Here is a 144,179-nt window from a genome sequence, read left to right on the forward strand (position 1 = left end):
CCAATACCTCTCCCATTCTGTAATCAAAGAGATGTCTCCCTCTCTCATTCAGTTGAAAGTTTTGGAGACACAGGAGACTGCAGATGCTGGAATCTGAAGCAAAAAAACAAACTGCTGGAGGAACTCAGTGGGTCAGGCAGCATCTTTGGAGGGAAATAGACAGTCGATGTTTCAAGTTGAGATCCTTCATCTGGATCCTGATTCTCAAATCCAGATGAAGGTTCTAGACCTGAAATGTCAACTGTCTATTTCCCTCCACTGATGCTACCTGACCCGTTGAGTCCAACATTTCGGGTCAAGACCCTTCATCAGGACTGAGCATCAGGGTCCAGATTTAAGGGTCTTGACCCGTGATGTCAACTGTCCATTTCTCTCCACAGATGCTGCCTGACTTGCTTTGAGTTCCTTCAACAGTTTGTTTTTTGGCTCCGGTTGAAAGTTTTGTTTCTGCAGCCACTGCGTGTGTTGCATTGATGCAGATGATGAATGCCCAGTACTGTGACACAGGAAGAGGCCATGGGGTTGACACAGAGAGGGACTGGACTTGAGGAGAACCCCTGACACTGCTGGACCAGCTGCCAGTCAGTGAACACAATGCAATTCATAGGGTCGGACAGCACAAGAGGCTATTCAGCCCATTTTCTTTATTCCATTTCCTTGAAAGAGCTCCCCAGTTTCTCCTGTTCAATTACCCCTCCACAGCCCTGCATATGGTCTTCACTCGAGTATTTATCCAGCTCCCTTTCTGAAAGATTTGCCTTTTACAGGTGAAATGAGAGGCAATGGCTTTGAAATGTTTGACAGGATGGATGCTGAGTGCTATTTCCTCTCGCTGGAGAGTCAAAAATCAGGGGCACATCCTTAGGTCAGAGGTTGTCCATTTAGGATGGAGAGGAGGTGAAACTTCTTCACTTGGGTGGTTATGAACTTTTGCAATTGTCTGTTCCGGAGGGCAATGGATGTTCAGTCACTGAACATGATCAAGGCCAAGATGGGTATTGTTGGACTGTGTGAATGCGGAGATACAGAGATCAGATGTGAAAGTGAGCAAGGCCCCGTATCTATTGCCCATGATCTTAGGAGATGGTAGAGCAGGTTTGAAGGGCCAAATGACCTTCTCCTGCTAACTTTCTCATGGAAGTGACAATTGCATTTGCTTTCATCTGCATTTATCACTAAATCAGATGGTGAATTCCAGATCACAACATCTTAACTTGTAAAAAAAACCCTAATCTTTCTCTTTGATTCTTTGGGCATTTATATTAACTTTTAATTCTCTGGACACCAAAGAAAAGTTCCTATTATTTTCTCTGTAAAACCCCTGATAATTTTAAGCACCTCCATTCAATCACTCCTAAGCCTTCCTTGCTCTAAGGAGTTTAACCCTGGCCTCTGTGCTTTCTGATGTAGATAATTGATAGCAGACCATATTCACCAAGGGAGCATCGAAGGCTGTAGATCACTCTCCACTGGATCAGCTTCCTGTTGAAAGTGGGACTAAACTCCTGTTCCTGCTGAACTGAGCCAGTGTACACTATATCAACTGATTTTCAGCTCAGTAGGCACGGGAGATGGAGTCCAGTTTGTCTTGTGGGTGCAGTTGGAGTGTGTTGGTGTAAATACACAGTTGGAATTTGTCATTGATGATATAACCATTGAATTAAAGCCGTAACCTGAGAAGCAAAATATCCCGAGATAATAAGGAGTAACGTGGTAATCGTGTTATTGTAGTTGCTTAGACCATACCTGCAATTCCCCAACCCCACATTGGAATCTCATCATCCATTTACACACATCCTCAATTAGGAATTGGAATGCACCATTTCATTGCGTGCTGGAAACAAACCGAAGTCAAAGGAAGTTGTGCTGCAGCTATATAGAACTTTAGTCAGACTACACTTGGAGCACTGTGTACAGTTCTGGTCGCCCCATTATAGGATGTGGAGACTGTGGAAAGGGTGCAGAAGAGGTTCACCAGGATGCTGCCTGGATTAGAGGGTATGAGCTATAAGGTTGTTCTCCCTGGAGTGTTGGAGGCTGAGGGGAGACCTGATAGAGGTTTTTAAAGTTATGAGAGGCATAGATAGGGTAGACAGCCAGAAACTTTTCCCCAGGGTAGAAACACCAGAGGACGTGCTTTTAAGGTTAGAGGGGGAAAGTTTAAAGGCAACATGAAGGGCAAGTTTTTATGCAGAGAGTGGTAGGTGCCTGGAATGGGTCACCAGGGGTAGAGATGGAAGCAGGCAGTTTGGTGGAGTTTAAGAGGATTTTAGACAGACACATGAATATGAAGGGAATGGAGGGATGTGGATGATATACAGGAGGAGGACGTTTAGTGTAAATTGGCATTAAGATTGGCACAACATTGTGGGCCAAATGGCCTGTCCAGTGCTGTACTGTTCTGTGTTCTATTTTCTAAAGGGGATTAAAATAAATTGGAGGAATATGAGAAAGAGAAGAAGACTGAGGCTAATTGGACATTTTAAAAAATTAATTCACGGGACTTGGGCATCACTGGCAAGGCCACCATCGTTGCCCATTCCAATTGCCTTTGAGAGGGTTTGGTGGTCATCTTCTTGGAACTGAGAACATGGAATATAATCTGGAATTAAAAATAGCATCAGTAATGGTGATAAGGATTAAATTGAAGATACTAATCCTTTTATATCCTCCACTAACACAGCCTGATTCTAGACTCAAGGCGATAGAACATAGAACACAGGACATCACAGGAAAAGGCCCTTCAGCCCACAATGTTGTGCCAAACTAATTAATCTTGTAGTTAAATGCCCAACGAAACTAATCCCTTCTGCAGACACAATGTCCATCTCTCTCCATTCTCTTCACGTTCATGTGCCTATCTAAGAGCGTCTTAAACACCACTATCATATCTGCCTCCACCACCAGCCCTGGCAGCGCATTCCAGGCACCCACCACTCTCTATGTTAAAAGAAAACCCTGCCCCTCCTTTGAAATTTCGCCCTCTCACCTTAGCTGCATGCCCTCTGGTTTCCTAAGAGTTTTCTTCTAGGAAAAAGATACCGGCTGTCTACTTGATCTATGTCCTTCATAATTTTATAAACCTCTGTCAGGTCTCCCCTCAGCCTCCACCGCTGCAGAGAAAACAACCCAAATTTGTCCAACCTCTCCTTATAGTACGTGCCCTCTAATCCAGGCAGCATCCTGGTGAACCTGTTCTGCACCCTCTCCAAAGCCTCCACATCCTTCCTATAATGGGGCAACCAGAACTGAAAGCAATGGGGCGGTATGGTAGTGTAGCGGTTAGTGCGACGCTATTACAGCGCCAGCGATCAGGGTTCCATTCCCGTCGCTGTCTGTAAGGAGTTTGTACATTCTCCTGTGTCTTCTTCCTCCGGGTGCTCTGGTTTCCTCCCACATTCCAAAAGACGTACGGGTAGGTTAATTTAGGTTTAAACTGGGTGGCGCAGACTCATTGGGCCGGAAGGGCCTGTTACCACGCTGTAAATAAAATTAAAAAAAAAATTTAAATGAACTGCTGCATTCCCCTGTTGGATGCTCCCACAGTGCTGTTGGGAAGGCAGTTCCAGGATTTGGTGATATATTTCCAGTCCGGGAATGTGGGAAAAGGGAACCTGCAGGTGGTGGTCTTCCCCTGCACCTGCTGCCCTTGTCCTTGGTGGTTGCAGGGTTGGGATTTCCAGTGGAAAATCCCTGGCTGCTTTTCCAATGCCAACACAGCAGATGTCTGTAGATAGAAACTTCTCGTAACCAATGCACTGCCTCAAGCAGATAACTTTATGCTTTCAAACATTTCTTTGTTGCTTGCTTATAAACAAGAAAACCCCCTAAACCCTGATCCTTTATCAGAGGTAGTCCAATGATAATCTTCTCCACTGTGCCCACAAACCACTCTCCGGAAATAGATACAATTGCCTACGTCCACTGACACCATCTGCCGCTATATCCCTATAGAATTCCTGTTAAAACATATTCCCCATAGTAAAACATATCTCTCTAACCTGATCCATCCCTGCAAACCTCCAAGCTCTCCTCACCATCTAACATCATGACTAGGGTATTTGAACCCATTTGCTATTTTAAGTAATTAACTCAGACTCATGATCTGTTCTCGTCATAATATTAAAGTGAGGGGCCCTAACTGGGTTTTACTGTTCATTTATAGGATCTGGGATTGCCAACAAGGCCAGAATTTGTGGCCCATAACTAACTGCCCCGCTGTCACAAACTGGATACGCTGAATCAGAACACAAGGAGCAGGAGGAGGCCCCTCGGCCCCTCAAGCCTGTCCAACCGTTCAATATGATCATGGCTGATCTATGCTGGCCTTGGCTTTCCTTCTGTGCCAGTTCCCCATTATAGAACATTACAGCACAGTACACCCCCTTCAGCCCACGACGATGTTATCTATCTCCACCTTAAATATTTCCAATGAGTCATAGTTATACAGCACAGAAACAGGCCCTTCGGCCCAACTCATCCATGCTGACCTAGGTGCTAGTCCCATTTGCCTGCATTTGGCACATATCCCTCTAAACCTTTATGTCTTTTAAATGTACCCACCTCTACAACTTCCTCTGGCAGCTTGTTCCACATACCCACCACCCTCTGTGTGAAAAACTTGCCCCTTTGGGTCCCCTTTAAATCTTTCCCCCCTCACCTTAAACCTATGCTCTCTAGTTTGAGACTCCCCTACCCTGGGGAAAAGACGGTGACCATCCACCTTATCTGTGCCCCTCATGAGTTTATAAACCTCCATCAGTTCATCCCTCAGCCTCCTTCGCTCCAGGGAAAACAGTCCCAGCCTATCCAGTCTCTCCTTATAACTCAAGCCCTCCAGTCCCGGCAACATCCTTGTAAATCTCTACTGCACCCTCTCCAGCTTAATCACATCCTTCCTATAGCTGGGCGACCAGAATTGCACACAATATTCTAGGTGTGGTCTCACCAACATCTTGTACAGCTGTAACATGATGCCCCAACTCTAGTATTCAATGCCCTGTCTGAAGAAGGCAAGTGTGCCATACGCTTTCTTCACCACCTTGTATACCTGTTTTGCAACATTCAGGGACCTATGTACTTGTACCCCTAGGTCTCTGTTCTACAACACTCCCCAGGGCACTGTGTAGGTCCTGTCCTGGTTTAACTTCCCAAAATGCATTACTTCGCACTTGCCCAAGTTAAATTCATCTGTCATTCCTTGGCCCACTTTCCCAGATCCTTTTGTAACCTTGGACAACCTCCTTCACTATCCACCACACCACCAATTTTGGTGTCATGCGGAGAGATCCGGCCTCCACCACCCTCGGGGACAGAGGATTCCCCCTGAGAGAAAAAATTTCTACGCACCTCAGTTTCAAATGACCAGTCCGTTATTTTGTAGCTCTGTCCCCTTGTTTGTGACTCTCCTTCTATGAAAACATCTCAACACCTACCCTGCCCTCTTCCTTTCCAGTCCTGATGAAGGGTCTCGGCCCGAAACGTCGACTGTTTATTTCCCTCCACAGACGCTGCCTGACCTGCTGAGTTCCTCCAGCACTTTTGGTGTATTGCTCCAGATACATCCAGCATCTGCAGAATTTCTTGTGTCCCTGTCAACCTTCCTTGGGATGTTATGTTTGAATAAGGTCACCCCTCATTCTTCTGAACGCCAAGGAATACAGACTCATACTGTCTAGCCTCCCTGGCGAGGGCTTCCTATTATAAGATTCTATGCCTGATCACTGGCAGAAAGTAGGAGGGAGTACGGTTGCACCAACTAGTCAATAAGGCCCATCGATGGGGGTTCCTGAGCCAGCTTGGCTCAGTCTTGGCTTGTGGGATATAAATGACCACAGTGGCCGGATGAAATGGAGGCAGGAAGTAAATCATCGGAAAATCCACAGGACAAACAGGAAACCCAGAGAGAGAAATGACTCAGAATTAAACTGCTGGGCCTTTGCCAAAAGCAACAACAGGCAGCACTGAGGTAGATCAGATTTAAAAAGAAGCTCTCCCCATCAGATTACTAAGCTCTATTTATACCACACAGGGTGATGTCAGTTCTTCAAACAGCAGCGTTAAATGTAATTAAAATAAAAATAGAAAATGCTGAAAATTCACATTGGGCTTTTCAGCACCAATTTTAACCCTCTCTTTTCCCTTTGGATGCTGACTTGGTTATCTGTTGCCGCTGTTTACAGCTGATGTCCAGCCTCTTGAATGTTGTTTTTTAACATTTGCTCCGTTTCTGCTGCCCCTGGTGAAGTTACCAGACTAGCAATTGCAGCAAAGCCACGAACAGTGGTGTGACGTTAACTAAATCTGGAATTAAAAATAGCATTAGTAATGGCGATAAGGATTAAATTAAAGACCCTAATCCTTTTATATCCATGAATGATCCTTAACTACCCCAGCCTGATTCCAGACTCAAGGCTATAGAACATAGAACATCGAACAGTACAGCACAGGAACAGGCCCTTCGGCCCACCGTGTCTGTGCCGAACACGATACCAAATTAAACTAAATCTCTTCTGCCTGCACATGCTCCACATCCCTCCACTCCCTGAATATTTACACGCCTACCTAAATACTTCTTAAACACCACAGTTGTATCTGCTTCCACCACCACCCCTGGCAGCACATTCCAGGCACCCGCCGCTCTCTGTGTAAACAAAACTTTCCCTGCACATCTCCTTTAGACTTTCCCCCCTCTCACCTGAAAAGCATGTCCTCTAGTATTTGACATTTCTACCCTGGGAATAAGATACCACCTGTCTACTCTATCTGTGCCTCTCATAATTTTATAAACTTCTATCATGTCTCCCCTCAGCCTCTGCCGCTCCAGAGAAAACAGCCCAAGTTTATCCAACCTCTCCTTCTAGCTCATACCCTCTAATCCAGGCAGCATCCTGGTGAACTTCTTTAGCACCCTCTCCAAAGCTTCCACATCCTTCCTGTAATGGGGCGACCAGAAATGCACACAGCTTGGGCACATGCTTATTAATCTTGGTCTAGTAGTAATGAATGAGCAAAATGTTGTTAACGAGGGTGGTGCTGATGTGTCTCAGCTCAGGACCTGGGTTTGATCCCGATTTTGCTGCCTATGTGGATTTACGCTGAGCGCTTCAATTTCCTCCTCCATCCTATGAATGAGTTCTGCTTTAAGGTGGGTTCCAGTCCAAAATATAGGCCTCTGTTAATGCGCTAGGCCATATGAAGAGCCCAGAGATTAACAGTAGGCTTTGCTGAAGAGATACCAACCTTCACTGGTGGAGATGGATAGGCACTTGCCCCTCAGCATGGAGAGAGACATTTCAGATGCTTGAATGAATCAGTATCTGAAACCATGGAGATGTGCTCTGAGGCAAGAGTGAGTCTTTTGGAAGGACTCTTCACCCTCTGGGTACCAGTATGAAGGAAAGAGAGATCAAATTTCTTTCATTCATATATGGCACCCAGTGGAAACGCTATAACAGTTGTGGGCAGATGGAAGGTTTAGGATTGGCAGGTGGAGGAACATTGGTTATTATTAAATACCTCCCTCCTGCTTTTGTAGACTTCTCTAAGATTCTCTGCAGTTGAGAGTCTCACTGCGATTATGCTCCCATAATTTCTGTCGATGCTCTGGAATATCTGGAATTTGAGGATTAGCTGGGATGGTCAATGTTTTGAATGGGACTTCTCCATGAAGAAAGGTCTCAAGTTGTCTCCTTTGGCTTTATCTGTGGTGGGGTTGGTGGAGAATTAGAATCCTTGTGCTACAATTAAATCCTAGGCACATGGGAATAAGGAGCAGGAATAGGTCACTCGATCTGCTCCATATTCCCACAAATGCTTGTTAGACTTTCTGTCTCTTGCTTCTCAAGTGTCTTCAAGTATCTTACCTCTTCCTTGAAAAATTCCAAAGACTGCTTCCACCGACCATCCTTTGAGGAAAAGAATTCCAAAGGAGAACAACCTGCTGAGAGAAAAAAAAAACTTCTCCTTATCCCAGTCTTAAAGGGGTGACCCCTTATTTTTGAACAGTGACCTCTACTTTTAGATTGTCCACAAGAGGACACACCCTTTCCGCACCCACCCTGTCAAGACCTCTCAGGATGTTTCGGTCAAGTCTGATCTCACTCTTCCAAACTCCAGTGGATACAAGTCTACCCTGTCTGACGTTCCCTCACAATCCTCGCCATTCCAGTACTGGTGAATAAGGACAATTACATTCAGGCAGCATTCTGTTATCCCGGCTTAGTGTCTGTCTATCAGGCAGCAATCTATGGGCTCCTGTTGCTGGCTTACCTCACCTTTGGAGATCCCATTCAATTATTCTCTCTTCTACCTTCTGGGAGAAGATCCAGGAGCTTGAAAACCCAGACGTCCAGACTTAAGACCAGCTCCTTCCCCACTGCTGTCAGACTCCTGAACCAGTCACCTCTCTCACCTCCCCTTCCCGGTGGTGCTTCCACGTTCTTGAAAACCCTTAATTCTACCTGTTACATTATTGTCAATTTAGAATTTCTTCTTGCACTACTTCAGTTTGCACGTATACTTTGCACCATTCCATTACTTTGCGCTCATTGCTGTATTTATTGTGTTTATTATTACTAGGTGTACTGTTTACACTGTGTTAGCAACACTATCACCACCTTATAGCAGGCACGGTAGTGTAACGATTAGCATAACACCATTATGGCGCCAGCGACCCGGGTTCAATGCTGGCTGCTGTCTATAAGGAGCTTGTACTTTCTCCCTGTGTCTGCGTGGGTTTCCTCCGGGTGCTCCGGTTTCCTCCCACATTCCAAAGATGTACAGGTTAGGAAGTTGTGGGCATGCTATGTTGGCGCCGGAAGTGTGGCGACACTTGCGGGCTGTCCCCAGAACACTCTACGCAAAAAATGCATTTCACTGTGTGTTTCGATGTACATGTGACTCGTAAAGAAATCTTATATCTTAGTTTGACTATTTTGCACTAAAATTGACTTTTTTGTCCTAATTGTGTTCTTGTATAATCTTGTATAATAAATGTTTTTAATTTATACTTCTCTTGTGAGTGCTGCTTATCTGATGCTCTGTGCCTGTGATGCTGCTGCAAGTAAGTTTTTCATTGCACCTGTGCACACATGGACTTGTGCATGTGACAATACACCTGACTTTGACTTTGAGGTTCATGCAAACAAGGAATTTCACTGCATCCTGGTGGACATGACAATAAGTTAATCTGAATCTGAATCTGAGTAGATAAGATATGTTCTCATACGACAATGGAAGGAAGCCATCCTTGATTCCGAGGAACTGCTTAAGAAGATGATGTCCTGGCAATATTGCAGTTTGTCAGTGATTATGGAATAGAATTACGGAATGCTGGAAAGGACCTTTTGTTGAGGATAAACCTGTCAGCCATTGCAGGATTTGTTGGTGTTCTTTGTGTGCTGTGGCTAAAATATCCAGTTTTATGTCAAGGCCCGTGCTGGAGAGCAAAGTGAAAGGTTGGATGACCATTCCAAGGTGACAGTGTCAATGGAACAATCAGACAATTGGGAAATTACAGCCACTACTGAGAGACTTTCAGAGTGATGGGTGGTCAATATAGAGATGTTTCTTGCTGTGTACAACTAGAAAATATCCGATAATCCATACTGCAACCAGACGATGTTTCACCGACCGGGCGGTGAGCTTCTCCTCTCGTTGAGTTTTGCCTCAGAGGTGCGGAACTTAGCCACTGTGAACAAGGGGACAAACACAGCTCTGTTCACAAACTAGCTAAGCCCTGTACCACTGCTGGCTGGCTTGGGAGAGACGGAAGCAGGACGACAGCAACGACTTCCAGTCCATCTGGTGAAGGTGAGTAGACTTGATCCCTAAGGAACCACCAATGAAGGACATCCGAGGAATTCTTTCTGAGCTATTCAGATGGGTACCGCTGTTCCTGTGACTCATTCTGACATCTCATCCTCCCCACACTCCTATGTTTCTGCTGGGGATGTTCCCTCTAAAGGCGAGTGGCCTGGGGCTAATTCTCTGCTTCTTGCAGTGAACGTGGATCAGCGATGTCTGGTTACTCAGCATCCCCACATCACTCCACGTTGCCATAGAAACGTAGGGCTACTGTCCATCTGATCTCATTGGATTGTTCTGATTATAAGTGAGCTGCTTCGGAGCCTCGAAGCATAAACCAGGCGCCATAAACTTCCCCTTTAAGGAAGTCCATCACGTTGGATACTCCTGGACCTCGTGATCAGGTGGCAGTGCTTCTGAGCGTTCACCGACTGCCAGTCAGCACTTGCCCCAAGTCCAGTTATGCACTTGTCTTAATCCAGCCTCTCTCCAAACTTCCAGATGCAATAGGCTGCCAATCTCACAACTTCATCCAGCCATTAACTCCTGGAATCACAATCAGTCAGTCCAGAAGAAAGCCACTCAGCCCATCTTACTTCTGCTAGTCTTTTGGAATGAATGTCCAATTAGTGTCAGTCTCACTTCTCCATCCTATCTACACAGCTTGGCAAATATTTCATTTATAAGGGGAAATGCTTTTGAAAGATATTGAATTTTCTTTTGACGTCCTTTCAGCGACTGCATTCCAGGTCACTGCATAAAAAGTTCTCCCATATCTCCCTCCAGACAACTTTGTGACTTCGTAAAGTGACAATTTATTCCCAGACAGAATCGTGATCATTGGCTAATCCCCTCGTCAATCAGCTTAGCCAGCCACAACTGAGATTGAACTGAAGCACATACTTTGTGACTATTCTCCATTCACTGCATTTTTCTGGGAAAAATTCCCTGCTTTTATTGAGGATTGTTATAGTTTCTGTCAGAAGTTCTGTTTCTCTCTTTAAGTATAGTCTTTCCTGAACAGAGTGACTATAGCTGAACCATAACTCCCTGCCTTGAATTCATTGGCAGCCTAAATGTTATCAATAGAGTCTGTACACATCAGGCTGTGATCTGGTTTCTCAACCTCCTGACAGTGGAATCAATTTCTCCATATCTACTCTATCATTTACCTGCTGTGAACAAGAGACAGGGCTTCTGTATTAACTAGAATGTCAACACAGAAAGAACTGGATGAAATGTTTCTGGTCTGAGCTCATGTGTCTTGCCAGCTGGTTCCACAGAAGACGCTTCACTGGTTGGAGGTATCTTCGGATTGATGATGCAACACTTGTCACCGATTGGTAATCCCTGGCAATGTGATTCCGTGTTTTGTATAAAATCACGTCACCAGGAATCCCCCTCGGCAGCAGTGGAATCGGCCACAAACGTGAACAGCCATGAAATTGCCTCCGATCATTCTCTTCTGGTTAACAAACTACCGGCCTGATACTTGGTCATACAGTCATGCAGCATGGGAACGGATCCTCTGTCCACTAAGTCCGTGACGACCTTCAACCACCCATTGACCATGAAGGGATTGGGTTAGTGCATGGTCGTGTTAGGCTGTAGGTGGACGGGATGTCCAAGTCCCCATGTCTCATGACATTGAGCATTGACAGCTAACTTAGCCACACCAACCTCAGTCCTGCCCAACACCAGGTAAACATTCCATCAAGGAGAAGCCAGGTCGGGATTTGCTGGATTGCAAACAGAAGCAGGAATTCATGGCTTCACTCCTTCAGATGATGATACTGATACCATGTTGAGATAAATTGACTTGGAGCCAGGTCCAAGCCAATCAAAGATAGTAATCTGATATTGGGTCTCATATGATCCACTTCTTTTGACACTCTTGTGTCCTCTTAAGCAGTTAGAACACAGAACATAGAACAGTACAGCACGGGAACAGGCCCTTCGGCCCATAAAGTCTGTGCTGAGCACGATGCTGAAATAAACAATTTTCTTCTTCTGCTTGTACATGATCCACATCCCTCCCTTCCCTGTGTATTCATGTTTCTATCTAAAAGCCTCTTAAACTCCACTATTGTATCTGCCTCCACCACCACCCCTGGCAGCCTGTTCCAGGCACCCACCACACTCTGTGTATGAAAAACTTGTCCCCCACGCATCTCTTTTAAACTTTCCCCTTCTCACCTTAAATGCACGTCCTCTAGTACTTGACATTTGCACCCTCGGAAAACCCTATCTACGCCTCTCATAATTTTACCTACTTCTATCAGATCTCCCCTCAGCCTCTGATGCTCTAGAGAAAACAACCCAGTTTGTCCAACTTCTCCCTATAGCACATGCCCTCTAATCCAGTCAGCATCCTGGTGAACCTCTTCTGCACCCTCTCCAAAGCCTCCACATCCTTCCTGAAATGGGGTGACCAGAATTACACACAATACTCCAAGTATGGCCTAACCAAAGGTTTATACAGCTGCAACATGACTTCCTTACTCTTATACTCAGTGCCTCGACCAATGAAAACAAGCCTGCTGTACACCTTCTTTACCACCCTATCTACTTGCGTGGCCACATTCAGTGAGCTAAGGGCTTGGACCCCAAGATCCCTCAGTATATCAATGCTTGCCCTTTAAATTTGATCTCCCAAAGTGCAGCACCTCACACTTGTCTGGATTTCTACATCTATACCCCTTGGCATCCTCTGCCCCAGGGAAAACAACCCCAGCTAATATAGTTTCTCCTTAATTAACTAATATGCTCCATTCCAGTCAACATCCTGTGGATCTCCTCCACATCCTCTCCAAAGTAGTTGAACATTTCTCACTGCAGTGTTGTGGGTGGAAAGGAATGTTGGCCAAGAAAACCTCCTGATCTTCTTTGAAAGATGCCCGGGGAAGCAGGCAAACAGATAAAAGTCTTGTGTGAAAGATGTCACCTCTAAACAGGCAGTCCTGGAATGCAAGAGTTTCAAACCAGAAATCCTATGACCTACAAGAAAGACTACGTGAGTTAGAATGATACACAGTCTTCCCGACATTTTAGTGTTATTGTTCACTTAAACACGGTGAGAGAAGGTAATGGAATCAGACACTGGCAAGCAAATACAGCCAGACCTTGTATGCATTTAACTCTACCAGACTTCTCCACCCAAATTTGATAGTTCCCCCATGAAGTACCTTCGGATGTTTAACCTCGTGCATGGTGTTATATGAAAGCAGAGTTGTTGTACAGGAGGTTCGTCAAAATCCTGCCTTGATCGCAAAATGAATCAGATGAAAATCAAATATTTGCCAGTTCTATTTTCTGTGCATCTGCTCTGACCTGGGTTTATGGAGGGAAAGTTCAGCCAATTGCAATGGAGAATGATTTGCTCGAGTATGGTGAATAATCCCAGAGGAACTCAATTAGTTTCCTCCAGTCAGAATGCAGGGGGCTCGAATGTTGGACAATGGAGTCTTCAACAGGACATTACTCCAAGTTTACAAACCTTAGCTCAGGAAGGCCACTCATTACACCTTGCTGACACCCGTGGTCTGCTAATGATGCAATGAAGCATCCACCCAGCTCCAGAACTTGGGGCAATGCCTCTGTCCTTGAGTAAAACTATGGGGTGTCCTTCTCATGTGTCATACAGCATGGAAACAGGCCCTTCTGCCCACTGTCCATGCTGACTATCAAGCACTATGCCAATCCCTATTTTAGACCATAAGATATAGGAGCAGAATTAGGCCATTCAGCCCATCGGGTCTGCTCCGCCATTCAATCATGGCTGATTTTTTTTTACAGCCCCATTCTCCTGCCTTCTCCCCGCAACCCTTAGACCCCTTACCAATCAAGAACCTATCAATCTCTGCCTTAAATACACCCAATGACTTGGTCTCCACAGCCCTCCGTGGCAACAAATTCCACAGATTCACCGCCCTCTGAAGAAATTCCTCTTCATCTCAGTTTAAAAGGGACAACATTTATTCTGAGGGAATTTTATTCTCCCCCACCACCCCCCCCCCCGCCCCATTCCCCTGAACCCCCCTCCGATTCATTCACCTGCACATTTAGGGCAATTTACAGCTGACAATTAATCCACCAACCTGCTTGTCTTTGGCATGTGGGAGGAAACCAGAGCACCCAGAGGAAACCCACACAGCTGTAGAGAGATTATGCAAACTCCACACAGACAGCAATGGAGGTTAGGATTGAACCTGGGTCACTGGAGCTGAGAGGTTGCAGCTCTGCTGGATGCACTATTCTTCCACCTAATGCCCAGAGGGCAGGACCCCCAATAGAATCTGGGCCCAATACAGTTCTGAATAAGAGACTTTGAAATGGCTGTTGATAGAAAGGAAGATGATTAAAAACAGGCTTATCTCTGAAACCTCAGTCTACCGCTGGCTGCCAAGTCGTCATCTCTGTGTCGTCAGGCAACTTTCGAGAAACCAACACTGCTTGCATTCTCCGAATTCTCTGCCGCTCTTTGAAGGGGCTTCCGCTCTGTTGCTATCTGAGGCCCAATCGCTGCTGGGTTTCAAAATTCCACTGCTGAGGTTAGTCCGAAAGAAGAAGCTGTTTCCTGGAAATTGCTGTTGCCTTGGGTAAAAACCACCGCTCGAATTCACTGGAAAAGCAGCAAAGTCATCAGTCAGTGTGGGCCACCTGATCTGCAAACCTCTGCAGACTTCACTTTGCACTGCTGATTGGAGAAAAGCCACACACAGACAAATTAAGACCCTTGAACAGACCTCCTGTACGACAAAGATGAACTCCAGATCTTCCAATCTACCTCATCATGGCCCTTGCACCTTATTGTCTGCCTGTACTGCACTTTCTCTGTAACTGTAACACTTTATTCTGCATTCTGTTATTGCTTTTCCCTTGTACTACCTCGATGTACGTACGGAATGATCTGTCTGGATGGCAGGCAAACAAAAGCCTTTCACTGTATCTCGGTACATGTGACAATAATAAACTGATTACCAAATGTAACTGAAACATGAGAGATTCTGCAGATGCTGGGCGGCACGGTAGTGCAGTGGTTAGCGTAATGCCATTACAGCACCAGTGACCCGGGTTCAATTCCCGCCACTGTCTGTAAGGAGTTTCTACGTTCTCCCTGTGTCTGTGTGGGTTTCCTCAGGGTGCTCTGGTTTCTTCCCACATTCCAAAGACGTACATGTTAGGAAATTGTGGGCATGGTATGTTGGTGCCGGAAGCGTGGCAACACTTGCGGGCTGCCCTCAAAACACTCTACGCAAAAAGATGTATTTCACTGTGTGTTTCGATGTACATGTGACTAATAAATAAATATCTTATTTTATCCGGAGCAACACACACAAAATGCTGGAGGAACTTTGAGTCGAGACCCTTCATCAGGACTGTCCTGATGAAGGGTCTTGACCTGAAATGTTGACTGTTTATTTCCCTTCATAGATGCTGCCTAACCTGCTGAGTTCCTCCAGCATTTTGTGTGTGTTGTACCAAATATAACTCACTTTCAGCCTTTCATAATCAACCCCATCCCTGCTGGGTCTGTCGTTTGATGATTACCTGTGCTCCCCTACTTTCTAAACACCCTCATTGTTTATTTTATCTTTTGCTCTGATGGGACAGAGTTGCCAACACTCCAGAATGCTTTGGAGTTGTAGGGATCAGAGGAAAGCCTACAGGTCAGGATATCTGACGAATAGACACATGGACAATCATTTTTTAAAAATAATTTTGGATACAGGAGAGGGGAAAGTGTCTGACTGGTCATCAAGAATCATCCATTGGTGGGCATGGTGGAGGAACAGGAGAACGGAGACACAAGAGACTACAGATGCTGGGATCTGGTTCCACACACAATATGACCATCCCTTTCAGCCAGAACAAGGACATCAACACCTTTATCACACTACCACCTCCTTCCAACTTTCCTGTCCCTCCAGCAACACATGAGATGCTGGAGGAACTCAATGGGTCAGGCAGCATCTGTGGACGGAAATGGACAGTCGACGTTTCAGGTCGAGGCCCTTCATCTAGACTCGACAGTTGACATTTCAGGTCCAGACCCTTTATCTGAGTCCAGTAACGGAGGCGGATTCAGTCACGACATTCAAAAGGAAGCTAGCTGTGTCTTTGAAAGAAGATACGGAGGAGAGGCAGCCCAGTGGCACAGCTGGTAGAGCTGCTGCCTCGCAGCTCCAGTGACCTGAGTTCAATCCTGACATCAGGTGCTGTCTGTGTGGAGTTTGCACATTCTCCCTGTGACCACATGGCTTTATCCCCCGGTGCCCCATGTTCCTCCCACACCCCAAAGATGTGTGGATTGGCAAGTTAAATGGCCACTGTAAATTGTCCCCGGTGCCTGGGTGAGTGGTACAATCTGCGGGGAGTTGATGGGAATGTGGGGAGAATAAAAAGTGGGGTTGGGTGAGGGATTTGTGTAAATGGATGGGTGATGGTCGGCAGGGATTCAATGGGCCGAAGGGTCTGTTTCCATGAAGTTCAGCTCTGACTCTGTGACTGAGAGAGGAGGGGCTGAATCCACTCCTTCTATGCCTCAACTGTTCTGTGACTCTGTAATTATGTGAGATGAAAGGCTTTTGTGATTTGGAAGTCAAATTGCATCAACACCAGTTCACTGTGCGTGTCCGCCCGCTCCCGCTTCCCATTCCTGGTTCCAGTGAGTCTGGGCATCAGTTCACGGAGAGCTGAGGAGTCTCCTCTCCTTGGGAGAGTGAGGGATAAGGTTGGGTCCAACCTGGGTGTTCTGATGGTTACCCGAAGATATTAAGGCAACGATTACTTCCTCTAATCAGTACTCCAATAATTAGTGCGGAAATTTAAGACAATTAACAAAATACTTAAGGGATAAACCAACAGAGTACTTTGAATACAGAGGATTAGGATGAAAAACAAACTAGCCGGTGGAGGAAATCAAATGTATGAGAGCTTTTAAAATGAAAACGGACAAACACTTGGAAAATAACATATGGAAAATGAGCGTGGTACTGAGAGAGATGTCTGGGGAAAGTGCAAAGGTTCTAGGATATCTTGATTTATTGAACCTTGCAAATATGAACCACAAAATCCAGTGAGACTTCAATCATATTCTTAAAGTTCCCTTTTGACAAAATTGTGAGCTTGACCTGGGCAAGGTCATTCATTCTTGGAATGTAGGAAACTGAGGAGCAACCTTATAGAGGTGTATAAAATCATGAGGGGCATAGATAGAGTGAATGCCCACAGTCTTTTTCCCAGGGAAGGGGAACGAAAAAACTAGAGGGCATGGGTTTAAGGTGAGAGGGGGAAGACCTGAGGGGTAACTTCTTCACGCAGAGGGTGGTGCAGAAATGGGATGGGCTGTTAGAGGAAGTGGTTGAGGCTGGTACAATAACAGCCATCAAACGACATTTGGACAGGTACATGGATAGGAGGGGTTTAGAGGGATATGGGCCAAACACAGGCAAATGGGACTAGCTTGGTGGGCACCATGGTGGGCATGGATGAGTTGGGCTGAAGGGCCTGTTTCGGTGCTGTGTTACTCTGTGACTCTGACTCTATTTATTCTGTTCCTGGGGATAGTTCCTCAGCCAGATATACCCACAAAGTGAAGGCTCAGAACTGTTTCCATGTGTTTACACAATAAATAAGCTCACTTATCTCGCACAACAGTTACAAATGGACATTTTTGTGGGTTCGTGATATTTGTTCTTGTTAAACATAAACTTGCATTTTTATAGCAGAGTCTTTGAATATTTTTAGGATTGATCCTTGATAGGCAATGGGGTGAAAGGTTACTGGGGAGTATGCAGCAACGCAGAGCTGAAGGCTACAGTCAGCAGTGATCATCGGTCCTTCCACTAGTAAAGGAAAATCAAAAGAGTGCAGATGTTGGAAATCAGAAATAAAAACAGAAAGTGCTGGAAACACTCAGCAGGTCAGGCAGCATTTATGAAGAGAGAAACAGAGTTAATGTTTCAGGTCAAAGATTGATGATGTTCTGTTGAAGGGTTCTCGACCTGAAATGTTAACTCTTACTTTTCTTTCCTTTATCCAGACCATGTTGAAGTGAAGGCTCATTTATTGACTCGTTACTCCTGAACCTTAGAATCCTGCAGCTGTTGAAACCCCAACTTTGAACATAGAACATAGAACAGTACAGCACAGGAACAGGCCCTTCGGCCCACGATGTTGTGCCAAACCAATTAAGCTGATGATGCCTAATTAAAGTAATCCCTTCTGCCTGCACGTGGACCATATCCCTCCATTCTCTGCACATCCATGTGTCTACCTAAGAGTCTCTTAAACACCTCTGTTGTATCTGCCTCCACTACCACCCCAGGCAGCACATTCCAGGCACCCACCACTCTTGGTGTAAAAACTTGCCCCGCACATCTCCTTTGAACCTTCCCTCTCTCACCCAAAATGCACGCCCTCTAGTATTTGATATTTCGATCCCAGAAAAAAGTAATGGGCTGCCTATTCTCTCTATGCCCTTCAGTGAAGGAAATCTTACCCAGTCTGACCTCTATGTGACTTACACCAATGAAGTTGACTGTTAACTGCTCTGCTCAGTTCACCAGGATGAACATTGAATACTTGCCGCTGGCATCCATATCCTTGATCGAATATATAAATAAAGTCCTACCACTACAAGAGGCATCAGTGTCAACAGGCAGGACAAGAGGATCATAGGGACTTGATGGTGGGCACAGACAAGATGGGCCAAAGGGCCTGTTTCTGAGCTGTATGACTCTATTTCCTATTGCCTTTGGTAATTAAGAGACAAAGGTAACTCTTTGTACACAAATGGGTTAATTCTCTATGGAGTACTTTTCCTTTGAAACCTTCATCCCCCCAAAAAATCCAGATGTTTCTTTTAATCTTAAAACATCTGCCAGTAGCATGGTGCACAGCTTCTCTGTTTTGAATGTTATATGAGAGCTATATAGTAACAGAACACTGTGTAAATCTGAATTTAACCTGTTTGGCAAGTGCAAACAGCAGGCAGGAATTCAGCAAGGATTGGCTATATGTATTTACACCTGGAGATCCCCTTAATACCTCTCTCTCCTGTATTTTGTACACATTACAGTGATCTGCTCCCTTTTGCAGCACTGTGTGGAAATTTTCGAGGGCTTTTGACTCACTTCCACGAACCTTTCCCGGTTTCCTCTGGAACTGAAGTGTACTTGGAAGGGGGAGCATGGGAGGCATTGAGTCAAAACATCCTGTAAGGTTCCCATTGAAGACTGGACCAGGAAACACATTGTGAGCAAAATAAATATTTCAGGATTATAGGAGAATGCATATTTTGCACAAGCATCATTATAATTGCCTTGTATTTTAGACCCAGATGTACTAAATGCTCAACTGCAAACCAGGATTATGAATTTAGCCCATGGGCTTAACCAATGGAGCAAGTTGCCCCAACTCAAGTCAAGTTGAGTTTACTGTCATGTGCACAAGTACGGTGAGGTACAGGTACAATGAAAAACTTGCTTGCAGCAACATCACAGGCATGTAGATTCAGACAACACAGAGAATATAAATTAAACATGAAATAAATTATACAAGACAGTGAAGAGAAAGAGAAAAAAGACTGCAAAAACAAGACATTACTACAAATAAAGACACAGAGACAAGTCCATGGGAGTTCAAGAGGTGGTCCGTCGTGTTCCGTTGCTGAGGTGGGGTTAGGGTTGTGCAGGTTGGTTCAAGAACCTGATAGCTGTAGGAAAGTAGCTGTTCCTGAACCTTCTGTACCTCCTGCCTGAGAGTAGCAGCAAACAGAACGTCCTAGACTGGTTACAGAGATGAGAGGTTTTGGCTACAAAGTTTGAGGTTTATTCTCCCTGGACCAAAGAAGGTTAAGGGGAAGGTTTGATAGATAGGCAGGGAAGAGGGCAGGATTTAGGGAGGCTAAATAGAAGGAAATTATTCCCATTAGCAGATGGTTCTAGGATAAGAGGACATGGATTTAACATGGGCTGAAAAATACATTTGGTAATTAGTTTATTATGTCACATGTAGTGAGATACAGTGAAAAGTTTTCATGTGCAAGCCATCCAGACAGATCATTCCATACATAAGTACATCAAGATAGTGCAAAAGGAATAAAAAAGAATGCAGAATATAAAGTTGCTGTTACAGAGAAAGTGTAGACAAATAAAGTGCAAGGGCCACGACGAGGTAGATTGAGAGATCAAGAATAAACCTTTATCGTATAAGAGGTCTGTTCAAGGGTCTGATCACAACGGGGTAGAATCTGTCCTTGAGCCTGGTGGTACATGTTCTCAAGCTTTTGTATCTTCTGCTCAATGGAAGGGAGGAAAATCGAGAATGACCGGGGTGGGAGGGGTCCTTGATTATGTCGGCTGCTTTCCCGAGGCAGTGGGAACGTGAGGGAAATCATTTATACATGTCTGGGATAAGGATGGTGTCTGCCTTTAAGAATGGTGGAAATTATCAGGGCTTTTTGGAGGAAATTGGATGGGCATTTGAAGGAGAATAATTTGCAGGCTATTGGGAAAGAGCAGGGGATGGGACTGATGGGATTTCGCCACCAGGACCCAACTGGCCTCCTCAGCAATTCTATGATTGTATAATGCTTCGTATGATGCTTCATTTCTCTGCCTGCACCATGTACTGAGGCTGGACACAGCAAACTGAGTTCCCGGTCAGTGTGGGACGTTGCTATTAATCAGAACACCTGGGCACCAGAGGGTTGCTTGGGGTAGCAGTAAGAGAATGTTGCATTAATTTCCATTTAGATTTCTCCTGTGAATTTGGAGCTCTGGTACTTTGTTGGGTCTAAACCTACTCCATATCTCACCCCAACACTGACCAGAAAACACTTAATTACAACAAGGCACAAAGAAATGCTTGGCTGTCTGCTGTCCATATTTTTCACATTTGATTTTCAGTTATATCAGGCCTGTAGATGGTAACATGTTTGAGGCATCGACCCTGGAAGTCTGTCCCATTGTTGCATGCAGATGATACCTTGACTCTTCACTGCATATTCCCTTGGTGCCCTGACTTAACAATTTATCTATTTCAACTGCATTTTGGGGGAGTGAGATCCAAATCCTCATTACCCTTTATTATTTCTGACACAAAGTGAGTCAACATTTAACAGTGAATGTCACAGAGTCAAACAGCAAAGAAACAGGTCCTCTGAACCATCCAATACATGCAGACCATCAAGTGCTCATTTACTCCAATTCTATACTAGTCCCATTTTATTCTTCACATATTCCAATCAAATTCTGTACTGACCTACACATGAGGAGCAATTTACAGCAGCCAATTAACCTCCCAATTCGCACGTCTTTGGGGTGCAGGAGGAAACTGGAGCACCGGGAAGAAACCCAAGCGATCACAGGGAGAACGTGCAACCTCCACACAGACAGCACCGGAGGTCAGGATTGAACTCGGGTCTCTGGCGCTGCAGCACTGGGATTCTTCTGAGGTTGGATGCCAGGAGTGCAAATGCAAATGTGACTGGCTTAAACGGGCATCTTGGTTGGCATGGACGGGTTGGGCTGAAGGGCCTGTTTCTGTGCTGTATAACGTCTATGGGTCTATAACAATGATCCCCTGGTCTAGTGATGCTTTAAGCAGGGAGGGGTTGGACGGTCAGTGAATGTTTCACTTCCTCTAAACTATAAGGATGACTTATATCTATTTATTTCCCTCTTCAATGATTGGCAGTCCTCAGTCTCGCTGACACTGCAATCAGACACAGGCAAAGTCTTACTTAAGCACAGCCACTGATGTCATTGCCCTTTATATCAGTGGGAACAACTTTTAATGACTCTGGAACTGAGACATTACAAAACTGTTCAGTATTATCATGCCTCATTAAGCTTCCCGTTACTTACGTACAATGGTTCCCACAGTGTGATCAAAAATAGAGGCAGAGTGGGTTCAAGTCCCATTCAAGTCATTGTTTCAACTGAAAAAAGCAACAAGATGCAGGAGGAACTCAGCAGTTCGGGCAGCATCTGTGGAGAAAAACAGATGGTCAATGTTTCGGATCAGGACCCTGACCAGAAACGTTGACAGTCTGTTTTTCTCCATGGATGCTGCCCGACCTGCTGAGTTCCTCCAGTATCTTGCTTTTTTTTCTAGATTCCAGCGTCTGCAGTCCTTTGTTTCTCATTGTTCCACCTGATGTTTTTATTGGGGTTGGGTGCGCGCATTATATAAGAAGTGAAACAAAAGGATGCATCATGGTCTGGGACGGCAATTTGAATGCGCAGGAACGCAAGAAGCTGCAGAGAGTAGTGGACTCTGCCCAATTCATCACGGCCACATCCCTCCCCACCATCGGTAGTATCTCAAGAAGGCAACATCTATCACCAAAGATCCCCACCATCTGGGCCATGCCATCTTCTCACAGCTCCCATCGGGCAGGAGGTACAGAAGCCTGAAGTCCCACACCACCAGGTTCAGGAACAGCTACTTCCCTTCAACCATTCGGTTCTTGAACCAACCGGCACAACCCTAATCACTGCAGTTAGCAACACTAAGACCCCTATGATCACTTTGCACTAAAATGGACTTTGATTTTGTTTTGTTCTTTCTTATAAAAATTGGGTATAAGTTATGTGTAAATTATGTTTTTCTTGTGAATGCTGCTCATATGATGCTCTGTGCCTGTGATGCTGCTGCAAGTAAGTTTTTCATTGCACTGTGCACACATGTACTAGTGCATATGACAATAAACTCGACTTTTGATTTTTCTTTTGACTTCTGAAGCGAGCAGTGGTTTAGATCCATGGCCCTGATGTACCATATTCCAACCTCAGGTAATCCTCACCTCAAACAGCAAGGTAGCAACAACAACTGTAAATTGCATTTACCTACGACCTTTAAGGAAGTGAAACATTCCAAGTTGTTTACTGGAGCGATAGTGGCCAAAAAAATTAAAATAAAAGGAAGATTTGCATTGTCATAGCACCTTTCATTTTCCCTTTGAAGATATCCCAAAGTTCTGTACAGTCACTGAACCAAGTTTGTTGTTTTGTCGCTGTTAGAATGAAGGAAGCACAGCAGCCAGTTGGTACAAAGTGAACTCCTACAAACACCAGTGCGATAACGACCAAGATGTATCTTTCACAGGGAGTTGTAGGTACCTGGAACACGCTGCCAGGGGAGGTGGCGGAAGCAGATACAATAGCAATGTTTAAGAGGCAGATGTATGATCTGGCAGGGAATAGAGGAATACAGACCATGTGCAGGCAGATGGGATTAGCATCATGGTCAGCATAGACATGGTGGGCCGAAGGGCCTGTCCCTGCTCTGTACTGTTCTGTGCTCCACGTTCTATGATCTGGCCAGGTCGGAGATTCTGGTCTTCTTCAAACAGTGGCATGATATCTGTCTCATCCACCCTGAGAGAGAAGATGAGTGTGCCTCCCACAGTGCACTCTCCCTCTGCACTGCACCAGAGTCGCGGTCTAGATCTTAGTGCTGAGGGTTCTGGAGTGGGCCTTGAACCCATGACCTTGTGTCTGAGAAACCCGTCAATGTTTCAGGTCAAGGATCCTCTCCCAGACCCTTTCTAAGGAAGGGTCCCTGACCCAAAACGTTAACTGGGTTCTCTTCACAGATGCTGCTCAATTGGTCGAATTCTTCCACCACTTCTATCTTTGTTTCAGACTCCAGCATCTGCAATTTTATTTGTTTGTCACCTTGTGACTGAAGCTAAAACCCAGCTGAGCTGAAACTGATTTTGAGATGGGACATCCAGATTGAGGAAGGTACAGAGTTGAGGCTGGGTGAGCCCCATACACTGGTGCTCAGAGTGCCTTGTGCATCAGGGAAGGGCTCTGGTTTGTTTCATGTCCGGATCTTGGGAGGGTCAGAACCTAAAGATAGAGAAGTGCGTCAGCTGAGTATAAAAGGCATCATTACAAACACACTTATCTCATCATAGCTTAAGAACCGTGATTTCTTTTAGAACTAACATCTGGGAGACTATGGACTTTGTGTGGTTTGTGGGACCTTTTTCTGATTTCATGTGTACTGTGAACTTCACAAAGTGGTTTGATCCAGTCTCTCCCGGTGATGGGGCACAGCTGCCAAGCAGATCCCATTTGTGTGGCCCGCTGGTGCCGCAGTTACGACCACAGCTCACGGGGACACCCAAGGTGCCAGACATACAAGAGACAACGCCCTCACCGTAAATGAAGCAGGACTGTGTGTAGGTGGTCCAGCAGTGTTCGTTACAGCAGAGGTGTTAACAGGGGGGGAATACACTTCACCAAATAATCCAAACAGAGTTACTAGATGTGATTGTATGCACCAAACATCAGGTCATATCACAACTGCACAATCCTAACCCTACCTCAGCAATGGAACACTACGGACCACCTCTTGCACTCCCATGGACTTGTCTCTGTGTCTTTTTTTTTGCATTAACTTCTTTTTTTTGCATGGTCTTTTTTTCCCTCTCTCTTCACTGTCTTGTATAATTTATGTTCTGTGTGTTGTCTGTGCCTACGTGCCTGTGATGCTGCAGGAAGCAGGTTTTTCATTGAACTCGTACCTCACCGTACTTGTGCACATGATAATAAATCCGACCTGACTTGATATCATTTAACTTAATCCCCTCCTGAAAGATAATATCCACTCACCAGTGGAACTCCCCGTGACTGGAGTTAGTGCAGACATTCATCCAGGTTACTCCGACAGCCCCTCCCAAACCTGCAAGCTCTACCACCCAGAAGGACACGGGCAATGGGTGCACAAGAAGATGAGTGCTTCTAGCAGATTGCCCTCTCAGTCACACATTGTCCTGACCACCCACTGTTGTTGCAGAGTCAAAGTCCTAACCTACCTCCCCAGCTGCAGTGTGAGTTACCTTCTCTGCACAGTTAGCAGAAGTTCAAGAACTTTCTCAGTTGTAACCGGGGATGGACTCATATACTGAGAAGGAATTCCAATAGAAAATCAAACCGTGCAGAGCTAGGCCTTTCGGCTCAAACAACTTGTGCTCCCTCTTTTGAGTAAATCTCACTCCTCTGGATTTCTGCAATAGCCTTGAACATATTTCCTTCAGTTAGGTTGGTGTTTTAGATTGCAAGCTCCAACCCAACACATATGGTAGCTGGAAGTCTTTCAGTGGAATGGTGCCGGAGCTTGGCTTTGCAAAAGAACAGTGCTTATTGGAAGGAATTGCAAATCCAACAAAATACAATGGAGTTTTACTAGCCAACGTCCAGAAGTTGTTACCAATTATGAAGGCGAGACAATGCAGTTCCCAAGGGAAGCAGACTAATGGGTTAGTTGGTCAACCAATCAGTACCACTTCAATGGATGTACTAATGTCCCTTTGCCCCACTGGAAATTCTCTTCCCTTTCATTGGTTGTTGAACAAGAAGGAAATGCTCAAAGAGCCCCAAATCCGTCCTTTGTGTGAATGGTCAGGATGCCTCCACCGGAAGGTGGGTAAGTACACGGGACAGAAGGAAAGGCGTGTGTTTCTCCTGCATCTCCAGAACTTCAGCAACTTACAGCTGGTGAAGTACATTTGAAGTGCTGTAATGTAGGAACTGTGGCAGCCATATTGTGCACAGCAAGCTCCCATCAAGAGAACGTGATAATGACCAGATACTTTGTGTTATTGACAATGACGGAGGGAAAATCTTTCACTGGGTACTGGGGAGACCCTCCTCCTCTTGAATCTTTTATACCCACCCCGCAATCCCTCAGTACTGCGCAGAAGATTCAGCCTGGATACTTGCTTGAGTTTCCATAGTGAGACTTGAACCCATAACTTTCAGTTTCAGTGACAAGGGGATGAAAGTGTAGAAACATGGAAAATAGGAGAGGGGTAGGCCATTTGGCCCATTATTTGGCTGATCATCCACTTTCGTACTTTTCTCCCAATATTCCATGGTCCCTTTGGAATGAAGAAATATATCTCCCTCCTCCTTGAATACATTTAATGAATTGGTCTCCATTGCCTTCTGTGGGAGAAGATTCCACACGTTCACCAATGTCTGGGGAAGATATTTCTCCTGATCCCAACTCTGACTGACATAGTCTATCTTGAGGCTGTGATCCATGGTTCTGGAATCTCCCATTATCAGGAACACCCTCCCAATAATGTCTAGTCTTAATGGAATTTTATAGATTTCAGTGAGATCCCGTCTCCGTCTTCTAAGCTCCACTGAATATTGGTTTAGTTGATCTAATCTCTCTTAAAGTGTCAGGCCTGTCATCCTGGAATCAATCTAAAGGCATAACTACCAGCGAGCACTTAATGTAAGGAAACACTGTTAGATTGAGATGAATAAGAGTGAGTAGAGTTCTGGGTGAGTCACTATATGGACCAGCTGGGCTGAATGGCCTGTTTCTGTGTTATCGAGTTTCATATAGTTCCATTAAATTTAATACCTAGTTCCATTCTTACATCACTTTACAAAAGGTTTCATTTTGACCTAAACATTTTATGAAGTTCAGCAAAATTGTGCAACTTGTTACAGAAGCCACAGATTAAACAAAACATGCCGTAATTACACAACAGGTCAGGCAGCATCTGTGGAGAGAGATTCAATGTTTCAGGTCAATGACCTTTCATTAAAACTATCTCTGAATAAAGCTCATTTCCTGAAACATAAATTGCCTCTCCACAGATACTGTCTGACCACCTGAGAATTGGGGTACACTGTGGTGCTGCCTCACAGCTCCAGTGACCTGGGTTCGATCCTGACCTCCAGTGCTGTCTATGTGGAGCTTGCACGTTCTCCCGGTGACTGTGTGGGTTTCCTCCAGGAGCTCTGGTTTCCACCCACATCCCAGAGACACGTAAGTTAGTAGGTCAATTGGCCACTGTAAATAGCTCCTAGTATGAAGGTGAGTGGTAGAATCTGGTGGGGGGGGGGGGAGTTGAGGGGTTACATGGAAAAGGCAGTGGAGGGGTGGGATTACTCTGTGAGGTGGCATAGACTTGATGGGCTAAAGTTGTAAGGAAATATAGAACACAGAATTTCAGCACATCCTGCTCAAATTTCCGGCAACTGCAATGTTTTTGCTTTTGAAAAAAATAGGAATCTAAAATAGACTTCTCTTTATAATAGTATTCTTTACGTGTCCTGGGGACGATTTTTATCCCTCAACCAAGATCACTAACGCAGATTATCTGGTCGTTATCACATTGTTGCTTGTGGGAGCTTGCTGTGCGTAAATTGGCTGTCGCTTTTCCCACAATACAACACTAATCGCACTTCAAATGTTTCCATTGGCTGTTAGGTGCTCTGGGAAACCTGGAAGTCTTGGAAGGTGCTGGATAAATGCAAGACTTTTTGTCATGATGCCAAATACATTTCCCTCTTTTTCCCAAAAAGCTGCTTAACTCCTTATGTCATCAGGTCCACGTTAATGGAAGTAACTTGCCCCCACAACAGGTCGAGTGTTGAATTTTGCTTTTTTGAATCTCCTTATTTTAGGGAGATGGTCCACTCCCAGGCCACAGTGATAAAGGAGAGTTTGTAATGGACGTCTGCTAATCTTTCACCACCAGCTCTTTTATATGGTTTCCACAGAATGCCTGCAGCATTACAAAAAATCTATAGTTAGCTTTTAACTGCTGCTCCCTGCTCGTAATAACATTCCTCAGCTGCATGGTATTTGGTGGAGAAATCAGACCATACAAGAACTGCCATTTAACAGGACTATAAACTCTTCCTCTCAGCCAACGTCTTATATTTTAGGTTTCTGCTCCAGTAAGTTTCATTATGTAATGCTGGCTGTGGGGCGAGGGGTGCTATGGGAGGAATTTGGTTATTCCATGCAGGTTAGATCCTCTTGTTGTATTTCCTGGGTGTCGTCTCCCACTCGACACATCCCAAGTCACATCATAAACTCAGCTCAGCAGGCTCCAGACACGGGCGTTTGTGCATGAGGAGGTGTTTTTATGAGTGTGAGAGGCCAATGAATTGGTTGGCGGACAGGTGTGAGGGACTGGTCGTATCTTTTCCCACCAGTTTCTAATATAATGATGGAGTCCTGGGACAATGTGGTGCATTGTATTCACTTTTGGGGACACACACCCTGCAGACCATCAGAGGAATAACTTATTGCAAACTGATCTACAAACACTCTCTCAAACAAAGAGTGATATCCTCCCTCCCTATCTCTCCCCACCATTTCCCTCCATTTCCCTCTCCCGCTTTCCCTCTCTCTCTCTCTCCCTGCCTTTCCCTCTCTTTTACTCTCCCCTTCTTTCCCTGCTCCATTTCACTCTCCCTCTTTCCCTCCCTCTCTTACCCTCTCCTTCTCCTCTCTTTCTCCCTCCCTCCCTCTCCCTCTCTCTCTCCCTGCCTTTCCCCCACCACTCTCCCCTTCTCTCCCTGCTCCATTTCACTCTCCTCTCTCTTTGCTCTCACTGACTCCCTCTTTCTCGCTCTCTAGTACAACTGTAGGGCAATCACTATAACTGCACTAAGACATTGAGACCAGACAATTGCATTCAAGGTGGCTGTATGTATTATCCATTATAGACTGGACACGGCGTTGCTGCATGTTCTATGTTCTGTTCCTGATCCACAACCACATGTTGGAGATATTCTTAATTTCCATCTCTGCACCAGCTGCCTACATCAGCCACCATTAGCGGGTACCAGCTAGCATTGACCATAACCTTTGTGACAGGTCAGTATCTGTTCAATGAGAATTCACGACTGGTCCCATTGACCTGGTGGTAGATTACTGACCAGCAATCTCCCAGTCCACTGTGTGTGTTCTCCACAAATCTGACATTTAATGGGCAAGATGAAGCCAGGTTCAAACTGAATCTGACTGGGTATAAACACCAAGAAATAATGCTTGGATACAGAGAACATTTCAATCAATAAATGTGGGAGCCGTAATGTTAGAATGAGTGCAGCCAGGAAGGTACTCAGGAACTCATGGTTCTGGTCCCTGCTCCCTCATCCAATCTGGTCTTTGGTTTTAATTCAGCTTTCCTGTTTGATCCCTATCATCTTTGTCTCTTTGAAGAGACTTCATGATTTCCATATCTCCCTGAGTTTCAGCAGCCTCAAAGGATACAGATGTCTCTAAACAGGATCTGACAGGACGTGGGTGACGTAGCTGCCTAAAGCATAAGTGGCAAATCAAATCATCTGCTACCTGTGAATGGGGTAACCCAGGCCAAACATTGGACACGTCATCATCCTACCTTTGATACAGATTCAATGGAGATATCTTTGAGATAAACCCCTTCTCTGAAAAGGCTGTAAGGCAGCTCACCAATCCCAAACTCAACCTATGAGTGTTTCTTCAACCATATGCAAAAAAGATTCAAATCATTTCTCCAAGGGGAAACAGAAGTCTCTACTGCATTTCACCTTGTTAGAGATCTCTGGATCTTTTTGACTGATTAATCCCACTGATTTTCCTGTTCTATCTCACTGTAAGCTCTCTCTCCAACAACAATGTGCATTTGTACGGCACTGTCAGCATAGTTAAAGGTCCAAATTGCCTGGGGGGTGGGAGGTGGGGTGAAAAGTTACTAAAGTGAATTTGACTCCAAGTCAAATGAGGAGATATGGGGAGAGGCCATTCAGAGCACGGCCAAATGGACAAATTTTGAGGAATGTCAAAAGGAAGAAGAAATTGTCGCCTCATTATAGGAAGGATGTGGAAGCTTTGGAGAGGGTGCAGAGGAGATTTACCAGGATGCTGCCTGGATTGGAGAGCATGTCTTGAGGATAGGATCAGCAAGCTAAGGCTTTTCTCTTTGGAGAGAAGGAGGGTGAGAGGTGACTTGATAGAGGTGTACAAGATGATAAGAGGCATAGATCGAGACTTTCTCCCAGGGTGAAAATGGCTAACACAAGGGGGCATAATTTTAAGGTGATTGGAGGAAGGTATAGGGGAGAAGTTTTTTTACAGAGAGAGTGGTGGGTGTGTGGAACACACTGCTGGCAGAGGTGGTGGAGGCAGATACATTAGGGACATTTAAGAGACTCTTAGATAGACACAGGAATGATAGAGAAATGGAGGGTTATGTGGGAGGGAAGGGTTAGATAGATATTAGAGCAGGATAAAATGTTGGCACAACATCATGGGCTGAAGGGCCTGTACTGTGCTGTAGTGTTCTATGTTCTATGATGAGGTTTAGGGAGTGTATTACAGAAACTGAGCCCTAGGTAGCTGAAGGTACAGCTGCCACCGGTGGAACCAATTAGGAATGGCGATGCACAAGAGGCCAGAAGAGGAGATTGCAGAGAAGTGCCTAATTGAGGAATGCTTGGGACCCTTAGGTTGTCAAGCTAGAAAAATAGTGATAAGTCTTCCTTCTCATCGTGCATAGTTATTGTGTATTTGATGCTATGTGCCTGTGATGCTGCTGCAAGTAAGTTTTCCATTGCACTTGTGCACATGAAAATAAACTCGACTTTGACTCTACAGTTGTACAAGACAATGGTGAGGCTGCATTTGGAGTAATGTGTTCAGCTTTGGTCACCCTACTGTAGGAAAGATGTCTTTAAGCTGGAAGGAGCGCAGAAAAGAATTATGAGAATGTTACCAGGACTCAAGGTACCGAGATATAGAGAGAGTTTGAGCAGATTAGGACTTTATTCACTGGAGTGCAGGAGACTGAGGGGTGATCTTATAGATGTGTATGAAATCATGGGGGATATCAATAGGGTGAATGCGCACGGTCTTTTTCCCAGGGTTGGGGAATCAAGAACTAGAGGGCACAGGTTTAAGGTGAGAGGGGAGAGATTTAATAAGACCCTGAGGATGGTCCGTATTATGGAACGAGCTGCCAGAGGAAGCGATTGAGGCAGGTACATTAACATTTAAAAAGCACTTGGACAGGTACACGGATAGGATATGGATCAAACGTGGACAGGTAGGACTAGTTTAGATGGAAATCTTGGTCAACACGGACTGGTTGGGCCAAAGGGCCTGTTTCTGTGCTGTATGACTCTGTGGTTCCCCAACATCACTCACTTGATAGAAACTGGGTGATGAGGGTGTGAATTAATCATTAAGGTCTCAGCTGCAGCACAAGCTCTTGAATTTCAACACTGTTCAATATCCCAGTGCTTATCACTGAATCAACAAAACAACTGACTACATAAGAATGAGGTGGGTGGACTATTTTTCCTGAATGGTTTTAGCTTGAACCCAGTGACATAGGAGATCAACATAATCAGCTTCACGGGCCAATATTTTCCACTGCACAGTTCCACAGCAGTCTGAGCTGGTGATTTGAGAGGGAGAGGCCCTTTCAGGTCTTCAAAGGAGAAGGAAAGGAAATACTTTCAAAGTACTTTTTAAACCATAGTGTTTATTTTTAAACTACTGTGTTATTTCTTTGGAGAGGAACAATTATTAGCGACAATAGTCCGTGAATGTTCGTTTTAGAACGCCCTTTTTCAATGCATTCATGTAAATTGTTCTAACAAAGCGGAGGTCAGAAGCTGAATAAGGCCACAAGCAATTGCATCAACGTGATTTATCTTTCTCAGTCGAGGAGGTATGGACAAACTTCATCTCCAACCCCCACTGACCCACTGCCCCAATCTGGTTTGATATCTGTGTGTTTTCCCAAGTTGCAGTAATATTGCTATCAAAGCATTCTTTTAATACGTCTGGTCCAGACAGCCACTTCCTCTTCCTCAGACCGTGACAGAGAAAGCCAGAAGTGCACCAGCATAACCCCGACAGTCCCTTGCTGATTGATGCAGTGCTTCGTTGGAAGTGTTTGTGTATCAGGTGAAGCAGCAATTCCACTGAGTAAAAAACCTTGCTTAAACACAGGGAGAGAGACACACGGGGAGACAGACACACGGGGAGAGAGACACACAGGAGAGACACACACAGGGAGTCAGACACACAGGGAGTCAGGCACACAGGGAGACAGACCTTGGGATTTCTTGAACTTACTAAACTCTAGACATTTCATCCTTGGGCACGGTGCTCAAGGCGCAGCCAACTGAGAGGGAGGGAAATGAGAGGAGCCAAGAAATTGTAATCATAGAGAACAGAGAGACGTGAGGCATCTGTAGGGGTAGGGAGTGGAAAGGAGACCAGGGAGGGGTCCAAACTTGAGGGTTTTAAAAGCACAGCATCAGAAACCCTAAGGCTCTAACAAATCTCTACAGATGTGCTGTTGAAAGTATCCCGACTGGTTGCATCATGGTCTGGTACGGCAAATTGAATGCACAGGAATGTAAGAAGCTGCAGAGAGTATTGGACTTGGCCCATGTTCTTGTGCACATGACAATAAACTCGACTTTGACTTTGCATTGTTCAACTGAGCTGCCAGTAGCAGGACTGTTCCGTGCTCCGCACTGCAAAGTCTGATCCCAGCCGGGGTGGAGGGCCGGCTGTATCGTGCTGGTGCAGTCGACCTGGGAAGAGGATGAAGAGCCAGTGTGTCCCAGCAAGGGACAATTCCGATGCTCTCCTGGTCTGACCTTCACCCTTCCACCCTCCATGGATTCCAGCTCAGCCAGAATTCCAGCAACAGCTCCCGGCTATCCCAGCTTCTGGTCCCTGTGCTCAAGTCCCTCCAAGGACCTGCCCCTCTCTAACCCTGCAACGTTCCTTAAAAGCCTGCCTCAGTTCTGGCCTCCGTGTCCTTTCACCCTGTTGTCAGCACTGTGTCTTATCCATCGAAGTCCCAAACACTGGAACAACTTTCCTGAAACACTCTGACTCTTTTCACCAGCTTCTTTTAATACCCTATCTTTGACAAAACTTTGTCCACTTGTCTCAATGTTTATTTTGATGTCAGTTATAGTTTGATTAAAAAACAAGATGCTGGAGGAACTCCATGGGTCAGGCAGCATCTGCGGAGGGAAGTGGACAGTCGACGTTTCGGGTCGAGACCCTTCACCTGAGTTGAAGGACGGAGGGCAGATGGTCAGTATAAAGAGGTGGAGGGAAAGGGGTGGAGCAAGACCTGGCAGGTGATAGGTGGATCCAGGAGAGAGGGGGAGGGCAGATGGAGGAGGGGAGAGTGGAGGTAGTGACAGAAGCTGGAGGGTGATAGGTGGAGGCGATAAAGGGCTGCAGATGGTGGGATCTGATAGGTGGAACCAAATAAGGGAGGTGGGGAGGGCAGATGGGAACAGTGGGGGAGGGGAGCCAGGGGGAGGGGCGTGTGGGTGACGGGCAGACGGAGTGGGTGGAGCAGGGGAGAGAAACAGGGTGATGGGGGCTGGGGGGGGGGGTGTAGGAGGGACTGGGTGGATCAGGAGGAGAGAGGAAAGGGACAGAGGGGAGCAGGTTACCTGAAATTGTTCAATGTTCATGCCGTCAGGTTGTATATGACCCAGGTGGGATATTTTTGCTCCACATTCCAGCATCTGCAGTCTCTTGTGTCTCTATAGTTTGATTAAACCCCAGTGAAATGTCCTGGGACACCTGACTACACTGAAGGGGCTATGTCAAGGTCAGTTGTTGTTGTCCATCCATCTTGTTCATTAGTGACCTTCAATGCAAAAGTCAGACTGGACACCAGACTTTGGACTCTGGACTTGAATGAAATGGCCTTGGCCCAAACACAAACTTAAAATTTTCTCTCTTAGTAACTAGCCATTTCTCCAAACCACTAGCCCAAAGGCAGATGAATGCGTTGGGAAGAAGGCTGTAGAGAGATAGGAATCATTCACTGAGAGGTACAGATCTCCGGAGATTTCAGGAATAATAACAGTACAATTACAAGAGAAATAAGTTCAAACGCGGTTTGTGAACTTAAAGTTGAACAGAAAATCTTTGGGAAGCAAATGGATTGAGAAACCTCAACCCGTTCCCCCTAATTACGCCCTTTTATGTCAACTCAGTCATTCCTGTGGTCAGTTCCCAAGGGAGACTTGCAGACACCAAATAACCCTGCCCAAGGCCAAAACAATTCTCCTCTCCTTGTATCTGTACAGCAGGCAGTCAGATTCAAGCAGGAAGAGTAGGGACTTGGTTTTATACCATGAGTTTCTGCTGCTGATGAAGCCGAAGGAGTTTATTCCCCAGCAACTTTCACAAAGGGGAATAAAATTAGACTTGATTAGATTCGATTGTGCCTTTTGATTTTCTTTGCACTAAGTTCCTGCTTTTGCACAGTCTTTTTTTCACTGTCTGGTATAATTTTGTGTACAATTTATGTATGGTTGATATTCTGTGTGTTGTCAGTACCTACGTGCCTGTGATGCTGCTGCAAGCAAGTTTTTCGTTGCACCTTTACGTCACTGTACTTGTGCTCATGACAGTAAACTCAACTTGAACAGGAACAATCTGTAGGGCTGTGAGATATGGCAGCAATTGGACAGCACTTCCAAAGAGCTGGCATGAATGTAATGGGCTGAAAGCCTGCTTACTGCACCGGAACCCCCAACACCCCACAACATTCAGCCCCCCAATCTCTCAGCCCCCTCTAACTCCCCTCATTTCCCATTCTCAAACGCCAAAATCTCCTACACCTCTAATCCACAATAAACCGCCAACACCCCTAACCAACACCTAAATCCTAACCACATACCCCTAACCAACACCTAAACCCTAACCCCACACCCCTAACCCCTACATCCCCAAACTTCCCACATTCTCAATGCCCTCACACCCCCCACCCTCAGCCATGATACTGAGGCTGAAGGAAAAGCAGTCAATGCTTGGAAGCATTCTGTGGGTCAGGCAGCATCTGTGGAAGGCAGAACAGGGTCAGCTATTCAGAGAGATGCACCTTACGTTAACTTCCACCACCTGACAATTTGCTTGGGTGTAAAATTAAAACCTGGTCCAAGCAAGCCCTCATTGCCAGAACTACTGAACTAGCCACCCCAGCCTGTCTCAACCTATAACATTGGGTTCTGTGGAGCTGGGGCCAGGTCATAGTCATAGAGTCATAGTCATACAGCATGGAAACAGGCCCTTCAGCCCAACCAATCCATGTCAACCAAGGTACCATCTAAGTGAGCCCATTTGCCCATGTTTGGCCCATATCCCTCTAAACCTTTCCTATCCATGAACCTGTCCAACTGCCTTTTAAATGTTATTAATGTATCTGCCTCAACCACTTCCTCTGGCAGTTCGTTCCATGTACAGACCACCCTCTGAATGAAAACCTTGTTCCTCAGGCTCCTATGTAGCGGTTAGCGTAACGTTATTACAGTGCCAGCGACATTCAATTCCCGCCACTGTCTGTAAGGAGTTTGGACGTTCTCCCCGTGTCTGCGTGGGTTTCCTCCGGGTGCTCCAGTTTCCTCCCACATTCCAAAGACGTACAGGTTAGGGAAGTTGTGGGCGTGCTATGTTGGCGCCGGAAGCGTGGTAACACTTGCGGGCTACCCCCAGAACACCCTATGCAAAAAGATGCATTTCACTGTGTGTTTCGATGTACATGTGACTAATAAAGATATCTTATCTTATCATCTTAAACCTATGCCCCTAGGTTCTTGATTCCCCAACCCTAGGAAAACAACCTCTGTAAGATCACCCCTCAATCTCCTGCGTTCCAATGAATAAAGTCCTAATCTGCTCAACCTCCCTCTGTAACTCAGTCCCTTGAGTTCTGAGTAGTTGGCCACCTGCTCCCCACACTTCAGGAGCGTGTTTGAGGTCAAAGCCGAATCTATGGCTTGGGTGAGGCTCTCCAATCACAGGAGAAAGCCCCCACCTCTCCTGAGATGTTCCTCCTCCCTCACAAATTCCACTCCCCCCACCAGCTGTAGGGATAAGCCTACTTAAAACATGGGTGTTGTGCCCACCAGCAAAGATGCTAATCTCACCATGTAAATAAAACAGACAAGTGATACTCCATATCGGATCCGTTTGGACTGGCTTCCTACAAGGACCACTGTCCAGATCTGGGAGGAGCTGGTTCAGGGAGAGATTGAAATGTGAGGAGAATACTCCCAGGGCATTACTGGGCTGTAACTCTGTGATCCCTGGACATTGCTGAGACCAGAACCACTCACTCAATCAGATAGATCTTTGGACAACAGCCATCAGATCTCGAGAGGGTATATCCGACACCTTCTGCAGTTTGGTGAACAGACGCCCTCCGCGATCCAGAACCGCCTAAAAAGAATTTGTCGTTTGCAGCAACAGTGAAGTCAAGCAGCTAATAAAATCCTCATCAAAGTGCACCAAAAGTGATCTCAGATTATAGTTGATCCCATCCTTCTTCAGGCAGTAAACTGGGAATTTCATGTGAGGTTGAGGTAGAAGATGAAAATTAGAAACCAATATGATATTTTTTTTAAAAACCTATCAAAATTTTATCATAAAAAGCCACATTTATCAAATAGGCTTTCAGGGCTGGAGAGGTTGTTCTTTAGTACTCTGTTAGGAGTTTGAGGGGGTTTGGTGTGGGGGTTTGAGGAGGTTTCTATAGATATACAGTGGAGACCATTCTGACTGGTTGCATCACCGCCTGGTACAGAGGCTCCAATGCACAGGATCGCAAGAGGCTGCAGAGGGTTGTAGACTCAGCCAGCTCCAGCACGGGCATAAACCTCCCCATCTCAAGAAAGTAGGATCCATCACTAAGGACCCTCACCATCCAGGAGATGCCCTCTTCTCGTTACTACCATCGGGGAGGTGGTACAGGAGCCTGAAGACCCACACTCAACGATTCAGAAACATCTTCTTCCCCTCCGCCATCAGATTTCTGAATGGTCCATGAACACTACCTCATTACTCCCTTTTTTTTGCACTATTTATTTATTTTTGTAACTTATAATATTTTTATATCTTTGCCCTATACTGCTGAAGCAAAACAACAAGTTTCATGTCATATAAGTCAGTGATAATAAATCTGACTGATTCAGTAGGTATGATTTAGCATGCAGTTAATTTCCCTCATTTAACAAGGCTTAACATCTTCGTGGGTTATTACTGTAGAAACAGAGGATAAAAAAAATGAAGACATCTTCAAATCCATGATTCCTTGTTGGCTGCACTTGTAAAGGCAGCAACAGCAGACCCTGTGGTGAGTTGGATAAGGTGAATAACAGCCTCTGGAGTTCCATGTTTGACAGCACAAGTACAAACACCACAAGTCATTGTTAGTTTTGTAGTGTTGACAGCAAGCTCTGAGAAGTTCACTACCATTATGACCACAAGCTGTAGGCCAATCAACTAATGGTTACAACTGAATAGCCGACAGATGAGCAAACTGCTTTAAGCCCACAACACAAAACTATCAAATAACACTTATCAATGACTAATGGTAACTTCTAATGTGTCTGGCCAAACCACAATGCTAACCCGGTTGACAGCGTGAACCCACAGCTGGTGTTCAACCAAAAGTCTTCTTGATAACAATAACTTGCATTTATATTGGGCTTTTAATATGGAAAAATATCAAGGATTTCTTCACAAATAAAATTTGGCCTTGACTTGCATTGGAAAGATCGGATGATTAAAAGGCTGATTTTAATGGCCTTCTTTAAAGTGAAGGGAGAACAAAGGAGAAGGTGCTCGATGAAGGAATTCCAGAGCATCAGGTAGCTGAAGGCAAGGCAGCCAATGAAGGAGCAGTTCAGTTCTGGGACAATTGAGAGGTGAGAATTAGAGGAGCACATTGAGTTAAAGTGCTGATGGAGATTATGGAAATAGAAAAAGGTGACACTATGAAGAGGGAATTGTTAGTATTATTGGTTTATTATTGTTGCATGTACCGAGGTACAGTGAAAAACATTGTTTTGCATGCCACCCATACACATCATTTCATTACATCAGTACATTGAGGTAGTACAAGGGAAAAGTAATAACAGAATAAAGTGTCACAGCTGCAGAGAAAGTGCAGTGCAGGCAGACAATAAGGTGCAAGGCCATAACGAGGTAGATTGTGAGGTCAAGAGTCCATTTTATCGTACTAGTCTTATAACAGTGAGATAGAAACTGTCCTTGAGTCTGGTGGTATGTGCTTTCTGGCTTTTGTATCTTCTGCCCGATGGGAAGGGGCAGAATAAAAAAAAGGGATTAACGTAGGATGGGTATGGTTGATGGTCAGCATTGACTTTATGGGCTGGAGTGCCTGTTTCCTTGCAGTAAGACTCTGTGAATCTACGTCCCTGGCTATCAGGCACTGTGTGAATGGACGTCGACTGTCCATTTCCCTCCATAGATGCTGCCTGACCTGCTGTGTTCCTCCAGCAGTTTGTTTTTTGTTGTGTGAATGGAGGATGGTTTTACTTGTGGTGTTGGGCAATCTGGCATCCTTGCCACTTCCTGACCTCATTGACTCAACAGAAATGGTGAAATGTGCACGTAATCAGTCGGGTAAAATAAGGCAGGCTCTGCACTCACAGCCTTCAGGGTTAAGTTGGAACTTCACTTTTGGCACTGTGCTACCATTTACCCCAAATGGGGACAAAACTCTTCTTGATTGAGCAAGTTTTGTGTGCGTACTGATTTTGGATTATACCGGCACAGATCCCAGTGGCTACATTAACGCAAAACATAAAGAAGGCATATTTGCAGAAACCGACTCCAAACTGACTCTGGCATCAAGAGAGGCAGGAGTTTTGATCACAAAGTAAAGGCAATGATATTATAAAAGGTGGATGGGGGTCTACAGGGATTTGGGACTGCAGTAAATTTTTAGGGTAGAAAAGAGCATCAAATGCATTGTCCTCTGCACTGGACCTTGAAGCAGAAGCTTTGTGACTGTTACAAGATTAAAAATATCCACCATCCCGTTGTGACACAGAGGTTTACCAGGACGCTGCCTGGATAGAGGGCATGTGCTGTAAGGAGAGGTTGGACAAACTTGGATTGTTTTCTCTGGAGCGTCGGAGGCTGAGGGGATAGCTGATAGAAGTTTATAAGATTATAAGAGGCATAGATAGGGTAGGAAGTTAGAATATTTTTCCAAGGTAGGAATGTCAAATACTAGATAGAGGACATGCATTGAAGGTGAGAGGGATATAAATTAAAGGAGATGTGCGGGGCAAGTTTTTTACACAGAAAGTGGTGGGTGCCTGGAACGGGCTACCAGGGGTGCTGGTGGAGGAAGATATGGTAGTGGGGTTTAAGAGATGTTTAGATAGATTCATGACTATGCAGGGAATGGAAGGATGTGGATCATGTGCACGCAGAAGAGATTTAGTTTAATTTGGCATCGTGTCGGCACAGACATCGTGGGCTGAAGGGCCTGTTCCTGTGCTGCACTGTTCTATGTACGATGTTTGTGACCTAGTCAATTCCTTGAATTCATGTAACCTTTTATATTAAATGGTACACAGGGATTACAGTGCCTACCTGATGAAACTTTCTGTATCCTTCTCCACAGACACTGCCTGATCTGCTCACTAGTTTCTGTTTATTTTTCAAATTTCCAACATCTGCAGTATTTAGCATTAGAAAGTTCGTCTTTCTGCTTCAACGGTTTTAGAGTTTTTGTTATGCAAGTTTCTGAGCAATGGTAGGAAAAGTCTTCCCCCTAAATCGAGTGCTACTTTTTATTTACCTGCACTACAAGCAATTTCTTACAATACAATAAGTCATCATTTCAGCTGTTGTTGGGAAATTAACCAATAGCATCCAGGTAAAATCAACTAACTGTCCAAAGCAGTTAAATATCAGTTGGCTTCTCTTACCTGGTCCAAGTCCTGCAAAGTTTGCAAAGCTCATTTTTCCAGTCCACGCTGGGCTTTTATCTGTGCTGAAATGAAACAGTAAACGGTGTGAGTGGCTCTCACTTATTATACCTCTGACGTTGAGTTACACAACTAGCTCATGGCACTGTTATTGAAGTTAGCCCTTGGTTTCTCCAATGTCACTCAGACCCAAATGCTGACCCAACTATTACCAAATACCCTTTTCAGTAGCAGTGTCCCAACAACACTGAGTATCAATGGAAGATTTAGATAGAGAGATGGACAATGGAAACAGGCCCTTCAGCCCATCGAGACAAGACTGACCATCAAACAACCATCAATCCCTTTTTGTTAATTCGACCCACACTCTCATCAACTCCCCCCAGATCCTACCACCCACCTACACACAAAGGGCAATAGACAGCGGCCAATTAACCTACCAACCTGCACTTCTTTAGATGTGGGAGGAAACCGGAACCCTTGGGAGAAACCCATGCGGTCAAGGGGAGAACATGCAAACTCCACACAGCCAGGGCCTGAGGTCAGGATTGAACCTGGGTCTCTAGTGCTGTGAGGCAGCAGCTCTACCAGGTGCACCACTTGAAAGTACGGCGAGGTAGGAAAGCCTGCATTTATGTACTGCACTAATATCAAAGGGCCTGTGCTATTGATCCAGAAACCAGAGTCTAAAGCAGCCCCTTGATAGCTGGGAACTCATAATTTATTTAAGTATATAAATCCGAAGTAAAAAGCCAAGATCAGCAATGATGACTATGTGGGTTTTCCCCAACCACAAGTAATTGGCTGCTGTAAGTTGCCCCTAGTGTGTTAAGGGGTAGAACCTGGTGGGAGTTGATGTGAACATGAGGAGGATTAACTGTGATCAGTGTAAGCGGGTAGTTGATGGTTGGCACGGACTCAGTGGCTGCAGGACCTGTTTCATGCTGTGTGGCTCCATGACCCTGTGACTTTACAGCCAATGGAATTGGAATTGGTTTATTGTTGTCACATGTACTGAGGTACAGTGAAAAACTTGTCTTGCATACTGTTCATACAGATCAATTCATTACACAGTGCATCGAGGTAGTACAGGGTAAAACAATTAGCAGAATACAGAATAAGGTGTCACAGCTACAGAGAAAGTGCAGTGCAGGCAGACAATAAGATGCAAGGCCATAACGAGGTAGATTGTGAGGTCAAGAGTCCACTTTATCGTACTAGGGAACTGTTCAATAGTCTTATAACAGTGGGATAGAAGCTGTTCTTGAGCCTGGTGGTACGTGTTCTCAAGCTTTTGTATCTTCTGCCCAATGGGAGGGGGGAGAAGAGAGAACGTCCGAGGTGGGTGGGGTCTTTGATAATGCTGGCTGCTTTACTGAGGCAGTGAGAAGTGTGGACAGAGTGAAGCATGAAGTCATGAGCTCTGACTCGAAGGCAAGAGTACTGTACACTGAGCTATATCTGGCATTAGAACATGCCAATAATTTCACAGTGTTGGTTAAGGAAGATACAGCTAGGCTCTCAATGCAGTAGGATCACTCACACTTTGAGGTCAAATACACACATCTTAAAGGCTGCAAAAATTAACCCTGGCATGGTATAGAAATGTTTTGTGTACAGCCCGGAGTAGCTGCTTACAGTGCTTGTACTCTCCTGTACACAGAGGGTCTTCATTAAGCTATGGCACACTGCAGGACAATAAATAATAGGTTTACTTGCTTACAGAGACATCTGATAAAACACTGACCCTATTGTTGCCCACCATGTTAGCATTCCTGTCATGAAAACCAGCTTCCCCTCCACGGACTGTCTACACTTCTCGCCGCCTCGGTAAAACAGCCAACATAGTCAAAGACCCCTCCCACCCCCCACATTCTCTCTTCTCCCCTCTCCCATCAGGCAGAAGATATAAAAGCCTGAAAGCACGTACCACCAGGCTCAAGGACAGCTTCTAGGCCGCTATTATAAGACTATTGAGTGGTCCCCTAGTACAATAAAATGGACTCTTGACCTCACAATCTACCTCGTTATGACCTTGCACCTTATTGTCTGCCTGCACTGCACTTTCTCTGTAGCTGTGACACTTTATTCTGCATTCTGCTTCTCCCTTGTACTACCTCAATGCACTGTTGTAATGAAATGATGGCATGCAAAACAAAGTTTTTCACTGTACCTTGGTACATGTGACAATAATAAACCAACTTACCAGTTTATTTTATTTGAGTGTAAGCTCTCTAGCAGCTGATCATTGGTCAGAATCTTGCCCTATCCAACGTCAGCAGTAATTTATTGACTGTGAAGGGCTTGGTCATGTCAGCAGTAATTTATTGACTGTGAAGGACTGTGCACGGTCATGTTAGGGTATAGGTAGACAATGTCCACTGTCCACATGTCCAGTTTAAGAAGGTGATCCACACCTCCTTCTCAAGGGCAGCTGGGAACAGGCATTAAATGCTAAGGCTGACAGTGGAGCCCTCACCCTGATAATTAATGAAAACATTTTTAAAAAACTACTTTCCATAAGTGTGTAACTAATTACTAATCAATTTTAGTCACGTCACCCAGGGTCAGGGGTTAGCATGTGAATATTGAAAATGCAGAAGACTTCATGGCTAACATCAGCTGTGGCAGTTTCTGCACAAGGATTGTTTGTTATGCTTATTGATTGCTCGGGAGCTTCAAAGATATGTTTCTCTAAAAATATCAAAGTATTTGAAAGTCTAAACGCTGCTCCACAATATAAAATACATGTTCTCATCCATAGCACTGTGGATTTTATTAGCTTATACTGCCAGATGTAAGTAAAGTGTTGGAAGCAAAGTAACCCAATATATATTGGTGGGGCTTTGCCAAGGCTGAGAATTCAAAAGTTTTAGACTGCAGGAGGGAGTGATGGTGGGAGGTGAAGTTTTCACTGTTTCAAGGTTTTTGCAAAGAGCAAGCAGCCTTGTTTTTCAAATGGTGAAGCGGAAAAACTGTGTTGAGTGTTCTAATTGAACGTGGTTTCGAATTTTAAACCATCACTCAGTAAAGTCTTATGTCGTTATGTTTCTCTCTCAACCAATTCCACAATTACATTATTAGACATTGCTAATGGTGTTGTCACGATAACTAATCTCAGCAGTTTGAAAAAAAGACCGTAGATGGCATGGATCTTCTAATGTAAAAACTCTAGTGGTATCCACTAAATTGCAATATATCTCACAGCAGAGGCGAAAGTTATCACAAGTTTAAACTCTTGATGGTCAGCAATGTATTTCCAATAATTGATCTATTTTTTATCAGTCATTCTTGTGTACCTATTGTTCACTGTTATAAGGGATATGAGTTCTCCAACCAACAGTTTCAACAACTCTTGACTACAAGAATCCTGTCTCATGATCTGTTACGTCACACACCCCTACCAGGAACACCACAAGAATAAAGCAAGTGATTGTATTCAATGCACTGAACACTCCAACAAACTTTTACAGATGTACGGTTTAAAGTGTTCTGACTGGTTGTGTCACGGTCTGGTGTGGCAATTCAAATGTGAGAAGTTGCAGAGAGTAGAGGACTCTGCCGAATACATCACGGGCACATCCCTCCCCACCATCGGTGGTATCTACAGGAGGCGCTGCCTCAAGAAGGCAACATCCATCAAAGATCCCCACCATCCAGGCCTTGCCATCTTCTTGCAGCTACCATCAGGCAGGAGGTACAGAAGCCTGAAGTCCCACACCACCAGATTCAGAAACAGCTACTTCCCTTCAACCATTCGGTTCTTGAACCAAGCTATGACCACCTTGCACTAAAATGGACTTCATTTTTTTTGGTACTGATTGTGTTCTTTCTTGAAAAAATTCTGTTTAATTTATGTTTTTCTTACGGATCCTGCTTTTCTGATGTTATGTGCTGTAATGCTGCTGCAAGTAAGTTTTTCATTGTACCTGTGCATCCATGCACTTGTGCATACAACAATAAATTGACTTTGGCTTTTCAACATCTCCAAATATCCACCACTTCCTCAATCAGTTCTTCTGTTTCTTCTAGTTTTCCCCCGATACTTCAGAAGTGTAATCCTTGCCTCAGTTATATATTTAAAATGTCCTTAGCTACAAGTGCGGTGCCGGAGGACTGGAGGGTAGCTCATGTAGTTCCGTTGTTTAAAAAAGGATCTAAAAGTAAACCAGGTAATTACAGGCCAGTGAGCCTGACATCAGTAGTGGGTAAATTATTGGAAGGTGTTCTGAGAGATCGGATATACAAGTATTTGGATAGACAAGGGCTGATTAGGGATAGTCAGTGTGGCTTTGTGCATGGTAGATTGTGTTTAACGAATCTTGTAGAGTTTTTCGAGGAGGTTACCAAGAAAGTAGATGAAGGAAAGGCTGTGGATGTTGTCTACATGGACTTTAGTAAGGCCTTTGACAAGGTCCCATATGCGAGGTTAGTTCAGAAGGTTCAGACACTAGGTATCCATGGAAAGGTTGTAAACTGGATTCGAAATTGGCTGTGTGGGAGAAGACGGAGTGGTTGTGGATGATTGTTTCTCAGACTGGAGGCCTGTGACTGGTGGTGTGCCTCAGGGATCTGTGCTGGGGCCATTGTTGTTTGTTGTCTATATCAATGATCTAGATGATAATATGGTAAATTGGATCAGCAACTTTGCTGATGACACTAAGATTGGAGGCGTAGTGGACAACAAGGAAGGCTTTCAAAGCTTGCAGAGGGACCTGAACCAACTGGAATAATGGGCCAGAAAATGGCGGATGGAATTTAATGCAGACAAGCGTGAGGTGTTGCATTTTGGAAGGACAAATCAAGGTAGGACATACACTGTAAATAGTAGGGCACTGAGGAGTGCGGAGGAACAAAGGGATCTGGGAGTTCAGATACATAATTCCCTGAAAGTGGCGTCACAGGTAGACAGGGTTGTAAAGAAGGCTTTTGGCATCCTGGCATTCTTAAATCAAAGTATTGAGTATAGGAGTTGGGATGTTATGGTGAGGTTGTATAAGACATTGGTGAGGCCAAATTTGGAGTATTGTGTGCAGTTCTGGTCACCTAACTATAGGAAAGATATTTGTAAGATTGAAAGAGTGCAGAGGAAATTTACTAGAACGTTGCCGGGTCTTCAGGAGTTGAGTTACAGGGAAATACTGAACAGGTTAGGACTTTATTCCTTGGAGCGCAGAAGAATGAGGGGAGATTTGATAAGAGGTTTACAAAATTATGAGGGGTATAGACAGAGTTAATACAAGTAGGCTCTTTCCACCTCGATTAGGAGAGATAAGTACGAGAGGACATGGCTTTAGGGTGAAAGGGGAAAGGTTTAGGGTGAACATTAGGAGGAACTTCTTCACTCAAAGAGTGGTGGGAGTATGGAACCGGCTGCCATCTGATGTAGTAAATGCGGGCTCACTCTTGAGTTTTAAGAATAAATTGGATACATGGACGGGAGAGGTCTGGAGGGTTATGGACTGGGTGCAGGTAAATGGGCCTAGCAGAATACAGTTATGGCACAGACTAGAAGGGCCAAATGGCCTGTTTTCTGTGCTGTAGTGTTCTATGGTTCTAGTTCTGCTGTTTTATCCCCCAAGTGAGCTGGGCGTGGGGTCAAGCCCGGTTTGGAGCTTGAAGTACACCTTCTTGCTTCATACTGGGGAAGTGCTACCTCTCTGACTTATCATTGTGTCAAGGGATGTGTAAAGGATTCAAAGCAGAGCTGCAGTAATATCTTGGTCAACAGCTACCCTGCTGATAGAATTGCTGCTTGTGGGATCTTGCTGTGTGCTTGGCTAGTTACCAATAGCTACAGCAGTAATTGATTGACCATGAAGGGATTGGGTTACTGCATGGTCATGTTAGGCTGTAGGTGGACGGGATGTCCAAGTCCCCATATCCCCTGATAGTGAGCATTGACAGCTAACTTAGCCACACCAACCGCAGTCCTGCCCAACACCGGGTAAACATTCCATCAAGGGTGGGGAGGAGAAGCCAGGGTCGGAAATTGCTGGATTGCAAACAGAAGCAGGAATTCACGGCTTCACTTTTTCAGGTGATGATATTGATACTATGGTGAGAGGAGTTGGCTTGGAACCAGGTCCAAACCAATCAAAGACAGTATTCTGAAGTCAGGTCACAAATGATGAATTTAAACTACTTGAGCTTTGCTCTTGCTTTGTGACATGATCCACTTCTTTTGCCCTTGTGTCCTCTTAACCAGTTAGAATATAGAACAGTACAGCACAGGAACAGACACTTCAGCCCACCATGTCAGTGCTGATCATGCCAGTCTAACTAATTCCATCTGCCTGCACAAGGTCTGCATCCCTCTCTTTCCTGCCTGTGCATGCACTTGTCCCAATACCTCGAAAGCATTACTATTGTACCTGCTTCCACTACCAGACCTGGCAGCCTGTTCCAGGCACCCACTGCTCTCTGTGTAAAAAAGCCGCCCCATAAATCTCCATTAAACTTTCCCCCTCTCACCTTAACCTCTGCCCTCCATATTTGACATTTCCAAGAGGAAGAGGCAACAGAGCAATGAAGTCATTTGACCATTCTTTGAGAGACGTTGTTAATTAATATTGCTGCCCTACACTTTCCCCATCACCCCACAGAATTTCCCCAACAATAAACATCTAAATTATTGTGATACTTAGCTTGGTATTCACAATATAACATGGAGTTCATTCCCCGTGTGTCCCCTTTTCCACAGTCCCCTGGCTCAAAGCTCACCAACTTCTTGCCCCTCCACCTCCGGCTGAATCTGCTTGCAAAGCCTAGTCATAGAACAGAGGACAGCACAACAGTAAACGATCTGCTGGAGGAACTCAGTGGGTCGAGCAGCAACTTGAAGGGTGGAAAGGAATTATCGAAGTTTTGGGTCAAAACCCTGCATCAGCTCTGAATCATCGACAATTTCTTTCCCCCACAGACGCTGCTCGACCCGCTGAGTTCATCCAGTAGATTGTTTGTTGCTCCAGATTCCGGCATCTGCAGTCTCTTGTGTCTCAAGAGAACAATACAGCACAGGAACAAGCTATTTCACCCATGACGTCTGTGGCAACCATGATGCTCATTTAAACTAATCCCATCTGCCTGCACATGGTCAATATCTCTCCATCTCCAGCCTGTCTGAATGCCTCTTAAATCTTGCTGTTGTATCTGCCTCCACCACCTCCCCAGGCAGCCACTACTCTGTGTGTAAAAAAAACTTGCCTTGTAAATCTCTGTTAAACTTCATAGAACATAGAACAGTACAGCACAGTACAGGCCCTTCGGCCCACAATGTTGTGCTGACCTTTAAACCTCGCCTAAGACCATCTAACCCCTTCCTCCCACATATCCCTCGATTTTAAATTCCTCCATATGCCTATCTAGCAATCTCTTGAATTTGACCAATGTACCTGCCTCCACCACCACCCCAGGCAGCGCATTCCATGCCCCAACCACTCTCTGGGTAAAAAAACCTTCCTCTGATATCTCCCTTGAACTTCCCACCCATTACTTTAAAGCCATGCCCTCTCGTATTGAGCTTTGGTGTCCTTCCAAAGTGTACCACCTCACACTTCTCCGGATTGAACTCCATCTGCCACTTTTCAGCCCAGCTCTGCATCCTATCGATGTCCCTCTGCAATCTTCAACAATCCTTTCCCCCCTCTCTCCCCCTTTCCCAGATTACAACAATTCGCTGCATGAGACAAATTCCCTTCTGGTTCTTTAGCTAGTTACCTTAAAACTGAGTCCTCTGGTTGACCACCTCCTGAGGTGTTAACTCAGTGCCTGCCACTGTGGAACAGCTATCAACGGAAGCCCCTGGAAACAGTCAGGCAGCATCTGTAGACGGAGAGAGAAAAGTTGGGTTAATCTTTCAGACTAAAGACATTTCATCAGTGAACTTCTCCTTAGTTTGGCCATTGACCCAAGACTCCAACCTATAATTGTGCATGAGGTGGAATGATCTCAGATTTTTCTGCTGTTTCTGCATCCACAGATTTTTATTTTCCTTTTGGAATAAATACTGTCCTTTAGTTTGATTCTCTTTGCTTCTAAGTGAGCCAAAGTCTGTTTGTGCTGTGGTCAGGAGACTGGAACGAGTGTCTTTGGGTAGGATAGCATACTGAAGCTGCAGTTTCTGATTGACACATTAAGGTGGCTCATTGAAAATCAGTAACATGTGCATGTCAGATTAGGATGGGATCGGTCTGACCCACACTCCCAGCCAGCCCTCACTCTCCTCTGTGCTGGCAAACAGGCTGCTGAGGTTAGTGAGCAGGTTTGAACATCAAGCCTAGTGGTTTGAACCACACCCAGTGTGAGTCAGAGACTCCAGGGGAAGGACGATGCAGCAAAAGACCAAAAAAGGGAAGGTTTTGACAGCAGTAGCTTTCCGGACATTACAAATCAGTCATTTTGTGGCATGGGTGAAAGTATCAGAACAGATAAGGCACTGCACAACACATCAGATGCTTGGCTGTGCTAGACAGCTGATTCACTCCACATAAATAGTTCATTGGAGAATATCTACACACCACTGGACTTCCCTTATTGAAAAGAACACCATTAAATGAAACCATCTGAAGCACCGTCGTAATATTTGCAATGCTGCTTGAAGTCACAAGCGGAAACTTTGGGTTTGTGGATAAAGGCACACAGGGCAAAAGCAGGGATGTTCCAAACCTTAATGAGAAATTGGTTAAGTTGCATTTGGAGTATTGCATCTATTTCTGCTCCTACCGTTTTGGGTAGGGTGCAAAGCTTCTGTGGGGGTGGGCAATGGGCAGCAGAAGGGACGTATCAGAATTGCTCTGGGAGTGAAGGATTTCAGTGACAATGTTCAATTAGAGAAACTGAGGTTGGTCTTAGAGCAAAGGCTGAGAGGAGATTCAGCAGAGTTTTACAGGATTATGATAGTTCAGAGAGGATAAATAAAGGGAAACTGTTCACATTAACACCCCACTGTCATCAGGTTCTTGAACCAACCTGAAAAACCCTAATTCTACCTTGGACTATGTTTGTCCTGATGTCGTTAAGTTTATTTTTGTTTATTTTGTCGAGTAAGTTATGTATAATTTATGTTGACTTTATGTAATTTATGTTTGTCGTGTTGGCAATGTGCTGTGCTGCTGCAAAGAGCTAATTTTCATGGCATTTATGCCCTGGGTGTGCATGCCCATGGCAATAAACTTGAACTTGAACTGGAGTAGAAGTTAGAAGGGGAATGTGAGAAGAAAAAAACTACTCTCATGGGGGGTGTTAATGATTGGAACTCACTGACAGAGTGGAAACACAATCATTCAGGGCCTTCAAAAGGGAACTGGATAGATACTACAGGGCCAAGAGGGAGAAACAGCAGAATGGGATTGAATGGGTTGATCTCCAGGGAGCTAACATGGATTCTATGGGCCGAATGTCCTCCATCTGTGTTTTAACAATTCTAAGATTCATAATTCTTAATTTATTTAAGCCTCTGGCATTTTCCCACAAGGAAGGAAATTCATTATCGTATTGTCAACTTCAGGATCAATCACAAGGAAGGCATGCCAGCGTCTTTAATTTCTTAGGAGGTTAAGAAGGTTCAGCTTAACACCGAACACTATAACAAACTTTTATAGATGTACTGTTGAAAGCATCCTGACTGGTTGCATCATGGTCTGGTACGACAATTCGAATTCTCAGGAATGTAAGAAGCTGCAGAGAATAGTGGACTCTGCCCAATACATCACGGGCACATCCCTCCCCATCATACAGAAGGCGCTGCCTCAAAAAGGTGACATCTGTCATCAAAGATCCCAACATCCAAGCCATACCATCTTCTCACAGCTCCCAACAAGTAGGTGGTACAGAAGCCTAAATCACTACAGTTTAGCAACACTATGACCACTTTGATCACTAAAATTGACTTATTTTTTGACCTAATTATGTTCTTTCTTGCAAAAAATTGTGTACAATTTATGTTTAATTTATGTTTTTCTTCTGAATGCCGCTTATCTGATGCTATGTGTCTGTGATGCTGCTGCAAGTAAGTTTACCATTGCACCTGTGCACATATGTACTTGTGCATATGACAATAAACTCAACTATTGACTATTGCAAAATGTCAAATTGCAATCCTTTCAGTAATGCAAGGCTAGGGAAGGGATGAAGTGACCAATATTCCTGCTCTTGGTGACTCCCATTGGAATATGATTGCATGAACGTCTGTCCACATGCAACTGTACCTACCTCAGACAGGGATATGGCCTCTCTAAACCCCACCCTGCCACTTCAGGTTGTGAAGAGAACTATAATTAATCAAAGCAAATTGTGTAGGACCCCAAGTGCGCTCAAGCACAAAGAGGATGTGAGTTATGATGGTGGTTGGGTTTATCAGAGACGTTTACTGGCACAGACAGGACAGGTGAGGTTAAGAAGCAACTATAACTATTTCTGTACCAAAATGGATGATTGGACACGATGAGCTTCACCTCTGGGGAAGGGCCTTATATTTTGAGCCGCAGACCGTTTTCCTGTTTCTAACCCGTTCACTTGATAAGCAAGAACAGACTTTTAATATAATATGGTAATCATACAGCTATCATCTCCTATTACTTTTTCATTGATGAAGTGTTCCAGTCAGATAAGTTCTCATTAGGCATTGGCACATTGGCATTAGGTTGGGAATGGCGGCTGGAGAATTTTCATTGGAAGTCACCAGTCTATGGTGCCCCTTTCTTAGGAGAATGAGAGCAGTAGGATGCATGGCTACACCACCACCTGAAGGTTCCCCTGCCGGTTGTGCACCATCTTGACTTGGAAATATATCGCTGGTCCTTTGTTGTTGGTTGTCAGTCCTGGAACTCGCTCCCCAGCAGCATGGATGTGCCTTCACCAGAAGGACTGCAGTGGTTCAAGAGAGAGGCTCAAACACCACCTTCTCTCAGACAATTAGGGACGAGCAATAAATATTAGCTTTACTAGCAATCCCCAGATCCCAGCAATGAAAAGAAAAACTAGGAATTTGGGGAATGATCTGCACTGTAGTCAAGTGTTTCATTCAATTGTAAAACAATAATATATCCCTCTTCTACCTCCTCCATTATGTCATGTTTATGGTCCACAAATAATCCTGAATTTCTGAGTGAAGACAGAGAGAATCTTGGTCAACAGACTTAAGGCATTCAGCAATTTTGTCGCACACCTGCATTTCAGTTTATAGCCTAATCTTTGAGATTACAGGTTGCCCCTCTGGGATGCACACTGAGAATCTTTGTAGATTTTAATTTGTCCTTAGATAGACCGTATAACAATTCTTAGGCTGAGGTGAGTGTTATAGAGTCATAGAGTTACACAGCACAGAAACAGCCCATCGGCACAACTTTTCCATGCCGACCGAGATGTCTATCCGAGCTAGTCCCATTTGCCTGTATTTAGTTCATATCCCTCTAAACCTTTTCTATCCATGTACCTGTCCAAGTGTCCTTAAATGTTGTAATTGTACCTGCCTCTACAGCTTCCTTTGACAGCTCGTTCCATAATTTAGAATTACTTTAGAATTCATTTTACAGGATCTGAGTGTTGCCATTGGCAAGGTTGTGATTCATTGCTTCTTCCTGTACCTGGTGGGCAGCTCTATCCATTAACCATTGCATTAAAGAGACAAGATTTTGGGGAGTGGGTCTAACTCCACCCATGTTTGATGGCACAATACTATACATAGAAATAGTAGACTCAATTATCACAGAAGAGTCAAGAATAGGTTGGAGGGGCTGGGCTTGTATCTGCTGGAGCTTAGAACAATGACAGGGAACTTGATTGAAACATGAAATCCTTGACAGGGTGGATGTAGTGAAGATGTAGCCTCTTGTTTGAGAATCTAGAGATAGGGGTTACTGTTTCAAAAAAAGGTCGCCCAGAGATGAGTTTTTTTTCTCTCAGATGAGTGTCAGTCATTGGCACTCTTTCTCCTAGGGCAGTGGAAACCGAGTCTTTGAATATTCTTAAGGTAGCAATAGATAGGTACTTGATAAGCAAGAGGGTGAGAGGTTATTGTGGCTAGACAGAAATGCAGAGATGAGGTGATACTCAAATCAACCACAACCTTCTTATATGACTGGATGCATCACGGTTTGGTACAGCAGTTCGAATGTGCAGGAATGTAAGAAGCTGCAGATAGTAGTGGACTCAGCCCAATACATCACGGGCACATCCCTCCCCACCATCGGGAGTATCTACAGGAGGCGCTGCCTCAAGAAGGCAACATCTATCATCAAAGATCCCCCCACCATCCGGGCCATGCCATCTTCTCCTAGCTACCATCGGGCAGGAGGTACAGGAGCCTGAAGTCCCACACCACCAGGTTCAGGAACAGTTACTTCCCTTCAACCATTCGGTTCTTGAACCAACCGGCACAACCCTAATCACTACCTCAGTATAGCAACACTATGACCACTTTGATATCTTTACACTAAGATGGACTTTATTCTTTTTTTATTTTTAATTGTGTTCTTTCTTGTTAAAATTGTGTATGATTTATGTTTAATTTATGTTTTTCTTGTGAATGCTGCTTATCTGATGTCATGTGCCCGTAATGCTGCTGCAAGTAAGTTTTTCATTGCACTTGTGCACACATGGACTTGTGCATCTGACAATAAACTCAACTTTGACTCTAACCTTTGATGGAACAAACTCAAGGGGCCCAGAGCCCAAATCCTTCTCCTCGCCTGTGTGTTTCCATGTTTCTAAGAATGTGAGCATAAATTGGGGATTGGTGAAAAGTAAATTTGGAACTTATCACCTTAGTCAGTTGGTGATAAATTTTTGGAACGTTCTATCATGCAAAATACTTGAACTGCATTTAACTATTCTGATGGAAGAAATAATGATAAGGGAAATCAGCTTTGGTGATCTCTTGACTCATTGTAGTATTTTAGATGGATGTGCTACTTTGGGAAAAACTATGCTCAGCGATGAGCTTCACTGAGAGGTAATGCACTGAAGGGATAGACTTCAATAAGATCTTGGGATTTGAATGGGCTGAAGCGTTTAACAACTATGGGAGATCATATAATGAAAGGATGGCTTTGTTGGATACAAGGAGCTGAGGTTTGTTGGCAGATAAAGTACAGGAGCGATGAAACAATTGGTCTTTATGATATTAAGATAATATTCTTTTGAATTTTTGAAATCAAAAGTTGAAACCTATCTTCTAGAGTGACACACAGAGATATCCAAGAATTCTTTATTTAGTGACAAAGGAACTAATTCACTGGTTACAGCTGCTTTGGCTCAGAGCCTGTTCTACCAACTCCTACACAGTGGGAGGGAAAATATTCTTCTGATCTCCCCTCTCCTCTGGAGCATGATCATTTTGAACCTATCTCTGTACTCAGAGTCCATGCCAAGTATTCATGCATCTCAGGACATCAGTCACATGGTGGTGGTGTCTCTCTCAGGGGATTAGTGGGTGGGGTAGTATCACGAACAGGACCACTAATTGGAACACTTGGTTCTTTCCAATCCAACTGAGTAAGTAAAAGGATATCCACCCATTACTTGACCCTCACTCAGTGCCTGCTCTCTCCACTGGCCAGTTGCTCACACAAACCTCCTTCCTACAACCTACTTCTCAATAATGTTCATATATTCAGGGAAAATGAAAATGCTTTGCTTCCCTTCAGTCTAGTTTTCACCTGCCTTTCTTGATGGTCTGGAACTCTTCAATTTGCAAGCTTCTAATCCTTCCCAGTCAGGCTTTCCGATGCTGTGTGCGCCATGTAGTGTTTGCAAAGTGAAGCAGCTGTTGGCTGCTTGGACAGAGAAGGGTTTGTGGAAAGAGGCAACACACAAAGGAGCTGGAGGAACTCAGCGGGTCGGGCAGCATCTACAGAGGGAAACGGACAGTTGACGTTTCAGGTCGAGGCCCATCATTTCGACTGGAAAAAAAGAGGGGAGAGAGCCGGTATAAAAAGGTGGGGGGAGGGGGGGAGCAAGAGCTGGCAGGTGATAGGTGGAGGGGGAATGAGAGGCAGGTAAGGAAGGGGGGGAGAGTGGGAATGCTGTCAGAAGATGACATAAAAAGATGGTGGGGATTTGTCAAGAAAGGTATTTTCCTAAAACTGGTGTCCCCAAAAGGAAAGAACAATGACTTTGTTTTTGCAATCTACTGAAGAGAGAAACTAACATTGTGCTGAGGGTGAAGGAGGTGAAAGAGTTAATGTTTGGGGTTGATTACATTGACACGTTACTGATCCATTCCAGCTCTGAATCACATGGTGTCTGCTTCTCCATTAGATGCCACTCGGCAGCACGCAATCACAGGCTAAACACTGCACATGACCACAAAAGGGCATGAAATAGAAATTACAGATTTCCCTTCTTTTTAACCAAATTAGTAAAACTCAAGAACGTCAATTGTTGTGTGGATTTTTTTTAAATATTGTGACCAATGCATAGCCTAATATGCAGTGGTATGTTAACTGGCTTTCTCTTTCAGAGGCTGTTTGACTCGAGGCTAGTCAGGGTTCACATCTTCTGCTCTGCCCAGTGAAGACACGCACCACTCCCTCATCCAACTCTTTGTAGATGGCATCAGGTATGGTGGATGTTTGCCATGGTCTAGGTCCAACTCGATTGTTATCCAATTCACTTGGAGTAAAGACATTAAGGGTAAAGACTGCATTTATATGGTGCCTTTTACAACTTAAGGACACCCCAATGTGTTTTACAGCCAGTGATGTACTCTTTGATGTCTAGTCACTGTTGTCCAAGGCAAGTTCCCTTGGACAGCAATGTGATCATCTCTTTTAGTGATGCTGGCGGAGGGATAACTATCAGTCAGGAAACCACATGGAATTTTCTTTGTTTCAAAGAAAAGTCCACGTGGGTTCCTGACCAAAATGTCAGAGGGTCTTCTGTGTCCCAGGAGCTTATTGTTCATGTCTCATATGAAAGACGGCACCTCTAACAGTATGGATCTTGCCCAGTACTGTAAGGGGAGGATCAGACTGGATTGGGGGCTCAAATGAGTTTTGGTCCATAATCTTCTCAACTTCAGCAGCAGCTTTGCTAATCCTGCAGGGAATAGGGTGGCTATCTTTTGGCAACATTGGATAGGAAGTAAAGAGCCCTAGTGAGATCCCTTTAGGCTTCTCCTGAAGGTATACAGTGGGAACCCTCACAGCGACCAGAGAAACAACTGTCACTATCTCTCACTCAGTGGATCAACCACTCAGCCTCATCTTGTTGAATCCACTGGGACAGTAATCAGATGGGTTCAGTAACTAGAGAGTGATTCATTCCAGCTTTCCCAGGTGAAAATTCACCAGAGCATTATCTCTCAACTTGCAGGAATCATACCACAGGACATCTGATATCTACTAATGTGAAACTCTTTTGTTTCACATGTTAAAGGAAAGCCAACCATTTTTTATGACTTTTGTTCTGGCCCCCAAAATACAGCATCCACAAGAGAAGAAGTCAAAAGCCTCTAGCTGGAAATGTGATAGAAATTCTCTATAGAATTAAGCACTAGGTGTGACTGATAACAGTGGTGGGGGTGAGAGAGGGTGGGTTAATTAGATTGCACTTGCCCTGATCTTGCAACCGCTCAGCACATCCTGATGTCCTCGTTAAAAGCTCTTGCAAGATGATTTGCATTGCCCTTTCCTCATCTCTCATTGGTCAATTTCATGCCCTGAGATTATTTCCCATTGGTCTGTCTTCATTCAGAAGCACTTCACATTATTTTTGAGCCGTCATTATTGTAATACAATAACAGTGGCAACCAATTTTCTCCCACTCAAGGCAATACAGATTTCACCAAATGACGTTTCTTTTCAGTGATGTTTTAAACATTAGTCAGGACACAGGAGAAGATTCCCCTTCTCTTAACAAAGTAACTCATTGTAGTCTTTGTTGGTTCCTTATGTTACTCCTGGCATAAGCGAATATGCCAAGGTAGGACCATCAACAGAACATCCTTAATTGAAGGGCAATAATTCTCAACAGAACTGTAGTGTCTTGTGCAGCGATGTATTGCAGTCCCATCATATTTAAAGGTACATCATACAAATATATTATTTTTACTAGGATCATGGGATCTTTAGGGCAGATCAGAGTTCAGCGACTCTTGAGGAATAGTTCTTCTGTCAGGACAAGCCTCAAACTGAAATTTATGGTCATGCAGTTGGAGAATTTGAGCCCTTCACACAGACAAGGAAGCCACCAATCACTCACAGTTAACACTTCAGGCAAACTGTGACTGTAACTCTACTGATCCAGAATAACTGTGATAAACCCCTGGTAGCACAAAACCAAGTGAAATTATTTAGATAAATGTGTCACTTGTGCACAGCACCTTTAGAACTTTCCAACACTGAACTTCAGACTGTGTTTCCATGCACTAGAACAAGGTGCGCCAGGAATATGATCACTCCCACACTGACAGTCCCACCGTATCATTAATCCTGGGCTTGGTGGTCATTGTGGTCACCACTAGTAACCACCCTTGGCATGAAATTAGATAAGGAACTCCTCAAGCAAATAAATCAAAATTGTTTTTGTTGCTTTTTGGGAATAACGCACTTGAGAATGATGGTAAAAAGGGGCTTTGGTTGTCGGATGTAAGCCATTGCGATGCTCCACATGTAGAATGTATAAAATTGAAGGAAATGATACAGCCCAGCTGGTTTATTCTTGGCCCTACACAAGCATCTCCCAGTGGTCCCCATCTAACACCATCAGCAGAACCTTCCATTAAGGGGATAGCACAGGGATTACTTTACCAGGGCCGGCATGGAGTCAAGGGGCCAAACAGCCTCCTCCAAGACCATAACATTCTGCTGTTCTCTGCAAAGCTTTGGGCAAAAACGGCAAGACTACGGTCACCTATATCATTGAAAGGATTCAAAATATATGGAATCAGAACCAGGACTATTGAGAACATTTCTAGAAAAATTGTTCCTATGTTACTTCAGCTTCCTTTTAAATGCCTCTCCAAACCCTCCAAGATCCCATTAACCTAAAACGTGAAAGAAACCTTCAGGTTTTACCTCGTTTCCATCTTCCAGGCCGTAAACTGAGAAATCCATGGACATGGGAATACCAGCATAAAACAAGAGCAGATCAGTCTATACTTGTAACCCTAGCAACTCGATTTACTAACCCATGATTTTGTGTCCCACTTCAAATCAGAAATTGAGGAGATTTCCTTGTCTCCTTAACTCCCTTCCCAGCTGCTGTTCCCCACGTCACAGATGGCTTGTCTGAGATTAGGAGCCAATTTGTAAGGAAGTGGAGCTAACAGACAGAAGAATGTGTTGCAGTTGCCAAAACTCCAGCTCTGGTAACTGAATAACAATCTCCTACACTTTACATTCTCCACTTCAGTATCATCCCCAGATTTCCTTTCTAAGGACACAGATTGCTACGGCAGTTATCTTTATGGGCTGCATTTTCAGGCTTCTCTTGAAGTTATAAAGGTACAGATGCTTTAAAGAGTTGGAGTTGCTTTGCTTTCGGCAGTGCTGTTTTGGGTCTGTTTCTGGTTATCGTGCCTTCCTCCAGCAGAGGAGTGTCTGTACAAGCCAGGCAAGATATAAATCAAATCATTGTTTGTGCTAGAGAACAGTGCATAATGCAGATGAGCCATAGAGTCATATAGCATGGAAACAGGCCCTTCGGCCCAACTTGTCCATGCCGACCAAGATTCCCTTCTAAGCTACTCCCATTTGCTCATATCCCTCTAAACCTTTCCTATCCATGTACCTGTCCAAGTACCTTTTAAATGTTGTTAATGTACCTGCCTCAACCGCTTCCTCTGGCAGCTCGTTCCATATACTGACCACCCTCTGGGTGAAAAAGTTGCCCCTCAGGTTCCCATCAAATCTCTCCCCTCTCACAAACCTGTGCCTTCTGGTTTTTGATTCCCAAACCCAGGGAACAAGACTGTGCGCATTCACCCTATCTATGCCCCTCATGATTTTATACACCTCTGTAAGATCACCCTTTATGCTCCAATGAAATAAGTCCCAACCTGCACAACCTCTCTCCATAACTCAGTCCCTCGAGTCCTGGCAAGATCCTCATAAATCTCCTCTGCACTCTTTCCAGCTTAATGGCACCTTTCCTGTAGTAAGGTGACCAAAACTGAACACAATATTCCAGATGTGGCCTCACCAACGTCTTGTACAACTGTAGCATAACATCTCAACTTCTATACTCAATGGCCTGACCAATGAAGGCCAGTGTGCCAAAAGCCTTCTTCACCACCCTGTCCACCTGTGACGCCACCTTCAGGGAACCATGTACTTGGACTCCTTTGTCCCTCTGTTCTACAACACTCCGCAGGGCAATACCGTTCACTGTGAATGTCCTACCCTCATTTGTCTTCCCAAAATACAATACCTTGCATTTATCCGAGTTAAACTCCATTTGCCATTCCTTGGCCCACTTACCTAGGTGATCAAGATCCCCCAATAATTCCTGATAGTCACCTTCACTGTCAACGACAGCCGTTATCTCATTGAAAGGTGGGTGAAGCTAGAGAGGCTGAATTTCCTCCCCTGCTCCCAGTTGCCTGTGGCCCTCATAACCTTACCTTGCTACCTGTGCCACAGTGGGTTGCATTCCTGCCTCTGTTAGGTCATGGGTTCAAACCCCACACCAGAGTGGTGCATGAATTGAAGGCTGACTATTCAGTGGGGTGCTGCACTGTTGCATGTGCCAGCTTTCATATCAGGCATTAAAGTTCGGATCAGCATTAAAGTTCGGATCAGCCTTCCCTCTCAGGTGGATGTAAAAAATCTCCACAGTGTTCTCTTGGGCAAAAAACAGGGAAATTATCCTCATCCGATATTTATCCCTCAGAATAGTATCCCTAAAAATGGATTACCCAGCTGTTATTGGAGTCCTATTTGTGGGATTGTGCTGTGCACTAATTGACTAATGTCTTTCCTATTGTTCAACAGTGACTACACTTTAAGAGCATTCCACTGGGTGTAAAGCTATCTGGGATGCAATGGCAGGTGCTACATAAATGCAAGTTGTTATTATCTCGTTAGTCTAATGTGAGGAACTTGAGGCCAGGTATGTGTTTCTGGTACCTAGTTCCTCGCTAGATACTGGTGACGTTATTTATTTTCGTGAAGGACTGTCACAGGACACTGGAATGGTCCGCACATCTTTACTGGGCCACCACTGAGATGAGTGGACCATCAGTGACGCAGTGAGCTTCATGACCAGGGGATCAGACTGAGAGCTACAATCCCAAATATAACAATGACCTTGAGTTTTAAATTTAACCAGTGTGGCAGGGAAGCTGAGGGAAGTGGAGAGTTTACAACAGGTTTTCCTGAACTTCTGTTTTTACTGCATTCTTGATTCTCCAATCAAATTATAAACACAGATTAAAAACGATTTGTTTTTATGATATGCCACCCTTTCAACCATCCCATTCCCTTTGAGGTTGCAGTAGTTTAGACACAAGGGGGGGGGGAGTGGGATGGATGGGAGGGAAGGCTTCAATTCCTCACAGTGTAACTGGATCTGGACGTGGATATTGTCCATCCATCATGCATCCTGCCTCACTTCAATCATGAATTCAGGTGAAATTCTTTTAGCCAGAGGCCAGCTGGAAGGTGGAACTTACTGTACAGAGTACAGGGAACTAACACAACCCTGCAGGCAGTCATCATGAAAGGAATAAGGTGGGCCAGTAGAAGGAGGTTTGGCTGGAGCTCAAATACTGCACAGGGCAACTGACTCACTTCTTTATATGGAGACACGAGAGCCTGCAGATGCTGGGATCTGGAGCCAAATACAAACTGCTGGAGGAACTCAGCGGGTCAGGCAGCATCTGTAGAGGCAGAGGGATGGTCAGCGTTTCGGGTCGAGACACTTCATCACGACTTAGTCCTGCATTAGTCAGGGCCTCAACTCGAAATGTCAACCATTCCTCTGCCTCTGTAGATGCTGCCCAACCTGCTGAGACCCTCCAATAGTTTGTTTTTTGCCTCTGTGTACGTTCTCTGGATATGGATGTCGCTGGCAAGGCAGACATTTATTGCCTATCCCTAACTGCCCTTGAACTGAGGAGGCAGGTAAGAGGCAGGCCTGAAGTTAGATGTAGGCCTGACTGATGAAAGGTGACTGAAAGATATTAGTGTCGGTTTTTTGTGTCAGTCCAGTAGTTTCATGGTTAACGTCACCGACACTGGCTTCTCTAAATTCCAGACATATTTAGTGTTTGAATTTAATTTCCCCAGTGTCCATGGTGGGATTGGAACTTGCGTCAAAGGTTCAGATTTCTGACTGCTAACCCAGTGGCCTAAACACAATGCTGCCATCTCCAAATCAAATGGGAAGTAAGAACTCGACACCAGTTTCACTCCCTTTAAAACAGGGAATGGTTGGAAAGAGAGCCACGGTTCCCCTTACTCATGGACCCGATGAAGAGTCCAGAACAAGGGAATCACAGTCTCAGGATACGGGAATAAGATAAGATATAAGATATCTTTATTAGTCACATGTACATCGAAACACACAGTGAAATGCACCTTTTGCGTAGAGTGTTCTGGGGGCAGCCTGCAAGTGTCGCCTCCCTTCCGGTGCCAACATAGCATGCCCACAACTTCCTAACCCGTACGTCTTTGGAATGTGGGAGGGAACCGGAGCACCCAGAGGAAACCCACGCAGACACGGGGAGAACGTACAAACTCCTTACAGACAGTGGCCGGAATTGAACCTGGTTGCTGGCGCTGTAATAGTGTTATGCTAACCGCTACACTACCATTTAGAACCAAGACAAGAAACAATTCTTTGATCAGAGGGAGTTGAATCTGGAATTCTTTGCCCTGCAGAGCTGTGGAGACTTAAGCATTGAGTTCATTCAAAGCAACAATCAATGGATTTCTGGATATTGAAGGATATGTAGAGGAAAATGGATCTAAGGTAGAAGATCAGTCATGATCTCGATGAATGGTGGAGCACGTTTGAAGGGCCATTTGTCCTACCCCTGTTCCTAATTCTTACGTTCTAATATATTTCTGGAGCACAGCCGGGTGCGATCCTTGTGTGTGGCACAGACTACACTATAAACAACTTGAGAGATCACCAAACAGCTCGTAAGCCATTGACGAAGAGGAATGCATCATGGCTTGAGCCGTCAATGGACACCTTGTTTACTTTCCTTTTTTCCTATTTCCCTGAAAGAAAACGCCCATTAAGAGTAAAAAAAAGCTCCTCAAGCCTTCTGTTGGAAAATCCTACTCGTGTCTGAAAGAAATCCTTACTGGAAGAAGCCAGTGGAGTAACTGTATAAACTGGCACAGAAATCAGTCAGATCCTCACTGACACTAAGAAAATATTTTTTCTTTACCATGTTGTCTGGGTAACCAGGTTACTATGTACACAAAATACATGTGGCAATTTAATGTTAGACCCTGTCACACACAATCATCACGCCAATTATTCTGTGTAATCTGATGTCGTTTGATTTAAAATTTCTGACCTGAATCTCTATTTATTGAAAGCTTTTGGTGTTGAATTTTGTGACGTGTGTTGGTCACTTGGCCATTGGCTCTTTTTATTTTTATATCATTTACTGTTGATTTTGTGCACTATCTTGCTGCTGTACGTTGGGTTGAAGCCTTTGCCCTTTGTCAGTCCACCAACTCTCCAGTGTCTCTGCATTGCTTTAATTCTGTCTCTTGTCCACTCCCAGTTTTTTTCTTTGTAAGGAATTTGTCAGACCACATTTGGAACATTGTGAGCAATTTTCTGCCCTAAGGAAGGAAGTGCTGGCCCTGGAGACGATCCAGAGGAGATTCACAAGAATGATCCCAGGAATGAAAGGGTTAATGTAGGAGGAGCATTTGATGTCTCTGGGCCTGTACTCGATGGAGATCAGAAGGATGAGGGGGAATCTCATTGAAACCTACCAGATACTGAAAGGCCTGGATAGAGTGGACATGGAGAGTGTCCAGATGAAGGGTCTTGACACGAAACATTGACTGTTTATTTCACTCCATAGATGCTGCCTGACCTGCTGAGTTCCTCCAGCATTTTGTATATGTTGTGGAGAGGATGTTTCTATCAGTGGGAAAGTCTGGGATCTGAAGGCTCAGCTTCAGAATAAAGGGGCATCCCTTTGAAACTGAGATGAGGAGGAATTTCTTCAGCCAGAGGGCGGTAAATCTGTGGAATTTGTTGCCACAGAGGGCTGTGGAGGCCAAATCATTGGGTTTATTTAAGGCAGAAATTGATAGGTTCTTGATTGGTAAGGGGGTTAAGGGTTACGGGGAGAAGGCAAGAGATTGGGGTTGAAAAAATAACAGCCATGATTGAATGGTGGAGCAGATTCGATGGGCTGAATGGCCTAATTCTGCTCCTATATCCTATGGTCTTATGCTCTCTGTTTTCAGCAGTTGTTTACTTGGCCCTGACCTCACCTCCGGAACACCTTTCTTTACACTCTCAACCTCTCAGTTTTCCATTAAGGCTCTCCTTAAAACTTCCTCATGCTTTAAATCATGCCTCTCCAAGCTCAGTATTAAACAATGCTCCCATGAAGCAGCTTGGGACATTTTACCACATTAACAAGGGTCAATAAACCAAATCTGTTGTTGATTTCTGATAGGTCAGAGCAATGGCAGATGGAGCCAATAAGAGGGCCGGAAAGTTTTAGCAGCCCACCCCCCAGTTCTGCAGTTTCTTGTCTCAGCCACACAAAGGGGCCTTGTGGTAGTCCTACCTTCCCCCCACTCCCTTGAAATCTCAATCTGTTTATTCCGGGCAAGACCCAATAATGGACTGAATCACTCATCGAGGGTCAGGTCTTAAGACTGGAATCTCACTATCTGAAGCTCGCAAAAAATATTTTAATCATTAAGCTTTTATTTACCGACTAATACCTAGGAAAGTTGCTACAAGTATCTGTAACAAGAAACATTCTTTAACTTGACTAAAAAAGTTTTAAGAAAACCAAAACCAAAACACCATACAAACTCAAAATCTGAAGGAGAATAGGACAGAGGCTATAAGGAGAGGTTGGACAAACTGGGGTTGTTTTCTCTGGAACGGCAGAGGCTGAGGGGAGACCTGATAGAAGTTTTACAAAATTATGAGAAGTAGACAGCCGGTATCTTTCTCCCAGTGTCAAAATGTCTAATGCTAGAGGGCATGCATTTAAGGTGAGAGGGAGTAGGTTCATAGGAGATGTGTGGGGCAAGTTTTTTTACATGGAGAGCGGTGGGTGCCTGGAATGCACTGTCAGGGGTGGTGGTGGAGGCGGATACGATAAGAGGGGTTTAAGAAGCTCTTAGATCGGTACATGGATGTGCAGAGAATGGAGGGATATGGTCCATGTGTAGGCAGAAGAGATTAGTTTAGTTAGGTGTTTAATTAGTTCAGCACAACACCGTGGGCTGAAGGTCCTATTCCTGTGCGGTACTGTTCTATGTTCTATGTTCTATCATAATCAGGTTTATTATCACTGACTTATATGATGTGAAATCGGTTGTTTTGCGGCAGCAGTACAGTGCAAAGACGTTAAAAATGACTATAAATTACAAAATAAAAAGGAATAACGAGGTGATGTTCATGTTCTATGTTCTGATGGAAAATGCTTTTAAAATTTAGCAGGTCAGACAGCATCTGTGGAGTGATAAACAGAGTTAACAGTTCAGTTAATCATCGAGTGATGGGGTTGTACAACACAGAAAGTGGCCCTTTTGCCCATCCTGTGCATGTTGACCTTTCTGCCCCTCTATACTAGTGTGCAGAGTAACAAGGAAAACCTTTTAATGAAAAGCCATCAACCTGAATTGTTTGTTCACTTTCCAGATTCTGCCTGACCTGTGGGTATTTCCGATATTTTCTGTTTTATGTTACACTTTTAAGAAAAACAGATTCTCTTTGTTAGTTTGCTTGCTGAATACTTAACCCCAATTCATATTAGATTCCCCCACGTTAAGATGCCACTTCATGCAAAAATATATTCAGCGTGAAAAAAGGTTGTGATAATTATTTTTAAGGGTGATTCAGCTGGCTTATTCTGGGCAACTTGGTATCGGGGCCCAGCTAAATGATGTGAAAATTCCATACCACAAGAATAATAAATTTAGCTTTCTTGGAAAAAAGGAACAGTCTCTATCCCTGCCAGAGATGAACCAGGATTGCTTCCATGCCTTCCTTATCTTGGCTCCTCTACAAATTCTATTATCTTTGTAGTAAGCGGGACTAACACAAATATCATAGCAATACACAGCACTCAGGGACACTATCACACTGGAGGGGCCAAACCTTGAAGACACTAAGCACGAGGTCCTAGATGCCTGTTTGGGTGAACATGAAGGATCTCTTGACTCTTTCTTCGAGGGAGACCAATAAATTTCTTTGGCCAATATTCCTCCCCCAGCCAACACACTAGAAGCAGACAGACTGCTTGCTACTGTCTGTGGATATTTGATGTGCACAAGTCCATCATTTTGGTTTACAGTGGCTGAACTTCAATGGCTATCAAGGTGTTTGGAATCTTCTGAGGCTGTCAGAGGCACTACATAAATACAAGTTTTACTTCTTTTAAATAACATATTCACAGAATCCTGGAATCATGGAAATTTGCAGCATTGGAGGGTCAATTTGTTCCAATGTATCCAGGTCAATCAAAAAATAGAAATATTCAGGTTCCCACCTCTCAGTCTGTAGCTTTGTAGGCCATGGCTATTCAAGGTCATTTTCATTTATTCATTCACTTACAATGTCAAAATTTCCTTTTTGTTCCTTAAATCCCTGTAATATAGATTGGTCTGGAGTCACATATAAGTATGCTCATCCAGGTCCTAAGTGTTGTGAGGGTTTCTAATCCACTATCCCTTCAGGCTAGTGAGTTCCAGACCCTCAGAACTTTTCAAGTTAGTTAAGCATAATCTTCTCTTTACCTTTACAAGAATGGTGCCAGGACTCGAAGGCTTGAGTTATAGGGAGAGGTTGGCCAGGCTAGGACTTTACTCCTTGGAACGTAGGAGACTTGAGGGGTGACCTGATAGAGGTGTTTAAGATCATGAGGGGCATAGATAAGGTGAATGCACGCAGTCTTTTTCCCAGGGATAGGGAATCAAACACTAGAGGGCATAGGTTTAAGGTGAGAGGGGAAAAGTTAAGAAGGACCTGAGGGGCAACTTCTTCACGCAGAGGGTGGTGCATACATGGAACGAGCTGCCAGAGAAAGTAATTGAGGCAGGTATATTAACAACATTTAAAATACATTTGGATAAGTACATGGACAGGAAAGGTTTAGAGGGATACAGGTCAAACATAGGCAAATGGGACTACCTTAGGGCACCTTGGTCAGCACAGATGAGTTGGGCCGAAGGGCCTGTTTCCCTGTGACACTTGGTGAGGAGTCAATGTGGACCTCAATAAGGTAAATACCATGTTTGGACCTTCCAGAGATGATCTCCAGGTGACATGTGTTCTAGTGCGAGGGAACAGGTGCTTCAAGTGTTGTAGGTTAGTCCAACCCCGCACAGCCATCAAAGGATGGATGGTGACCACTTAATCTATGAATTAACGGTTGTGAGGTGAGTGAGGGAAAACATCAGGGTACAAAAATGGTCGGGTAATTGTCCACTGTAAACTACCCCACCACTTAGAGGAGTGGGAGGTGCTAGAATCTGGGGGGGAGTTGATGGAAATGTGGGGTGTTTGGGTAGGATTAGTGTAAAATCTGGTGCTTGATGGTCAGCATGGATTTGATGGGCTGAAAGGTCTGTTTCTGCACTGTAATCTATTTTGAAGCAATAATTATAAGTACATTCAGGGTGAATGCAAGACTTGACTACCTCTCAGAGTGATAGAGGGTAGCTCAACTTTCAACCTTCCTTCCCTGGGAAAGTGGTGCGACTTCAGTTAGAATAGCTAAGGTCCAAATCAGTGTTTAATTTGTGATTGAGGGATACAGCATGTGCACACACCTAGAGCAGACTCTGCTAGTTCATACAGTCCAGAAGTGAACAGGAAATCAACTTGGACTTTCAAAGAGCTGCATAAAACACTTCAGGGAGTGACGTTCCTGTTATAGAAAGAAGTGGCTTTGATTCTAGACCGTTTGAAGCACTCTTTCTAACCATGAGAAAATTACATTTGGAAACCAGCATTAAAGTAAATGAAAGGTTTGAGGATATTGTAAATGTTATCTGGACTAAACAAATAGCTTTGTTTTTACATCTGACAATAGCTCTTGCATATTTTGATTGACTGCAGTTCAAACCACTGGTTGGTTGAGAATGGACCTAACCTGGTAACAAAAGAGTTTGTGAATGGCTGGGAAGAATCAGACATTTGAGTCATTGTTCTAAGTAAGGAATGTACAGCATGTGAAACCAACTGTTCGAGTCCATTTTAAGGCTTCATCTAGGGCAAAGCAGCCTGCTTAATTGGTATCCCATTTACCATGCTCAACATCTCTTCCCTCCATCACAGTCTCAGTGTTTACCATCTATAAAATGCACTGCATATCACCAAGGCCACTCTGACAGCACTGCACCACACCTGACTGGTTGCATCATGGTCTGGTACGGCAATTCAAATGGGCAAGAATGTAAGAAGCTGCAGAGAGTAGTGGACTCAGCCCAATACATCACAGGCGCATCCCTCCCCACCATTGGTAGTATCTACAGGAGGCGCATCCATCATCCATCAACATCCATCATCCCCACCATCCGGGCCATGCCATCTTCTCGCAGCTACCATCGGGCAGGAGGTCCAGAAGCCTGAAGTCCCACACCACCAGGTTCAAGCACAGCTACTTCCCTTCAGCCATTCGCTTGTTGAACCAACTGACACAACCCTAATCACTACAGTTTAGCAACGCTATAACCAATTTGATCACTTTGCACTAAAACGGACCTTTTTTTTGTTCCAATTGTGTTCTTTCTTGTAAAAATTATGTTTTTCTTGTGAATGTTGCTTATCTGATGCTATGTGCCTGTGATGCTGCTGCAAGTAAGTTTTTCACTGCACCTGTGCATGCATGTACTTGTGCATGTGACAATAACTCAACATTGACCTCCCAAACCTGTGATCCCTACCAACAAGAAGAAGAAGGGTTTCAGGTGCATTGCAGGCTCCCCTCCAAGTCACACTCCATCCTGACTTGGAAGTGTATCACTGTTCCTTCATGGTCACTGAGGGCCTCAACCCTGAGACTCCCTTCCCAACAGCACTATGGGAGACCTTCACAAGAAGGAGAGCTGCAGTTCAAGAAGGTAGCTCATCATCAGCTTCTCAAGGGTTAATTAAGGATGGGCAATAAATGCTAGTCTTGCTGGCATCACCCACTTCCTGAAAAATAAATGAACAAACTTGCGTATCCATTGCCCCTTCTTAGGATGTCCCAAAGGGGTTTAGAGAAAATGCAAAGCTTTTGAAATGTGGCCAGTGATGAATTGTGACTCTCTTTAAACAACAGGGATCTAACCAACAGTATAATTGCAGAACTGGTCCATCACACCACTTTAACAGAAATTCAATGGAATGGTTTAAAATCAAGCCCAAAGTTTAGCACCTCCACCGGTGCAGGTCTCTGAACCAGCACAACCTTCTGAACCAGAGGACGGAATGCCACCACTGAGCCAAGTCAACATTTGAAGCTGTGTCTGTGTCAGAGCAAGGACATAAAATGACCCTTGAGATGACACAACGACTTTATGTTAGCGGGAGAGGGGATAGAGCTAAATGTGAATCACTGTTTATACAACTTTTTCTCAACAATAGCTCTTGCATATTTTGAATGACTGCAGTTCAAATTGACTGGTTGGTCATGGATGTATAATTTAATATTATGGATGGTGCACTTATTTTGGATAAAATCAAGTGGGAGAAAATGTAGCTTCCTGCTCCAAGATTGTTCAAACACTCACTAGGTGACCAGACATCACTTCTCAAAGGGGTACTTCCTCCTTGTTTTACAGCAGGCATGTAGCGTATGTACCTGCCCAAGTGGCTTTTAAATGTTGTTATTGTACCTGCCTCAACCACTCCCTCTGGCAGCTCGTTCCATATCCCCACCACCCTCTGGGTGAAGAAATTGCCCCTCAGGTCCCTTTTAAATCATTCCCCTCTCACCTTAAACCTATATGCCCTCTACTTTTTGATTCTCTTTCCCAGGAAAAAGACTGCGTGTATTCACCCTATCTACACCCCTCATGATTTTATACACCTCTATCAGGTCTCCTACAATCCAAAGAATAAAATCTTAGCCTGCCCAACCTCTCCCTATAACTCAGGCCCTCGAATCCTGGCAATATTCTTGTAAATCTTCTTTGCACTCTTTCCAGCTCAGTAACATCTTTCCTATAACATGTCAACTAAAGCTGTACACAATGCTCCAGGCATGGCCTCACCAATGCCTTTGTCCTCTGCTAATTGGACATGATGTGTTTAGACATTTGATGGGGTTGTGAGTTACTACAGGAATTCAATTTAATGTAAAAGTCCCTGGCAAAACGATCATACCAGGCTTCTGTTCACCATAATTGTCAAACATTGCATGAAACCTCCCTCTGGTTGAAACTGGACTTGGAGAAGGGCCACGTTAATGCTGGAGAGTAAAACCAGGCAGATCTCGGGACAGCTGATCTGATCTCATCAGTTTCCTGTCAGGTGGGACTGGGTTAAAAAAGAACCTCAGTCTAGACTAGGAAGTATTGAAAGACTTGCTATTTCTGTTGAAGTGTCTCACCACTGTAACGAGCAGTGCATGCCCAAAGCCTGGGTTGCTCATTAGGTTGGTAATGTAGATTGAGCTGTTGTCAACTCTGCTTGACAACTCTGTTGTCACTAAGAGGTCTGTTCAAGAGTTTGATAACAGCCGGATAAAACTGTCCTTGAGCCTGGTGGCATGTGTCCTCAAGCTTTTGTATCTTCTGGCCTATGGGAGAGGGGAGAAGAGAGAATGACCGGGGTGGGAGGGGTCCTTGATTATGTTGGCTGCTTTCCCGAGGCAGCAGGAAGTGTAGACAGAGTCCATGAGGGGAGGCTGTTTGCCCGGTAAACTCTTCCGATGACGGGGCTGAGAATACTCATCCAAATGACTGTCCACCCACCTGAACAACAATCTTCCCACCCAATTGGCCATCTATTGACCTCCCTCTGTTAATGATCCTCTACCATCTACTGTCCATCCATCACTTTTTCTCCTGGAAACATTTAGCCTAACAGTCTACCTCCCTGATTCCCATTCACATGGACTTCTTGACAAATAGTGTAGCTGCTGAACCAAGGGTCTTTCTTGTTATTTTGTGTTGGATGTGGGGGGAAGGCGGAGGAATGTGTTCAGCACTGACCTCACTTTACTGAGACAGGATTTGGAGCACCATATGCAGCTCTTGGTGTGAGAAACCCAGAGGGTGTGCAGTGTGTGTCCCAACGTATACTCTTTTCATGTGACCAAAGAGCTCTACATCTGGATACGGTGCAGCCGATACCCCATCCACATCCAATACAGGGAAGAAAGACCGAGACCTCTCCTGGATTAAAAGGGCATGTGCTATCAGGAGAGGTTGGACAAAATTAGCCTGTTTTCTCTGGAGCGGTGGAGGCTGAGGAGAGACCTATTAGAAGTTTATAAAATTATAAGAGGCTTAGATAGAGTAGACAGCCGGTATCTTTCTCCCAGGGTCAAAATGTCTAATACTAGAGGGTATGCATTTAAGGTGAGGAGGGAAAGTTTAAAGCAGGTGTGCGGGGCAAGTTTTTTACACAGAGAGTGGTGGGTGCCTGGAATGCGCTGCTAGGAGTAGCAGTGGAGGCAGATACGATAGAGGTGTTTAAGAGGCTGTTGGATAGGCACAAGGATGTGCAGGGAATGGAGGGATATGGACGTTGCGTAAGCGAAGGGATTAATTTAGTTAGGCATTTAATTACTAGTTTAATTAGCTCATCACAACATCGTGGGCCAAAGGGCCTGTTCCTGTGCTGTACTGTTCTATGTTCCATGTGCTTTGTGAGATTTTCTCCTGTGTAGCAATTGAAGCTTCTGTTTACAACATATGAAAAGCAGGTGGTCTGTGACAAAATGGTTGCCTGAACTTCCACCCTGACAAGATGCGTAACATGCTGAGCTGTGATAGGTTGTGCAGAGCTTCTGCCCGGTGTAAGTAGGAAATGGTTGCACGTGTTATTTTTGGCTGCCCCATTATCAGGTCTCATTAAATTTATGTGTTAAAAAAACCTCGGGTTTGGACATATTATCACATCCAGAGTCAACCTTCAGGGACTTGAACATCCTTTGTAGCCACTCAACACATGTGGTTCTTATTAAATGACATCTGCAAAAGGATATTGAAAGGAGTGTTCAAAACAAATTAAGTTCACAAAGTTGTCTGCTACTTTGCAGCATTGTTAATGGGTGCTCTGTTGATGGAAACACTGGTAAACACCATTCACTGTGGTGGCCTGGGGTAATCACAACTTGCTGGTCCTGCCTGAAAAGGCACGGACTTCTTCTGGGACATAGGGACTTTACCTGGGGATGGCTGTGGAGGAGGAGGAGGGGTAGGGGGAAGGTCAATTAGGAAGGAGAGACACAACCAAAGGTTTGGGTCTGCTGGTGTCATACTGCCACTGTGCCCGAGTATTCATTCTTCGTGTGTAGCTTAGATCCTTAGCATCACTGAACATAGAACATATGGGGATGTCAGAGGTAAGTTTTTTACACAGAGAGTGGTGGGTGTGTGGAACGCACTGCCTGCAGAGGTTGTGGGGGCAGATACGTTCGGGACATTTAAGGGGCTCTTAGATAGACACATGAATGATAGAGAAATGGAGGTCTATGTGGGAGGGAAGTGTTAGATAGATCTTAGAGCAGGATAGAATGTCAGCACAACATTGTGGGCCGAAGGGCCTGTACTGTTCTGTAATGTTCTATGTTCTCTGTTAACATGGACACTGTAATACCTGTAAGTACCATTTAATATAAAAGGTTACATGAACTCAAGGAATTGACTGGATCATCAGCATAGAACGTAGAACAGTGCAGCACAGGAACAGGCCCTTCAGCCCATAATGTCTGCACTGAACATGATGCCAAATTAACTAATCCCTTCTGCCTGCACATGATCCGTATCCCTCCATTCCCTGCATGTTCATGTGTCTGTCTTACAGCCTCTTGAATGCCTCTATCACATCTGCCTCCACCACCACCCCTAGCAGCCCGTTCCAGGCACCCACCACTCTCTGTGTCAAAAACTTGCCCCACACATCTCCTTTAAACTTTCCCCCCTCACCTTAAATACATGTCCTCTAGTATTCAACATTTCTATCCTGAGGACAAAGATTCTGACTGCTTACCCTATCCTTGCCTCTAGTAACGTCACGAACACTGAGGAGGCTTCACAGATGAGCTGCTACTCAGGGGTCAGGAGAACCAAGGTGATAATTGGGTGGCTGGGTATTTGTCTCCTTACCCATTGGCACAGAAGCCAACAAGAAGACAACAGGCACTTGGCCCCAGCTAACGCAGCAAAGTCCAGAGATCAAAACAGGCTCTTCCCAGTCTACTTGGGAATTTTAAATCCAGTAAATTGACTAAGAAGCTATTCCTAGTAATGGTGATGAGGAGACCACTGGAATGTCATAATAAACAATCTGGGGCATTAGTGTTCTCAAGGGAAGTTTATCTGCCATCGTCACCACCTGTGGCCAATGGGCGCTTCCAGTCTCATCGGCTACGTGGTTATATTGGAATCACAACGAGAAGATATTGGCGCTGATCAAAGTATGGGGCAGCTCACACAAGGGCTCTCTGGGAATGAGTTCTGGCCTTGATGCTCAGATCCTGTGAATGAGTAAATAAACAAGCCCTCTCGATAAAAACCACTGGTAGTCTCTAGTGCCCAGAAAGCCAGGGACTTGGGGACAATTGAAGCTTTCAAGAGGGAGGTCAAGAGGTTGGTTAAGGCTGCCACAGCTGGGTAGATTCAGCTGTGATCTAACGGAATGGTGGAGTGATCATGAGGGGCCATCATGTCTCACCAGTGACCATCCTCTCTGAAGCAGCAGCATGGACCTTTTACCTTGCACTGTCGGAATGGAACCTTGTGAGGCAGAGAATAAGATGCAGAGGTGGGGAGTTAGATCGCTCTGCTGGGAGATGGCACAGACCCGATGGGCTGAATGGCCTCCTTCTGTGTTACTACAAAATAAGATGTCTGTTTAGTGAGTCTGTTCATTAGGTAGAGCAGCAGGGTGAACCAGAAGATCCCAGGCAGGACCCAGATTGCCCGATATGAACTCCTTACTGACTGCAGGGATCCCTTGCCAATCAGTTTCCATTCACTTGAGGTGATGGGTTGTGAACTAAACAGGAAAGAAAGTGCAAGAAGTGCCCAAAGTTTCCACACAAATATTTTCCGGGATGTGGACTTTGCCGGCAAGGCCAACATTGATTGTCCCTGCAGTTCAAGTCATGGGACAAGCTGCCAGAGGACGTGGTTGAGATGGGTACAACAACAACACTTTAAGAGACATTTGAACAGGGACATGGATAGAAAAGGTTTAGAGGGATATGGGCCAAACACAGGCAAATGAGACTGGCTTAGATGGGCATCCAGGTCAGCATGGATGAGTTGGGCCGAAGGGCTTGTCTCCGTGCTGTATGACTCTAAGTCTCAGTGAGACTGGGCGTCATGTTTACTGGGTCGGGACAGTGGGCTGCCTTTACTGAAGGATGTTTGTGAATAGGTTAATTTTGTTGCAATGATCTGACTGCTTCACAGTAGCATTTGCTGACACCAACTTTTCATTTCTAGATATTTTAAAAGAGACATTAAATAGACTTTGAATCACCTTCCCTGCCTTTCGGCAGTCACACACCTCTGGGTTATTAGTGACAAAACAGAGAATGTAAAGGAACTGTATAAATTCGAAGTAGCCACAGTGCCTTTTAAAAGAAATTTTTTTGCCCCTTTTCTTTGATGGTTAATCTTTAGAAAGATGCTTTGGGAAGATATGATCTGGTTTAGTGAGAGACACTCTGTATCTCAGTGCTTTATCGATGGTGATCATGAAAAGAGTTAGCGAGGCTTTCTCACACAGTGCTGTGATTGCACTGCCTTAATGCTGGTATTTCTGGTACAGCAAGCATTTCTTTTAAAAGACACAGTGACTACTTCAAATTTATACGGTTCCTTTACATTCTCCGTTCACTGTAACCACCAAGACCAGTTCTTGGATTTGTAGCTTTGCTGGTTAATGCTCTGATATTCTCCTGGGCTTTGCAACTTATATCAGCCCAAGTAAACCTGCTCTGGATGTTTTAATTTTTGCAATGTGGCATTTCAACAACAGGAATCTAGGGAGTTCTGACAGGCTTCATTGTGGGGAGCCATAGTAGCTATGGCCAGCTCCTTAAGGTATCTCTCGGGCTTTACTGCATTTCCATAGTCACCCATTACCCCCTGAACTCCTTCTACACCACATTTCTCCCATGAACGGTAATCCTCGAATCACAGCCCTTTCCTTGATATCCCCATTTCCTAAACCCTTTCCTAATCCTTGAATGTCAGAGAAAATGCCTCTGGGACATCAGTAAACATGTCCTCAGACTGGAGAGTTAATTGGTAATTGGTTTACTATTGTCACATCTACTGAGGTACAGTGCAAAACGTTGTTGTGCATGCCATCCATACAGATCATTACAAAACATCAGTTCATCTAGGTAGTACAAGGGAAAAGCAATAACAGAATGTAGAATATAGTGTTACAGTTACAGAGAACGTACAGTGCAGGCAAACAATAAAGTGCAAGGGCCATGATGAGGTAGATTGGGAGATCAAGATTTCGTCATTATTGTACAAGAGGTCCATTCAAGTGTCTGATAACAGCATGGCAAAAGGAGGGACTTGGTTGTGACTGCCAACCCAATGGATGTGGTAACATCCTACCCAAACCTTATTGCCCCATGGTATTGAGTGACTGAGCCTTGTCCATCCCCTGAGTCTAATATTGGCTTCAGCTGTTAAATAACGGCAGTGGGTCGCACTGTCAGTCCCAATAAAATGGATTAATGTGAGAGAAAAATGTCCCGTAGGAATGCATCTCTGCTTAAAACATGGGATTCAGTGGGAAAAGGAGGGGTTCCCGTTGCAGAAAGTCATCAGACAGACAATGTTCTGGGATCACAAGCCCACTGTAATGCAGGGTCGCTGTACTCTATCCCCTTTGAGCCCAGAGCAAGAGTGAGTGTGATGTTGGGTCGGTGCAGTAGCCTGTGGGGGCTGGAGTCGTCGGGCTGAATGACAAGCAAGCATGACTTGGCAGAAGGCATTACATGCCATTCAGTACCATTGGTAGCCAATTAAAATAGGATGGAATGGGACTTATTGATGGCAGTTCAATGGGCTGGTTACTGCAGTAACGAAAGACAAGAAGAGATTTTGGAATGCTAGAGATTTTCCAAATTGGAAAACATTTCTGAACGTTAACATGGGTAGGTTCAGGTGATTGAATAAACCAGTGTAAGTATCTGACAGCAGGCAATGAGTTGCAAGAGGACAAATTCACCAACTCAAGCCTTCAGTAGCCAATCCAATACTTTTTGAATAGTTGCCACCAAATTGCACATTCCCATCAGCCGTGTGGTTATGGCCAGATCATCCACATTTCGGATCTACAGTGCTTCGAGTTGTCTGTCAGAAGGTTGTGGGTTCAAGGTCCACTCCAGAGCACAGACATCTGGGCTGCCACTCCACTGCAGAGTTAGGAAATGGCATCTTATGGATAAAATATTAAACTAAAGCTGTATATTCTCTTCTGACCATCGCTGGAGGAGAAACTATCTAATGGATTTTAGCCAAAGGAATTTTTGGAATTAGGGTTTTTCAGGTGGGTCCAAGAACCTGACGGCAGTGGGTAAGAAGCTGTTGTTGAACCTTGAGGTGTGGGTCTTCAAGCCCCTGTACCTCCTGCCTGATGGTTGTATTGAGAAGAGGGCACGGCCCAGATGGTGGGGGGTCCCTGATGATGAATGTCGCCTTCCTGAGACATCGCCTCTTGCAGATGTCCCGGATGGTGGGGAGAGCTGTACCCGTGATGGATCTGGCTGAGTCTCTGTAGTCTCTTGCATTCCTGTGCATTGGGAGTTCCCATACCAGGCCATGATGCAACCAGTCAGAATACATCTGTAGAAGTTTGTCGGAGTCTTCAATGCCAGGCTGAATCTTCTTAAACTTCTAGGAAAGTAGAGACACTGGTGTGCCTTCTTCATGGTTACATCTATGTGCTGGGTTCAGGATGGATCCTCTGAGATGTTGACACCCAGGAACTTGAACCTGCTCACCCTTTCCCCCGCTGACCCTTCAATGAGGACTGGTGCTAGTTTGCCTGACTTCCCCTTCATAAAGTCCACGATCAGTTCAGATTGTCTAGCCAGTGTTACACTGCATCTCAAAGAATTTGCAATGTGAAATTTGCTGCTGTGTAATCTGTGTTTCTCACATTACAACAGTGACAACACTGCAAAAGTAGTTCACAAGTGGAACACACTTGGAGTTGATGCGAAAGCTGCTATATAAATGCTATATATCTCCACTGTGGGTCTAACTGTGAAAATCTTCAGGACATTAAGCCATTTTGTGATTGGTTTAAAGTCTTTTCGGATGACCCAAGCAGATGGTCACTTGGAAAGTTGCAATGGAATGATGAAGTGATTCCGAGAGCAAGATGGTGCCAAGTTTCTCTCTCCTCTCTGAAGGTAAGGACTCCCTGCTGCCTTTATAGGAGCCAGAACACCCATCTCTGGTCCAGAGGAGGTTCACGAGGATGATCCCAGGAATGAATGGCTGAATGTATGAGGAGCGTTTGATGGCTCTGGACCTGTACTCGCTGTTCAGAAGGATGAGGGGGGATCTCATTGAAACCTACTGAATACTGAAAGATGTGGATAGAGTGGACTTGGAGAGGATGTTTCCATCAGTAGGAGAGTCTAGGACCAGTGGACACTCGGAATAAAGGGACGTCCCTTCAGAACTGAGATGAAAAGAAATTTCTTCAGCCAGAGGATGATTAATCTGTGGGATTTGTTGCCACAGAGGGCTGTGGAGGCCAAGATATTGGATGTAGTTAAGGCAGTGCTTGGTAGGTTCTTGATTGGTAAGGGGGGAGAAGGGTAACAGGGAGAAGGTGGGAGAATGGGGTTGAGAAAAAAAAGTCATCTATGATTGAATGATGGAGCAGATTCGATGGGCTGAATGGCCTAATTCTGCTCTTATATCTTATGGTCTTTTGAGGCTGCGTGTGTTATTGTGATGACCTAGACTTCATGGTATTATTTAGTTAGACAAAGTTATACACAGTGAGTCATTTCTGTGGGCTTGTCTCCTCTCTTTCATATTTGCTCTCATATATCACAATTCTTTTTAGTAAATGGGGCAAATTCTAGACGTCTGCACATTGTGGCAAAGACTTGAGTAATCTGAATCATCTAAACTAGTTTGCAAAGTTTATTTTAATTGATGTTGCGTTAATATTGGTTTTTAAGTGATCTCAATCCACAATTAATGAAAGAATGGAGATTCTTTATAGGGTGTTTCAAATACATTGAAATAAATTGACCTGAAGTAGAGGGTGTAAGCAGTCTCAATTTTATTTAGTCTTATTTTTCTTTTATCCCCCTCATCAGTTTAGTGAACTGTGGCATCTTTTTGAGATACTTTTTGTTCAAGAGATTCACCATTGAACGTACACTGAATGGTGGCACCAATGGGTCCAAGGCACTGAGATCTGCTGTTACAGGAGCTTACATTAGGGGGCAGCATCCTGGCACTGATGGTTCAATCCTTGCTCCTGTCCATCTATGCCACGTGCAGGGACAATCCACACTTATTTTGCCTGCAGAGGGATATAAAGAGAGAAAGAGAATAGAAAAGAGATAGAGAAAGAAAGAACAAAGAAAGGATAGAAAGAAAGACTAGTGATTATTGAGCACCTTTCATAAACACAACACAGGGTCGAAATCCTGAGTCCCGATGCAGGATTTCGACCTGAAAGGTTGACAATTCCTTTCCCTCCACAGATGCTGCTCAACCCACTGAGTTTCTCCAGTAGATTACATGTTGCTCTAGATTCTAGCATCTGCAGTCTCTTGTGTTTTCATAAACACAGGATGTCCCGATGAGTTTTACACCCAATGAAATACCTTTAAGTATTTCAGTCACTGTTAAGATGTAGGAAATGCAACAGCCAAAGATTGCACAGCAAGATTCCACAAGTTGGCCTTGTCTCTTGAGGAATGAACGGCAAAGTCAGCCCCTTGCAAAGTTCTCAGCTGAGCCTCCAATAGAGAGCCAAGAGAACATTGTGTGGCCAATGGATGACATCAATTTAGCTGCCCAGCGACCCAATAGAAGTGAAAATTAGTTCACCTGATATCCCCTGCTTGAGGCCATTGTTCAAAGTGAGTATTTCTCCCAGTGAATGGAATAGACAATGTCAGTGTGCATTATGTCGTAACATCCACCGGAATTAACTGACCGAATTGTCTACTTTGGTCCTCACAGTGCCAGAGCTTGGGGAGGAGTTTGATGGTGGGGCAGGTCAACACTTCTTGGGAGGTGATGTACCTGAGGTTTCATCTGCAATAACAGAGATAGGCTTTGTGTTTAATGTTTCCAATGCTCTTTCTTGGAACCTGCTCTTTTGATTTTAGCTTCACTGGATGGCAGGCCTCCTGTGTAATCAGGATAGAACATGATATTGCTGTGGAGCAGAGTCATGTGCAGGCCCAGAGCTGGTACAACGACTTGATCCCTTCGGCAGAATCGTTTGACAAACCAGTCAAGTTTCCATTGCAATCCTTTCACTTTGCTCACATTTCCAGAGGCAACCCACAAGCGGGCAGCACACCAGCACTGGATCAGGCAGCATCGATGGGGCGAAATGGATAGTCCTCTGGAAAAGGAGGATGTCCTAGAGTGGAAGACCTCATCTCCAGAACAGATGTGGTAGAGACAGAGGAACTGAGACAAAGGAATGGTGTCCTTACAACTAACGGGGTGGGAGAAGGTGCAGTCGAGGTAGCTGTGGGAGTCAGTGGGTTTGTAAATTGGTAAATTGGTTTAATATTATCACATGCACCAAGTACAGTGAAAAGGTACAGTGAAAAACCTTGTTTTCCATGCCATCCATATAGATCACTTTTCCCTTGTACATTGAGGTAGTACAAGGGAAAAGCAATAACAGAATGCAGAACATAGTGTTACAGTTACAGAGAAAATGCAGTGCAGGCAGACAATAAGGTGCAAGGCCATGACGAGGTAGATTGTGAGGTCAAGAGTCCATTTTATCGTACAAGAGGTCCATTCAAAAGTCTTATAACAGTGGAATAGAAGCTGTCCTTGAGCCTGGTGGTACGTGCTTTCAGGCTTTTGTATTTTCTTACCGATGGGAGGGGGGAGAAGAGAGAATGCCCCAGGTGCATGGGGTCTTTGATTATGTTAGCTGTTTTACCAAGGCAGCGAGAAGTGTAGACAGAGTCCATGGAGGGGAGGCTGGCTTTCCGTAATAGATGTCGGTCTGTCCATTTCCCTCCACAGATGCTGCCTGACCTGCTGAGTTCCTCCAACGTTTTGTGTGTTGCTCCAGATTGCAGCATCTGCAGCCTCTTGTGTGGCCTGTTGCACAGATTGATCAAGTGCACAGTTTGCTCAAGATTACTAATTCATCGGGGTTTGAATTAACTGGGCTCCTGCCCCAAATTCTCCTGCAGTGCGACGATCTTTGTGGAAAGTCACCCGACAAATGGCTGCCAAATTGGTGGGAAGGACAGGGAATGATGTCAAATGAACAGGACAGGTGAGAGGCAGACACTGCTACCGTTTGGAGGATTGTTCCTCTACATCTAATTATGCCACACCAGACCCAGGGCCACTTGATATTGAGGGCTGTCTCATGCAGGGGAGTTTTAAATCTCTCCTGCACCAACTTCAAACCACAAGCAAAATTATTTCTCTTTCAAATCTTTTCTGTGACAACTCCATAAATGAATTACGACTCAACAAATAACATTTGAAATCAACTTTAAAATAGTTTGTAGATCCAGGGCAATAATTTCAGATAAATGTTGCTGTGTTTTATAACAATTTATCCCTGAAATAAACTTATGATTTTAGTAAATGGTTTAGTTATGCAATTAACCCTGAAACGATGCTGTTGAAACAAATCTTTTCTGTCCTCCTGGTTTGCTACTGAACACACCCAGACAGTCTGTTCCAGCAAACATGAATATATTTACAGACATTCCTTAATATGGGCACAGGGGTCTTATGGGTTTGTGCTTTCTTGAACCACCCCAACAGAAAGCTTCATTTGTAACCTTCGGGAGCCCATGCTTTGTAAGAGAAATAAAACTAAAATTATAAAGTTTATGGCAATAATAAGATGAGGGGTTCAGGGACTGCCAGCATTTCTCCAGTTCTGTCTATGGGGGTCACGTTGCAATTGTAACTCCACCAGAGGTCTTGAGGATTCAGAAGTGCCAGTTCATTGCTGTCTGGGGGAATTCTGCACTCTTCAGAGCAAAGTACATTTCTAGGGCTGACAGACTTTAGTCTGTCGATTTCAGACGGAATGTGGCAAATAATGAGTCTGTATTCCATGATGCAATCAACAATATCTGATGTTGACGTAGTTCCTCAAGCATAGCAAAGCACCTCCAGGTGCCCAGAGTCACATTATCAAATAAAACTTCACATAGAAGATATTAGGAGATAAATTAAGGGGATAAATTAAGATTAAAAACATCACTTTAATCTCTGCTGTGTAGGTTATACTGTGGGTGAGTTGGTTAGGGGACTTCTAATTTATTGATAATTGACTGGATAAATGCAGTGCTTAAATCAGGTTAATCCAACCAGTCCATTTTAAGCATTGAATCGTGAAGCCTTGCTGTGTGGCCGATTCCTGGTGACATTTGAACAATGAACTATTTTCTGTGGCCATCACACCATTAATGGGTTTGCAGGTTTTAATTTAAGGATCAGAAAAATAAAAATAAACTATTTTCCTGGGTCTACAAACTATTTTGAAGTTGGTTTCAATTTTGATTTGTTGATTTGTTGTGTCTCCACCTTGGTTAAAAGAGGTGGGTTTTAAAGGTGGGGATGTCTTAGAAGTAGAAAGGTTTAGTGAGGGAATTCCTGAATTTAGGAACACAGTTGAAGGCACAGCAGCCAAAGATGGAGCACCTAAGGTTTTGAAATGAGCAAGAGGCTAACAATACAGAGCATTGATGTCTGGCTAATGGATGAGTGAAGGAAAATTGGCCAGCAGACTGTCCCTGCTACAAAGTTCAGTCATGGGGACGATCCCTAGGATCCCGCACCTTCCTCATGACCTACGTTTGCATTGAGTCAGGGAGCTGGAGTTTCCGTGTGCTGCTGAGGCCCAATGTTTCATTGGTAGTGGGAGCTCAGAGCATGGCGACACTGTGTACACATCGGGACACCCACGATACCACAGACACCAATGTCTAACCGGCTGTGTGGAAGTACAGAGGAGCCTTGCTGTGGTCACCTTACCAGAAAAAAATTAATAGTTAACAGAAAGAAAAGCTTCTGCCTCTTACGACACCAGAATGCTCCTTTTGAAGTTGCTTTTGTAAGAAAGGCAATGACCGTCCCTCGCACAGCAAGCTCCCACAAGGAAACACAAGGAAAGACGTTATTAAACTGGAAAGAGTGCAGGATGTTGCCAGGACTTGAGGGACTGAGTTATAGGGAGAGGTTGGACAGGCTAGGACTTTATTCCTTGGAGTGTACAAGACTGAGAGGTGATCTTATAGAGGTGTATAAAATTATGAGAAGCATGGATAGGGTGAATGCACTTGGTCTTTTCCCCAGGGTGGGGGAATCAAGAACTAGAAGACATGGATTTAAGGCGAGAGGGGAAAGATTTAATAGGAACTTGAGGGCCAACTTTTTTACACAAAGGATACTACGTATGTGGAATCAGCTGCCAGAGGAAGTGGTTGAGGAAGGTACAATAACAACATTTGGACAGGTACATGGATAGGAAAGGTTTAGAAGGTCATGGGCCAAATGTGGGCAAATGGGACTAGCTTGGATGGGGCATCTTGGTCGGCATGGACCCATTGGGATGAAGGGCCTGTTTCTGTGCTGTATGACTCTATGAGTAGCCTTAAAATAATGACCTAATGAACTGTGTTAATGTTGTTGGGTGAGGGGCATTGATCAACCAGGGGTAACTTTCTGCTCTTTTTCAAAATATGGTACTACGCCTCATGGATTGCTACTTTTTACACAATAGTGTCATAGAATCTATTCAATCAGGTTGAGTAGAAAGTCAGCACCCATATTCTGATGAAGGGTCTTTAACCCAAATGTCAACGATGTTTCTCTTTCCACTGATGCAGTCTGAGCTGCTGAGTGTTTTCTGCTGCTATTCCTCTGTTTAACATTCCTTCCAATAAACAACCAGTCGGGCCGCCACTGCCACCTCCCACCCCCCCACCCCCGAGTCCTGATGCAGGGTTTTGACCTGAAACGTCAACAATTTCTTTCCCCCCACAGATGCTGCTCGACCCTGCAGCATGTTGCTTGTCCCTCCCTCACTGCTTGCGTACGTCAGCCTGGTTTTCAAACTCCAAGCTGTAACCATTTGTCTTCAGTGGGGCTGTTTGTATTGTTGGTAATTTATCACCGTGTCCATTACAGAGATTGTTGGATCTATGCTGAGGAGCAGTCTTATTCTTCTGACCCTTAAATTAAAACCTGCAAACCCATTAATGGTGAGATGGACTCAGCAATAGTTCATTGTTCAAATGTCACCTGGAATCAGCCACACAGCAAGGCTTCACGATTCAATGCTTAAAGTGGGCTGGTTGGATTAACCTGTTTTAAGCACTGTATTTATCCAGCCAATTGTCAATAAAGCATAGATTAGAAGTCCCCTAACCAACTCACCTATGGAATAACCTGCACAGTAGAGATTAAAATGAATTTTTAAAAAATGTGGGCAGCACAGTAGCGTAGTGGTTAGTGCGATGCTATTACAGTGCCAGCAATCGGGGTTCGATTCCCGTCGCTGTCTGTAAGGAGTTTGTGCGTTCTCCCCGTGTCTGCGTGCGTTTCCTCCGGGAGCTCCGGTTTCCTCCCGCATTCTAAAGACGTACAGGTAGGTTAATTTGGGGGTTTAAAATGGGCGGCGCAGACTCGTTGGGCTGGAAGTGCCTGTTACCATGCTGTAAATAAAATTTAAATTTAAAAAAAGCAGTCTATTCAGGAAAAAAAACTCAGACAATCACATCTCCCTTCCCCCACGCTTAAGATGACGATTGAGCCATGGAAAGGAAATTTGATTCATTTTATTGGCAAAGCTCCTGTGACGTTAGTCAAGGAGGACAATTGACTTGACGTCTGGTGTTGGGAATGTTACTGGGCAGTGGGGTGGGTCCCAGATGCAGTTGCTACATTCCAAGCCCCAGGAGCTTTCCTGTAATGGCTGAACCTCGCATTTCCTGATTACAGAATATTTTTTCCATCCTTATACAGACTTAAAGAACACAGTGTGCCTTCCAGAATGGAGTTCAAATTACTTCCATTTATAGCAGTGTGAATGGAAAAGCTTACAGAACTGATTTCAGACAGTTGCGTTTATAATACCACACCCCTGGATCATTCAGTTAATGTCTCGCACATTAAGAATCCACCTACGGGCTGTGTTTTGCTCTGTACCTGAACCATGCAGCTCTCTGCTACCACCTGAGCCAAGCTGAGACTGTGCCTGTGTCAAGTTATTGATCCGAAAGAAATGACAGTTAGTACATAGAACATAGAACAATTACAGCACAATTCAGGCACTTCGGCCCACAAAGCTGTGCCGAACATGTCCCTACCCTGGAAATTATTAGGCTTACCCATAGCCCTCTACTTTACTCAGCTCCAAGTACCTATCTAACAGTCTCTTGAAAGACCCTATCGTATCAGCCTCCATCACCGTTTCCGGCAGCCCGTTCCACGCACTCACCACTCTCTGAGTAAAAAGCTTACCCCTGACATCTCCTTTATATCTACTCCCCAGCACCTTAAACCTATGTCCTCTTGTGGCCACCAATTCAGCCCTGGGGAAAAGCCTCTGACTATCTACCCTATCAATACCTCTCATCATCTTATATACCTCAATCAGGTCCCCCCTCATCCTCCGTCTCTCCAAGGAGAAAAGGCCGAGTTCCCTCAACCTGCTTTCATAAGGCATGCTCCGCATTCCAGGCAGCATCCTTGTAAATCTCCTCTGCACCCTCTGTAGTGAGGCGATCAGAACTGAGCACATGAACAAAGGAAAGCCTTACATTTTTATAGCAACAAGCATGAAGCTGGAGGAACTCAGCAGGTCAGGCAGCATCTGTGGAGGGAAATGGACAGTCAAGACCCTTCATCTGGACTTGCATTTCTATAGTGCCTTGTATAAACTTAGTGCATCCCAAGCACTTCACAGCTAACAAAATTCATTTGGGTGGTCATTACTGTTGTGTGGAAAATGGTGCAACTGATTATCGCACGGCAGAGACCCACAAACAGTGATGAGGGACTGGCCAATTCACTAACTCTGGCAAGGTTAGATGAGGAATAAATGTTAGTAGATGTGTTGTGTTCAGTTCTGGTCGCCTCATTATAGGAAGGATGTGGAAGCTTTAGAGAAAATGCAGAGGAGATTTACCAGGACGCTGCCTGGATTGGAGAGCATGTCTTATGAGGATAGGATGAGCGAGCTAGGAGAGAAGGAGATGAGAGGTGATTTGATAGAGGTGTACAAGATGATAAAAGGCACAGATCGAGTGGAAAGTCAGAGACATTTTTCCAGGGCAAAAATGGCTAACACGAAGGGACATAATTTTAAGGTGATTGGAGGAAGGTATAAAGGGGGATGTCAGAGATAAATTTTTTTACACAGAGAGTGGTGGGTGTGTGGAACGCACTGCCGGCAGAGGTTGTGGGGGCAGATACATTAGGGACATTTAAGGGACTCTTAGACAGACACATGATTGATAGAGAAAAGGAGGGCTATGTGGGAGGGGAGGGTTAGATAGATCTTAGAGCAGGATAAAATGTTGGCACAACATCGTGGGCTGAAGGGCCTGCACTGTGCTGTAATGTTCTATGTTCTATGTACCAGAGCAACTACTTCTGCTCTCTGTCCATCGACTTGCAAATGGTTCCTTTCCATGTACACACCCAACTCCTTTCTGAACATTACTGTACCATTGAAATCTGGTTTGCTCCAGGTTGGTGGGTGAGGGTCATGCACCATTGAATCTTGTCGCACTACCCAACCCAGCACACCCTGGTCACAACTCACTCCATAAAATTAAAAAAAAACAAACTGTGTGAACTCTGTAAAAATCTTTCCTCGTATCTAGACGGACAAGTTATGTTAGAATTCAGAACGCCTCGAGAGCAAGGGTGGATGGATCCGGGCGAGAGAACATCGGCCAACGTCGGAGTTGGGTGTGTACATGGAAAGGAACCATTTGCAAGTCAATGGGCAGAGAGCAGAAGCAGTGAATTGATCAGTCCCTCATCACCGTCTGTGGGTCTCTGCCATGTGATAATCAGTTGCAACATTTTCCACATTATAAATCGTAACCACTCAAGTGAACTTCGTTAGCTGTAACGTGCTCGGGATGCCCTAAGTTTATAAAATGCACTATGGAAATGCAAGTCCAAACCACAGCTGATCTGATCTTCCTGCCTTCATCTTCCTACATCTTCTCTATTTCCCCTGACTCCGCGATATACGACCTATCTCGACCTTAAAGATATTCAATGATTCCACCCCCACATCTCTCTGTGGTGGAGAATTTCAAATATTTACAACCCTCTTGAGAAAATAAAATTGTCCTCGTTTCTTGTCTTAAACAAGTGACCCCTCATGCCAAAATTACGCCTGGTGGCTGCTCCACATGTGTCTTAAGCCTTCTGTAGTGACCTGCTTGGATAATTTATTGATCAATTCAGAGGGTTAAGGAGGTAAAACACGAAGCTGACTGTCACTGCTAATTCTTTTACCACTGTTGATTTACACACTCATTGGCTTGGCCTTTGAAGATGGTTGGTTTTGTTAGCAGAATGCTGGTCACCAAACACATAGTCTGAGTTGATCACTAATTGCGAGAGTCACCCATCAGAGATAGAGCAAAAGTTGGCTAAACATAGAACATAGAAGAGTACAGCACAGGGACAGGCCCTTCAGCCCTTGTTGTTATGCCAAACTAGTTAAACTAGTAATTAAACCCCTAACTAAACTAATCCCTACTGTCTACACAATGAGAAAACCACTCTAGTTTGTCCAACCTCTCCTTTTGCACACGCCCTCTAATCCAGGCAGCATTCTAGTGAACCTCTTCTGCACCCTCTCCAAAGCCTCCACATCCTTCCTGTAATGGGGGCGACCAGAACTGAATGAAACACTCCAGGTGTGGCCTAACCAGAGCTTTATAAAGATGCAACATAACTTCCTGACTCTTGAACTCGACTAATAAAGGCAAGCATGTCGTATGCCTTCTTTACCACCCTATAGAATTGTTCAGCCACTTTCAGGGAGCTTTGGATTTGGACCCCAAAATCCCTCTGTAATCAATGCTGTTACAAGTTCTGCCATTAACTGTAAGTTCCCTTTACATTTGATCTCCCAAAGTGCAATACCTCACACTTGGTCAGATTAAACTCCACCTGCTGGTCAGATAGTCCACCATCTAATCAGACCACAGCTGATCTGATTCTGCTACCTTCATTTTCCTGCGTTATCCCTGATAAACTGTTTATCTCATCCTTAAAGATATTCAGTGATTCCACCCCCATATTACTCTGAGATGGAGAATTTCAAATATTCACACTAGAGAGAAAAAGAAATCTTTCTAATTTCATGTCTTAAATGAGTGACCTCTCATTCCAAAATGATGCTGCCTAGTTATAGATTCCTCATCCTGTGGAAATATCCTCTCATCTGCCCTGTAGATCTACCCTGTCAGCCCCACAGAACCTTATATGTTTCAATAAGGTCACCTTTCATTCTTCTGAACATCAGTAAGTACAGACCCAATTTGCTCAATCCTATCTCAAAAGGTAATCCCTTTATCACAGGAATCAACCCAACTAATCTTTTCTGAATTTAAATACAGAGACCAAAACTGCATGTGGTACTCCAAGCATGGTCCCACCAAGACCCTGCACAGGTGAGATTTTCCTACACATTACTCCCTCCCTCAAATTAAAGGACAATATCACATTCGTCTTCCTAATTATTTGCTGCATGTACATGCTAACTTTCTGTACAAGGACACTCAGGTCCTCTATACAACAACATTATGTAGTCTCTTTCTATTTAAACATTGTTCAACAGGGACTGATCAGAGTAGCCAGCATTGCTTTTTCAAGGGCAGATCTTCTCTGACCTAAGGGAGCATAATTTTAAGGTGATTGGAGGAAGTTCCGCATGTCTTATGAGGATAGGTTGAGCGAGCTCGGGCTTTTCTCTTTGGAGAGAAGGAGGATGAGAGGAGACATGATAGAGGTGCACAAGATGATAAGAGGCATAGATCGAGTGGACAGTCAGAGACTTTTTCCCAGGGCAAAAATGGCTAACATGAGGTGTCATGATTTTAAGGTGATTGGAGGAAGGTATAAGGGGATGTCAGGGGTAAGTTTTTTTACACAGAGAGTGGTGGGTGCGTGGAATGCACTGCCGGCAGAGGTTGCGGGGGCAGATACATTAAGGACATTTAAGAGTCTCTTAGGTAGCCACATGAATGATAGAGAAATGGAGGGCTATGTGGGAGGGAAGGGTTAGATAGATCTTAGAGCAGGATCAAATGTCGGCACAACATTGTGGGCCGAAGGGCCTGTACTGTGCTGTAATATTCTATGTTCTATGTTCTATCAGACTGAATTTTTGAAGAGGTAACAAAATGTACTGATGAGGGTAGTGCACTAGATATGGTTTACATGGGGTCCCTCATGGAAGACTGGTCCAAAAGGCTAGGGCCCTTGGGATCCAGGGCAAGTTCTCAAATTGATCCAAAACTGGCAATAGGTGACAGAGGGTGATTGTAGAGGGTTGTTTTTGTGATTGGATACCTGTGACTAGTGGTGTTCCACAGGGACAGGTGCTAGGACCCTTGCTGTTTGTCATCTCACACATGATTTGGATGTGGAAGTGGGAGGCATGATCAGCAAGTTTACAGAGGACACTAAGATTGGTGGGGTTGTGAACAGTGTGGAGGGTAGTCTTACGCTGTAGGGTGATGTCGATGTGTTGGTGAAATGGGCTGGGAAATGGCAGATGGAGTTTAATCCTGATAAATGTGAGGTGACACATTTTGGGAGCACTCATGAGGCTGGGACGTACACTATGAATGGTAAGGACCTAGGGAGTATTGAGGAACAGAGGGACCTTAGTGTGCAAGTCCAAAGATCCTTGAAAGTGGTAGCACAGGTAGATAACGTATTTAAGAAGGAGTATGGGTTACTGGCCTTCATTAGTCTCGAGCAGGGAGGAAATGCTCCAACTTAATAAAACATTTGTCAGACTTCAGCTGGAGCACTGCGTGCAGTTCTGGTCACCACACTACAGGAAGGAGGTGATAGCTCCGGAGAGGGTGCAGAGGAAGGGATTAGTTTAGTTGGGCATTTAATTACTAGTTTAATTAGTTCGGCACAACATCGTGGGCTGAAGGGCCTGTTCCTGTGCTGCACTGTTCTATGTTCCGTGTTGAGACTCTCCAGTATGTTGTCTGGGATGAGGCGTTTCAGTTGTGAGGGGAGAACGGAGAGACTGGGTCTGCTTTCCTTAGAGCGGAGGAGGTTAAGAAGGGACATGACTGAGGGAAATAAAATTATGAGGGGTACAGATAGGGTAGACTATCAGAAACCTTTCCCCCTATCAGAGGTAGATGAAACTGAAAAACATAGATTTAGGGTAAGGGGTGAGAGATTTGGAGGGGATCTGAGGAGGACCTTGTTCACCCAGAGAGTAGTGAGTACCTGGGACGCACTGCCGGACAGAGAGAGTGCTGGAAGCAGAGTCACTGATGGCATTTAACAAGCATCTAGTCGCACACTTGAATCACCCGGGCATAGAAGGCTTCAGGCCAAGTGCTGGAAGATGGGATCAGTTCAGATGGGTGCCCACTGGCTGGTGTGGACGTGGTGGGCTGACTGGGCTGTTTCCGTGCTGTACAATTCTATGACTCTATCGCTATCCAAGGATTGTCTTCTCAAATCAAAATTGATTTCCTGGAGCAGCTCCACAATCACGGGGGTATCAGTAAAGAATATTTGTTTCCCTTTCATCATTTGTTCACTAATTCCAAAAATATAGTGGTCTCAGTGGGGGGAATTAGTGGGTGGGAGATCTTGTGACAGAACCTTCAAGAATCCAATCAGAAAATGACAACCTAGAGTTGGGCGAAATTTTACAAGTTGACTTCTTGCATTCATCACGTCTTGTACCAATGATTCACTCTTATCCATTGCAGTCAAACTAATACAATGATTCTCCATTAACTAGGTCATGCCACCCACTCTAAGTGCTCCTTGTAGAAGAGCCAATCTAATTATAGGTTAATACAATGATCATTGGTCAGATTGCTACATAAATTAATGCCAGATTAAAGGGATAATCTTACATTTATGGACAATTAGCAGAAATAATTTTGTTTCACTGCAAAATTCACATTAATACTTAGTTCACCATGACATACTGAAGCCTAAAAATAGATTTCAAAGTAATGCTTGTAAGAGGTGTTATTAACCAACTGCTTCTGCAACCCACGTTAACTTTAGTCATTTGTTGGGATGTGGGTGTCACAGGCAAGGCCTGCATTTATTATCCATCCCAAACTGGTCGCTGAGCTGAGTGGCTTTTTGGGCTACTTTAGAGTCAACCCCATCAATATACTTCTTGGAGCATCAAGGCCAAACCAACTAGAGAAGGGAGATACCCTTCAGTGAATCAAACATGTCCTTAGAAGAGCAACACACAGGATGCTGGAGTAACGCAGCGAGTCAGGCAGCATCTGTGGAGGGAAATGGACAGTCCAAGTTTTGGACTAATGGAGTCCTCCAGCACTTTAGTCCTTCATCTGGACTAATGGAGTCCTCCAACACTTTGTGTGTTTCTCCAGATTCCAGCTTCAGCAGCCTTCTGTGTCTTCGTGTCTATAAAAGAGCCCAGTAGCTTCAAGGTCACTGGTACAGACACCAGCTTCTTATTTCAAAGAAATTGAATCACTTGAGTTTAAATTTCCCCAGATGCCGTGGAGGGATTTGAATCCACATCACCATATCTATAGTTCAGGTGTTGCTCCAGTAACTGTCCCCTTAGCTGGTACAACGCAAATAAAAGCAGAGAATTCCCCATTGTAGTCCTGGCCAAACCTTTATCTTTTGTTGACATCTTTATAATTGGCTTCATTGCTGTGCACAGACTGGTCGTCACCTTTCTCACATTGCACAGGGCTTACACTTTCAAACTCATTAGCTGACCTGTGGTAGTGAAGAATGCCACATAAGTGGACTCTTTTTAATTTAATCTCTGCAGTGTTTGGAAGATGGTGTCTAAGTGCTTGGTGGTGCCTAAAATGGTGCCTAAGTACTACTAAGTGCTTGGCTATCATTTTATGCTTCAGATATCTCTGCCCACCTACCCAGGGCTGGCTAAGCACTGGAGCTTCAACACTGGGATAACTTTTAAGGTAGTCTCCACTACACAGGACAGGAGTTGGCTGAGAATGGGATCAGTCCTGGCTCTCTCGCCCTCCTCAGCTGGATGGATTGCCAATGTACTTTTCACATTTGGAAACAGTAACCCTGGTGAGATGTAGGAGGGCTGCTATTGTGTAAAATTCTTAGAGGACATGACTGGCTATAAGATGAGGGGCTGTTTTCCCTGGCTTGGGAGACTTAAATTCAGGTTCTCAGTGAGAGTTTAAAGAGATGAGGAGAATGAGGAGAAACTTCATCCAGTGTATGGATGTGACTCTTTGGAGTTCCCTGTCTCTAAGGCCTGTGGATACTCAACTACTGAGTTTATTCAAGACTGAGATTGATAGAGTTTGGAGACCAGACTGCAAACTGATTGTCACTGGCCCAGTAACTCCTTGCACGCATTGGCACTCAGAGTCCCGAACACCACAAGTCCTAATCTCCAAAATCACTGAAAAACCAAACAAAGAAAGAAAAATGTCTACCGGAAAGCCGTGATTTAAGAACTTGCCCTCATCAAACATACTTCATAATATATCTCAAGTTGCCTTCCAACTACCGGAACCTTTTAAGATGTAATCTCTTTAGTAATGTAGGGGAATGCGCTGATTAACGTAACTAGCAAAGTTCCACAGGGAGCAGTGGGTTATGACCCTGTTTGTGGCAGCAGAGATTAGAAGTTAAATGTTAACCAAGAAAGCAAAAGCATTCCCCTGCTCTATGCTGTGGGATTATTTTGCATCCAGTTGGGATAGCTGGATAAGACCTTGTGCAAAGTATGGCATCTCTGACTGTGCTGCACTCCCTCACCACTGCACTGCAGAACCAGTCAAGATAATGTACTCCTGCCTGTGGAGAGAGACTTGGATCAATGATCTCTTCAGAAGCAAGGACATTTCCACCATTATCACAGCACAGCTCTCACCTAATAGACTGAACCCTTCATAAAACCAGCAAGCAACAAATAAAGAATTCAAAGCATAGAGGAGCAGGTATCTGGGAGACCTACCAGAAACTTCAGGTGGAGCTTGTAAGGTGCAGGGACTCATACGTCTTAAAACCCACAATATTTATAGCCGTCAGTCTAATCTACCTGTGGCTCCAGAGGCTTCATAGTTGGTACAGCACCAGATTTAATTTGTAAAGAGCAAATTTCTTGCCCTGAAATTAATTATATACAAAAGAAATCAATAGATGAAGTTGGATATGGACAGCTGCACAAAACAGGTATAATTGCATTAGCTGATTGTCATGCCCTTAGTATAAGGTACGACGTTGTAAGTTCTTTGGTATTATATGTCAGTGGAACCGACAGTGTGTGGGAGAACTAATCCAAAGGACAATGTCATGTCAGCTTTTGTGTTCTTGCTTATATGCGTTTGGATAACAGGTCTGCTGGGTTACAAGTGAGTACAGAATATATACAGTAGAAGGGTATTGTGTAGTGTGGTGGAACAGAGGGACCTTGGAGTGCACGCTCACAGAGCCTTCAGGCAGCAGGACCAATCTCTGTGGTGGTTAACATACGTATGGCATCCTACCTTTTATTATTCATAATGTTTGCAGGGAAGTTTGGCTGGGACTGTGTTCAACATTAGTTAAACCACAGATTGAGTACTGTGAACAGTTCTGGTCAGGAAAAATGTGAAAGCACTGGGGTTGATGCCGAGGAGATTTGAGGATTTTCCTAATTTTAGCCGTGAAGAAAGATCGGATAAGTCGGGATATTTTCTTTGGAACAGAGGAGACCCAAAAGAGATGTTATTGAGGTTATAACATTATGAGCATAAGATATATAGAGAGGGCCCATTTCTCTTAGCAGAGGAGTCAAAAACCAGGGGGCATGCATTTAAAGTAGTTGGTCGAAGGGTAAGAGGACAGATGAGGCAAAATACTTTTACCCAGAAGGTGGTAAGAGTGTGGAACTCGCTGTCAGAAAGGGTGGTGGAGGCAGAAACCCTCTTTACATTTAGATCTGTACTTGAAGAGCCATGACCTGCAGCACCACTGACCCAGGGCTGGGAGATGGGATCAGACTGGACAGTTTTATATTGAGCAGTATGGGCAATGGACCAAGTGGCCTCCTTCCATGTTGAAAACCTTCTGCAATCCAATGACGTTTAAGGGACACTTGGACAGGTACGTGGATGGGAAAGGTTTAGAGGGATATGGGCCAAACGCAGGCAAACGGGACTAGCTCATGTAGGCGATGCGTCAGTCTGGATGAGTTGGACGGAAGGGCCTGTTTCCGTGCTGTATGGCTCTATGACTCTATGATTCAATGTCCAATCTAAACTTTTAACTTGTTAAAAATGTTTGATTGAAACACTTTCATTATGCAGATGGACAAGGTAATAGGGGTAGGGAGAAGTCCACAACACCCCTTGAGCCTTTCCTGTCATTTATTAGAACTGTGGTCTATCCCCTCCCTCAACTCCCCGTCCCACTCTGATCCCCAAACTCTATTGACCTCAGTCTTAAAGACACACAGTAGTTGAGTATCCATGGGCTTTAGAGACAGGGAATTCCAAAGAGTCACATCCATACTCTAAATGGTTTTCCCTTTATACTTTACTGAGAACCTGACTTTACATCTTCCCTTCTAGGGAAAACAGCCACGCATCTTATAGCCAGTCAAATCCATTGAGAATTTACACAGTAATTTAATAATGGTGCAGCTGGGAGGGCCGCTGCCTCACAGCACCAGAGACCCAGGTTCAATCCTGACCTCGGGTGCATGTTCAAATGTGTGTTCTCCTTGTGACCACGTGGGTTTCCCCTGGGTGCTCTGGTTTCCTTCCAGATCCCAAAGTCGCACTGGTTGGCAGGTAAATTAGCCGCTGTAAATTGACCCAAATTTAGTGGGTGGTACAATCTGAGGTGGGAGGAGTTAATGGAACTGTGCGGAGAACAAAATGGGATGTGTGGGATTAGAGTAAGTGGGTCGGTGTGGACTCACTGAATCAAAGGACCTAGTTCTGTGCTGTATGACTCTAGGACTCCAATAACCTTCCATTGTTATGAACTATGAGAGTGGTGGGTGCCTGGAATGCGCTGCCAGGGGTGGTGGTGGAGACAGATACGATAGAGGTGTTTAAGAGGCTCTTAGATAGGCACATGAGTATGCCTAGAATGGAGGGATATGGACCATGTGCAGGCAGAAGGGATTAGTTAGGTTGGGAATTTATTACTAATTTAATTAGTTCAGCACAACATCGTGGCCTGTTCCGGTGCTGTACTGCACCGAGCAGATAGCAACACCTTCGTGTAAGGAGGTGCAACCCCCTGAGCAAGAGTGAGACGAACTTCCAGTGTCCTGGCCAACACTCCTTCCTCAACCAACATCCCAAAAACAGCTTCACTGCCCAGGCACCACACTACTACTGGTGGGATCTTGCAGTGTACAAAATGCCAGCAAGAGGTCTTGCTGCTTTTTTGCACACTGCAAGATCCCACAAGTGGAATTTTGCATAAGCCACCTTAATTAATGTAATAAATTGTGTGTGAAGTGCTTCGAGACTTCTTAACGCAAGGTCAGTAACCCAACGTGCAATTTTGACCATGAATGTGATTGTATTATATATTTCCACAGCTGCTAAAGGAAGCTCCCAGTCTCTCTATTACATCTGCCAAAAAAAAGCTTCAAAACATTCCTGATTTATTGAGAGCTATCCTCGAGCCCAATCCCTGTATGGAGAGGATTTTCTATGGCGGGGCTGCAAACCACGATTCCCAGTTGAGACATCACTGACAAATAAATACAACTTTCCTACAAGTGTTCAACAACTTCTGAAGAAACAAAACTCACAAAATTTTCATTGCATCAGAAGATTTTCCAGACTCAATATGTTGGGGCACCCTTCTTTAAAGGTGTGAGAGGAACTGAAAGGGGGCTTTGCAGATGATGGTGTTTGGAATGCTAGGGCAGAGATGGAAGTGTGGAAGAGCCCCGAAATAGAGGCCGTCTACCTCAGGTGGTCGCCAACAAATCCAACTGGAAATTCTGTGATTAGTTCTCCCAGAGAGTGCTATGAGAACGGGCAGCTGAACAACAACAACTTGTACTTGCATAACACTGTTAACATAGCCGACACCGGCAACAGTTGAGACAATAGCACAGACGAATTTAAGCGGAAGCTTAAATGAAGCTACATATCTGTGCGAGGAATAAATTAATAAAACGTAACGCTGGTTTATTTACATCGAGTGGACATCACTGGCCAAGGTAATACACTTATTGTCCATTATTATTTCCCTCAGCATTGAGTGCCTTATTGATCCACTTCTGACAGCAGTTAAGAATCAACCTCATTGGTGCATGTGGAGTCACCAATAAGCCAGACTGGGTAAACACAGTAGATTTCCATCCACATAGGAATGGGTTATTTTGACAGTCTGGTAGCTTCATGGTCAACATTACTGTGACCAGGACTTTTTTTTTACAAATTTCCACATTAATTCATATTTAAGCTCTCCAGCTCCTGTGGTGGGATTCAACATCATATTTCTGAATCAATAATCCAGGCTTCTGGATGCTCATCCAGATGCTATCAATGCATGTGATGGAATATAAAGAGCTGCTATGTTGAATGGTCTGTGCTGTAGATCCCACGTAAACTTCAGAGGGGGAAATCAATGGATCTTTCAAAAGCTGAGGACCTGGTTCCCAAAAATGAACATTTGTATTCTTTTTATTTCATTGGATTGACTATCAATGGCTGTGAGGATATGGATACACAATGTGTACCTCTTAACGTCTAGTTGGAATACCTTGCAGGATGTGTACCCTCCAATCTCCCTGTCTACACCAACCTTCTCATAACAAAGCCGATGGTCCCATTGCAATGATGCCAATTCCTTTAAACTTTAGAGCCAAATAAGACCTCCAGTTACCATCATCAGACTGCCTTGGGTCCCCGGGTTACAAACACCCAACTAATAGACACACCTACATGGGGACAAGTTGCCTTAATATTATTAAATTCAAAAGTCTTATGTATGCGCACACATTCATTCCTACAGAGCTAGTTTCCTCACAGAGTCAAGCTTATTATCATATGCACAAGTACACGTATGCACAGGTGCAATGAAAAACTTACTTGCAGCATCATCACAAGCACCAAACATCAGATAAGCAACATTCACAAGAAAAACATAAATTAAACACAATTTTTATAAGAAAGAACACAATTAAAACAAAAAGGAAACTCCATTTTAATACAAAGTGATTAAAGTTGTCATAGTGTTGTTGAACTGTAATGATTAGGGTTGTCCTGGTTGGTTCAAGAACCAAATGGTTGAAGGGAAGTAGCTGTTCCTGAACCTGTTCTCTCTCTCCACTTTTAGTAATTGTTCTTTCTTATCAGTCTTACATGGTTTTGATGCCAATCATTACAATACAGAGGAGGTATGGTTAACGTATCGAGTGATTTTTGCATATTTTCCAACACGGAAAAAATGGATCTAAGGATGAAACCTGTTTGTTACCCAAGGACAGCGTGCATCAGATGGCAATCGGCAGTTGGATATTTATAACCTTTTAAAAGTGGGAGTTAGTGAAATTCAGCTACCCTGATCATTATTTTCACGTTGATCCAAAAAATACAAATCCGTTTGCGACGGACACACCCAAGAACTTTGCGCCCATCCTGCTGAGGTGGAGCTTTACCACTCATCAGAATCTTCCTGAACCATCGCCTTCTTACAGAGAAAGTACAGTGGTCCTGCCCAGGAGTTAATTCTTGTTTTTGTGGGGACTACCAAGCAGCGCCCTGCAAATGGAGTTTGCTCATAAAACGCAATCGCTCATGGCTGACCCACACCCTGTTTTCACCAGTTCTGACAAGAGGCATGGGTTTGAGTCATAGAATGAAAGCCTTAGCAAAAAAACAGTCAGCAAGCAGAAAATAACAACCAAATGCCAAGAAGAAAAGTTTGGAGAAGATATTAGAATTTCATTTTACATTGCGATATGAAATCGATATAATAAAAATATTACTGAGAGAAAAAAATTCTGCCACATATGGAAGAAAGATGCTGTGTGACACTCGAAATGAATTGTAATTTTAGTCACATTGTTAGTAGAGGGATTTCTTCATTATTTTATGCCTCTTTCACTCTCTCTGAAACTTCTGATCTCCTTAGTTGTCCCATTGTGTGGTTGGAATGTTCTATTAATTTTCAGTTTCCTAACTTGTTCAGGGAGTCTAAGTCTGAGTTACTCAGGGATTTCCTCTCACACTTGGTTTAGTTTTTGGATTAAGATGGCTTCCCCACAGGTGATTAATAGGTCTCACTCATGGAGGAAAATGCGCAAGAACTGTAACTAATCAAATGTAAAGTTTTCTACTGAAGTTGCTTAAAGTTAAAAGTCAATGAACTATATTTTCAAATAATTACTGCAAAACATTCCTGAATATTCAGTTTATATTTCACCAATCTACCCAGTTTATATGGCTTACCCCAAAACTAATCAACATTAATTAAACGTTGCTGGAGCCCTTTCATTCATTGTCACCAAAATAATTCATTATTTTAATGACTATAATGTATGAGGGAAAAAATCATTTTCGTTGTGATTTTTCTTTTAATTTAATCATATTTTGAGTTCTGAATTCTGAGCTGATTTAATCTCGGTTTTCACGGTTTAAGGTGTGTCATTGTGTGAAATTACACACATACAAAGGCACACACATAGACGCACACACGCACACAGACACACGCACACACACCACCCACACACACACAGACACACACACACAGACACACACACACACACACAGAATATGTATGTTGAGCCACCACAGTATAGCCAATACTTATTCTCAATCACTCAAATTTGTCCTTAATGTTTAGGGTTAACATACTATCTATTAATGACTGTGCATTTTGCTCTACTTTGGAAATTTCTTTCTACAATGGAAACCAATTTTGCAAATGTAGTACAGCACATAGCCGAACCTATATTGTGTATTAAACAAACGCTACTGACGGCAAATTTCATGGTCATTATTACAGTGTTTGCTGTTTCACATTAGGGTAGATTAAGGTTGTGAAAGGCACTGCAGAAATCCAAGCCATCTTTTTAAAAAAAAATCATTTCAGCGGGTCAAAACTCTCAGAGTGTTCTGTTAATTATCTGTAAATACGTTGGAAAATTTGGATAAAATTTGGATAAAATTCAGGCATCTCTCTCCTCACCCAACCCCCTTTGAAAATCACATTTAGTTTTAGAATTCTGTCTCATTTTTCTGCTTGGTGCCTCTTGTTATTCACAACTGAACGTCAAACAGATTTTTGCACCGATCACCTGAGTCCACAACTTAGTGAAGGGCTGAAAGTATTTCCATGATAAAGAGTGAGCAGACTTCTTACCAAACACAGACAGAGTCACACCCTACTTCAAAAATCCTGGAATAGAACCAATTGCTCTTAAAAAAAACATGAATTAATCTAAATAAACTCGCAGCAAAAGTAGATTTTCCCCTTCACACTTCTTGGGGAAAATGAATAGGAGAATTAATATTACTTAATTAATGTTATTTAATTCTGCTCCTTTTATATATAAAGTATAAGACACTTAGAATACATCACATTATCCACACTTCAGGCAGAGTTTCCAAATATTAACCCGTGCTGAAAATGAAAGATTATTTTAAATCAGATTGGAACTGTGGAAATATAAACCTGCATCCTTACCTTTTTTAGAAATTCCACCCAATTGCATTTGGGTCATTTTACTTCTTTTAGAACACATTTTTTGGGTCCTTTTAATCCTTTCACTTTCTATGCATTTCTCTGAATTCCTTATCTCTCCCTAGTTTTTAGTCTGTCTTGTTTCCCAATAACTAACATCCCAACTCCTCAAACACCACGTTAAATTTGCTCATCACCATCTGTACTTATTCAAATCTCTCCCTATTTCACAAGCTCGTTCCCTCTTTTTTAAATCTACTCATATAAATGCGACTTATTTAAAAAAACAAATATATAACTTTGTTTCTTTTTAAAATAAGTCTTTTTTACTTAAACCGTTCCATCTATTTGCTCTCATTAGTTCTAAACATATTAAACAATTCTACTCCTTAAGCTATTTGAATCACCTATTCTTCTCAGTACATTTTTTTATCTTTTCCTTAGATTTTCCCCTCTTTAATCTAATTCCTCTCATACTTTATAATTTCTCTGATAAGGAGCATGAACCTCATTCTCTTTTAGCTTCACTCTCTGTAGCTCGCACTGGGGCGACATATGTGGCTCTGGACGTTAATATATGGGCCCAAATTTCTCTGAGTGTCTAAAGTCACCAGCAATACCACTCAGGGTGGTGCCTGGGCTGAACCAGGGTGCCCAATGTCCGTCCAGTGAGTTATTCACCGAGCTGGAGCCTGCAAAACCCACAAACCTCCATTTACCTTTGGGCTGTTTTGTGGGTCTGTTTGCAAAAGTCACCTCTAGTGTGTGCTCGGCTCCCCCCCCCCCCTCGGAAAGTATCGGGGTAATTTATACCCACTTTCGGTGGGTGGCGGGTCTGAAGCCATGCCAGGATCTCTGCTCTGACAGCACGGAAGGTCATTCGCTCCCTCCTGTCTCTGCCAGCCTCGCAAAAGGACGGCTCTGGTTCAAGGGGTTGGCACAACTTCAAACTTTCTTGGGGTGGCTTCCAGGTTAGATACAGCAGTAAAGCAAAGTTCCCTCAGTTGGGACTGGGTTAAAATGCACGGAGATGGTTTTATAAGTTCCATTAACTTGACTGCTCAGCAAACTTACTTCAGGGCAGAAGGTGAGGGTGGTGCGGGTCACTGCGAATGCCCTCTCTTCTTGTCTCCTCAGACAGAGTCTGACCAACGTCAGCAGGACCGAGACCAGTGAGTAAGCCACTTAATCCTCCGCGGCACAGACCTTGGTCCTGAGGGCTGACCGAATTGGCTCTGACTTTCTATGGGACGCATTGGGGCAGCTGGTGCAAGCCCCTCCCTCAGCCGTCCGCCCTGCCTCGAGGAGCCCTCACCCAAGCCAGGAGCTCGAGCCCACCCCACAGCTCAGAGGGTGGGGAGTACCCAACCAGCGTCAGCCTCCTGACTCCTCCCTCGGTTCATCACAGTGGAGGGGGTAGGAAGTCTTGGGTTTAAACATGGATACATACACACCCACACACACACCCACACACACACACACACTCATGCACACACACACGCACACACACACGCACACACACACGCACACACACACCCCATACACACCCCCCCCCACACACACACACACACACACACCCGCCCAACACACACACACACACACCATCCTCCCCCACACATATCACACACCAACACACACATGCACGCAGATCCACGACTCACACGCACCAACACAGACCCATGCATGCGCATGTACACATGCACACCAACACACACATATACATCCACGCACAGACTCACCAACGCACACCAACACATCATCAAGCACATACATCTACACACACACACACACCAACTCACACCCACGCATGCGCACATACACAGACACACCAACACCCACACTCTCACACTCACACGCACGTACATCCACGCACACACCAACACACATATTAGTAGCCACACCCATACACACACACACACACACACACACACACACACACACACACACACACACACACACACACACACACACACACACACACAGCAGCAGACAAATTCCCAGTATTGTTCTCATCTGCACAGCTGCCAACTGGAAGAGTGGATGAGCTTAACTCCCCGCTCTTCTCCCTCACAGGACTGACCCAGGGATCGACGATCAGGCAAGCAATTCCTTACAAGATGCCGGACACTTCATGCTGCTCATGTAAATGTCTCCAGCCCTCAACTTTCCCATTAGTGACAAGGAACCACTTTAGGGGTTGAACCATAAACTACACACAACGCTGGAAGTTACAGTTACTTTTTTCCTAACTTAATGATGCTTTTATTGACAACATTCTCGTCTAAGTAAAGCCATTTAATCTCTGTGGCACAGAAGAAAACAATTAAACTCATTCAGTCAGGTGTTATATTGTTCCTGGGTGGGGCAGTTATCTGACGTTTGACTATTTCATGCTTGTTTGCTACCTTCTACTTTCCGTTTAATTTTCCTCCCTTAATCTAATCTTGCTTTCCCTCACTTTATTTCTCTTTCTGTATCTAATCTGGATCTAATTCACCACACCCTGCTCTCTGCAGGTCTTCATTTTCTTCCCAATCCTGGACGTGACCAATTGGTATGAAGGAGACTGGTGCGCACTAAAGTCCCAAGCGCCTGCTGTCCGCTGCCACACTGCCATCAGCTCCCGCTCACAGCAACGTGAAAAACAGAAAATATTCCCAGTTCAGGGAATCCAACTCACGGGATGCTCTGCTCCCGCAAGTTCTGCCCAGAGCGTCACATCAACTCCCCTTCAAACAACAGGGTCTGCGCGTTTAATTTACGATCAAGTTAGAGCTGGGTACAAGTACCTAGCCCTCAACTTAACAACTTTGATTTTATTTACTAGCAGAGAGTAGAACTTTGTGAAATAAAAGAAGATGCTCCTTACCTTGTGCTGTACTGCTGAATTAGACACTGAACGAAGCAACTCTAGTTCCCAGTGCAGGATAGTAAACCTTATATAGCCAGACTCAAACTTCTGTTAATCTTAAAAGGGATTTCCTTTTTAAAAGGCTAGTCACCTCCCACTGCTTTCAATAGGGCAGACCAGACATAAGCGTGGGCTGTGCTACAAGGCTGCTACTGTAATCCTGTGTGTATATGTCGAGCATTAACTCCCACTTGCCACACTCACACTTGCCTCTGCCCCTCAGGGAACTTTGAACTTAAGTCCTGGCTAATCAGCACACAAACCTGTGCTAGATGTTGGGTTCTTCTGAAAAAGGGGTAAATGCTCATTCAGTTCCCATACACTCCTGGCAGTGTGTGGAATGCTGCAATGTCTAATATGATCCATATCATTCCTTGTAGAATTTCAGTTTCTGGAGATAAGCAAATATGGTTTTAGATTTACACAAAGTGCAACATGTTCTTTTATTAATTATTCTCTCCGTTTTCCTCTTTGTGCTCCCACCACCCCATCCCCGCAACCCCTTTTCTCCTGGTTCAACACTGAGAACAATGCTCGTTTTCCAGTTCCTCAACAAAGAGGCCGTTCCTCACGTGTGGGTCCGGGTTTGCCATTTAGGCTGACAATGTAGCGTGTCACAGTCAGTCCTCACCTTTGTCCTGTGCACACATTGCAAAACATACACACGCACATCTCAAAGTACACACACATTCCAACACACACACACACACACACATCTCAAAACATGCACATCCCAGCATGCACACATCCCAACAGACACTCATCCCAATGCATACACACACATCTTAAAACACACACACACACACACACACACACATCCCAACACATGCAGACACATTCCAATGCACACCCAAACGCAAACACACACATCCCAACACACACACAGATCCCAACACACATATGCATTTCAATGGATACACACACATCTCAAAACACACACATCTCAAAACACACACACACACACACACATCTCAAAACACATGCACGCACACACACACACACACACACACACACACACACACACACAAAAGCATTTTTCAGACTGTAGTCTGGGAAAACCGCTTAATTATTGCATCTGTACAGTGTTCCTGCTTCCCTGCCAACCCAAATTGATGGAGAGGTTGTTCTAGTTACTATGGCTCAGCGTGGCTCTTATCAGCACATCTAACCACCAAACCGCAGGGAAGGTGCATTTGCTTCTTTCCTCAAAGCAGGGGTGATGCTGGATGTTAGAAGGACTGTCCCGCAGCTGGCACACCCAGGGTGTACTTACATCTTGCCAACAAATGGCCGTCATGTGTGGTGTTTTGTTGTGGTTATTGTGGGAGGTCTTATGATCTAGATAGCATTATATTTTATCAGCTTGCCCTCTCACTCAAGATTTGAGTAATCTTTCATTACTCAAATAGGTATATGCAGGTATAGGAAAATAAGAAGACTATTTTCTGCCATCGGGTGAGCTCATGGCTTGTCTATAATCTAAAACCATACTTCCCGCATCCTTTACTCCTTTATCACAAAAATCTGCCAATCACAGATTTAAAATTAGAGATTGCTATTGTATTAATCATCCTCTCCTGAGACAGAAAGCCTGTAATTTGGGGCACTTTCAAATCAAGTGTGGGGCAGATTACAATTTGTGATTGATTTTTCTTCTGTTTTGTGTTGGATGCTGTACCTTGTTTTGATCTCAGATATGTATGCATGTGCATACATTTGTATATGTGTGTGTGTGTGTGTGTGTGTCTGTGTCTGTGTCTGCGTCTGAGCGCGCGCATGTGTCTGTGTGTCCGCATGTGTGTGTGTGTGTTCGTGTGTGTGCACGCGTGTGCATATGTGTATGTTTGCATGTATGTGTGTCTTTCTGTGTGTGTCCTTGCACTCTTTGTACAACCTGTACAAGCCTGTTGGTAAAGTGCAGGAACCTTCGCAAGTTGACACCCAACTTACCTACAGTTAAAGACCTGGCAAGTACAACAGTAAGAACTATAAGAATATGACACAAACTGTCTTCCTACACAGGTAAATGTGTTCACACAGAACTGCACAATAACCCAATGGGGTTAGAATTTACCCAGCTTAAAAAAATATGAGCAAGGAATTAATTGGAGCTATATTTCTCCAAATGGATTACCTCACTGAAAATAACTTCTGCTAAACCATGCTGCAGCCACCTCAGATGAATGTCTTACACTAACGCTGCCCAATGCAATATTTGGCCTATTGCTTCCTGCAGAGTCAAAACAATGTCCCATTTGCCACCAGAAGTACTGAAACAGGCACCAACACAGGGAAATGGTTTAAAATCAAAATGAGTGAGGCAGATGGCAAATACATTTAAATATTTCAGCTGCACTGATTTTATGTAGGTTGATAAATGTAACCTCTGGCTCAACTACCTAGCAAAATGTTTTTTTTGTAAGGTAAACGTAAGCTGCCTCTTGCGACATGTACTGCAAAATAATTGGAGTCGTCCTGTCTCGAGGTGAAAGAGATCTGGAAAAGGGTTGCAGCAGCAGGAAGGCTAAGGTGGAGGGAGATGTTTGCATGTTGGAGAGGTCATGTGTTAATGGAACCATTGGGCAGGACACCAAGCTCATTCAACCTGAGGCAGCAATGTTAGGAAGGCTTCACAACAGATACCATATTAGACCATACGACCATAAGATATAGGAGCAGAATTGGGCCATTCAGCCCATCAAGTCTGCTCTGCCATTCAATCATGGCTGATTTTTTTGTAACCCCATTCTTCCCATAACCCTTGACCCCCTTACCAATCAAGAACCTATCAATCTCTGTCTTAAATACACCCAATGACTTGGCCTCCACCGCCCTCTGTGGCAATGAATTCCACAGATTCACTGAAGAGATTCCTCCACATCTCAGTTCTAAAGGGACGTCCCTTTATTCTGAGGCTGTGCCCTCAGATCCTAGACTCCCCTACTGATGGAAACGTCCTCTCCACGTCCACTCTATCCAGGTCTTTCAGTATCCAGTAGGTTTCAATGAGATCCCCCCTCATCCTTCTGAACTCCAGTGAGTACAGGCCCAGAGACATCAAACGCTCCTCATACGTTAAGCCTTTCATTCCCGGGATCATTCTTGTGAACCTCCTCTGCACCCTTCCAGGGTCAGCACATCCTTCTTTTGATACAGGGCCCAAAACTGCTCACAATACTCCAAATGTGGTCTGACCAAAGCCTTGTAAAGCCTCAGTAGCACATCCTTACTTTTATATACTAGTCCTCTTGAAATGAATGCCAACATTGTATTTGCCTCTTCACTGTTGACTCAACCTTATTAAAACCAAGTGTCTGATAGTTCTACCTAGGTTTGTATGTGAGCAGAGAAGTAAATCTTGGATGGATGATTTCTTAGAATGCAACATATGGAGGGAATTTCCTGGAACCAGGGAAACAGAGGGCCATGATGCACTCTTTGGTAGAATAGCTCACTGAGAGGACACAGCACTGCCAGGAGCCTTGGAACAGTACATCGTTGGTTTGTGTGGCATGGGATGGGAGGGAATCATACACATTCAGATAAAGCTTCCAAATATTAAAGAAGCTATAATAAGCTGCAAAACAAGACCCACATGTTGGTCTGGCGGAAGCAACATATATATGCAATATTATGGTATTTCATGATAATCAGGAATTCACTCTTTACTCCGCCTCCCAGTGAAGGGTTGTTGCGTAGACAACATCCCAATGTTACTTAACTGCCAACCCAGATGTGTACATGTTGCTGTGGCAACAGCCGGTCACAATAAAAGCTTCGTAGTTTCAACCATAGAAACGCAGAGAGCCGGGAAACAGGTAATTCAGCCCATCCCGCACATGCTGGCCTGCACTGCCCACCCCAGCTGCCTCCTGACTTCCTTTACCTTACTCATTTCCTCTGCTCCACTTTCCCACACCAGCCAGTCTTTATCTCAAATTCCCTCTCCAAGGGATTTCCTATTTGGTTTCTTGACTGCGTTATGTTAGAGTCGTAGACTCATAGAGTTATATAGCATGGAGACTGGCCCTTCGGCCCAACTTGTCCATGCCGTCCAAGCTCCCTACCTGAGAGATTGGTTTATTATTGTCACATGTACCAAGATGCAGTGAAAAGCTTTTGCTTGCGTGTCATCTGGGCAGATCATTCTGTACATCAGTATGCTGAGGTAGTAAAAAGGACAATAGAATGCAGGATAGAGTGTTACAGTTACAGAGAAAGTGCAGTGCAGGCAGACAAATAAAGTGCAAGGGCCACGATGAGGTAGATTGGGAGATCAGGAGTTCATCTTTTAGTGTATAAAAGGTCCAATCAAGTGTCTTATAACAGCAGGATAGGAGCTGTCCTTGAGCCTGGCAGTACGTGCTTTCAAGCTTTTGTACCTTCTGCCAGATGGAAGGGGGGAGAAGAGAGAATGTTCGGGGTGGGTGGGGTCTTTGATTATGTTGCCTGCTTTCCCGTGGCAGCGGGAAGTGTAGGCAGGGTCAATGGAGGGGAGGGTGGTTTGTGGGATGGACTGGGCTGTGTTAACAGCCCTCAGCAATTTTTTGCGATTTGCAATTCCGATTTTCCTGCATTTGGCCCATATCTCTCTAAACCTTTCCTATCCATGTACCTGTTCAAATGTCAATTAAACAACGTAGTTGCACCTGCCCTTCCACTTCCTCTGGCAGCTCGTTCCATGTACCCACCACCCTCTGCGTGAAAAACTTGCCCCTCAGGTCCCCTTTACATTTTGCCCCTCTCATCTTCAACCTATGCCCTCTAGTTTTAGACTTCCCTGTTGATGACCTCTTGTTCCAACCCCACAATGATTGAAACATTAACACTAAATAAAACCTTCACAGAATTTTGGAGACGTCTTTCAGGTCAATCCTAAGCTTTCTCTTTTTCCAGAAAAAATAAGGTCCCACCTGCCTGTCACCCTCACCTGGATTCACCTCTCACCCACCAGCTCTTGGTCCATTCTTCCCCCGCCTCTTTGTACGGGCTATCTCCCCCCGCCTCTTTGTATGGGCTATCTCCCTTCTTTCTTTCCAGTCCTGATGAAGGGAGATAGCCCGTACAAGGAGAAGTCAACTGTCTGTTTCCCTCCATAGTTCCCTCAGCTCCTTTGTGTGTTGCTCCCAACTTGCTCATCTTTTTCCGTCAAGTATAACCTCACATTTATGGTGGCGTTTTTGTAAGTCTTTCCTTGTACCCGTTCCTGAGCATCCTGTTATAACATGCAGCTAGAGCTTTACACATTACTCCAAGGCGGCCCAACTAACATTAGGAACAGGTGACCCTGCTGCAAACCCCAACAATAAAGGTCTACAACAAGACCTCAGAACATGGAGACACCAGAGACTACAGATGCTAGAACCTGGAGCAACAAACAAGATGCTGGAGGAACTCAGCGAGTCAGGCAGCATCTGTGGAGGGAAATGGACAGTAGATGTTTCAGGTCAAGAACTTTCATCTGGACGGGAAACATTCAGATCACTTCCCATATCTCAGGAGTCCCACCTACGTAAAGGCAGATGTTGAAACTTTTTGCCCTCTCTGATGCTTAAGGTCAACCTTTGGTACACTCAAGGAAAGACCATTTGGAAACCAAGACCTTAAACCCAGCTCCAAGCTTATGGTCTAGTGAACCCCAGCCTCCTGTGTGTTTCTGAGTCAAGTCAAGTCAAATCGAGTTTATTGTCATGTGCACATGTATGGTGAGGTACAGGTACAATGAAAAACTTGCAGCAGCATTTCAGGCACATAGGTACAGACAACACACAGAATATAAATTATTCAAGACAGTGAAGAGAGAAAAAAAAACACTCTGCAAAACAAGATATTAGTGCAAAAATACCACATTCAGAGACAAGTCCATGGCAGTGCAAGAGGTGGTCCATAGTGTTCCGTTGCTGAGGTAGGGTTAGGGGTGTGCAGTTCGGTTCAAGAACCTGATGGTTGTAGGAAAGTAGCTGGTGGTGTGGGACTTCAGGCTCCTGTACCTCCTGCCTGACAGTAGCAGCGAGAAGAGGGCATGACCCGGATTGTGGGGATCCTTGGTGATAGATGCCGTCTTCTTGAGGCAGCACCTCCTGTAGATGCTGTCAGTGGTGGGGAGAGCTGAGCCCGTGACGGACCGGGCTGTTCCATACTCTCTGCAACCTCGTGCGTTCCTGTGCATTGGAATTGCCGTACTCCAGGCTGTAACACAACCAGTCAGGATACTTTCTCCTTAAGCCTCTAAGAAAATAGAGGCAGTGATGTCCCTTCTTCATGGACAACCTACAGCAGGCCTCTCAGAAGTACTGGAGAGACGTCACCAACACTGTCCCAGCAAAATCCTGCACATCATTGGCAGGGCAGTGTTTGGTGTAACCTTGTTACTTTTGCATTCCTTCAGAAATAAACCCTAATTAATTTCTTTTATGGTCTTACTAACTACCCTGCCACTTTCAGTGTCCCCGGCCATGATGAGTGATCTATTTTTATCCCAAAACAGAGTATCCGACACATAAAATTCACTTACCATTCTGTGCCTGTTGATCCATAAATTCATTAATTCATTGCATGCTTTCTTGGTACGACCTCTACAACCCTAGCAACTACTATACAAACTTGGTGGCACTGGCAACTTCAACCATTTTGCTTTTGATTACTACATTGGTATAACAGGAGGTTAATTGGATGCTGCAAATTACCCCTTAGTGTAGGCTAATGACAAAAAGAGTCAAAGGGGATTTGATGGGCATGTGTGAGAGAGAATAGGTTTCAGGGAAATAAGGAGAGGAGGATTGGGACAGATGGGATCGCTCCCTTGGGAGCTGGCATGGACCCGATGGGTTGAATGGCCTCCTTCTGTGTTATTATAAGATAACTTGTGGATGACTGATCTCTGTGGATGTAATTTTCTTCCTTCTGCTCCTTTGGGTGCCCACCCTTTGCCTCCACTCTCCATTTTCTGCTGGGAAGCCAGCCAACTATCCAATCAGATTGATTCTACATTTTCTTTCATCTTTATTCTATTTGCTTTGCTAACAGCTGTGTCTCATTTCTTTGACTGCTTTCTTCTTCTTGTATCCAACCGCAAGGGTCATAGGTCTCCCCTCAGGTGACGGAGCACAGTTCCACCTCACCATGCCAGCTCCTCACCGACTGATCTGGGTCTGTGGACGTGGTTTGGGGCCTTCAAAGTGGTCTGTTCCTTCTCTGAGGCCCTGCAGGAAGCTGCTCAGCTCCCTGTCGCTCCTGTTGTCCCCAGTGCCTAGGAACCTTCCTTGGTTATTGTATCAGGGGTGTTGGAAGATCCTGCAGGACATCAGCTGCTATGGAGACACAAGAGACTGCAAATGGTGGAATCTGGAGCAAAAATCAAGCTGCTGGAGATTGCTGGGGCTTTGACAAAGATCTTTGTCTTTGTCAAGAGCAACAGGTGAGGTCCCAGAGGACTGGAGAGTAGCAAGTGTTGTGCCTTTGTTCAAGAAGGGAAATAGGGATAATCCTGGTAATTATAGACCAGTGGGCCTCTCATCAGTGGTAGGGAAGCTATTGGAGAGGATACTGAGGGATAGGATTTATGTGCATCTGGAAAGGCATGGCCTGTTTAGGGGCAGTCATTATGGCTTTGTGCAGAGAAGGTCATGCCTTACAAATTTGATTGAGTTTTTTGAGGAGATGACAAAGGAGCTTGATGAGGGTTAAGGCAGTGGACATTATCTACATGGATTTGACAAGGTAAGGCATTTGACAAGGTCCCTCATGGTAGGTTGATTCAGAAGATAAAGATACATGGGATCCAGGGTGAGTTGCAAGTTTGGATTCAGAAATGGCTTGTCCGTAGAAGACAGAGAGTAGGGGTGGAAGGCTATTATTCTGGCTGGAGGTCCGTGACCAGTGGTGTTCCGCAGGGATCGGTGCTGGGACCTCTGTCGTTTGTGATATATGTCAATGACTTGGATGAAAATGTAGGTGGGTGGATTAGCAAGTTTGCAGATGACACCAAGATTGGTGTTGTGGACAGTATAAAGGACTGTCATAAAATACAGCGGGATATAGATCCGTTACAGCTATGGGCAGAGAAGTGGCAGATGGAGTTTAATGCTGGCAAGTGTGAGGTGTTGCTCTTTGGGAGGACAAATGAAAGGAGTTAATAGCATTGAGGTACGGAGGGATCTTGGGGTCCAGGTCAATAGTTCACTGAAAGTGGATAAGGTAGTAAAGGAGGCATATGACATGCTTGCCTTCATTGGTAGGGGTATTGAGTATAAGAATAAAGTTATGCTGCACCTATAGAAAACTTTAGTCAGACCGCACTTGGAGTATTGTGTGCAGTTCTGGTTGCCCCATTATAGGAAGGATGTGGAGAAGGTGCAGAAGAGGTTTACCAGGATGCTGCCTGGATTAGAGGGTATGAGCTGTAAGGAAAGGTTGGACAAACTTGGGTGGTTCTCCGTACAGTGTTGGCTGAGAGGGGACCTGATAGAGGTTTTTTAAATTATAAGAGGCATAGATAGGGCAGACAGTCAGAATTTTTTCCCAGGGTAGAAATGTCAAACACCAGAGGACAGACTTTTAAGGTTAGAGGGGGGAAATTTAAAGGTGATGTGAGGGGAAAGTTTTTTACGCAGACAGTGGTAGGTGCCTGGAATGGGTTACCAGGGGTAATGGTGGAAGCAGGTAGTTTGGTGGAGTTTAAGAGGCTTTTAGATAGACACATGAATACGGAGGGAATGGAGGGATGTGGATGATACACAGAAGGGGGACATTTAGTATAAATTGGCATCAAGATCAGCACAACATTGTGCGCCGAATGGCCTGTCCAGGGCTGTACTGTTCTATGTTCCAGGTTTATATACATACAGCTCTACAAATGTTGCTCTGCTGTACTGTTCTATGTTCCAGGTTTATATACATACAGCTCTACAAATGCTCTGTGGATGTTTGGAACTCATTCAAGACCAAGCAATAAAGCTTCCTGGGATTCACTAGCCATTAAGGGCGGATACAATTGCAGTAACACTTCCCTCCCTCTTGTAATAATGACCGACATACCATTTCGCCTCCTGGATGTTGACTTTCGTTGACTTGTGTACATCAACACAACTGATCTCTCATCACTTAAAACATACTGCGTTTCCACCTTGTGCACCAAAATGGACGAAACTACATTTTTCCACATTATAATCCATCTGGCACCTCCCCAGCTCGTCCACCTCCCCTCCAGGTCTCTTTTACATCCTCATCCCGACTCACAACCCCACCTCATTTCATATCATCAGCAGACTTGGAAGTATCACATTTGGTCCTCTCGTCCATATCATTGACATGGACTGTGAATAGCTGGGGTCCAAGCACTGGTTCCTTTGGTACCACACTAGTCACAACCTGCCAACCTGAGAAAGATCCATTTATTGCGACTCCTTGCTTTCTGTCCAATAACCAACTTTCAGTTCATGTCAGTATAATCACCCCCAGTTCCGCCTGCTCTAATCTCGTGAGCCACCTCCAGCGGAACTTCATTGAAAGCCATCCGGAAGTCCAAACACACTACACCCACTGATTCCCTCTTGTCAATTCTGCTGGTCACATCTTCAAGGAACTCCAGCAGATAAGACCTCACTTGGAGTACTGTGTGCAGTTTTGGACTCCTTACTTGAGAAAGGATGTGCTGACGTTGGAGAGGGTTCAGAGAAGATTCACTAGAATGATTCCAGGAATGAGAGGGTTAACATATGAGGAACATTTGATGGCTCTTGGGCTGTACTCCTTGGAGTTCAGAAGAATGAAGGGGGACCTCACAGAAACGTTTCGAAAGTTAAAAAGCCTGGACACAGTAGATGTGGCAAAGTTGTTTCCCATGGTAGGGGAGTCTAGTACAAGAGGGCACGACTTCAGGATTGAAGGGCGCCCATTCAGAACAGAGATGCGGAGAAATTTCTTTAGCCAGAGAGTGGTGGATCTGTGGAATTTGTTGCCACAGGCGGCTGTGGAGGCAAAGTCATTGGGTGTATTTAAGGCAGAGATTGATAGGTATCTAAGTAGACAGTACATCAAAGGTTATGCTGAGAAGGTGGGGGAGTGGGGCTAAATGAGAGAATGGATCAGCTCATGGTAGAATGGCGGAGCAGACCCGATGGGCCGAATGGCCGACTTCTGCTCCTTTGTCTTATGGTCTATAGTCAAGCGTGACAAATCCCTGTTGACTCTGCTCATTCCAATGATTCTTATCGAGGTTTATCACTTCCCTTATTTTCACTGTCCTAAGTTTTCCTTTTCCGATTTGTTCATGCTCAGACTTGTTTTGTCTGCCTCCTCCCACCTCACTTACTGAACCTTTGCCACTTCCTGATTTACCCTGTGCACAAGGGCACCGGTTCCATTGAGGTTCAGGTGGTACCCACTCTATAAGTACAGCCCCTTCCTGTCCCTGGAGAGGAATCCGTTTCCACACACCGTTGCTTTGGACACGATTGCTAAGGAAGGGAATTAAAGAAAGGCACGTTTGCAAAAAGCCTTCTTCCAACCTCTGGACCTCCATCTGTGGTCTGAAGCCAATGAGGAGTGGAGGGACTGTAGCCCCAGCTGTAGCAGCCATTACACAACTAGTTCCCACAAGAGGCAATGTGATAATTACTTTTAGTGATATTAATCGATATAGGCCAATGCAGGAGGAATAACCCCTTTTTGAATATAACATATAGGACCTTATAATTGGAGCAATTAGGAATGTGGGTTAACATCTCATCTGAAGGACCACACATCTGACAACCGAGCCCTATTTTATTTCTCTCTGCCCCTCTGTTTTCGTTCATTTCCTTGTAATTACATCTCCTCCAGATGCTCTACGAAGCCTTCACCACCCTCTCTACACCAGCACCACGTGTGTCATTCGTTCTCTCTTGGTCTTTGCCCTATTATAGGCATTCCCTTTAACATAGAACATAGAACGTTACAGCGCAGGAACAGGCCCTTCGGCCCACCATGTCCGTGCCAACCACGATGCCAATTTAAACGGCACATCTGCCTGCACGTGGCCAACATCCCTCCAACTCCTGCCTGTCTAAATGCCTCTTAAATGTTGCTGTCGTATCTGCTTCCACCATCTCCCCAAGGCAGCGTGTTCCAGGCACAACCGTTGTTGGATGAATCACAGGTGGCGATGAGAGACAGGACACCTGGCTGAGTAGTGCTGCAACAACAACCTCTCGCTCAACGTCAGCAATACTAAAGAGCTGATTGTTGGTTTCAGGAAGGGGATGGAGGGTGAACATGCGCCAGTCTACATTGGGGGATTGGCGATGGAGAGAGTCATCAGCTTTAAGTTCCGTTAACATATCGGATGACTTGTCTTGAGCCCAGCACATAGATGCAATCATAAGGAAAGCGCGCCAGCGTCTCGACTTTCTTAGGATGTTAAGGAGGTTCAGCTTATCACTGAACACTAACAAACATCTACAGATGTACTGTTAAAAGTGTCCTGACTGGATGCATCATGGTCCAGTACTGCAATTCAAATGCGCAGGAATGTAAGAAGCTGCAGAGAGTAGCGGACTCTGCCCAATACATCACGGGCATATCCCTCCCCACCATCGGTCATATCTACAGGAGGCACCTCCTCAAGAAAGCAACATCTATCATCAAAGATCCCCACCATCCGGGCCGTGCCATCTTCTTGCAGCTACCATCGGGCAGGAAGTATAGAAGCCTGAAGTCCCACACCACCAGGTTCAGGAACAGCTACTTCCCTTCAACTACTCAAAACCTTCATTACAGTTTAGCAGCACTATGACCACTTAGATAACTTTGCACTAAAATGGACTTTTTTTGTTCTAATTGCTGCTTATCTGATGTTCTGTGCCTGTGATGCTGCTGCAAGTAAGTTTTTCATTGTACCTGTGCACACATGGACTTGTACACATGACAATAAACTCAACTTTGACTTTGATCTACAATTCTCTGTGTAAAAAACTTGCCCCTTCACATCGGCTTAAAGTTTCCCCTCTCACCTTAAATCTGTGTCCTCTGGTATTTGACATTTCCACCCTGGGAAAATTGACTCTATCTGACTTTTTATTCTCCCACCTCCACCCCTTCCCTGGAATGGAAGATATAGATTACTCTTTATCCAATTGATGGCAAAACTGACTCAAGTGTCTGAGCAGCCTTTTTCGGCCCCTCTTCTCCCTCCTTAGCAGGGAATGGGAACATGAAAGCAGCCCAAGTGCAGCAATTAACCAGCACTGGTCGGTGTCTCTCAGCAATGGAATGTCTTCAGCAAATGGAACACAGGGGACTTTGACAAGGTGTGGTCTGGTTGAAAGAGAAGTCGCAATGGCTCTGATAGTTAGACACTTGAGGCATCCACTTATAAATTAATAATACATATCTGAACAATCAGTCTGGGCACAATTTCAAATTTCCATGATGAAATAGAATTTTTTTATAAGTGGAGCAGCCGGTTGTTGGAGTGGACCAGGGTCAGAGTGGAGCACTTGAGGCTTTGGCTCAAGAGGCTTTGCCGAGAGGAGACGGTGGTTAAGGTAAGTCTCTGGTAAGTTTATCTTTATTTCTCTTATTTTTCCTTTAGTGCCAGGCTAGAGCAGTTATAATAGCTGCAGGTTCAGTGGTGTTCGTCTTGTGAGATGTGGGAGTTGTGGGAGACCTCCAGTCTCCCTGATAACTACATCTTCATGAGGTGTATCGAGCTGCAGCTCCTTACAGACCGTGTTAGGGAACTGGAGCTGCAGCTGGATGACCTTCGGCTCATACAGGAGCACGAGGAATTCATAGATAAAAGCTACAGGGAGGCAGTCACTCCTAAGCTGCAGGAGGCAGGTCGCTGGGTGACTGTCAGGAGAAGGAAGGAGAATAGGCAGGTAGTGCAGAGTGCCCCTGTGGTCATTCCCCTGAATAATGGATGCTGTCTGGGGGGACTTTGGACTTTGGGGGAGCTTTGGATACTGTTGAGAGGGGATGACCTACCAGGGGAAAGCCACAGTGATCAGGTCTCTGGCACTGAGCCTGGTTGTGTGGCGCAGAAGGGAAGGGGGGAGAAGAGGAGAGCGGTAGTGATAGGGGATTCCATAGTACGGGGGGCAGACAGTAGATTCTGTGGAGGTAAAAGGAACTCCAGGATGATATGTTGCCTCCCTGGTGCCGGGGTCAGGGATGTCTCGGATTGGGTCCACAGCATTCTGAAGGGGGAGGGCGAACAGCCAGAGGTCGTGGTACATATTGGGACCAATGACATAGGTAGGAAAAGAGATGAGGTCCTGAAGAGTGAATATAGGGAGTTAGGTAGGAAGCTGAAAAGCAAGACCTCAAGGGTAGTAATCTCTGGATTGCTGCCTGTGCCACGTGCCAGTGAGGGTAAGAACAGGCTGATTTGGCAAACGAATGCATGGCTGAGGAGTTGGTGCAGGGGGCAGGGTTTCAGATCTGTGGATCATTGGGTTCTCTTCTGGGGAAGGTACGACCTGTACAAAAGGGAATAGTTACACCTGAACTGGAGGGGGACCAATATTCTTGCGGACAGGTTTACTTGAACTGTTGGGGAGGGTTTAAACTAGTTTCCCAGGGGGATGGGAACCAAAGTGATGGGTCAGAGGTTGGTGCGTTTAGTGTACAAGTAGATTCAGCATGCAGAAAGACCGTGAGGAAGGATCGGCAGTTGAAAGGGCAAAATTGCAGTCAGTTGGATGGGCTGAATTGTGTCTAATGCAAGAAGTGTCAGGAACAAGGCTGATGAACTTAGAGCGTGGGTAAGTACATGGAACTACGACGTGGTGGCCATCACAGAGACTTGGCTGTCACAAGGGCAGGAATGGCTGCTGGATATTCCAGGGTTTAAACGTTTCAAAAGGGACAGGGACGGAGGTAAAAGAGGTGGGGGGGGGGGGTGGCTTTGCTGATCAGAGACAGTGTCACAGCTGCAGAAAGGGAGGATGTCCTGGAGGGATCGTCTGCTGAGTCAGTGTGGGTGGAAGTCAGAAACAGGAAATGAGAGATCACTCTACTGGGAGTATTCTACAGACCCCCCCCCCCCCCCCCACCCAATAGCAGCAGAGACACTGAGGAGCAGATCGGGAGGCAGATTTTAGAAAGGTGCAAAAATAACAGGGTTGTTGTCATGAGTGATATCAACTTCCCCAATATTGATTGGCACCTCCTTAGTGTAAAGGGGATAGACGGCGCGGAGTTTGTTAGGAGTGTCCAGGAAGGGTTCCTGACACAGTATGTGGACAGGCTGACTAGAGGAGAGGTCTTACTGGGCAATGAACCTGGTCAGATTTCAGATCTCTTGGTGGGAGAGCATTTTGGAGACAGTGACCATAACTCCTTGACCTTACCTACCTCCCCTCTATTCTTCAGTCAAGATGAAGGGTCTTGACCCTAAACGTCGACTGTCCATTTCCCTCCACAGATGCCACCTGACCTGCTGAGTTCCTCCAGCATCTTTGCTCCAGAAAATCATCATTCTCTGTTCTGAGTGCAGTCAAGCCCTCTGGGTAGAGATACACCATTAATAATTTCTCATCATTTTAATCTTAAGTGACCTACCTCTATTGAGCCTTAGTTCTAAACTCTTAGAGTCATAGAGTCAGAGTCATACAGCATGGAAACAGGCCCTTTGGCCCAACTCATCCATGCCAACTGTGTTATCCAACGAGCTAGTCCCATCTGCCTGCGTTTGGTCCATAGCCCTCAAACACTGTACTTCACTAAAACATTGTGGTAAATTACTAAAGTTGTGCAATTACTGAGACAGTTTTCCCAATTTTTATTTCATTATTTCATGCCCTTTATTACCAATGGAGTCAGAGTAGTTTATTGTCATATTCACCAGGGTGCAATGAAATTCCTCACTCATGCGAAACTTAAACAATGTACATGGTATTAATAAATACAGCAATAAATGTGGCAATGAGCAGAAAACAGCAGAATGGTGGAAAGATTGTCGTGCAAACTGAAGTAGTGCAAAAAGAAATGCTAAAGTGACAATAGTGGAATAACTAAAAGAGGGAACATTAATGGTTCGAGAAGGTGGCAGCACCACCAGGAAGGGGGTGTGACAGAGGTGATTGTTTCAGGAGTCTGACAGCAGTGGGGAAGAAGCTGTTCTTCAGTCTGGTCATCTGGGCTTTCGAGCTCCTGTATCTTCTCCCAGAGGGTAGAAGAGAGAAAAGGGAATGGCCAGGGGGGCAGGTGTCCGTGATGATACCGTCCGCCTTCCTGATGCAACGTCCTGTGAAGATGGACTGGAGGGAAGGAAGTGACAGGCCTGTGACAGACATCTTCCCTATATCAACCATGTCGAGCCCTCTGAGAATGTTCTACTTTTCACTGAGGTTACTTCTCATTCATCCAATCCTACTCAACCTCTCCTCATCTTACAGACCTCCTATCCCACAAACAAGTCTGCCATGGACTGGCTGGACTGAATGGCCTGCTTTGGGATGGTATAACCTGTATAATACAATGTAGGACATTACCCTGACCCTCCTGCAACCACTCTCCAATCTCCTTCAAACCTTGATGAACCAAAGGAGAATTTGCATTTGGCCATTTGCCACCCGACCCCTCCCTTTCCCCAAATGTACCATCTGGCGTGGGGTGCATGATTCACCTTTAAAGGAAAGGGAAGTGGTTACCCGCAACAGCTTCCCAAAGTAGCTCCATTCAGTGTATATGTGCTGGGTGTGTCCATCTATAATGACTGTCACACAGGAGCAGCTAACGGAGAAACACTCAGGGTTAATCCTCACTCAGTCCATCTGTTGTGTAGAGAAACTGGCCTTATCCTCCTCCCAGAAGGTTAAATGGAACCTGAGAAAGAAAATTCTGCAGATACTGGAAACCGGAAATAAATACAGAAATGTTCAGCAAGTCAGGCAGCATCTGTGGAGGGAGAAACAAGAGTCAATATTTCAGGCTCAACATACAAAGCGCTGGAGGAACGCAACAGGTCAGGCAGTACCCATGGAGGGAAATGGGCAGTCGATGTTTCGGGTCGAGACCCTTCATCTGGACTCGAATCCCTCCACTTCATCCCCCCACAGATGCTGCCTGACCCACAGAGTTCCTCCAGCACTTTGTGTGTTGCTCCAGGTTCCAGTGTCTGCAGTGGCTTGTGTCTCTGTCTTAATAGTTTGGGCTGGTAACCTTTCATTAGAAGGTTAAGGAGAGATTTAATAGAGGTGCACAAAATTGTGAGGGGTTCTGAGAGTGTAAGTTGGAATTGCAAAGGGTGGTGCGTATTTGGAGTGAGCTGCCAGAAATAGTGGTTGAGGTGGACACATTAACAACATCTAAAAGCCGTCTAGACAAGTGCAGGGAGAGGAGAGGTTTAGAGGGCTATAGGCTAAATGCAGAAAGGTGGGACTTGCTTGCTGGGTAACACAGTCGGCATGGATGAGTTGGGCCAAAGGGCCTGTTTCCATGCTGTATGACTCTATGACTCTATACATTTGCTGGGATAAACAGATCCAACGTAGTCGCAGAGGGCCAAAAGGCCTCCTCCTATGTTTTCCAAGCGCAAACTGGAGGAACAGCACCTCATTTTCTATCTTGGAACCTTGTAGCCTAACGGCATGAACATTGAATCCTCCCACTTTAATTAATCGCCACCCCCCCCCCCAACCATGCTCCTTCTCTTCTTCCGTCCCCATGCCTATCTCTCTTTTTTCTACCCTTTTTTTCTCTCTCTCTCTCCTTACTTTTGACCCATTCCCCTGTGGATCTGCTCTCCGCTCCTCGCCCGCACTTGCCCATCACCATCTCTTACCTGCATCTACCTATCACCTCACTGTGCCCACCCGCCTCCCCTCTTTTGTCCACCTATCACTGCTCTGCTTTTCCCTCCTATATATTGGGCTTCCCCTTTCCCTATCTTCAGTCCTGAAGAAGGGTCCTGACCCGAAACGTTGACCGCCTGCTTTTCTCCACGGATGCTGCCTGGCCTGCTGAGTTCCTCCAGAGTTCTTCCTGAGTTCATCGTGTTTTTCATCTAGATTCCAGCATCTGCAGTCCTGTGTGTGTGTGTGTGTGTGTGTGTGTGTGTGTGTGTGTGTGTGTGTGTGTGTCTCTCTCTCTCTCTCTCTCTCTCTCTCTCTCTCTCTCTGTCTCTCTCTTTCTCTCTTTCTCTCTCCCCTTCTATTTCTATGATGCTGTGGTTCCATGGGATGGACATAGTTCTCTACTGTATGGTTTCTAGTTTGTTCATTTTTTAGGTTATTATAATGAGGAATGCCAGCATTTATTGCCCATCCCTAATTGCCCTTGAACTGAGGAGATAGCCAGGAGACACATTCACCTTTGGTGCTGTCTGTATGGAGTTTGCACGTTCTCCATGTGACTGCGTGGGTTTCCCCTGGGTTCTCCAGTTTCCTCCCACTTCTCAAAGATGTGTGGGTCAGTAGGTTAATTGGCCACTGTAAGTTGCCGCTAGTGAGTAGGTGAGGGGAAGTTGATGGGAATATGGGGAGGATAGGTAAAATTAGTTCAGAACGAGGTTGTTCTGTGATATGGCATAGAAATAATCTCTTTCCATCTCGTAAGGAAATGTGGAAGAATGGCAGATTCCCATCCCTGAAGAACATGAGTGAACCTGACTGGTTTTTATGATAATCCAGTCATTCCAAAGTTCCTGGGTAGGCTTTCCTCTGCATTTCAGGTTGATTTAATTGCTTAAATTCCCAAGCTGCCATGGTGGGTTTTGAACTCGTGCCTCTGGATCGATGGTCCCAGGATCTGGCTGCTAGTCCAGCAATTTAACCACTCACTACTGGCCCCGGGGTGAGGATGGGGAGGGGAGATGGGATCTGTCGCACTCACTCCCGTCTGTACTGACAGAGGGTGGTCAGTGTGTGGAACGAGCTGCCAGAGGAAGTGGTTGAGGCAGGTGCATTAACAACATTTAAAAGGCATTTTGGACAGGTACATGGACAGGAAAAGTTTAAAGGGATGTGGGTCAAATGCAAACAATTGGGATTAGTTAGATGGGCAGTTTCTGTGCTGTATGACTCTGTGACTCTATTCACAGCTCATTCAATGCATCCTCCACCCAGCCAATCCTGACAGTTGCTGTGACTGAGTATGGTGGGGTGTGGGTTGGAAATGTAGAGTGGGGACACTGGGAGGAGCAAGGTGGAGCCTTTCATAAAATGTATCGAGGGTATTGAGGGTGTGAGCATCGCTGGTAAGGCTGGCATCTATACCCTGCCCCTGAGGAGTCTGTGGTGAGCCGCCATCATTACCAGGAACACTTTCCTTCAAACTCAGAATTTATTGTCATCTGCATAAGTCCATGTGTGCACAGGTGAAATGAAAAACTTACTTGCAGCAGCATCACAGGCACATGGCATCAGATAAGCAGCATTCACAAGAAAAACATAAATTATACAAGAGAACACAATTAGAACAAAAACCAAAGCCCATTGTAGTGCAAAGTGATTATAGTGTTAACCAAACATGATGGTGTGGAACCAGCAACTGTAAGGTCACTGAACAAAGCATTTGGATTTGTGCCACTTAAGAGCCTTGAGGTAATGATGCAGCTCTATAAAACTCTGGTTAGACCACACTTAGAGTACTGTGTCCGGTTCTGGTTGCCTCATTATAGGAAGGATGTGGAAGCTTTAGAGAGGGTGCAGAGGAGATTTACCAGGATGCTGCCTGGATTGGAGAGCATGTCTTATGAGGATAGGTTGAGTGAGCTCGGGCTTTTCTCTTTGGAGAGAAGGAGGATGAGATGTGACTTGATAGAGGTATACAAGATGATAAGAGGCATAGATCGAGTGGACAGTTAGTCTTTTTCCCAGGGCGACAATGGCTAACACGAGGGGACATAATTTTAAGGTCCTTGGAGGAAGGTATAAGGGGGATGTCAGGGGTAAGTTTTTTTTACAGAGTGGTGGGTGTGTGGAATGCACTGCCAGCAGAGGTTGTGGGGCGAGATATATTAGGGACATGAAGAGACTCTTAGATAGACACATGAATGACAGAGAAATGGAGGGCTATGTGGGAGGGAAGGGTTAGATAGATCTTAGAGCAAGATAAAATGTTGGCAAAACATTGTGGGCCGAAGGGCCTGTACTGTGCTGTAGTGTTCTATCTTCTATGAAACACTCTATGCCTCCTAGCACCAGGTAGAGGAAGGGAGGGTTGGTAATCCCTCAGCCCCTTGCATGCCTGCAGTGTACCATAGAACCATAGAACCATAGAACCATACAGCATAAAACAGGCCCTTCGGCCCACCATGTTGTGCCGTCCATCAAACCACCCTCACACTATCTAACCCTTTCTTCCCGCATATCCCCCCATCCCACATTCCTCCACATGCCTATCCAACAAACTCTTGAACCTGTCCAATGTATCTACCTCCACCTCCACCCCAGGCAGTGCATTCCATGCACCAACCACTCTCTGGGTGAAAAACCTCCCCCTGACATCTCCCCTGAACCTCCCACCTTCAGTAATATTCAGGTGTGCAAGACAAGCTTTTCCCTGTACCTCCATACAAGTGACAGTAATAAACCAATTCCAATTCTAAACAATCTGCTGGAGGAACTCAGTGGGTTGAGCAGCGTCTGTGGAGGCAAAGAAACTGATGCAGGGTTTCAACCCAAAACATCGACAATTCCTTTCCTCCCACAAATGCTCCTCCACCCACTGAATTCCTCCAGCAGACTGGTTGTCAATTCAGTCGTGGTCTTACCACAGGGCACAGCAATCTTAGTGCAAAAAACAAGCTGCTGGAGGAACTCAGCGGGTCAGGCGGCATCTGCGGAGGCAAAGGGACTGATGCAGGGTCTTGACACAAAACATCCACCATCTCTCTGCCTCCACAGATGCTGAGTCCCTGCAGCAGATTGTTTGCTGCCCCAGCATCCAGCATCAGCCATCTCCTGCGTCTCTGAGCTATTTTAGTGCTATGGTTTAACCACATCAGCAGAACCCGCCCCACAGTCCATTACTGTGATTAGGTCACTGTGGCGGGAGCGCGGTGTCTCAATCCTCAGCCCTGTCAGTTTGATCTAAGACAGCTGCCCCTCCTCCACACAGACGCCTGCTCTGGCAACTAGCGTGACTTGGCTGAATCATTGCTGGATCGGTAGTGCGAACACAGCTGCGTCACCAGCTTCACATGACTGGACTGGGACCGTCTCTCACTTTCAATATTAACCCAAAAAAAAATCCCCTCCTCACATCCCAGTAGGAGTCACCAACTAAACCCACCCTGTTGAATGGGTGAGCAAACAATGAAACGCTTGCTTGTAGCAGTATCACAGGGAAGCCCTGTTAGAAATTTATAAGATTATCAGGGGAATAGAGAGAATAGACAGCTAGGTATCTTTTTCCCAGGGTGGAAATGTCTAATACTAGAGGTCGTGCATTTAAGGTGAGAGGGGGTAAGTTCAAAGGAGATGTGCGGGGCAAGTTCTTTACACAGAGAGGTGTGGGTACCTGGAACAGGCTGCCGGGGTAGAGGCAAATAAGATGGAGGTGTTTAAGAGGCTCTTAGGCACATAAATGGAGGGATGTGGACATTGTGCAGGCAGAAGAGATTAGTTTAGTTGGGCATTTAATTACTACTTTAATTAGTTCGGCACAACATTGTGGGCCAAAGGGCCTGTTCCTGTGCTGTACTGTTCTATGGGGAAGGATTATGCACACTTAAAGCTTTCCCCTCAGTGAGACTGGTTGAAAAAAGATGACTCAATTCATCAGCCTCTGGAAGAATAAGGAGTCTACATGAGCATTTTAAAATCCATGAAAACAAATCACACACTCCTGTGTCCTACCACTGAACTTACTCAGTTGACTGGTTTCATTCCTGTCACTTTAATTTACACAGCACTGTTAATGTGATAGTGAGTCCCTCGGTGGTTTAAGACTGGAGGTTGTGATCGAACAAGCTTGACATCAAGCTGTATTAGGAGATATTAGGTCAATTGACCATAAACGACATCAAAGAGGTTGCTTTCATCAGAGTCACGTGGAGGAGTAAAGGTTCAGGGAGGGACCATGGAACATAGAACAGTACAGCACGGGAACAGGCCCTTCAGCCCACTATGTTGTGCTAATTAAACTAGTAATTAAACACCTAATTAAACTAATCCCTTCTGCCTACACAAGGTCCACATCCCTCCATTCTCTGCCTATCTAAGAGCCTCTTAAACACCTCTATTGTATCTGCCTCCACCACCACCCCTGGCAGTGCATTCCAGGCACCCACCACTCTCTGTGTAAAGAACTTACCCCGCACATCTCCTTCGAACTTAGCTCCTCTCACCTTAAATGCAAGACCTCTAGTATTAGACATTTTGACCCTGGGAAAAAGATACCGGCTGCCTACTCTACCTGTGCCTCTCATAATCTTATACATTTCTGTCAGATCTCCCCTCAGCCTCTGCTGCTCCAGCGAAAGCAACCCAAGCTTGCCCAGCCTCTCCTTATAGCACATGCCCTCTAATCCAGGCAACATCCTGGTAAACCTCTTCTGCACCCTCTCCAAAGCCTCCACATCCTTCCTGTAATGGGGTGAGCAGAACTGAATGCAATACTCCAGATGTGGCCTAATCAGAGTTTTATAAAGCTGCAACATAACTTCCCGACTCTTGAATTCAGTGCCTTAAAGGCAAGCATGCCGTACACCACCATGTCAACCTGTGCAACCACTTTCAGGGAGCTATGGACTTGGATTCCATGATCCCTCTGTACATCGACTCTGTTAAGGGTCCTGCTATTCAGTGTACTGTCGCCTTACATTTGATCTCCCAATGTGCAACACCTCACATTTGGCTGGATTAAACTCCATCTGCCGTTTCTCTGCCCATATCTGCAAATGATCTATATCCAGAGGTTGAGACCCAGGCAGCTGAAGACATCTTCGCCAATGGTGACTCATAAGGAATTAGCAGATTAGCCCCTGTATGGCCAGCATGGGGAGTATAGAATCATGTAACAGTATTCACTGCATTCTAGAACAGAAGCCCGGTGCACATGTTATCACAATACTGAGGGACTGCTGGACTGATGTCACCCTGCAGATGAGGAGTTAAACTCTAGCCCTATCCACCCTCAGGTACTGATGTGAGGAGTAGGGGCTGAATTTACTTTTTCTGGCCAATATTGATCCCTCAGCCAAGATTTCCTAAATTGATTGAATAATTGGTAATTGGTTTAGTATTGTCACATGTACCAGTGAAAAGCTTTTGTTTTGCATGCCATCCAGACAGATCATTCCATACATAAGTACATCAGTGTGGTGAAAAGGAAAACAATAACAGAATGCAGAATATAGTGTAACAGTTACAGAGAAAGTGTAGTGCAGGCAGACGAGTCATGACGAGGTAGATTGGGAGCTCAAGAGTCCATCTTTGTTGTACAACAGATCTGTTCAAGAGTCTTATAACAGCGGGATAGAAGCTGTCCTTGAGCCTGGTGGTACGTGTTCTCAAGCTTTTGTATCTTCGGCCTGACAAAGGAGAATGACTGGGGTTGGAGGGGTCTTTGAGGGATCCCGAGGCAACAGGGATATTTTCATAATGTCACTTTGTGGTACCTTGGTGTGCACAACATTGCTGCCGTGTTTCCTACAAGGTACCAAGGACAACTAATCCCTTTACACTGACTATCCTCAGCTTTCTAATTTTTTTTCATTTATTTCTTGGGACGGATGTTCCTTGATTGATGCTGCAAAGGGTACTGACAGAGTGCTACACTCTCTTTTGGAAGTGCTCTCTTTCGGGTGAAATATAAAACTGAGGTCTCATCTGCCCTCTCAGCTGATCCTGCAGCCACTGTTTCGAGGAAGAGCGCAGAGTTTCACCCTCCCTTTACCTCTAATTCAATGTAGGATGAGTGCAGATGGATGGTTGGCATGGAATCAATGGGTCGGAGAGCCTTTATCTCTCTAGAACTCGATGATTCTTGACTGGGAGTTTGCTGTGGATAAACAGGCTGCCATAATGATTGTGTTTGATTGGTACAGTTCACTCAGCATTATGGACAGGTTGCTTTCCAAGGAAACTGTCTGTATCACAATTCTCCGTAATGTGAACCCTTGACAAATATTGATAAAATTTGCTGTTTCATTCACACTTTGTGCTATTTTTTTCTCACATAAATTCCATAACAATGATTTTTTTATTCTGTATCTCAAATATTTGAGTAGATCTGCAGAGAGCAGTTTGCAATGACTCCACGCTCTGGCACCATCTTGCATCTTGAAGATACAAAAGCCTGAAAGCACGTACCACCAGGATCATAGACAGCTTCTATCCTGCTGTTGTAAGACTATTGAACGGTTCCCTAGCACAATAAGATGGACTCTTGACCTCACAATCTACCTCGTCATGGCCTTGCACATTATTGTCTGCCTGCACTGCACTTTCTTTGTAACTGTAACATATTATTCTGCATTCTGTTATTGTTTTCCCTTGTATTACTTTGATGTACTGATGTAATGAAATGGTCTGTATGGGTGGCATGCAAAACAAAGTTTTTCACTGTACCTCAGAACATGCGACAATAGTAAATCAATTTACCCAATTTAATATTCTATGGTGATTTGTGAATTCCGTAGGGGTGAATTTCCGTTGAAGTCAAAGTTGAGTTTATTATCACATGCACAAGTCCATGTGTGCACAGGTGCAATGAAAAACTTACTTGCAACAGCATCACAGGCACAGAGCATCATCTAAACAGCATTCACAACAAAAACGTAAATTAAACATGAATTTTACACAATTTTTGCAAGGAAAAGAAACACAATTAGAACAAAAGAAAGTCCATTTTAGTGCAAAGTGATCACAGTGGTCATTGTGTTGCTGAAGACATTGGAGGTTTAGGATTTGGAGAATGGCAGTGTGACTTGCTTTAACTCCATTAATTGCACTAATCTGGGAGAGGATCTGGTTAATGTGTTGCCTAGGGAACGTTAAGGAGTGGAGGAAGTTTGCTTCTGTTTGTTGACATTGGATAATTGTGTGAGAGGGTTTAGTGGGGGCTGCTGCTTGCTGTGCACTTAACTGGGTCAAAAGTCACCAACGCTTTCAAAGATGCTGATAATATGACACGCTGTTGAACCAGGTCTTCAAACGGGGGAATCACTGTTGAGACTGCGTCGATGCTTTCCGACGCTGTCCTCTCCACCCCTCTGCACTGAGGGATGGGTGGAGAGGGTTCAGAATCACTCCTGACATTGTCTCCACTGTGCCCCACTAACCCTCCTGTACTGCATGGAGTTTGCACATTCTCCCTGTGACCACGTGGGTTTCCACTGAGTGCTCCGGTCTGCTCCCACATCCCAAAAGCGGGAAGGTTAATTGGCTGCTGTAAGTTACCCCTTGGTGCATGTAAGTGGCAATTCAATCAAAAGGTAGTGGATGGGCACATGAGGGGGAATAAGTTGCAAGGCTACAGAGAAATAACAGGGGGAATATGACTGATGGAATTGCTCTACTGAGGGCTGGAATGGGCTGAATGACCTACAGGGTTGTAAAGAAAGGCTAGATTTTTGTGAAACTCTTGTAGAGAAAATAACATCCAAATCTTAAATACCTCAAAGAATGTACACAGAGAGAGAAAAAATATTGGCGATGAAATTAATGGGTCTGGTTTGGCATTGTTGGTTCATTTGCTTCATTCGGGAGTTATGGGTGTTCCCAGGGGGAGTTTGTTGACTTGAGAAGGTGTTGGGGGATTAGTGGGGAGGCCGTGAAGAGCTCCCACGGTGCTTGAGGTAGGGAGGAAGGAGAGGGGAGGAGGGAGGGACTGAAAGGAGTGGAGCAGAGGGGAAGGAGAAAGTGGGGGGATCGAGATGTTGTGGAGACGTGACAGAGGGTGGGAGGGGAATGATGGAGGGGGAGGGGAGAGGGGAAGGGAGGAGAGTGGAGATGAAAGAGTGAAGGGGAGAAGGGTGAGGAGTAGGTAGAGGGGCTGAGGAGGAGGAGAGGGGTGAGGAGGAGAGGGGTGAGGAGGAAAAAGGGGGCATTAAGATAAGATATCTTTATTAGTCACATGTACATCAAAACACACAGTGAAATGCATCTTTTGCGTAGAGTGTTCTGGGGGCAGCCCCCAAGTGTCGCCACACTTCCGGCACCAACACAACACGCCCACAACTTTCCAACCTGTACATCTTTGGAATGTGGGAGGAAACCGGAGCACCCGGAGGAAACCCACGCAGACACGGGGAGAACGTGCAAACTCCTGACAGACAACGGCCGGAATTGAACCCGGGTCGCTGGCGCTGTAATAGCGTTACGCTAACCGCTACACTACCATGCCAGAGCAAAGGCAGGTATGAGAGGGGATGTGAGGATAAGGGGGCAGAAAGGGAGGGAGGCATGAGGTGGGGAGGAGAGAAATGAAAGTCATTGGGGATTGAAAGGCTGGGGAAGAGGAGAGCAGATGGGAAGTGTTGGGGCAAGGATGAGGCAGAGGTGAAGGGATGTGGTGCAGAATGAAGGGTGGAAAGAAAGGAAGAGTGGGTCGGAGAGAATAATTGGGCAACTGGGCAGAAGCAGGTGATACCTGCCCCTTTGATGAGAAGCTCTGGGCGTGGATAACGCTCTCCCCAGGGCTGGGCAACAGCCCCTCCTGGTTCCCCCTCTCACCACTGAGATCTTCCACCAGAACTCCCAATCAGCTGCCTTCCCCAAATCCTGCTCCTGCCTTATTTTGATTGGTTCTACGTTTGAAGATGCTTGTCAGAACTTGTCATCGCCAAAATATTTCTTGGTTCTGTGAGCATGCCAGTAGTTAAATCTCAAAGTCATCGAGGGATTAATCTCCTGAGATTTCAGTTCTGTCATTTCCATAATTTGTCTGAGTTAAAGTGTATTAGAGGATTAATTATAATGAAAAATGAAGCAGATTAGGAATTCATCTTTGCTGCTTTGCTCATGGGACTCCTGTCCGTAGTTTGGCGACACTGCTGAATCAGCCCTGGACCAGGGTACATTGGAGGTCGGGGAATCCGTGGGATGAGGGTTGGTGGTGTGGGGGAGGTTGTGGGTATCAAGGGAAGGCTGAGGTGGGAGGCATTTACTGATGAGCAGTGAGACTGAGCAGGGGTGAGAGGTGAGTCCAGGGAGGGGAGGGAGAGGAGTGCGGAGTGAGTGGTGGTGAGAGTTGGGGAGAGGTGAGGTGGGGACAAGAGGTGAATTGTGGGTTGGGAGGTGAGCTGGGGGAGGAGTAAGTGGAGGGTGGGGGGAAGAGAGAGGGTGGGGACGAGAGCTGAGCTGGGATGTCTGAGAAGGTGATTGATGCCTGAGTCTTCACTGAGTCAGGACAGAGAGATGTCTGAGTGCATGTGTGTCTCTCTGTATGTGTTTGTGTGTGTGTGTGTGTGTGTGTGTGTGTGTGAGTATGTATGTGTGTGCCTCTGTATGTGTGTGAGTGTGTATGTGTCTCTCTGTATATGTGTGTGTGTCTATGTGTGTGTTGTCTGTGTGTAAGTTTGTGTTTGTGTGTGTTGTGGGTGTGCCTGTGTGTGATTGTGTGTGTGTGAGTGTGTGTGTCTATGTATGTGTGTGTCTCTGAGCGTGTCTGTTGTGTGTCTGTGTGTCTCTCCATCCATACAGATCATTTCATCACATCAGTACATTGAGGCAGTACAAGGGAAAACAATAACAGAATGCAGAATAAAGTGTTACAGTTACAGAGAAAGTGCAGTGCAGGCAGACAATAAGGTGCAAGACCATGACAAGATAGATTGTAAGGTGAAGAATCCATCCTATTGTACAAGAGGTCCATTCAATAGTCTGATAATAGCAGGATAGAAGCTGTCCTCGAGCCTGGTGGTACGCGCTTTCAGGCTTTTGGATCTTCTACCCAATGGAATGGGGGAGGAAAGAGAATGACCCGGGCTGGAGCGGTCCTTGATTATGCCGGCTGCTTTCCCAAAGCAGCGAGAAGTATAGACAGAGTCCATGGAGGGGAGGCCGGTTTCCATGATGTGCTGAGCTGCGTCCACAACTCTCTGTGGTTTCTTGTGGTGCTGGGCAGAGCAGTTGCTGTACCAAGCTGTGATACATCCAGATAGGATGCTTTCTATGGTCCAGCTATAAAAATTGGTGAGGGTAAACGGGGACATGCCAAATTTCTTTAGCCTCCTGAGGAAGAAAAAGTAGGACAGGACATCCCAGTGAAATGTCTCGAGTGTTGTGATTTGACCTGTAAACTGTCATAATCACATTCCATCCCAGGGTCTTTTTTTCTGCTGTGCGACCTGATGGAAGTGTTGTCCTGCCCTCAACACAAAAGCACTGGAGTATTTTGGGGCCATGGTCAATGTGGCCATAGAGTACAAAGAGCATCAGCACATTGACTAGCAAGAGTGTAGGGCTATGAAGAGGACATTCAGCCCATCAAAATCTATGGAGCTCTCAGAGCAATTCCATCCATCCCTTCCCTGACTTATTTCCCCATTACTTATTCTCTCTTAAGTGTCATCAACTCCCTCCCTCAATTCTTCTACCACCTACCTACACCAGGGGCAAATTACAGCGGCCAATTACCCTACCAACCAGCTCATGGGTGGAAACCGGAGTTCCCCCAGGGAGAACCTACGGGAAAACATGCAAATTCCATGGACAAAGCACCAGAGGTCAGGAACAAACCCAAAGTTATCGGAACTGTGCGGAACCAGTGCTACCTGCGGCATGTGTAACTGATAACATACCTGAGGTCTAAAACCAGTTGGAGAGGATTCACTCTTCTGCGCTGATGCCTCTCACTCGCAATGCCCTTTACCTGAAATCCAGAACCAAACCAATTCAAACACACTCAGCTTTTTCCAGTAACTACCATTGATCAGCCATTGTTGCCATGGATGCAGATATTTGGCCCAATTAATGAAATGATTAGTGGCTTGTAATAGGGTGGCCTCTGACCAGGAGGCTCCCAGTTAAGAAAACAATGGGAGGTCTTTGTTCAGAGTTTTGATAATCGCTATTGTTGGAAGTTGTTCTTTAAACAAGTCCTGGTGCAGACTTGGAAACAAAATGGTTGCTGTTCTCCCTCTCAGGGTTCTCTCACACTGAGCATTGAAACTAATAACATGGCTCCTAATTCTGCCCTCCCATGTGTTCACTCTCATGTTAGTTCATTAACTATAATTAAATGCTAATCACCCAGAAATGTAAAACATTGTTCACTTAGCTTTCTAGTGTCAACAGTGATGTTACCAGCACAAAAAGGGCTGGAGGAACTCAATGGGTCAGGCAGCATCTGTGGAGGGAAATGGACAGTTGATGTTCCGGGTCGAGACTCTCAATCTGGATTGAAAGATAAAGGGGAGAGAGCCGGTATAAAAAAGTGGAGGGGAAGGGGTGGAGCAAGAGCTGGCAGGTGATAGGTGGATCCAGATGGGGGAAGAAGGGGGTGATAGACAGGGGAGGGAGGGGGGGAGAGTGGAAACGATGTAAGAAGCTGGGAGGTGATTGGTGGTGGTGGCAAAGAGCTGATGGAATCTGATGGGAGAGGGAGCATGGAATAAAGTGAGGGAGGTGGGGAGGGGAACCGGTGGGAGGAACGTGTGGGTGACGAGCAGATGGAGAGGGAGGGGGTGGTGGAGGGGTAAGAGATGATGGGGGCAGGTGGATCAGGAGCAGAGAGAAGAGAGAACAGGATCTCCAGCAAGGATCCAAGATATCGTTTCTAATAGAGTCTGAAAATTCTTCTGTTTCAGCTTTGAATATACTTAATGAGTCATATCCATTTCCAAGTTTCAAAATGCAGGAACTCTGTTTTACAAGTTAATAAAATTATAACATTATGAGAGGCAGAGATAGGGTAGACGGTCAATCTTTTTCTCAGGGTAGAAATGTCAAGTACCAGAGGACATGCATTAAGATGAGAGGGGGCAAGTTGAAAGGAGATGTGCGGAGCAAGTTTTTTTTACACAGAGTGTGGTGGGTGCCTGGAATGTGCTGCCAGGGGTGGTGGTGGAGGCAGATACGATAGAAGGGTTTAAGAGGCAGTTAGATAGTCACATGAGTATGTGGGGAGTCGAGGGATGTAGATCATGTGCAGGCAGGAGGGATTTAGTTTAATTCAGCACTGTGTTCAGCACAGATATTCTGGGCTGAAGGACCTGTTCCTGTGCTGTACTGTTCTATGTTCTATATCCTATGTTCTCCCAGATGGTTTGGTCGAACAGTGGGCTGTGGTCTGCGTGGTCCTCCGGTGAGGGGTGTGCATGAATCCTTTTAACATGAGTTAGTTACTGCACAACGTTTAACACACGGGATTGACAGGGCAAATTCCTGGTCCAAGGGTAATGGAGATCCAAGATAATTGGAGACCAGGTTCTGCTGCGCAGACTTCAAAACATACATGGACCCACGCGCAGACACCTACTGACAGGCTAACCACATGTACAGACACCCTAACCACACAGACACTGAGGCTTGCTCACACTCTACCCACACACAGAGATGGGTGCAAACACGTGTGGGAGACTAAGGGGGGAGAGGAGAGGGAGATAGTGGGGGAAGAGTCAGGGGAGAGGGCAAATGGGGGAGAGGGAGAGAGAGAGAGTGGGATGGTAGAGGAAAGATGTGGGGAGAGGTTGAGTGGGGGAGAGGGAGAATGGGGAAGAGGGAATTTCCTTCAGTACGTAGGGAATTGTGATGGAAACTCTTGTGATATTCCTTGGCTAATACATTGAATCCTCATTACCTGTAAGGGATAGGGACACAAATTTCCATGGATAACAGAAGACACGGAGACCTCTAAGGCCACCGGCAATGATGCTGAGGCCAGTGACACACAGTGGATAAAATAAATTCCAAGTGTATTTCAACTTCTCAAAACAAGCGCCGCTTGCTTTAGATTTACTGCGACCTCGGATGGAGGAGGCTGACGAGCTTTAGACTTTTCTTGTTGTCTGTGGCAGCTGGTTGAGAGTGTCCGCTCCTGAGAGAGCAAACAGCAGAGTTCTCGGGACAGCTACCTCCGTCTCTGACCCCTGGTGTTCTTGACCGTGACCCTGACCCTGACCCCTGGGTCCAATCCTGGATCTGTCTACGATACCAGACATATATCAATGTAGCTGATACTTTAGCAACACACAAAGCGCTGGAGAAACTCAGTGGGTCGGGCGGCATCCGTGGAGGGAAATGGGCAGTCAACATTTCAGGTCAAGACCCTTCATCTGGACTGAAAGCCAGAGGGGACATCGCCGGTATAAAGAGGTGGGGGTAGTGGTGGAGCAAGAGCTGGCAGGTGATAGGTGGATCCAGATGAGGAGGGTGGTAATAGGGCAGCTGCCTTAATGTGGAGGGACTCATTCCCAAAAAATAGAAAAACGTGGAATATTTTCCAAATGGAGAGAGGTTGAAAGATCTTGGTGTTCAGTAGGACCTGGGGTTCTTTGTACACAAATTACTGAAAGTTAACATGCAGGTTCAGCAAGCAACTAGGAAGACAAATGGTATGTTGGTAATTGGTAATCGATTTATTGTCACATGTACTGGGATACAGTGAAAAACTTCTGTTTGCGTGCCATCCAGACAGATCATTCCACACATAAGTACATCGAGGTAGTGCAAAGGGGGAAGCAATAATGGAATGCAGAGCATAGTGTTACAGAGAAAGTGCAGGTAGACCATAAGGTGCAAGGGTCATGATGAGGTAGATTGAGAGATCAAGAGTTCACCTTTATCATACAAGAGATCTGTTCAAGAGTCTTATAACAGCGAGATAGAAGCTGTCCTTGAGCCTGGTGGTGCTGGACTGTACTCTCCAGAGTTTAGAAAACTGAGAGATGACCCTGTTGAAATGTATAATAATTTTTATGTGGTTTGACAGTGTAGATGCAGACTTGATGTCTCCCCTGGCTGGGGTGACCAGAGCTGGGAGTCACAGTCTCTAAATAAGTGTTGCCCATTTAGTGATGAGAAGAGATTTCAGAGCCATGAATCTTTGGAGTTCTGCATCCAGGAGGGTTGTGGAGGCCCAGTCACTCAATATATACAGAGAGCTGTAGGATTCTAGGTGTTATGGGGATCGAGGAATGCCACGGCTAAGAAAGCACACCAGCCCCTCTACTTCCTTAGGAGGCAAAAGAAATTCGGCAACTCACCAATTTTTATCAATGCACTATAAAAAGCATCCTATCTGGATGCATCACAGCTTGGTATGGCAACTGCTCTGCCCAGGACCGCAAGAAACTGCAGAGAGTTGTGGACACAGCCCAGCACGTCACGGAAACCAGCCTCCCCTCCATGGACTTTGTCTAACCTCTTGCTGCCTTGGTGAAGCAGCCAGCATAATCAAAGACCCCACCACCAGGGTCGTTCTCTCTTCTCTCCTCTCCCATCAGGCAGAAGATACAGGAGCCTGAGGGCATGTACCACCAGGCTCAAGGACAGCTTCTACCCCACTGTGATAAGACTATTGAATGGTTCCCTTATACGATGAAATGGACTCTGACCTCACTATCTACCTTGTTGTGACCTTGCACCTTATTGCACTGCACTTCCTCTGTATTTGTGACACTTTACTCTGTACTGTTATTGCTTTTACCTGTACTACCTCAATGCACTCTGTACCAACTCAATGTAACTGCACTGTGTAATGAATTGACCTGTACGATCGGTATGCAAGACAAGTTTTTCACTGTACCTCGGTGCAAGTGACAATAATAAACCAATACCAATACCAATAGTGCAGGAAAGTGGCACTGAGGTAAAAGATTGTCAATTATAGAATGGCAGAGCAGGCATGAGGGGCTGAATGGCCTATTGGTGCTTCTTTCTCTTAGGTCCAAAGGATGAGGTGATGTTGGCATGTGACAGCTTCTGCTTCTGGCACCAACTCTGCTGGTTGGATTCAGGACATCAAGGCGAACTCCAGATCATCTGACCTTGGGGCTATGCTTGTATGCTTGACTACACACACCCAAGGTCGGGTTTGTGTATATGCACACGAGTCTGAGCCTGTACACCTGTACCCTGAGGTGTACCTGTGGCTTAACAGGAACCTCAGGACTGAAAGGTGCTGAGATCTGCTTCCAGCAGTGTTCCAGGGTTGTGTCTGATGAGTCATTTGCTGTTATAATCCTGTCAAACCATGCACAGCAAATCCTAATCCACCTTCCACCGAATCCTTCGCTCATCTCCAGCAAGCCAACCACTGCCAGGAGTTGGCAAGGAATTAGCGAAGTACATGTTGCAATCTTTGGGACCTTACAGTGAGCACAAATTTTAAATTTATGCCATTTACTGTTATTGGTCTCCAATGCACTATAACTGCTGTGATAAGAACTGGATCCCAAGAGTGTCCTGCTCCCTACACTTCAAATCATTCTTTTCCAAAGGAGTGCTCTCTCATACACCCATTGCCTGTCCAGCCTCCACCAGTGACCTTGGCATCCCCTGCTCACTGAGGTACCACCTACCCTTCTGTAGTTGCATTGACGGTGTCCCACACCAAAGACCTGGCTCTGAACCAACATTCCTCACTGTGAAAAAAGTCAATCAAAGGCTTGTTCACTGCTGGCTTCCTATGGAACTCACATATTGTGACTCTTGTTGACACGCTGTAGTGAGAGCAAAAGAATTAATTGATAAATTATGTTTGCTGTTTGGCCCCGAACTTTATTGCCATGGTTTTCTCAGCGTGTATGGCCAAGGAGTTTGATTGATGTATTGACAGTGCGCATGATTGGCCATCTGCATTCTCTTTCATATTTCATTTTAGTTCATTCTTTCCCAGGATTTCCAGACCTGGATTATATTACTTAGTCAGAGTGAAAGAGTCATACAAAACAGAAACAGGCCCTTCTGTCCACCACATCCGTTCTGACCTTACCAATCCAATTTGCACACATTAGGACTGTTGCTAACACTACCTTGGATTATATTTCTTTCTTCTCTCAATTTGCACTAACGTCATTATGTTTATTTTAGTTTACTTTGTTGTGTAATTTATGTTAATTTAATTCTATGTTAACTGATGTTTGTCATGTGTGTAATGTACTGTGCTGCTGCTGCAGAAAGCTAACTTTCATGTCATTTATACCCTGGGTGTGTGTGCCCATGACAATCAACATGAACTTGGGACTTGAACTTACCTCTTTCTATTCCCTTTCCTACTTAAGTGTCTGTCTAAATGCACCTTAAACACAGTAATTGTATCTGATCCCACCACCTCCTGTATAAAATCACAAGGGGCATAGACAGGGTGAATGCACACAGTCTTTTTCCCAGGGCTGGGGAGTCAAAAACTAGAAGGCACAGGTTTAAGGTGAGGGGAAAGATTTGAAAGGGGCCTGAGGGGCAGCTTCTTCATGCAGAGGGTGGCGCGTATATGGAACGAGCTGTCAGAGGAAGTGGGTGAGGCAGGTACATTAACAACATTTAAACGACACTTGGACAGATCCATGGATAGGAAAGGTTCAGAGGGATATGGGCCAAACATGAGCAAATGGGACTAACTTCGACGGGCATCTCAGTCAGCATGGATGAGTTGGGCCGAAGGTCCTGTTTCCCTACTGTATAAATCTGTGGCTCTATGATCTCCCCTGCTAGCGAGTTCCAGATATCACCCACTCTCTCTGTAAAATAACTTACCCCTCAGATTCCCTTTAAAACTGCTGCTTCTCACCTTAAACCTGCACCCTCTTGTTTTTCTTATCCTGACCACGACAGGAAAGATTTTGAACATCCACCCTGTCCATGCCTCTCGTAATCTTATATATTCGTATCAGGTCACCTCTCTCAACAGTCTCTGATTATTAAAGCTCAAATCCCTGGATTCACTTTCTTCATCAACTCTTCCTGTCTATAGGTGATGCCATTTGATACCAGCACCCCTGGGTCTTGCCCCTTTAATAAAGGAGCAGGCACGCCCCTTTGACCTATCACAACAACCCCCTCAATCCATTTCCCCCTTCATGATGTTCACTGAAGCACAACATCTTCTTGGGTTTGGTACACCTTCTGGTCTACTTGCACTGCACTTTCTCTGTAACTACAACACCACATTCTACACTCTTTTTACTGCCTCGATGTGCTTATGCATGGAATAATCTGTCTCTACAGCACGCAAAACAAAAGCTTTTCACTGTATCTCGGTCCACCTGACAATAGTAAACCAATACCAACACTAAAAACAGAAAATACTTTGGAAATACTTTGCAGATCAGGCAGCACCTGTGGAAAGGGAAACAGAATTAATATTTCAGGCTGAAGACCCTTCGCTAGAATTGGGAGAGAGAGCAAGACAAGTTTATTTTTCTGTTTTCGAAGCATCAACTCTGATACCAGCATCTTCTGCTGTTATTTCCAATCTCCGGCATCTGCAGTTTGTTGATATCAATCCTCGTTGGGGTTTTTGACAGGGCGCCTTCTTTTGCACGAGGCATCGTGTTAACAGTTTAGCGACCAGCCCCACAGATCTGCAGATGTGATTTCAATCCCACAATGGAAACTGGGGAAAATAAATTAAATCTGGGATTAAGAAAACTGTATTAGTGTCCACAAAGCTACCAGATCATTGTAAAGATGCAGCTAGACCACTAACATGAGGAGAAAGTCACCCATCATTACTCAGTCTGGCCTATATTTGACCCTTGCTGCAATGTACATGATCAATCTACCCAATTGAGAGGTGATTTGGGCTGGATAATAATCCTTAGTTTAGCCAATGCTACCTACATCCTGACAATAAACTTGCATCATCAGAAACGTCAGGGACTGACTGAGGAGTAGGGTTTGCTTTGTAAACACTAAATTTGTATCTGCATTTCAGAAGTATTTAAAGTGATGTTGAAATGGTTGGTGGGATTGCAGTCTGGCTAAACTTTAAACCCAGGCTGATAATTATAAAATAATTTTTACTCTCCAATTTTTACTCGCCAGGCACCGATCTACATCTGAGATACATCTGACAGCTGATTCCAGCTTTTCATAAAGCAGAATCAAAATGTTCAGAATCAGATTTATTATCACTGACTTGTATGATGTGAAATGTGTTGTTTTGCGGCAGCAGTACAGTGCAAAGGCATAAAATTACAAAATTATATAGTACAAAAAAAAGAATAATGAGGTAGTGTTCATTGGTTCATGGACTTCAGAAATCTAATGGTGGAGGAGAAGGTGTTTCTAAGTCATTGAATGTAGGTCTTCAGGCTCCTGTACCTCCTCCCCAATGGTAGTAATGAGAAAAGGGCATGTCCCAGGTGATGAAGGTCCTTAATGATGGATGCTGCCTTCTCAAGGCACCGCCTCTTGAAGATGTCCTCAATGGTGGGGAGGGTTGTGCCTGTGATGGAGCTGGCTGAGTCTACAACCCTCTTCAGCCTCTTGCGATCCTGTGCATTGGAGCCTCCATACCAGGCGGTGATGCAACCAGTCAGAATGCTCTCCACCATATTTGTAAGAGTCTTTGGTAAGCAGTTATAATAAGCTGCATGACAACTTGCCAAAACTTCTGATGGTCTGGTTTCTCATTGGTACTTCATGCTGCCCAGAAGAATGCCTAACCCTTCCTTCCCTTTCATCTGTGTCCCCCGGTAGGCCTTTCTGTTCGATTGCCACTCATCGCGGTTCAGTTAGTGTCACTTCTGTCTCTCGAGAAGTTGTGAGTTCAAATCTCACTCCGGGGACCTGAGCTCAAAATTTAAGCGACTATTGCAGTGCAGAAAGCAGTGTTGCAATGTTGGAGGTGACATCTTTCAGAGGAGGGATTGAACCCATCTGAAGCTCAGGTATTTAGGGTGGCGCGGTGGCACAGCAAGTCGAGCCACTGCCTCACAACACCAGAGACCCAGGTTCTATCCTAACCTCAGGTACTGTCTGTGTGGAGTTTGCACTCTCTCTCACGGGTGATCCGGTTTCCTCCAACATCCCAAAGATGTGTGGGTTGATAGGTTGTAAATTGCCCCTTGAGCTGCAGAATCTGGGGGAGTTGAGAGAACATGGGGAGAATACAATGGGATTAATATAGGATTACAGTAAATGGGTGGTTGATGGTCAGGACAGACTTGGTGGGCTGAAGGGCCTGTTTCCATCCTCTATCTCTATGTAACTCCATGACTCCATCTCATTCCAAATTTCAAAGAGCAACAGAGTTGTCTTGGATCACATTTATCTGTGAGCCAACGTAAGTGCTAGAAGTTATCCACTCATTAATGCAGTGCTCTTTGTGGGAGATTGCTATGCACAGCCTTGGAATTCAAATGGCAAACTGGTTCTCATGTTCCTGGCTACAATCTTTTGGTAATTTTTTTGGTTGTAAAAATGCATTAGGTTGAGAATGAGAAAGGTTATTTACAAATTAACCAACAGGCCCTGTGAACTGTGTTATTCTGTATTAAGCTGATGTTTAAGACCGTAAAGCTTCATGTTGAAGGAAGTCATCTCTTGAGATTACATGCAGCAACACACAAAATGCTGGAGGAACTCAGCGGGTCAGGCAGCGTCCATGGAGGAAAATGGATGGTCGATGTTTCGGGTCCAGACCCTTTGTCAGGACTCGGAGATGTTGCCTGACCCACTGAGTTCCTCCAACGTCTTGTGTTTTGCTCCCGATTTCCAGCATCTGCACTCTCTTGTGCCTCCATCTTGAGACTACATCCATTCTTTGATTTACAAAAGGATCTATCTGTTCCAGAAAACATTCCATTAAGCAAAATTTCGTAAATCAAAACAGTGGGGCAAAATGCATTTGGAGAATTTTGAATCATTGTATTCCTGTTCACTATTCAGTATAATAAAAACAGCTTTATAAATGATTCCCCAAAGAGTCAATGACATGGGAGCAGAAATTTATAAATTGAACATTTATTTCAATAGGCATGTGAACATGCAGGGGATGGAGGGCTATGAATCATGTGCAGGCAGATAGGTTTAGCATCGTGGTCAACACCGACATCGTGGGCTGAAGGGCCTGTTCCTGTGCTGTACTCTTCTATGTTCTATACCTATTTTGACCTCATCTGCTGTAGTGCTAATTGGTAGCAACCCCATTTCGGAATCAGCAGTCTCCTTCCCGACAGTTGAACTTAAAAACCTAAGCTGACACAACCTTGCCCTACTTCTGGAGATGACGTTGCCTGATGAGGCATTGAAGTCAGGCCTTTTATGTGCTTGCAGGTGGGTGTTGAAGAACACACGGCGGTATTTTGGGGATAAGTAGGGGAAATTATACCCTGTGTTCTGACAATACCTACCAGCTGACCAACTGCCTTAGCTTCCCCACAGTGCAGTTAGTGGAAGCTTGCTGTGCAGAAATTGGCTACTATATTACACCCTTACAGGCGTGACTACACCATTGAAAGTGCTCTGCTGTCCTAAGATTGTGTAAGGTGCAAAAGTTTGTCTTTAAGTAACCTTAAACCAAAGCTCTCAGACCTAGAATCAACTGAAAGAGGTTAAAAAATGCTCTCCCTTCACAGTTTTTTTATCCACTTTCCACTCTGATGCTCATTTCCTACATTCAGATTGCTTTTTTTAAGAAAGAACAAACTCTGAGGGGGTTGCCATGGTTACTGTAAACTCCAACAGGATGTGGGTTTGGTCTGCATTTATTATCCTCCTGGCTTCTTCTCCCTCCCACTCCCTTTTGGTGCTGAGAAAGTAACCTAAACAACTGAAAGGGAAGCCCGGAGGTTCTGGGCTCTCTGGTGGAAAGTCGATTGGTTTGTGCCCTCTCCAATGGTCCCCCACCCTGGCCACCTTGCTGCAGAGCTAATTCAAATAAGCCCTTTTCAGCTGAGATAGTGATCACCATGGAGACTTAACAAAGCCACACACACACACACACAATGAGCGATGGTTGCAGCCTATCAGCTATACTCCTCCCCCTGCAGACGTCACTGACTGTCTCACTGAGAAAGGCTGTAATCTAAGACTACAGGCCGCAAGGCATGAGGTAGGTAATTGCACGCAATAGGCAACACACGCAAACACGCACACGTAGAAACACACACAAACAGAACCACACAGACAGAAACACACAGAAACACACAAACACACACACATAGAAACACACAACAGATACAAACAGAACCACACAGAACCACACAAACACAAACACACACACATAGAGACACACAACAAACAGATGCAAACAGAAACACACAATGCACATAAACGCACACGTAGAAACACAAACAGAAGCACACAAACATACACACGTAGAAGCACACAAACACACACAGAAACGCACAGATACACACTAACATACAACAAACAGAAACACATGCACACACAACAAATATACATACACAAATATACTCATATAGAAACACATGCACAGAGACATTCATACACACATGAACACGCACATATATAGGAACACACACACACAAACACATTCGTAAACAGAAAAAGACAAGCACAAACTCAAAAGTACACAAACATGCATGTGTACAGGCAATCACAAAATCACAAACACATATACACATCCAAATAAATACACACACAAAGCACAGACAAATGTGTATGCGTGCGCGCACACACACACACACGCACACACACACTCACACACACACAGTCACACACACAGACACACAGACACACACACAGACACAGACACACACTCTCTCACACACGCACACACTCACACACACACACACACGCGCACTCACACACATCCACACTCACATTCACTCACACACACACACACACACATACACACATTTACACACACAAGTAAACAAAAATAAACAGCAAATTGGAAATAAAAGTAGAAGAAGACAGTGTCAGCAAGAACATTATAATTGAATGTTGTTAATCTGTTGCCAATGGCAACATGAAATTTATCGTCATTAATGAATACAAGAACTCTCATTCTAATTCACATATGTTGGGACTTGCTGTTTGAGTGGATCCTCCTGCAGTTGGAGCAGGAAACTTGCAGTGGAGGAGGGAGGCCACTCAATCCTTTGTGTCCATACTAGCTCCCTCTCCCCCATCAAATGTCCCATTTAACCGGGCCCAACCGTGCCTCCCCCATGACCTCGAAAGCCAGCCTCGAGTCTACCTACAGAAGCCCAGATCCCGACTCAACTCATTGGAAACGAGGCTGTGGAATGGAGGAGAGAGGGGGAAGGTGAGGGAGAGGGAAGGACTAAGCACAGGGAACAAAACATCCGTGTTAGGACGGAAGGGACTTCTTCCAGTGGCTGGAGATTGGCCCAAAACACCCACAGAGGAGAGCTGGCAAGAAGCTGAGGGAGAGATGAGCTGAGATGTTTTATTTCTGGCATGTTTTATAATCAGGAGTTATAATAAAGTCAAAGTCGAGTTTATTGTCATCTGCACAAGTCCATGTGTGCACAGGTGCAATGAAAAACTTACTTGCAGCAGCATCACAGGCACAGAACATCAGAGACACAACATCCACAAGAAAAAAACATATATTAAACGTAAATTATACAAAATCATCAAGAAATTAAACAAAAAGAAAACAAGGTCCTTTGTAGTGCAAAGTGGTCATAGTTTTGATAAACTGAGGTAGTGATTAGGGTTTTGCCAGTTGGTTCAAGAACCAAATGGTTGAAGGGAAGTAGCTGTTCCTGAACCTGGTGGTGTGGGACTTCAGGCTTCTGTTCCTCCTGCCCAATGGTAGCTGCAAGAAGATGGCATGGCCTTAACAGTGGGGATCTTTGGTGATGGATGTTGTCTTCTTGAGACAATGCCTCCTGTAGAAACCATCAGTGGTGGGGAGGGATGTGCCCGTGATGTATTAGGCTGAGTCCACTACTTTATGCAGCTTCTTATATTCCTGTGCATTTGAATTGCCGTACCAGACCATGATGCAACCAGTTATAATAAGGAGGTCATGACCCACTATCTGGGCCGTACCTCTTCTCGCTGCTACCATCGGGCAGGAGGTACGGAAGCCTGAAGTCCCACACCACCAGGTTCAGGAACAGCTACTTTCCTACAAGCATCTGGTTCTTGAATCGACCTGCACAACCCTAACCCTACCTTAGCAAAGGAACATTATGGACCACCTCTTTCACCACCATGGACTTGTCTCTGATAGTGTTTTTTTTGTACTAATGTCTTGTTTTGCACAGTTTCTCTCTCTCTCTTTCACTCTCTTTCTTTCTCTCTCTCTCTCTTTAATCTCCTGTATAATTATGTAAATTTATGTTCAGTGTGTTGTCTGTACCTACGTGCCTGTGATGCTGCTGCAAGCAGGTTTTTCATTGTACCTGTACCTCACCATACTTGTGCACATGACAATAACTTTGACTTGACAACTTAACTTGAGATGGTCTGAAAGTCTGATGGAAGGGTGATCTGTGCTAACTTTTAAAGGAACAATTTGTCAGGCTTCAGGAAAGAAAACCAATTTTAGAACCTGACCAAAGTGTTGGCAGAGACACAATGGACCAAGTGACCTCCTTTGGAACCTGTTCCTGTGCAGTCTGCTCCTCTTGAACAAAAACTGGATTTTCTTTTATAAAGTCACACAGCATGGAAACAGACCCTTCGGCCCAGCTGGGCCATGCTGACTGTGTTGCCCAGCGAGATAGTCCCATCTGCCTGCGTTTGGCCCATAGCCCTCTAAACCTCCCCTATCCATGTACTTATCTAGATGGCTTTTAAATGTTGCTAATGTGCCAGCCTCAACCACTATTTCTGGTAGCTCGTTCCAAATACGCACCACCCTTTGCGTGAAAAAGCTGCCCCTGATATCCCTTTTAAATCTCTCACCTCTGATCCTAAACCTCTTGTTTTTAGCACCTCCTCCCTGGGAAAAAGACTGTGTGCTTTCACCCTGTCTATGCCCCTCGTGATCTTATACACCTCTGTCAGGTTACCCCTCAATCTCCTATGTTCCAAGGAATGAAGTCCTGGTCTACTCAACCTCTCCTTGTAACCCAGGCTTTTCTGTGCTAGTTTTGGAGGTGAGGGAGCCACAAATACTTTACTATGTACATGGTGCTTTCTTTGACATAGGTTTGTGTCCCAGAACATAAGCAAATCATAATTTCACAATTTGCAGATGAGGCAAGACTTGGAAATATAGTAAACAAATAATCAGAATCAGAATCAGGTTTATTATCACTGACGTATGTGGTGAAATTTGTTGTTCTGTGGCAGCAGTATGGGGCAAGTCATAAAAATTACTATAAATTACTAAAATAAATAACTAGGGCAAAGAAAAGGAATAACGAGGTAAGCCTCCAACCTGATGGTCTTAATACTGATTTCTCCAACTCCCGGTAACCCCTCCCCACTTCTTTGTCTTCCCTTATTCCTGTGGCTCCCTTCCCCTGCCTTGATGACCTGCCCATCTCCTCTCCTCGCCTCCTCTATCCTTTATTCCATGGTCCACTGTCCTCTCCTACCGGATTCCTTCTTCTTCAGCCCTTGGCCTCTTCTACCTTATCACCTCTCAGCTTATTACATCTTTTCCCCCTCCCCCACCTGCTACCTTCACACTCTCACTTATCCCCTGCCTGTGTGCACTCCTCTACCTCCCCACCTTTTTATTCTGGCTTCTGCCCTCTTCCTTTCCAGTCCTGATGAAGGGTCTCGACCCGAAACATCAACCGTTCATTTCCCTCCATGGATGCTGCCTGACCTGCTGAGCTCCTCCAGCACTTTTTGTGTGTTGTTCCAGATTCCAGCATCCGCAGAATTTCTTGTGGCTACGTTTTATTTCCTGTCTTTCCCAATTCTGAGGAAAGGTCTTCAACTTGAAACATTAACTCTATGTTTCTCTCTCCACAGATGCTGTCTGATTTGCTACTTTCTGTTTTAATTTGGATAAATAGTAAGTGTAAGAGAGAGATTGCAACAGGGTCTCATGAGGACAGATATGTTGATTTAACACAGAGATATGTTGTTGAGAGAATGATTAGAAAAAAGTAGTGGAGATGGGTAAAATTACAGTGTTCAAACGTTCATGGACAGGTACATGGATAAGAAAGGTTTTGAGGGATACGGGCCAAACACAGGCAAATGGGACGAGCTCAGGTAGACAACTTGGTTGCCCTGGACGAGATGGGCCAAATGTCATATTTCCATGCTGTATAACAGTATGACTCAAAAAGGCTTGCAAAGCTCAGCAGGTCAGGCAGCATTTGGAGAGGAAGAAAGAAAGTCATCAGATCTGGTGATAGGTCAACAGTGTGAATGGGAGGTCACCTTCCTGTAGTGTCTGAGCAGGTCACTCTGTACAAACAGGAAAGGGGCAATTGGGGATGGGGAATAAATGCTGGCCAGTCAGTGATGACATTCAACATGTTTATACATCTATCTTCTTAAAAGAACAGAAAACACAGGGGTAGATTGGTGATTAGTAACTGGTTTATTGTTGTCACATGTACTGAAAGGCAGTGAAAAATTTTGTCTTGCATACCAGCTACACAGATCATTCCAAAACATAAGTACGTCGAGGACGTACAAAGGGAGAAGCAATGATGCTGCAGAATAGAGTGTTACAGTTACAGAGAAAGTGTAGTGCAGGCAGACAGCAAGGTGCAAAGGCCATGACAAGATAAATTAAGAGATCAAGAGTTCACCTTTATCATACAAGAGGTTCATTCAATAGTCTTATAACAGCGGGATAGAAACTGTCCTTGAGCCTGGTGGTACGTGCTTTTAGGCTTTTGTATCTTCTGCCCGATGGGAAGGGGAGAAAAGAGATTGTCCAAGGTGGGAGGGGTCTTTGATTATGCTGGCTGCTTTACCGAGGCAGTGAGAAGTGTAGACAGAGTAAGTGGAGGGGAGGCTGGTTTACGTCATGTGCTGAGCTGTGTCCATAACTAATCCTAGTCTCAGCTCCAGTCTCTCGCCTGTTGCCCATAATCGTTGGCTCCCCTATAAACTAAGGCAGGGTATCTGGTTGGATCGGCCATGATCTTACTGATGATATAACAAGGCTAAATGGCCTATTTCTAGTGATTGTTCTATGCTGGCGGTAGCTGTACCCAAATTGGACGTTGCATTTCCTGCAATATAACAGTGACAATACTTCAGAAACATTTAACTAGCTTTAAACTACTTTGGAATGTCCTGAGGTTGTGAGAGGTGTTTAGAATGTGGATTCTTCTCATTATTGACCATGGCCAACTAAGCTCATTGATAAAACAAAATAGATTGACTTGATAGAGGTGTACAAGGTGATAAGAGACATAGAACGAGTGGACAGTCAGAGACTTTTTCCCAGTGCGACAATGGCTAACAGGAGGGGACATAATTTTAAGGTGATTGGAGGAAGGTATAAAGGGGTAAGTTTTTTACACAGAGAGTGGTGGGTGCGTGGAACGCACTGCCGGCAGAGGTGGTGGGGGCAGATACACTGGGGACATTTAGAGGCTCTTAGATAGACACATGAATGATAGAAAAATAGGGGGCTATGTGGGAGGGAAGGGTTAGATAGGTCTTAGAGCAGGATAAAATGTTGGCACAACATTGTGGGCCGAAGGGCCTGTACTGTGCTGTAGTGTTCTATGTTCTATGTGTACAGTGGCCAAACAAGTTACCTTCTCTGTCAGCTGAATGCTCAGTTTTCCAAACCATTTATGCTAAAAGTTCCATGCACCCTTACACTGTGCTGGAGGTAACACAAGTTGTGCAGAAGAACTATTTCCATTTGATCGAGAGTTCCACCCATAGTTCCCAAATGACAGAGGCCAGATGGGTGCTTGAAAACTGTAACATCTGCTCCAGTGTAAACAAAAGATTCCAAATTCCAAGCCTTCCCACTAAAGAGAATATTTTGAGAATACTTTCTTCAGTTAGATGGTTATTTAAGCCTGCTCTCATAGAGTTGAAAAGTGCAGTTTGAATTTGGAACATCCACATTCCAACAAATTAAATGTGGTCCCATTTTGTTCCATCCTGGATTCAGGACACCCATTTTTGGTTACTGTCTACTTAAAGGCAGAATATTCAAACGTTTTCCATTTTATTTTTGTTATGTGTCCATATACCACAGTGATCTTCAGCCACGCGTACATTAACTGGTCCTGATGCGTACTCTGTGATCTGTGCTGCCCATTGTCAGCCCCTGATTGTTCCTGGGACTCCCTTACAATCCAACCCTCCTGCCATGTCTCCTCACCATTATTTTCTGGGCTTAGATGATCAAACTGGACTAGTCCCAGGCTTGGCCATCCACGGGAAACGGCTGGCATTTTCCCAGGGAAGTCCCGGTGAGTTCGGGAATTCTGTGCACGTGTTCCCAAATGCAGAAGTCCAAACGTTGCCTGCTGTCCATTATATTTCTAGCTGTGAACTAATGCTAGATCCCTGATGGAGTATGAAACTGTGACTCTCACTCTCTTACACAGATACACTCACACACACACTCAGACACACACATTTACTCACACAAGCACAGACATTCACACACTCACACACACATTTTCTTTCCATTTCACCTTTCTTTTCTTCCTCTGCTGGTCTCCCCCATCTTTCTTCCCCACATTCCTTCTCACTCTCTCTCTCTCTCTCTCTCTCTCTCTCTTTTTCCTTCCTCTTCTTTCCT

The 144,179-nt window shown here is 44.8% G+C and overlaps 1 long non-coding RNA gene across 1 annotated transcript; it reads right to left on the bottom strand.

The window, feature by feature from the left end:
• Nucleotides 1-23,530: 23,530 nt before the first annotated feature.
• LOC127584854 (uncharacterized) lies at nt 23,531-99,749 on the bottom strand. The gene is made up of 4 exons (XR_007958442.1): nt 99,678-99,749; nt 47,091-47,195; nt 39,372-39,436; nt 23,531-23,672 (listed from the first exon to the last, which is right to left on the bottom strand). It is a non-coding gene; the product is annotated as an uncharacterized LOC127584854 (long non-coding RNA).
• Between the last annotated feature and the right edge of the window lie 44,430 nt (nt 99,750-144,179).

This window comes from Pristis pectinata, chromosome 31 (assembly GCF_009764475.1).
Source record: "Pristis pectinata isolate sPriPec2 chromosome 31, sPriPec2.1.pri, whole genome shotgun sequence".
Classification (NCBI taxonomy): Eukaryota; Metazoa; Chordata; class Chondrichthyes; order Rhinopristiformes; family Pristidae; genus Pristis; species Pristis pectinata.